At 34.0% G+C, this 121,896-nt stretch overlaps 1 protein-coding gene and 1 long non-coding RNA gene across 2 annotated transcripts; one reads left to right on the top strand and one right to left on the bottom strand.

Annotated features, from left to right (window-relative positions):
* Positions 1 to 24,462: 24,462 nt before the first annotated feature.
* Positions 24,463 to 60,235, bottom strand: Cog3 (conserved oligomeric Golgi complex subunit 3). Its single transcript, XM_076507148.1, has 20 exons — positions 60,031 to 60,235; positions 57,009 to 57,143; positions 56,031 to 56,092; positions 52,653 to 52,818; positions 51,849 to 51,923; positions 50,314 to 50,406; positions 48,053 to 48,300; positions 44,597 to 44,815; positions 43,639 to 43,744; positions 41,827 to 41,860; positions 38,963 to 39,123; positions 37,141 to 37,369; positions 34,668 to 34,753; positions 33,571 to 33,660; positions 32,880 to 33,000; positions 31,810 to 31,892; positions 29,789 to 29,923; positions 29,024 to 29,230; positions 27,081 to 27,179; positions 24,463 to 26,397 (listed from the first exon to the last, which is right to left on the bottom strand). The coding sequence occupies exons 1-20, from the start codon at positions 60,184 to 60,186 to the stop codon at positions 26,362 to 26,364; spliced, it is 2,541 nt and encodes an 846-aa protein (XP_076363263.1). The 5' UTR covers positions 60,187 to 60,235; the 3' UTR covers positions 24,463 to 26,361.
* A 5,068-nt stretch (positions 60,236 to 65,303) lies between these two features.
* LOC143254644 (uncharacterized) lies at positions 65,304 to 70,348 on the top strand. The gene is made up of 3 exons (XR_013030300.1): positions 65,304 to 65,745; positions 69,472 to 69,530; positions 69,719 to 70,348. It is a non-coding gene; the product is annotated as an uncharacterized LOC143254644 (long non-coding RNA).
* Positions 70,349 to 121,896: the final 51,548 nt, after the last annotated feature.

The following is a 121,896-nucleotide window of genomic DNA, read 5'->3' as shown; positions in this document are numbered from 1 at the left end:
TACCCTGTTTAGGACTTCTTTTTGGTATGGTCTTAAACTTTTGACCAGCTAGTATTTAGGCTAGTTTGATAGTGTTCACATTTTCCCTATTAAATGCTAAAAAGGTTTTTCATTTTTATTATCCCTTTTTTTATTTTCATCTTTCGAAGCTCTACTCAAATTAATGGTTGTTTGTAACAAGGCAAAATGCATATTTTTTCTTTATGTCCATTGGCCTTAAGATTTTGGCCAGCAGTGTATGTATGTTTTTTTTTAAACAAGCCATGAAAAAGGAAAGGTTTGAAAAGATCAAAAGTCAGAGACATTTTAAAATCATTAATCTAGAAAAATCAAGGAAATTTGTAGATCTGTCTTTTGTTATATCACAGCATCTGCAACCCTGTTCCTATCGATAGGAACTAAACAATTGTTGTTTTTTCTATATTCATATCATCGTATTGACTTAATTTGTTATAAAAACCCAAACGCAAGCAAGACTTTAAATCGTTTTTTCATTGTAAGTAACCTAGTGTTGTTTAGTGTAGACTCGGTAACCATATTCACAACACATCTAATCATAAATCCAGAAAAATGCTCTGAAATTAGACATTCCAACAATACTGAGCTAACTAATCAATAAAAAGTGATGAGTGTGCGTTATAATACTGTTGCTTAGGGAGAAACGCGTTTCAGGCGTATGCACAAGTGAAATAATTAAAACATGCGTTTCAGGCGCACGCACGAGTGAAATATTAAAAACAAAAACAAATAAACGCGTCATCGACACTTATTTGTTGGATGTTCAAAATTTTTGTGCAAATCTTCTCGATGATTACTTGCATTAGCTGTCCGTCATTTGAAGTTATAAACTAGTGTGACTATAACTTATCGAATAGTGGAATATAACAGCCACTCTTATAACTTCTGAAACACTATTACATAACCTTCATAAGTTTGTAATGTAGGAACAACAAAAGAAAAACCAAGTGTAGCACGTGCTACCGTCAGCGATTCTCAGACCACATTAAATACTTCCAGTTAGACCATATTAAACACTTACAGTCAAACCATATTAAACACTTCTAGTTAGGCCATATTGAACACTTCTAGTTACACCATACTAAACACTTCCAGTCAAACAATATTGAACACTTCCAGTTAATGTCTGTGTTTTTCTTACAGCAAAGCCACATCAGGCTATCTGCTGAGCCCACCGAAGGGAATCGAACTCCTTATTTTAGCGTTGTAACTCCGTAGACTTACCTCTGTACTAGCGGGGTGCTTCCATAACTACATTAATCACTTCCAGTTAAACTATATTAAACACTTCCAGACAAACCACATTAAACACTTCCAGTCAAACCATATTAAACACTTCCAGTCAAACCATATTAAGCATTTCCAAAACGCTTCCAGTCAAACCATATTAAACACCTCCAGTCAGACCATATTAATCACTTCCAGTTAGTGTTTGTGTGTGTTTTTCTTATAGCAAAGCCACATCGGGCTATCTACTGAGCCCATCGAAGGAAATCGAACCCCTTATTTAGTTTTGTAAGTCCGTAGACTTACCGCTGTACTAGGGGGGGGGGTATTCCAGTTAGACTATATGAATCACTTTCTGTCAAACAATATTAAACATTTTCTGTCAAACCATACTAAACACTTCCAGTCAAACCATATTAAACATTTTCTGTCAAACCATATTAAACACTTTTTGTCAAACCATATTAAACATTTCCAGTTAGACCACATTAAACACTTCCAGTCAAACTATATTAAGCACTTCCAGTTAAACTACATTAATCACTTCCAGTCAAACCACATTAACCATTTTCTGTCAAACTATGTTAAAACACTTCCAGTTAGGCCATATTAATCACTTTCTGTCAAACCATATTAAATATTAAACACTTCCAGTTATTCGTTCTTCATAGTTTAGGCTTCTAGAACAGCCGAATCTTTACTTTTCGTTCACATTTGAAATACATATTGACTGTGGGATTCCACAGTCAAATTTATTAACGTCAGATGCATAATAGGAACGAAAATAGTCTTTTAGTTTGTCTATCGCCCCCCGCTAGTACAGCGGTAAGTCTACGGATTTACAACGCTAAAATCAGGGATTCGATTCCCATCGGTGGGCTCAGCAAACAGCCCAATGTGGCTTTGCAATAAGAAAAAAAACACACACACACACACATATACTTTGTCTAAAATTTAATAAAAGCAGTGGCAAGTAAAATGAAAAGAAAACTTACTATTTATGGTTAACATTCAGAATATTCTAAGTTCTTGATTTCATTTGCTCCCTACAGAAAATATTTGGTAAAGAAATATTTCATAAATTGCGTGATTTAAGCCTCTGCTGGCATTTTTTATATCACTTACAATAAACTAAACAATTGTTTCATTACAACGTGAAACATAGTTGAAGTTATATAATATTAAATTAAACATAGTTGAAGTTATATAATATTAAATTTTAATAGATTGTCGATGTTGGTTTGTAACTAAGCGCAAAGCTACACGATGGGTATCTGTGCTCTGCCCACGACGGGTTTCAAAACTCGATTTCTAACGTTGTAAATCGACCGACATGCTGTAACGCTGTGCCACTGGGTGGGGAAACGTTTTGATAGATTGCTTCAGCTTTGTTTTGGCTTTGATTTAGGCCAGAAGGGGGCGTTAGTACAGCGATCGAACTGTTCAATTCAAGAAACAAAGCGAAAACATCACATGATAAACTTCAACCTTACAAAACTTGACTGAAAACTACGCCAATGGATTTGCAATGGTTTAAGCAGATAATTACAGCACTAAAATCTGCGACTCGATAGATAGCCTTTCGTTAGTCTCCGATGAGTCACATTTTCTTTTGTCTAAACCAACTTGTCAAAAAATCAAACATTTCACGAAAAAGAAATGTTTTCGTTACTGTGATTTAATTATTTATACACATAGAAAGTGTTATTTAATTTATATTTATAACGGAGAAATCTAAACTAGTAAAAGTAATTTTACTCAGACTTTGCATTAAAACATGTAAATTGAGTGACCAGAACGCTAGAGCTGTTGGAAAATAAAAAGGTTATTTCGCGCAAAGATAGAATGAGGACTCTATGCACTATTCTTACTTTTAAGTTATATACAAGAGTGAAAACAGCTTGTTAGAAACACTCACAGCTGACTCCCAGGCTATTATTCACCAACAACCACTCACAGCTAACCCCCCGGGCTATTATTCACCAACAAATAGTGTGATTGATCGTTATTTTTAACGTCATCATAGATGACCCCTTTAGCATGTTCAATGTTGAGATTTGATACCGCGACCTTCAGGTTTGGAGTCAACGGGGTACAAATGGATACATTAAATCAAAACACCCAAAAAATGAAAAGTGTGATCAAAACACTGTTGTTGCTCAGAAATTAAACAGAGCGAAACGTATTCTTAAAAGAACAAACCCTGAAGCGTCAATTATCGTGAAAAACATTCCATTATTCGTATACTTGTCAAATGTCAATGTATTTCTTTTGCGACATGATTTTACAAAATGTTTTATAAAATATTACAGATAATTTGAGATATGAAATAATCTAAAAGAACTGAAGCCCTCTAAGGCTAGAAATATTTAATAATTTGGTTTATAACACACGTCTCAAACAATTATTTCACTGGTACGAGTAAGCTCACTGATATTCGTTTTATTCCTTCACAGATTTATAAGAATTTCCACATATATAATTTAAATTTGTGTATATTGCTCACATTTTATTTAACGCCACTGGCAAACCGTTACAAAGTTCTGATTTGTGTGTTTGATTCCAAATTTTCGACGTCCATAATTTTAAGCTTTATTTTTTGCGAAGAGTTTCTCTTCTTCTTTTTTTTTTGATACTACTTTTGTTTAGTTGGTTATTCCCTAAAAGAAGAGAAAGATGTGGTAAATATGTGTTGTATCCAACCGCGTGTAGTGCAAAGTTGTGTTTTTTCACTGCTGCTTCTACCAGTTGGGCGTAGTTTGCGGTCATTATCCACTCTTGACACTATCAACTAGGCCTAACAAACGGCTATTATTAATTTTCTCTGTTACTAGCCATTAATCGCTGTTGCCACTACCAACTAGGCCTAATAAACGACCATTATTCATTTCTAACGCCACTACCTGGCGTACTAAACAATCGTTATTCACTCTTACTGCTGTCAGTTACGTATTGTAAACGATCATATTTCGGTATCGTAATAGTGATTACGATCGTGAGTAGAACTACACTGTGAAAAATGTTGGGTACTTTTCATGGTCAAATGGTTAGGGCTCTCGACTCGTGGTCCAAGAGTTGTGGGTTCGAATCCCTGTCACACTAAATATATTCGCCCTTTCAACTGTGGGGGCATTGTAATGTGACGGTCAATCCCGCTATTGGTTGACAAGAGAGTAGCCAAAGATTTAGCGATAGGTGGTAATGACTAACTGCCTTCCCTCTGGTCTTTCATTGCTAATTTAGGAACGGCTAGCGCAGATAGCCCACGCGTAGCTTTACGCGAAATTCAAAAACAAACAGATTTACAGCGTATACTGAAATCTGGGATTCGATTCTCCGCGGTTAACAAAGAGCAGAGTGCTCGTTTTATAAATTTTCGTTATAGGCACAACAATAGCTTTTTAGTGTATAATTTAAAACTTGCTAAACATTCAACAGTGATGAAATGAATACGAAAAGAAAGTACGAAAAAGACTCGTGGTTCACTTCGCTCAATGTGTTCTCAATCGACTGACGTCTGAAAGGTAATTATTAGCAAAAATGTTTGCTCCGAGAAGTAGTTGTATCTACCGCAGTTAGTAACTGTTCCCAGCAGTTTACATGGAGATTCATGAAAAAGTCAACATTCAAAAACCAAAAAGTCGCATAGAAGTTTGGCAGTGGCATAAAACAGCTATGTCTGATCAGTATTACAGATAAGATGTGGTATAAATCCTTTCTCTCGCAAGAATTCTGCATCATAAAGATAACTTGACGTCACACGACTCTGCTGGTCTTATTCGTGATTTACTGCGAGGTAACCTGAAATGCGTTATTAGATGATGTCATAAATAGACCAACAAAACAAAACAACAAACTACTGGGGACTTTCTCACCTTAGACAGGAAGTTAAAATACCGTATTGCAAATTTCTGGAACGTACTGGAAAGTATATGTAATGTTTTACAATTCTGAATCAATATTTGGTTTCTTAAATTTTAATCAACTCACTTTGTACGTTATAAAGCACAATACGTTTTTGTTATTGTTGTTTTCTCGCCATAGTGAATCTGTATTTATATTGAATCTGGAGAATACATGGCATGGAAGCTATCAATTTATTTCTCTACAATATTCAAGGGGCAAACTGATAACGACATTAAAAACAGAAACGAAGCCTAATTTGTTATTCGATTCATCACTTACCATTGAGATGGTCGGTTTCGTGGAATCCAATTCCTCATCCATAAGCCTGAACATGTGTGGCTTAGTGGCAAGTGCTAAGCCGAATGAGATACTATGCTTCATGTTATACGTAATAAATACAAACCTATTTGAAATAATGTCTTAAAAAAAGCATTCGTTCTTGAATAACGCCCCCTCCCAATGGCACAGCGGTATGTTTGCCAACTTACAGTACTAGAAACTGGGTTTTGATACTCGTGGTGGGCAGAGCACAGATAGTCTATTGTGTAGCTTTTACGTAACTGCAAACAAACACATATATTATAACAAAAGTTCAGACGTGTAAGTTTTATGCCAGATACTTTGGACAGGGAACAGGATGTTTGATAACTATATTATATTATATGTACTATATTATATTATATATAGTATATTATAAGTACTATATTATATTATATGTACTATATTGTATTATATGTACTATATTATATTATATGTACTATATTATATTATATATAGTATATTATATGTACTATATTGTATTATATGTAATATATTATATATACTATATTATATGTACTATATTATATCGCATAGTTAAATTGTTCTTCTCTCAAACTAAAATTGATTGTATTTTCCTTCTTTTTTCCCTCTTTCAGTAATAGGATATCAGTGATCTGAATGAAATATTTATCAGTAAGCAGAGCGACACGATTGTGTTGTTAAGATAACAGTGGACTTCTTTGGTAAAAAGACAGAAAACAAAGTGATGACTGGTGAGATCACTAAATATTGCACCAGTTACTTTCAGGCTGTGAGGTAACTACAAAAGTTATATCCATCAAAACAGTTGTTTGCTTGTTTGTAATTATGCATAAAGCTAAAAATGGACTATCTGTGCTCTGTTCAATATGAGTATCGAAACCCGGTTTCTAGCGTACCACTGAGAGACTCATTCAAAATAACCCAGGGAGATTTGAAAATGATAATTAGAAATACGATTGTGAGGATCTGTGTTCTATTTGAATATCCCACAAAATTTGGAAGACCTGAAACTGGCCGTAATAAGCGTGATTGAAAGAATCAATTAACAATTACAAGAACACGTGATGCTTGCAGTAACTTAACTTAGAGAAGTGAGGGACAAGTTAATCGAAAACTGCCACGAAACATTATCTTTATTTGTGGTATTTCGTACTATTTGTGGTATTAAGAATAGTTTAAAATGGTTTTTATTTCTCTTTATAACTACACTTTATATGGCAAATAAGTGTTAGCTTATCTAGGTTGAAAGTAAAACGTCAAGTAACACTATAACAAAAACAGTAGATAAATACACAATACTAAGTAAAGTAATTTAATACAAAATTTAAATCCACAATAATTTATAATTGTTGGTTGTTTCTCTCATGAACAAACATAAATTATGAGAGGTCACGTGAAAGCGTTGGATAGTGAATCTATTTAACTCTATCGTTCTGTTATAGTTGATTTAAACTCGATTACTAAAGTAATGGAACACTCTTGTCAGTTCATTATTTTAAGGCCTGGCATAGTTTGGTGGTTAGAGCGATCAATACAATAAGTCGCGACTTCGAATCCCTGTCATCGAACTAGTACTATTTTAAAGTCTGAAACCATTGCTGTTAATTAAGTACCTTTTTCTTAATTTTCCTGTATGAAGAAAAAGTTCGTGTTATTGACGTCTAGCTGGGACCTGAAGTTTTATTCCACGAGCTGCCATTAAGAGATGTCCTGTTAGTTCCTTCAACGAGCTGGTATTCAAGTTTGGCTTACGACACTTCATTAATCATCCAGTCGAAACTTCAAAGCAGTTTGCCACTTTCGAGTTCACACAAAACTTCTCGTTGAATGTTGTTTTGTTGTCAGCTTATTAACGGCATGGCCAGATGGTTAGGGTGTTCGACTCACAACATGAGGGTCCGGGGTTCGATTCCATATCCCACCAAACACACTCGCCCATTTAGCCTTGGTGGCGTTATTGTGTGACGCTCAATCCCACTTTTCACAGGTAGAAGAGAAGAGTGGCCCAAGAGTTGGCGGTGGGTGGTGATGACTGGCTGCCTTTCCTCTAATCTATCACTGATAAATTAGAGATGGCTAACGCAAATAGTCCTCGTGTAGCCTTGCGCAGTATTCAAAAACAAATAGTGTATTAACATCTGTGTTTTTATCAGGATTTCCTTAAAGGCAAAGTTCGAATCTTGTTTAAGATTCTGCTTTACGTTTCACAGATCCTCACATCGTTGTTAATATCAGAGATGCCTTAAGAACAAACTGGAATGTAGCCTTTGATCTTTCCACGTGTATACTTGTTTGTCGTATAAGAGTTTACGTGATCGTTTCTTTTGGACATTTCTACAAGATGGCCCGGCATGACCAATCGTGTTAAGGCGTTCGACTCGTAATCCGAGGGTCACGGGTTCGAATCCCAGTCGCACCAAACATACCCGCCCTTTCAGCCGTTATAATGTGACGGTCAATCCCACTATTCGTTGGTAAAAGAATAGCCCAAGAGTTGGCGGTGTGTGGTGATGACTAACTGCCTTCCCTCTAGTCTTACACTGCTAAATTAGGGATGGCTAGCGCAGATAGCCCTCGAGTAGCTTTGCGCGAAATTCAAAAACAAACAAACAAACAAACATTTCTACAAGTGTTCACTTATATTAGTTGATGATGTCATACGACTGAACAACGTCTCATCGTGTTACATTATAATTTCGAGGAGTGGTATGACGATCACATTAAATAACAATCCCCTATAACGTAATAACATAAATACCTCAGTCACCCAGATAGCAAAACCCGTATGCCGTTGGAATATGAGAACTAACTATAGTTGCCTAAAATAGTAAAACCAAGATAATAAACATTGTCGCTTTAAATAACAAAACACCCACGTATCGTGAGAGATGATAAATAACCGCCTTAGATAGGAAAATGTTTATTATTAACCACAAAGCTAAACAATAGGCAATTGTTTTGTTCTCATTGTTCACGTCGAAACACAACTTTTGTGTTATAAGCCCTCAAACTTACCCTTGAGCCATCAGGGGTCCAAGTTTGAGAAAACAAAGTATCGAGCATTGTTAACCCTCGTCATTCTACCAAGTTGATAAATATTAAAATTTTACCATTTACCTTTATTCCCCTCTATCTTCTCTGAGTGACATTAGCAGTGACAGTTTGGAATTAAATACAGTTTGGAAATAAAAAAATTAAATTAAATACACAACGGGCTATCTGTGTTCTGCTCCCCACGAGTATCGAAATCCTGTTTCTAACGATGTGAGTACTTAGACATGCCACTGGGAAGACAGATCAGTTTAAAAATTACAAAATTCCTTAATTTGTAGATTAATGTGCAAATCGATATTATCTTACTACAAACTTATTCAAGATAACAATTAGCAACTAATTAACTGGAAAATATATAAAGTAATTACTAGAAATTAGGGACGTCTAAACATAGCCCTTGCGTCGCTTTACGTGTAAATACTAAAGCAAACAAACAATAAAGTAATCATTTATGAATTTTGCTACCTAATGCGTGGCCCTCATAATCAGAAGGACGCGAGTTCGATTCCCCATCGCACTAAATATGCTCGCCCTTTCAGCCGTGGGGGCGTTATAAAGCGACGGTCAATGCCACTATTTGTTAGTAAAAGAGTAGCCCAACAGTTGGCAGTGATGACTAGCTGCCTTCCCTCTAGTCTTGCAGTGCTAAATTAGGGACGGCTAGCGCAAATAGCCCTCGTGCAGTTTTGCGCAGAATTCATAAACAAATATTCATGATACGTGTTATATAATGTTTAAGAATTATGAATTGGGTTCGATGTTTGGTAATGATTGTAGGGGTTGCCATGCCAGTTGCTGATCCCTCATAAGAAAGCAAACGGTCTAGCGGGAGACAAAAGATAGTCGCTCTGCTGACGTTACCAGGAGGATCCTGGCTTGGTACTATCCTATTGATTCGATATAATTGGCATTTCCAACCTACACCATATAGTCTCATTCCTTCCGAATCTCTACAAGACCTTCAATGGTAGGGCTTTCACCTAACTGTTGTAGAGAGGTCTATGTCCTGCCAGCTGACTCGTGCAGAAGATAATATATTGCAGTTAGCCGGTTTCTTCGTTTAGCTTTCATCTTTCAAAGCCTGGAGCATACAGTTGCTTCTCTTAACATCTGAGGATCAACAACTCTGAATTCAGTGCAACATCACCTGTGTGTTAGTCGCAAATATTATGTAGATAGCGCTGATTATTCTCCGTTCATCGTTTTCAGCCATTCATAGAATAGTTTACTTTATGATTTCCAGCTCTATCCGCTCTTCTCCTCCCAGTAGCACAGCGGCAGTACTATATATTTATAACGCTAAAAAACGGGTTTCGATACCCGTGGTGGGCAGAGCACAGATAGCCTGTTGTGTAGCTTTGCGCTTTCTAGTAAACAAACACACATAAAGGGAACCAGTAGTACATAACCTCGGATGGAACAAATAAAACTGTGGTAGAGCATAACATGGTGACGTTTTATAGCACATGGCTGCACTTGTAGGCTATCAGTGCTGTGACCATCACGGGTATCAAAAGCAGGTTTTTAGTGCTTCCAGTGTACAATCTGAATCACTGTGGGGTGTGGGGGGTAAGGGAGCATTTGATGTTCCTCAGCCTTATTTTCCTGTTTCAAAATTTTAACGAATAAAATGTCAAAGAAGCAAGTTCATCAGATACAACCGTGATACACTGAACACAGTCATTACATCGATGCATGTCCTGTAAGGTATGAAAGAGAGAAACGCATCTTGAAATGTACCCTTTCACTTTATATGGAATCACAATTACTACTGTTATTGTGCTCGTGAATTTGAAGTCAAGAAGCCCCCGCTAGTACAGCGGTAAGTCTACGGATTTACAACGCTAAAATCAAGGGTTTGATTCCCCTCGGTTGGCTCCGCCTGATGTGGCTTTACTATAAGAAAAGCAAAAGCACGAAGTTGAGAAAGCAGTTTATGCACAAACTGAAAATGCGGAATTCGAATTTGTATTTTATGGAAACTGTAAAAACTTCAGTAGGAGGTCGTTGTCATTGGTTAACAGCCTATAATACTATCTAAGTCCAATTACTAATAATTTAACGTATTTACTAATACCTAAATACTAATTGCGAGCTACTTTTCGTACTATGTTTCGACTACTAATTTATTGTCAGAATTCGAACCCGGGTCTTCTTAATAGAGAGGGTAGTATTGTGTGCGCTATCCTCTCTCGTCTGTGGTCTCCCCCACTACTTATCTGAATGCTTGCAAGGGGGGGGGGGTGAGAGGTACCCAGGCTTTGTTGACTTCTAGGTCAGGTTGACCGAGTCCGTTACGAGCTGAGTGGATTTAGAAAATTTTTGTCACCTTTCGTTTTCTCTTACGTGTTTCACATCTTGTTATTTTAGTATTATTTTCATCTATTGTACAAGGTATCTCAGAAGTCCAGAGCCACAGGGAAAAATACATAATATATTCTTATTTATTATTCAAATTTCATGTCACGAACAGCCATATACATATAAATTCTTGGTACAGTGTGTCATCAGGTGATTTTCTTTCCTGGAATATGTACAACAGATATTTGTAATACGTTTGTTTAACTTTAAGAATACAATTTCTATTTTCCCTGTGGGTTTTGACTTCTGGGACACCTTGTAAACCATGCGTGATGGTCTATTGTTAATAAACAAGTCTTTTATGTCTATTAAGCTTCTATTCTTAGTGTCACCATTCCTCTAGGATGTCGATGGCTATATTCACTTGGGATGTTATAAATTTCATTTCCGTTCTACTTTCGATCTTTAGTAGTTTGGTGTGTACTAACTGCGACCATATCGCGTTTGCTCATATCCATTTTTCTCGTTTTACGTTATTTACGTGAATTCTCTGTATATTTTCAGAGAGAGAGATTTGACATACTGTGTGTCGGTAACATCCCTATGTTTATTCTTGGTTATAATGTTTTTATAATTTTTTTTCAAGTATTCCAGATATCCCTTTCAAGAGTAGTTGTTAGATAAATTAGCATCTAGTTATTAATAAAAAACATGTATTAGTGACTCATTAATAACTGAGCATAATTAAGTATATACGCTACTAACTAACCACGACAACAACTGATATACTTTCGCGCTTCAACCTTACCCTAAATATTTAATTACTTGACAGTAATATATTACGAAAGACAAGAATAGGTACTATTAAGTACACGACTGGCTGCTTTCTCTTTCTGGTCTGGGGGAAGGAGAGACTAACGCAGATAGTCACAAACAGACAAGGCAATTCACAGTTAAAGATGGCTAGGTGTAGATATCTTCGCAGGATGGGGGCTAATTTTGAAGTAAACGTAACTGTCGATAGATTGCAATAGGAATATTCTGATATCTTAAGAAAACTTGCAAGAATGTCATACGAATATAGAATAGATTTTTTAAATATTTTAACAGCTTTTTAACAAAAGAACTGGCAAAATCAATCACCAGAGGTCATTATTACAGTTAGTATTTAAGTATAATCTTATTGGTGCCCGACAGTAGCACAGCAGAATGTCTACAGACTTACAACACCAGAAACCGGTTTTCAATACCTGTGGTTGGTGGACCACATATGGCCCATTGTGTACCTTCAGGGTTAATTCCAAACAGGTCTCATTGGAATACAACATTTTCTCTGTATATTTTCAGGTCATTTTGATTTGTTTCAAATTTCGCGCAAAGCTGCTCGAGGGCTATCTGCGTTAGCCGTCTCTAATTTAGCACTGTAAGACTAGAGAAAAGGTAGCTAGTCATCATCACCCACCGCCAACTCTTGGGCTACTCTTTTACTAACGAATAGTGGGATTGACGGTCAAAATGTAACGCTCACACGGTTTAAAGGGCAAGCGTGTTTGGTGTGACAGGGATTCAAACTAGCGACCCTCGCGAGTATGTTTGGTGTGACGGCGATTTTCAGGTCAGTAATGGGAACAGAAAGAGTGAGATAGCTCCCATGTTGAAAATGATATTTTTTGAACGTGCAAATAATTATAAACTACCTTTTTAACATTTGTGATCACTCTTAACTATGAAGAACTTTCATGTAGATTTTCGATTATTGGTTAGCAATGTTTAGCCAAAAGTCAAATTTGTTTTATTAGTTTCAAGGAAATAAATCAAAGTTGTATCACGTACACAGCTACCAATAAACCTGCTGTCACTTGGATACTGGCAGTAACTCCCAGATTCAAGGATATTTCAGTCTGTTACTATTTTCTAACTAGTATTGTCTCAATCAAATATTGGGATTTGTATGACAGTTTTTAGCGCCCCAAAGAGCAAAGAGAATTTTTGGAGCAACGAAACTGGAAGCGTGAATCCTGGGAAAACAATCTGGAACTACAAGGCCACACTCGACATCATCTGCTGAGCTAAGCTCCGCTAGTTCATATGCTGATCGAGATGTTCTAACACGCGCGAGAAGAAATGTGTTTTATGCGCGTGGCCATCCTCCAGGTACATTGTGCATCAAAGCATGTTATACAAATTAGGAAAGCTTGATGGGATCAAAGCTAAGCATTTGATGTCTTACCGCACTAACCAAAATTCCGCATTTTAAGGTGAGGCGGTCAAAACTTCCGAAAACATACTATTTGATTTCAAAATGAATCCATAAGCGAATTTGTCTTGAAGCTTCGAGGATGTTAAGGCGTGCGGCGACATACATGCGGCAGTGTAAAGAGCCTAAAGGTAATAGCAAACCGCAAAATAAACACAAAGCAAGATAAATCACTCTATTTATATGCTAGGAATTATGTAGCCGCTGTCGATTCGAATTACACGGAGAAGTGAAAACTGTAAGTGCTATAATTCAGGCACAAACCCGTTGAAGCGCAAGAGTAAAGGTACAGCTGATATTAAAAAATAATATTTTAAATAATATCTTACGCTGTTCGAATTTTATGAATTTATCTGTTTATTTTTGAATTTCGCACAAAGCTACACGAGGGCTGTCTGCGTCAGCCGTCCCTACTTTACCAATGTAGGACTAGAGGGAAGGCAGTTAGTTATCATCACCCACTGCCAACTCTTGGGATACTCTTTTACCAATGAATAATGGGATTGATCATCACATTATAACGCCCCCACGACAGGAAGGGCGAACATGTTTGATGGGACGGGATTTCGAACCAGAAATCCTCAAATTGTGAGTCAAATACCTTTTTTTAGAATATCGCGCAAAGCTACACGAGGGATGTCTGCGTCAACCGTCCCTACTTTAGCAACGAAAGACTAGAGAGAAGGCAACTAGTCATCACACCCACTGCCAGCTCTTTGGCTACTCTTTTACCAACGAATACTGGGATTGACCGTGACATTATAACGCTCCACGAGTAAAAAGGTGAGCATATTTAATGCAACTGAGATTCGAACCAGCGACCTTCGGATTACGAGTCAAGCGTCCGTAACCACCAGGCCATGCTGGGCCCAACTTACTGAACGAATGCTAAAATAACACTGACATAATATGTTATTTTCATTCAAAAATCGCAATGAAATCAAACATGGTTGAACTTTAAACATTATGGCCATTCATATCACGAAATATATTTTAGTTTCTGCTGCTTACCCTTCCCCCAATGGTAGGTTTGAAGGTTTATAACGTTAGTTTATAACTAACGGGATTCGATACAAGTGGTCGATACAACAAAGTTAGCCCGTTGTGTATCTTTGAGGTTAACTGCAAACAAGCTAAACAAATCAACTCTAAGTTCTCAAACAAACAAATATCTGCTGTGAAAAAACCATACATTTTCACATATGTGTACGTAATCTGAAATTCGTGTGTAATATTTAAATCAAACGAGAATTATCAACAGCTTCTAATCATAAATACGTTAGCTGTCTATGTTTAGAACTAAACACGTCAATGAAGCCATTTCTATATAAAAAAAAGCACTTGATGCCATAAATCAATACATACGAGAATTAAAATAGTTTATGATTAAATATATTGTGTTGTTAGTTGTATACAACCGTTCTTAGTGACATTTTCGGGTGTAAACCCAACAATGCTTCATATGGCCAATTACATCATTTCTTGATGAGAAAAGGATCGAAATTTTTATTTTGATCTTGGATCTATATACTAAGATTGTAATGCAAACTAATCTTTATAATTGTAAAAATTAATAAGAAATAAAATAAAACCATATTAATAAATACTAAAATTAGCAATTGATATTATTTAAACATTATAATCTGTAATATTAATGAAATCAACTTTAAACATTTGTTTGTCTCAAAAATCTACACGAGATATCTGCACACAGATGTCACCATTTTTGAGGTGACGGACTAGAAGGAAGGCAGCTACTAAACAGTTCCCACCACCAACTCTTGGACTTCGCCTGTGTGTTTGAATGGTAGGATTTGACTGTCACTATTAAAGCTCATCCACGGCACCAAAGTAAAGAGTAATTTATTTTGTGACGGGTCTTGAACCATGAATCCTCGAATTCGTAATCCGCATATGCTAGCTACGAGATTGCGCTTGGCCCCAACTGTAAAGAGAAACCGAGTATGAAATTATCACATACTTCAAAAACAACTGTCTTATCAAATACATAATCCAACAATACACGAAACTTTTCTCACACATTTCTCGATCAAATTCTACAAATCTCATGTCGTTAAAAAGGCCTTTGTCCGAGAAATCCAGATTGCATTTTGGCTTTTATATTCAGAATCACCTGATCTCGTTTTCTTTTTTTTTTGCTTAGTCATATCATACTTTTCATAGCAACAAGGATGGTACACGTGGCTGTCATTGTTATCACAATGCAAAGAAGATATTTCACACAAACAATTCGTCACCCACATGTAATTCCTTTAGAAAACGAGTATTACACTAAATGTAATTTCTACGAGCCTTTCCGACTTTTTAAAAGTATAAAATACGCATGAGCAGTTCGTCCAAATCTATATGCTTATATTTTTGTGAACACGCATTCAGACGTTACTGCATAATCAGCTAAATTTGCTTTCATGCAAATTTACATTTATCTTGCAATAAATTAGCTTCGGTTTGTTTCACAGACTGTTATAAACACATCTTAAGTAATTTTTTCTTTACTCTATGTTTTATTCTTCGTTTGTTGTTTTTTTAAGGTTCATTGTTTCAACTCGTAAAATACGGAACGCTCATAACTGTTTTATACTCTCTACACTATGAAAAAACTCCATTTTTTTACTTTCTTGTTCATTTTAAGTGAAGTTTTATTAAATAAAGTTACATCTACTTGACTTTGTTTGTCCAACTGCATAATTTTTTTTTTTTCCAAATAGATCATGACCTACCGATCTAACTCATAATACCGGCAAGAAATCGTAGGTTAAATGTCGTGTGTGAAAACGTTAGAATAAGACAAGTTCAAGCAATGGGCATGAAAACCACTGGAAATGTTTTGTGAATCGCAACTAATTATTAATATTTTCAACTAATAAGACATTATATTTATTATTATTGCTTTTAACCATATTAAAACTTTTTCACTCTTCAATAAATCGTAAAAAAATGAATCTGACAACTGAGGTGCTACAAATTAGTTAAATAATATTCACTTTTTAACTGCCAGAACGAAATACCCATTTTTCAACTAATGAAAACTGGCTTTTTTTTTTGTTCTTAAATGGCGTTTAATCTTGTTCGTTCTCAAAAACAGTGACACCCTCAGAATGGGTGTACGAGGAAATGTTTGTTGGGATGTAAGGTGGAGGTGGAACTGAGGAAAAGAAAGATAAAAATCCAAGTAATTTGTTTGTTGCAGTTCGCGCAAAGTTGTTTAGAATTAAGCACAAAGCCACACAATGGGCTATCTGTGCTCTGCCCACCATGGGCATTGAAACCCGGTTTTTAGAGTTGTAAGTCCATAGGTATGCCGATGTGCCACTGGGGATCATTCGCGCAAAGATCTCCCACCACCAACTCTTTACCAACAAATAGTGGGATTGACCATAACATTATAACGCCATTACCAAAGAAAGGGCCATCATATTGGTCGATGGATTTAGGATCCTGCGACTCAAGGGTCTTAACCATTAGGTTGTAAATGTAAAGAGATTACCAGAAGTTTTATTTCATTTTCCTTACTTAAATGTATATGTAGAAAACTGGAATAGGGGTCCAATACATAAAACTGTGATGTTATTGATTAACATCCTACAGACTGTATTGTACCCCTATCCAAGTTTTCTACAAATGTATGTAAGTAAGGAAAATGTTTGGACACCTGTGGAAGCGATGATGGTTGAAAGCAGACTCGGGGTATAAAACGTGTTTTTGAGCTAACCCTCACAAACTCTGAATAACCCCCTCTATTAAAACTTGGAAGCGAGCAGATTGCCCAACACCATTTGCAATCATCGAAACACGACTAAATGTCACATACATGACTTACAAATATTGAAATGTAATCAGTAAAAGGTGTAAAGTCAAGACATGACAAAAGAGAAATATGAAAGCCCGCAGAGTCATGAGTGGTGTATATCTCTGTACTAGTTCGCTTTCAAATAACGTTGAAGGAAGCCGACATTCTTTTGATTTATACACCAACGCCAGTACGAATCTGCTGTATAGCAACATACGAACACATTTGAAGTAGTTACGGAACTCGTAATATCCTAAACCAAACTATACTGTCTGCAGTCAGTCCTGGAAAGGCAGTGGTCAAGTGATAGTCATGTAAAGAATAAACAGCCCAACCACAGGCGAACCTGAATAACTGAGAATGCTAATAGCACAAAAAAACAATGTATAGGAAACAAGGCTTAAAGTTAATGAGAAAACAAAATAATAAAAAAACGTAAAGACATAATAAAAATAATTAAAAGTAGCGCATCCTCTTTCCTCAAGCGACCCCCACACACACACACATCCTTTCTTCAATAGTTTAACAATAAGTCTTTGGGCTTACGGCGCTAAAACTTGGATTTCAAAAATTGTGATGGGCAGAACTCAAACAGTTCATTGTGTATCTTTGCATTTAACAACAAACGAATAAATCCTCCCTCAATTAAATGTCGTATATATTTGTTCACGTTACAAGCTTTAATAATACGAATTCATTTCAACACACAGTTTTTAGAAAACCAAAGGCAGAATTTAGCTTTGTCTAAGCTTCGAATATTATAATTTTGCAAAAACAAAACTAAAACCAAAAATTAGATACAGAATATGGAGAAAGCAAAACAAATAAGAAAAGACCTTACGATCAAATATATGGAGAAAGCAAAACAATACTGTTACGTGAGAGGAAAACATTACTATATGAAACTCTTTTGTTATCGAAGTCCACCTCTAATGGATCAGCCGTAAATTTACTAACAACGCTAAAATATGAGGTTCGATACGCGTGGCTAACATAGCGCAGGTGGCCTATTGTGTATTTTTGCACTAAAACAAAACAAAACAAAATCTGATGACTAACATTTCCACGAACACGCAAGATATATCAGCTAGGGGGATTAACAAACATATTACACACGTTAGAAGTAAAATATGAATTGGTGATGGATAAAACCAATATAAATATACGCTAAAATTTGTGAATTACTCATCGATCACGCAATGATAAAAAGTAAACAGTGAATGAAATGCAATGAGAAAACAAGTTGAAATATGCTCTTACTTAACCAAAAATAAAAATTTTGTTTGTTATTAGATGCAAAGCTATTTCTATTGGGCCCATCACAGATATATAGATTCCAATTAAAGCATTATAAGGTCTACGATTTATCCCAGAGCCACCTGGGAGCACAAAAATAGTAAAATTAAAACAAAAAAACAAGGTAAGCGAAGCGGGTTTTACGACTGTTAACATAGGCAAATATATGATAGAATATTAAATGATGTAAAAGTCCTAAATTAAAAGTACATGACCAATTTTTAATTAACAAAAATATATTACGTTCTCATTATTTGATTTGACAAAGTTAATTAAGTCGGATGTGGTCTAGTGTTTGTTTAAAACTATGCACAAAGCTACACAATGGGTTATCTGTCCTTTTGCCACCACTGGTATCAAAACTCGGTTTCAAGTTTTGTAACTACGCAGACATTACAGCTGTGCCGGTGTGGAAATGTTCTTGAGTTTCGCATTCCTGGCTGCATATCGTAAGGTCCAAGGTTCGAGCTCGTTATATGTCACTAAAACATACACCACACTTTCAAATATAGAAGAGTTATTGTTTGATGACTACTCCAGCCGTTTGATTAAGTTTGTTTGTTGAACGTACGCACAAAACTACATAGAGATCTATCTAAACTAGCCTCAAATTTTTGGATTACTCGTTACCAACGAACATGCCAACAGTACAAGAGTAAGTCTACGAATTTACAACGCTAAAATAAGAATTTTGACTATCTTCGATGGGCTCAGCAAATAGCCCGATGTGGCTTTGCTATAAAAAACACACACACACTACCGAACATTGGGTTTGATCGTCACATTATAACGCTCACCGGGTAAGCATGCTCGGCAACGAGTTTTAATCCCGTGACCCGAAGATCGCAAGTTGAGTGCCCTAACCAAACTCTACTGTTTGGTTAATATCATAAATTAGGCTGTTGATTGATTACCTTTTATATGATCAGTAGTCCTAAATTAGGGATGGCTAAGCCTTAACATAAGCACTTAGTTTAGTCCGTGTATTGCACAAGATACGTTTCAGTTAAAAAAAGCATACCATTCCAAAGTTGAATTATGAGATGGAGTCAATCCGTTCCTTTCGAAATTAATTATATTCAAGTAACAATACCAGAAGCTCACTGCAGAGTAGCTCAAAAGAAAGTCTTACTTTCTACGCGTATTTTTGTTTGTTTTTCCCTTCTGGTGTGTAAAGCAAAGAGGCGCTTTGAAAAATCTGCTAAAGGACAATGTTATCGTGCAATAAATTAGGAGAGGAACACTTTCTTGCATCCTGGCAGGAATAGGTTAGGAATAGGCACTCGACTTACAATCTATGAATCACGGCTTCGAATCCAACCACTGAAAATCCCTGCCCTTTTAGCCGTGGGAAATTATAATGCAATGTTCAATCCCACTTTTGCTGACGAAGAGCTTGCGGCAGACAGTGTCGAGTACCTTTGCTCGACATTCAACAAACAGGCCTCGTGTCCTTTCATCGTGTCGTATCTTCTAAGTCATAAAGACAGATGTAACTAAAATGAAAATGTAAAAGATAGTCTTCACAAAATCCAAGCGCTCATTACTCATTCTCAAAAACAAAATAATTCTAAAAATTTCTCTAACAGTATTATGTGAGCCAGTAAAATCATCTTTATTATAGACCGATCACAAAAAAGGAGAAAAAAAAAGCGGCTGGTGAATTTTCTATTAAAGTTAAAAAATGTCATATATATACACACACACACACACACATATATATATATATATACATACACATATTTGTAACTTTTTTTACTTTAATAGAAAATCTATTAGCCCTATTTTTCCTTCCTTTTTTGTATGTTTCACATTAAAGATATTTTAATATATATATATCTTATTATTCTTACTCTTCAATATAAGGATAAAAAGTAATTCCAAGGTAATTAGGATCTTTCACCCTAATTGATTTTAATATCGCCAAAATAAAGGGGGGGGGGAATTTGGCCTACTTTTTTGAGACGTGATTAACATCTATTTAAATGTAAATGTGAAACCAACTTCTCGAAGCGTATTTATCCTAATGTAAAGCTTTCAGTATGGTTTATCTTGACATTTAAATAGACGTCAGTTTTCGTTCATTAACAAGTTGCGCCGGTCTGCTCTGTACTGTTCCAAATTAGCCTGAAAATCCACTTCGCGTCTAACTAAAGATTTCCTGAGCAAGATAAAAGTATTCTTTCTTTATTTAATTTCAAAAGGAGCAGAAACCAATTACAATTACTAATGACTTCCGAGCGTCAGCATTCAGCCATGTTTCCTTGATAAGACAACTGTTTATAGCACTTGCTTTACTGACTTCAAGGGCAGTCCTCATTGCCTTATATTAACGTAAAGATATAACACGAACTGGGAATTGTAGATGTTATAAAGAGAGCATATAACTTTTATCACAATAACGTACAATATCGGTAATCTGTTTCCACAATCTCATTATATACCAACATCATCATCACCACAAATTTGAAATTTAAATAATTAAAAAAAACACGTAAAGTTTAATAAGATGGCTGTCGTCAAAACAACTCGATTGTGACCAGTAAGAATCAGCATTAAGATATAAATTTTTCACTAAATATAGGTGTGTGGACATTATAAACAGCGGGAAACTCATTCACTTGGAATCTGAAAACAATGCAACCAGTTAATATAAAGGATATCAAATAAAATGGAAAGCTGTCGTAGACTAGTAACGCTTGCTCATTGGCCATTATTCCTGAATGTGATTAGTAACCCTGAATATTCATTGGTTATACAATTTTTATAAGTAACTCTGTTGTGAATGACAAAAAAATAGATTCTTATATCAGTGTTGGCAGGTCAGCTAGGTTCTTCCAAAATATTTAAGACCTGATGAAGAAAGCTACCGAACACGCCCAGTTTATCGATTTGTTTCCCATTTTTGGCTAAATACACTTGGGATTCAGGTTTAAGAGTTTATATTTCCATGCTAACCAGGCGGAGCGATATTTGATTGACATATGACGTCACATTTCATCTCACTATATTTGATTTTCTTTTAACAAACAAAACCAACAATTAAAACAAGCCCGAAGGAATGCGGCGGTGTTTCTTAAATTTTGTTCACAATTAATCGAAGGCTATTTATGCTAGCTGCCCCTAATTTTGAAATGATACACTTGAAGGGTGTGTGTGTGTGTTTTCTTATAGCAAAGACACATCGAGCTATCCGCTGAGTTCACCGAGAGGAATCGAACCCCTGATTTCAGCGTTGTAAACCCATAGACTTACCGCTGACACTATAAGATGTATGTGTGTGTGTTTTCTAATACTAAAGCCACATCGGGCTATCACGTCTGAATCCCCTAACCACTCATCCCTAGCACCACTCTTATTTGATCAAATATTGAGATTTAAACATCACTCTTATAATCTAAGCTGAACAATCAACTATGTCACTGAATCTCAAACTATGATTAACTTATCATGTCCGAGACGAGTGAAAGTTGAAAACTTCACTCAACAAACAAATATCAGTATATAAATTAAATTAATATATGAAGCGCCACAGTCCCAAAATGCATAACGGTATGGAACCTTGGATCCACAGTGCAGCAAAATATTCGGCAAACAGCAAAGATTGTGTGTCACATAAAAAGCACATACTCAATAGAAACATGTTTGCAAATAGTCAACACGCATCATGGGTTAGTCTTGCTCCATTTCGATTTCCTTGTAGTTAAGCACAAAGCTATACAGTAAGTTATTTGCGCTATTCCCGTCACGGGTATCGAAACCCGGTTTCTAGAGTTTTAACTCAGCAAATTTGCCACTTGGATGGAAGGAGAACTCCGGTTTGAAACATTAATGATACAGGATCAATAAGGAAACGTTGTCCTCTTCATGTGTTTCTATAACAGGTATTTACCATCCATTCATCCAAGTTTCATCGCGAATACTCTTCCAAAAAAATCTATTTCGGTTTAGATGTAGGAAAGTTATCACATTCACACTAGCGCCCACTATCGGTACATATGCGTACGAAAATAGTTTGAGTTTTCCTTTTTTTTCACTTGATTTACGGATGAAATTTAAAAATAAAAACATAGAAAAAAATCTTTCTTATACTTTTTTAAAATATAAATGAATAACATTAGTTATATTTCCTTCTACTCCTAAAGATATTGTGAAAGCGTTGTTTTTCTAAATTTCGCGCAATGCTTTCTTCGCTAGCTGTTCCTAATTTTAACAGTGCAAGACTAGAGGTATGGCAGGTAGTCATAAGAACCTACCATAAACTTTTGGGCTACTCTTTCACCAACGAAAAGTAGGACGGACCTCCCCCGCGGCTGAAAGGGCAAATATGTTTGGAGTGACGGAGCTCGAATCGCGGCTTTTAGATTACTACGAGTCGAGCGCCCTAACTACTTGGACATTGTGAAAGCTAATAATATTCATGAATAATTCAGTGATAAGTAACTCTTAGTTTATTTTCTAAGTTGATAATTATTAATTCTTATTATGGCTTGCTGTTTAATAGCGCTCGTCTTGCAACCTAAGAGGCACGAGTTCGAGTCCCATCATCAGAAATGCTCGCTCTTTCAACAATTATGTTATGATGTCACTGTTAATCCCATTGTTCGTTTGGAGTTAACGATGAGTGGTTTTAAGAAATTGCTCTCTTTCTAATCTGTTGCTTATTAATTAGAATATTCCATGGGCATTATAATCATTGCAAATCAATACATCTGATGCAACTGAAATTATTTTTGAATTTACAGCCAAGCAGTGAAATCAATCTGTTGCTGTCACTAATTTTGAACTTTTGACTACTCGCCACAGCTCTACTGAAAACAGTTTGTGATAACTCACGGATATGAAACTGGCTACCAGATCCAAAATCCAGAGCTCTATCACAAAACCAACCTATACCCCATTAAAATCATAAACCACTTTTAAAGACTAAGTTCATTGGTATCACTTGAAGACCATATTTATCTTAAAACGTGCAAGGAGAACTTTCAGGCTTTATCCCAAAGTTGTGGGACAATCAGTACCTGGGAACTAGTAATCCAAACATTTTAAACTTTAATTGATGTCAGCCCTGTGATCTTGCACAAACCAAAAATTTAACTAACAAACTATCCCTAGTAAGGTACTTTTAATTACTTGAAACTACCACTTCTTTAAATAACTACATTTTAAAAAATAACCAAATCCCCTAGTTTGTAAACTGAGATTACACAGTATATTTTGTTTATACACCACTACTTAACCAGATTACATAGTATATTTTGCCTAGACTCAACTATATTTATATTAAATATAAAGAAATTATGTAGTATATTTCCTAGTATTTTTGAGTTTTGTAAAAGTATTGAATTCATAATTTATTAGTTTTTGGATGTTCATGCACTGTTAAGAGGAACTGTCTTCAATAGTACCCATCACAAATGCATGAGTCACTCCTTTCTAAACAAATATTAAGACTGACCATCACTCTTATAGATAACTAAGAGATCTGTAGTGTAGTAAGTAGCTTTGCTTGCAGTAATGAGATGTGAACCATAATTCATAGTCCACAACTCCGATCACCTGAACTATAGACCAGGGTTGACATCATTCTTTAACTTTATTCACCAAAGTTATGCATTTATAAAAATTTTTTATATTTTAGTGTGGAAGATTATGTAAATTAAAATTTAGTGTTTCCAGGTTCTCATTTTTTACACAAATTAAAAAAGAATTACAACTTTCTTACAATGAAAGCCACTGAAATAAAAGACATCAGATATAAGATCAATGGTTAAATAAAATACATCACGGTGAGGGAGGGGTTTAGTCACATTAAATGTATACAAACATTTATATATAGTGTTCACAGCTAACTTGCAACCTTTCTTAATTTCAGATATGTGACTGATTATTGTGCCATAAAAGTATGAGAGTGTCAAGTTAATCCTGCTGTTAGTCCAAACTTTACGATTTACGAAGCAAGCACGTGGAACACATTCTCTAAAATTCAATGACACGTCTACTGTTCTAGACCTTTTGTACACCCCAGTATATGCTTTGCTTGATATGAAAACATACAAGTTGTTGACACCTTTACGTATCTTAATACTGTTCTTGAAACAGTTCTTGTAGAGTTCTAGTGTTGGTTCTGTTAGTCTTTACTTCATGTAACATGGCTGACATATGGTACATACAGAGATGTCATGGGTTATCTTACTACTGCTTTTATGTATCACTGAAAAAATTAACTGACATGGGTCAAAGCACAAAGTTTCTGAATGAAGGATTCCAATAATCACAAAAACAAAACTATATACAACATTTTTTATTTCAAGTTATATATATTTTGTTTTTTTCCTCTCACTCTGGAAATATGACATACTTTCCCATTCATCCCACACACAAAAATTCCACCAATTGAATAACTCTGAATTAATCAGTTTGTCCCAGTAACCAAACCTTTGGGTGATCAGAATAAACATTACAAACAAGTAAAACCTTATGATGTGCCCTATAAACAACAACACATACATAATTAGTTTTATATTCAGGTGTTATAAAAACACTCTTAAAATGTAATATCTATTAAACAGAAATGACAATTTCTCATTTCACCGATTACCATGAAAAACACAGGTAGCCTCAACTGATTTTTTTTAAAGTATAATTGCACAGAAACTTTTGTCACTATATGTTTATTCTAGATAACAGAATTAGAGGTATTCCATCTAATTACAACATATAATGTAATTAGGGAGGTCTTCCACCTAGATACTACAAATAATGTAATGAAGGTATTCCACCTAATTACTATACATTATGTAACTTGGGAGTTCTTCAATCTAATACTATAGATAATGTAACTGGGGAGGTCTTCCATCTAATTACTATAGATAATGTAACTGAGGAGGTCTTCCATCTAGTTACTACAAACAATATAACTGGGGAGGTCTTCTATCTAGTTACTACAGATAACGTAACTGGGGAGGTCTTTTATCTAATTGCTAAAAATAATGTAATCAAGAAGGTCTTCCATCTAGTTACCTTGGTTGATGTAATTGGGAAGGCCTTCCTTCTAATCTCTGCAATTGGTTTTAACAAACTAATTCACAGAGCTTTCAGAGAAAAACACATGAAAACAGATACATCCATCCTCACAAAAAAACAGTTCTTCTTAAACTGTTACGTTGTTCTACCACTGTCATAGGACAATGGAGCTCCATCTTCCAAATACAATTTATCTTGTTAGAACATTATATTTCTAACACTTTATATACATTACCATACAATATAACTTCAATACTTCTCAATTACTTCTGTTTCCTTACTCCACAGGCAAATATGTGCACTTTCTGTCATAGTTTTTGCACCTTCAAAATTTATATATTAAAATGCAAAAAGTAAACACAAAAAAAAAACGATTGGATTATGAAGCCAAAGTACCCAAAACACAGATAAAAGGCTGAATTATTTTACTGAATAATATTTTTATCTGTAGTTGAAAAATTATTTTAAGAATGGATTTTATACTAATCAACATTGTTGTTCTGTTTTATAAAATAATCTATATTATTGTTATTTTTCTTTGTAAGTATTTGAGGTTTGTTTTTTTCACAGCAGTGAAGTTCAACATGTGTTTACTTTAATAGTCGTATGATAAATAACCTCATCACTAGATATGCTGCTCTTGTTTTATAATTTAAAAGTTAATTCAGATAAGCATGAGATTATTAAATCATTTGTGCAGTTTCTGTTTCTACACACACACACACACACCTTTCTTGTTTCACTGTGAATAAAAAAGAAAAGACAGTTTAAGTTTTTCTTACTTTAAGATGAAAAAATCAGCATTATAAAAACATATCTAAGTTCAACAAACGTGTCCAGACACCACTTTTCACTACTAAAGGTATTCAATAAAACTGAGCTAAATGTAGAGCCATTTCTTAGGTATTAAGAAAATGTATTACTAAACAGCCAATCAAAACTCTTTCATTTTTCTTAATTCATGTTGATAGTCAGATGACACTGCAAAAACCACAGAAGTAATAAAACCTAACTTCACCATTACGTAAACCCAAAGAGTAGTGAAGTGTCTGAGCTAATAATCTCCGTGTGAATTATTCTGCTTCAAATGTTGACAGAACCTACTTTCTTTGTTTCCAATGCTTTATTGGAAAATATATACAACAACAGACTCTGATGACATTCACCTGATAATGGCAGATGACAGTAGAAGGCTGATCTGTAAACGAATGATTTCAAGGTAAGATTATTACATGGTCATTCAATTTATACAATAATTAATCAAACACAATAATCTGAACCTATACATTTTACATGGTTAATTTCACTTTTCTTTTTAGTATATCAAGAACAACCTGAACTATTTTCATCAGCAGTTCTTGCATCAACAGCATTGTAAATCAACTTCAATATTGTGCATCATTTGTACCTCACTATACATCATTCATTTTAAATTACACTTTAACAGCTATCCACTATGAGAGGATTATTTAACTGCAGCAGGAACTTGTGTTCAATCTCGTTGACAAGATCTGTCTTTGATTGAAACAAAAATCCTAAATTTTGAAGATATAAGCAATGTCAATTATGCAGTTATAAACTTTGGTCCTTAAATTATTTAGGTTGTTCTTTTGAATGTTGTCTTTTATATTTAATGGTTCAATAACAGACAAAAAACTAGATGAAAAAGCAGCAGCCACACCTATCTTATAGAATAGACCAATTACTATAGCACTTAAAACAGAAATAACTTAAAAACCAAAACAATCGTAACATTTGTTTTTTTAACAACTTACAAGAGCTTAACAATTAAATAAAAAAAATTGAATATTCTTTGAAACATCAATAATTATCTAGTTAATGCTACATACAAAAGAGTCTAGATACATTTATTTATAATACCTGATCAGTAGATGGGCAACCAATTATCAACTGTTCATCTTCGCTGTAGTTTGTTCGAACTAATTGCAGCAGTTGTTCAAAGGCAGTTTGAACTCGATTCTAAATGAATGTAAGTGAATGGTTTTTATTTATCAAGTATATTACACTTTAACTAACAGCTAGATGCTTTATTTGAAGCAAATGAATGAGATTGAACAGACTTACTTGAAACTTGAAAATATAGATACCCCTTGTAACTTGTAAGAATGGAATAAATACACACACACACTTGCAATTTGATAGAATACACAACAAAAATGATCAATATTATTCTAGTATTATGTCTCGTTGTCAGAGTATTGTATTATACTGTATGTTACATATAGGCCTTCCATTAATCTTGAGATGGATTTATTTACAAACTGTGGTCTCTCCAATACACAAGTCATCAAGCTAGTTTCAGCAACAACTGTGAGCTGTATTCAAAAATCATCCCCCTTTTTGTAAATAAACAGTACTGACAGTTACGACATGGTTTCCAATTAATATTTTATAAATGAAAGCAGATTTTAAAATGATATATGAAAGGTACACAATACGTTTAGAAAAGTGAAATTTGTAATGAAAAGTATTTGATATTTTAAATCTGGATGTCACCTTACGTGACACATGGGATAAACAGTTCATTTTGATAAATAGAATTAAACTTCAAGCTCATTCATCGATCACACTCAACTAGTCCATGATTCTCCAAAGAAAGCACTTGAAAACAAGAAAACACAAAACAGTTTATCACAATAAAAATCAGGGTTTCAATGCCCATAGTTGGAACAGCACAGATAACCCATTGTCTACCATTGTGCTTAACAACAACAAAAACATTATGGTGATAGTGCTTACTTGAATAGTTATAATAATCATAAACTGTAATAATGAGAAAAACTAACTACATTTATGTGATTATTTTCACAACATTAGTTGAGATAATGGATTACTTGGATTACTGTTTAATTGGAATAAAAAACAAAGAGAATTAGTGGAAATACTAATTTTAATTAAACTAATTGACTTAATCATAATTTCAATAAATCGATTATCTTATATGGTATTAATTAATATAATCAATGTTCCTGGATAATTAGTTGCATTACCATCTGACTGACAAAAGGAATGGCTCTCAGAGTATGAGTGCCATCTCATGGTACAATTAAACGTTTAGTGCATGTTGAGTGGCATATTGCTTAACAAAAGTGTAGTGTATGTTGAGTGGCATATAACTGAACAACTAAATGTGTAGTGTGTTTGGCATATAACTGAACAACTAAATGTGTAGTGTGTTTGTTAATTGGCATATCAATGAAGGACAAAGTGTAGTGTATGTTGAGTGGCATATTACTGAACAACTAAAAGTGTAGTGTGTGTGTGTGTGTGAGTGGAATATAACTGAACAACTAAAAGTGTAGTGTGTGTGTGTGTGTGTTGAGTGGAATATAACTGAACAACTAAAAGTGTAGTGTGTGTGTTGAGTGGCATATAACTGAACAACTAAAAGTGTAATGTATGTTGAGTGGCATATAACTGAACAACTAAAAGTGCATTGTATGATGAGTGGCATATAACTGAACAACTAAAAGTGTACTTATGTTGAGTGGCATATCAATGAACAACTAAAAGTGTAATGTGTGTTGAGTGGCATATAACTGAACAACTAAATGTGTAGTGTATGTTGAGTGGCATATAACTGAACAACTAAATGTGTAATGTGTTTGTTAGTTGGCATATCAATGAAGGACAAAGTGTAGTGTATGTTGAGTGACATATTACTGAACAACTAAAAGTGTAGTGAGTGCTGAGTGGCATAACACAACACAACTAAAATTGTAATGTGCGAGTGTTGAGTGGCACATCACGCAACAACTGAAAGTGTAGTGTTATTTTTTATCACTGGTACAAAAAATACATACCCTAATTGGCCTGAACAGAATGTGCTCTGTATCCCTGTTGGCTAAATATAGTGACATGCTATTTGCCAAGCTTGGAAGCTTGGTTTTTAAATGTTTGTATGCTTCATTAACAAGTTCGGACACCTTTTCCGCGCTAGCCCAAGGTTGGTTCTTCAGCACAACTTGTCGTGTGGTTTCTTTCTCTCCAACTTGTAAGATGACTTTGGCCTAAATAAATTTTTTTTAATTATAAAAGTAATAAATTTGAAATATATTGATAAAAATTTCACAGCAAAATAAGCTATTAAAATATCTATGGCTTCAGAATGTGTACACTGTTTGGATTTACAATTTTCAAAAGTAAACTTTTTTCTTTACATATTTCTAAAAGAAATTATTAAACTCCTAAATAATAAGTTTGATACTCTCACAAGTAACAGTAACAAACTTAATTTTTCACACGCATCTACTTCTGAAGTGACCAAAATTCTTCACTGATAAATATCAAAAAATAAATTCATATTAAATATTTCTAAATAAATTAATGCAGAAATATAAGCCAGTAGCTGTGATTAACACTTGATTTAAGGCCATTTTTCCACAGAGTGAATATTTAATACATTTGAAACCACAAAGAGGTCCTACTGTGAAGGATTAATATAACTTACTTTGTGATGTGAGATATTTGTAAATTTTACTCTATTTCTAACCTAATGAGCTACATGTGTAATTATTATTGGAACACATTTTGATATGGGTACTGTAGCTCATTTACTAAAATATTACCTTATTCAGGAAAATAAGAAGCTGTCCTATTAACATTTCAACAGTATTTGCAATGAATTCCTCACACACTATTTTCAATTGGTTGTCGACAGCCTTTTTGGAGTCAACAAGATTTTCTGTGACTTGTGGCGTTCCCTAATGAAATCACATACACGGATATTTAAGTAAATTTCTCAACCATTTCTCATTCCAGTAACTAAACATAACATACTTTATATGTATATTCCTTATGCACATATGATATAAGATATTACGTTTTATTTAGATGTTTACAACAAATGTACATTTGTGTTATACAGTAGTAGGAAAACACACTGGTTTTTGACAGTTCATTACACAACCACCATGTATGTACATAATCCACAGACAGACAAAAATAGAACACGATTAAAACAAGTGGTGTAATCACCAAATAACTAGAGAAGACACTTGAACTACAAGAAATTCTTATAAGATGAAAAAAGGGGAATTGAAAACTGGTAGAATCAGAGAATAATGTGAGAAAATACTAGAATTACAGTCAGATTTATTAGATAAAACAAATGCCACAAACATATAATAACTACAGAAACTGCTTGAATTACACAATAAATTTTAATGATGTATATCAAAGTAATCTTAAACAAGAAACTTTAGAGACCACAAGAATATTAAACTTCAACCAAATCATAACACACGTCTCCTGTCATTCTTTAAACCTATCAACTCAAACATTATGCTATTTCACTAATATATTTTCATGTGATTGTAATGTATTTTAGAAACATTTTCCATTGGATGAACTTATAATCTAACAGGACAATGGTGCCATCTTAACAGATAAAGTTTTCAAATCCAAATCTACAACTAGTGTTGTATGGTTTAAAATCAAAATTTAAATTTATTAGTTTTTCTAACAGGGATAATTAAGAATGATACCTACTTTACTCTCTTTATATTCTATATCACATCAACTTTGCACAAATGATACCTCTTATCTTTTGTTCATTTTGTATTCTTTAATGCACAAATATGTTCACACAACTTTTTATAATATATTCTATAATACTATAACTATGCCAAGGCAAGAGTTTATTTATTGTTTAATATTCTATAACATTATAACTATGTTCAACTTGAAGTTTTCTTTTCATATTCTATAATGTTGAAACTACAACCAGATAAATATATTACTTGGCTTGGATGTTTCACAAAGAATACTACTACTTGTAGATACAGTTTTTACACATTGTAACTATTCAAATTAATCTTTGTACTAAGAACTATCTACAAAATGCCTTGTTTCACATACAGTCTGCACTATCACAGTTCTAGTTATAAATTACAAGGCATACATTTATCCTCTAATATCAGTAAATACAGAACTATTACAAAACATATATCATGTGAGTATACACATGCACTTACACATGTATACATTTATTTAATGCATACAAATAGCTAGAAAAAAAATGAACACCTAATGTAATAGTTTAGCAATCAAATAATTCTTATTACCTCCAAAAATGAATTAATCATTCAAAAGACTAGTACACTATACATTTTTTATGGGTAGGCAAACAATCATTTGTAAGCACGTTTTGACAGAATATTGGTCTGTCTTCTTCATACCCATATTAAAATATGTATGTACCACAATTAATAAAAATTTCCTTATATTTATGAATCACTGTTTGTCTACCTATTATTATATCAGTATAAAGTTCTTCCTTACTCAACTAAACATTTCTATTTAACAAAACAATCAGTATTGTAATGACTTCAAAATGAATTCTCTTACTGAAATGTTTCACTGAGTATGTTTTAAAACCAGAATATTTTTAGCTAACCCTTATTTAAACAATTTTTGTTATTATTAGTTATGTTAAACATGTCTCAAGATTTAGTAAAAGTTTGAGAAACTTCCTAATGTGTTAAAATTAAAAAAAAATTACTTAAACTTCCTTCAAGATGCAAAGAATGACATTTTAGCTCTCAAACATTTCAGAAAGTAAATATATGAATATCTGCTAAGAACTTACCTCAAGCAGAAACTCAAGCAAAGCATTATTGGAACTTAGAGAGAAAAGTTTTGATTTTTTTTGCAGTAAACCAACAGCAGCACCTAAACCAGAAAACTGAAAATGTTGAGAACTATAGACATAAATAATAAGAAATTCATGTGTGTGTGTTTTCCTATAGCAAAGCCACATTGAGCTATTTTCTGAGTCCAATGAGAGGAATCGAACCCCTGATTTTAGCATTGTAAATATGTAGAGTTACAGCTGTACCAACAGGGGACAAGAAATTCTTCAGCAAAGTAATTTGTACAAAACATAATTACAGTGATAAAATTTAAAACAATCAGTTAAGTGTCATGATATACACAACTACTTTAGTTAATAAAAAAGATTAGTCTAAGTTAAGTTATCAGAGAGCAAATAAGAAATCCAGAACATTTCATTTGTTGACCAAAACTACTTGGCACAGAAAAAATAATACAGATTTTTAGTAATTAAATATATAAAACCACATCTCAATAATAAATGTTCAAAGAGAAAATCTGACAGATTTTAAGAATTTAACAATACAAAGCATCACATCTCAACAATGAAAGGTGAAAGAGAAATCCTGACAGATATTAAGACTTCAACAATACAAAGCATCACATCTCAACAATGAAAGGTGAAAGAGAAAATCTAACTGACACATATTAAGACTTTAATAATGCAATGCATCATATCTCAACAGTGAAAGATGAAAGAGAAAATGTAACTGACAGATATTAAGACTAACAATACAAAGTATCACATCTCAACAATGAAAGGTGAAAGAGAAGATCTGACTGACAGATTTTGAAACTTTAACACAAAACATTACATCTCAACAATAAAAGGTGAAAGAGAAAATCTAGCTAACAAATATTAAGACTTTAACAATACAAAGCATCACATCTCAACAATGAAAGGTGAAAGGGAAATCACCTAAAGGATTAAGAAAAATTTAAATCATATGGAAAAATTACTCAAGATGCATCTTTTCATTATTTATTTTTCAGTTAACTATGTTCATATATGTTTATTTATGTACTGGAGATTTAAAGTGCACAAACTTTTCACACGGCTGAAGTCCAAAGCTGTCTCCTTAATTGTAAAATCAATTTGGAATGGAGAAATCTGTTCTCGAAGAATTAACAGGTGTTTAATCTGAAACAGGTGTGCATCAAGTGTGGTCTGAAAAACAATAAAATGCATCAATTATTAACAAAACCTTTTTACGTGAAAGTAAAACAGAATGTATAATAACACATCAAACATACCATATCTGCTATACCCAGTACCGACAAGGTCTTTCTCTCAAAGTCACATTTCTCTTCAAGCCAGCTGGGATATAACAGACACACCAGTGATTGAGATATTTATATTATGAAATTATATGAATGTCAAATGTTACTATGTAAACTAGGTTAAGTCAGTTAAGAGTAAATTTTATTAACTATATTTATGATATGACATAACAATGGGAATTTTTAAACTTTATATTATGTATCTATTTTAATACCAAACACTCATGATGGAAGATAAAATATTAACAAAATTTTAAAATAACTCAAATATTAATAAATTATCATAAAAATTACATGCATTAAATGCCAAGAAATAAATTACAGTATGTCAAAAAGATAATGTTAATTAAACAATAATTACTCACTATTAGTTACTAAATATATGTACTACTAGCTAAATTACTAGGTACTGACTAAAACTTTCAGTTATTACTTAAAAATAATGTTGTTCACTAACCTTGTTTTTTGCTATACTTTGACTAGCAGACACTAAAGACAGAATACACATGGATAAGACCTCTTGAGACAAGCCTTGAAAAATTGTTTTCTGCAATATAATTATAAAGGTGTTGTGGTTGGTTCTGTTTTTAAATATATCATGATGAATTTTCATATACTCGTACATAACAGTGGCTTCAGTTTGACATTTATATTTTCCATCAATTAAAACCAGATTGAAGGATCTATAGTGCATCAACAGCTCAACACTTTACACACAAGACATCAACAAAATCACAATTACACCAGTAGTGAATTTGCTTAGTCTTCTTGTGGGATTATTTTACAAAATTAACACAATTGAAATACATAAATTACAATACAACTGCTCACTGCTACAGTAGCTAGTTAAGCTTATATTTCTTGTACATCTTTTTCTTCTTTTAACATTTCAAATGTGGTAAGTTATTGTTTGTTGAATTTCTAATACAGTTACTTCCGACTATCTCCAATAGCTGTCTTTAATATTAAAATGATAAAAGTGGCAGAGAAGTTGCTAGTCAGTCAAAATTAACCACTACCAACTCCTGAGTGAATAGTGATTTGACTGTCACTTTTCTAATACAAACATTAGCTTCAAAGAGTGGAATAAAGGAACATGAACCATGGAAGCTCTGTGGGTAACACAGTCTGGCATGCTAATCACTAGGCTGTGATTGGTCAACTAAGATTATACCATCAGACTACCCATAAGCTTGTAATACAGGTTACAACAGATGAGTTAAAAAAACTAGATCCTTATAGTGGTTATTTAGCATGGTGAAATATTAAAGTATAATATAACCCTTGACAATAATACCTCTAAGTAATCTGAAGGACAAAACACATTGGACTGCAATAACTATTGAAGCAAAATGAGTTAGTCAAAAAAAAAAAACATAAGAGAAATTATAACAATTGGTAGTGCAATGGATATGGTCAATATTCTATACTTAACTCTCATGTCATGTGCAAAAATGCCTACTGAAACAAGATGTCAAGAAAAATGAAAAGTAAAAGTTCCCATATTTCAATTCAATCATTATCATTCAAATGGAAAATCAAATTAAAACTTACCTCCAAGCATCGGTACAATTTGGACAAACATACCAATGTTCGACGGACTGTGGGGTACCACATGCCATGGAGATCAGCTGGTGAATCTAATGAAAAATAATACTTAACCAACTCGAACAGATATACTAACTATTTCAGTATTACAGCCTGGTTCAGATGTTATTCTTTACTTTAGCATCAGTTCAATTTAAATAAAGTTTCTCATGGTGTTCCAATATCAATAAAATGAGAAATATTTGACATATATCAATATTTCTTGGTGAATACACCAATGACATCAGAGTAAACACTAATCCATGGTCACAAGAGAATGATGTACGTGCTTACCATAAACACTATTTATGTCAACACTAGCTTGCATCCTTGGAATGGCATGATAGACAGTGATCCATACTGTCCAATGGCATCTTTCAAGCCTGTTAACTTATCAGCCACTCTCTGATATACATGCAATAGCACATATTAACAAGACAAAAAAGTCAGGTGAGTCGTCTCAAAGTATGTAGCCATACTGAATATTCAACAAGTCCATTTATCAACAATGAAAACATGAAGATAATTTCATCCTGAAGACTTTAGGCCCCAAACTAACAGCTTGGGAACAAGCACAGTCTAAGGTGTTCAGAATAATTCTCTGTGATTAAAAAAAGAAAAAAAAAAAAAAGATTTTGCAGCAAGGAAAAAGCAGAGAAAAAACCACAAACAGTTTAAACATAAACCAATGACTAATGCAGAAGTTATAGTCCTTCGGGGCAGTGTGGGATCTACAAATCCAATGTCTAGAGTTAGGGGTGGAGGAAAACAGGAGAAATCTGAAATCTATGTCTATCACACCACCTTTAAATAATTTAGTGCCACTTGGTGACCATGGATTAAGTTACCACTTAGAAAATATTTAATTTTTGTTGTAACTTATCATACTTGTGAGAGAAGTTATATTACTCAGATGCCACCTTGTTTATAAATTTAAGTACATAATGACTATTTGTTCATACAATTTCTTAAGTCTTAGTTGATTTTGAATACTAAAATCTTTGGCCCAATCATTGTAAATGCAGAAAAAAAAATCCATAAAAATATAACCTCTATTTGAGGACATGTAGGTTGTCAGCCAGAACATGACACAATTAATATTACTTATGATTAAATACAGCAACTAAATGAAAATGATGAGGTACAAATACAGAGAAGTTCACAGAGTAAATATGTTAAAAATGACTTTTTTAACAATTTCTAAAAAGAAAAATATGATTAGCACAAGAACAAAAATATTTAAAGTACACCTGAAACTGTTATAATAGAAACACTTCTTGAAACATTCGAGGTACACGCAAGATATAAAAATAATGTACAGTCAGTATTTGCTAATGCCAAACTAAACAGTTCAAAATTTGCTTTCCTTTACTTTACTTAAAATGTAATCACTAGAAGACCACAAATCTTTGACAGGATATATCCTGTTCCACTGTGGTTTGTATGATTAGCCATTGGCACATAGATGGTTAGAATTTGGTGTCAACAGCAATGTTTCAGTTTCAATGAGAGATGACACTGAATTTCTATAATTCAGTTGTTCAAATACTGCAAATAAAGGGCTTTAGTGATAATAAACATATCTACATAAAAAAACTCCTGAGTTTAAACAATAAATATGGAAGCATAAATTTTTTATTACTCTTGCTTTGACCTAAATCAGCAACTCTGGGTAAAGTGTATTCTGCTTTTTACAGTTTTTCACTTCTTGCTCAATGTAGTTTTTGTTCTGCACACAAGCTGAAAACTACAAACAACTTTGTTAAGTTTATAAAAACATAATTGTGGTACATCATTTTACTCAATTTTCTGCAAAATGTGCATGTGTACATAATTTGCTTTTCATTCATTAATATTTTTATGATATTTATTATACATCAGGACAGGCAGTAGAAAATTGCTTCCATAATCTTTATAGGAAAATGCCAATTTTCATTAGATTTTCACAAATTTTTATTTACATCTAAAGCTATTTTAATCCTTAACAGTGATTTGTCCAGTTTTGAAAACTTTGCCATAAAACTTTAAATTTGTGATTATTTTAATACTTAACAGGGACTTACCAGTTTTATCAAGCTTTGTGATGACACTTTACACATTTGGTTGTTTTAATCAAGTTCTCATATTATTTACCTCACAGTTACAACTAATTTATATATATAACATATTCAGTTGTACTAACGTGTTTCCATGCCTAATGAACATAAGACATAAAATGTTATTTTTCTTACTTTCATGACCATTTGGCATCATACAAAACTGAGATCTTATTTTGTGTATAACAAGTCTTTGCTACTTTTTCCACACCATCACAAGACCAAAGTGATCTATATATATTTTTCACTGGTGTCCAAAGAACTAATACATCTCTTAATGTTTTGCATTATAAATCAGATCTCTTATAAAACTTTATGTTTTAAGTGCTTCCAAGTTGTCTTACATAGAACAGTCCTTCCTTTGACAGAAATGCTCGGATTTAATTCTGAAGCCGACTGGGACATGGTGCTCTCCATCCCTTGTTTGGACACTGAACCTGACGTGACTGCAGAACTTTCCTCTCTGTTCTTAGGCTCACTACTAACACAAGCTGGTGCTGAAGTAGATGACCCTAGGGAGGATCGAGAACTGGAGCGGCTAAGGGGCTTTTGAGCTAAGCTTTCTGCAATGTTCTGTAAGCAGATTAATAAATGCTCTTGAAGTACAACAATGTATTTCATTTAAACAAAAACATTTGATTCCTCAGATTCTAAATGTTTAAAGAAACTGCCCTTAAAATGATGCACAGTTTTATTATTTTAAAAACTTTGTTTATTATCCATCAAGAAGATAGGAATATGCAGAAAATCCAGTTAATACACTAAATATCAAAAAGGAATTTAAATTATAAATCCTATGATTGCAGGGTGATATAAAAACTTTTGTTTCAGGTAATAAAAGTAAATTAAACAAATAAGTAGGCAGACAGAAATAAGAAATAATGTACAATTTATCACCTATTACAAAAAAGTTACAGAAATTCAACACTCATTAGCAACAGAATGAAGTAAACAAAGCAATTCTCAATCAGTTAACTATGAAACTGGCATAAAACCTCTAACTGTGATGTATCTAATGCTTGTATCTAATGTTAGAGGTCCAGGTTACTCTATTTTATGCCTTGTAAGATGCTACATTGTGGGATATACATCCTAATTTTGGAAAGACAATTCTAAGAAAAAATATTTTGATTCACCAACCAACACTTTGATGCAACCTCGATGTTTTTTCAACCTACTGAGTAAATACAGTCAAATACATCATATTCTTCACAGTATATAGACAATATTAGTTAAACTGAATGTTTTATGCTTCTGAAAATACTTGTATTTGGTAAGTAATGAGATTACAATTTGTATGAGAAGCCGTTTTGAGTAGACCCTAAGCTAACCTCTTGCCTTAACCCACCATGTTTGTTTTGGAAGATACATGGGGATTTTCAAGGTATTTTTAAAGAAAAGAAGTGCATCTTACAAGGTGTAAAAATACAGTAAGTATAAAGAAATATCAACAGTTAAAATAACATTTTAAAAACTACCAGTCTTAAGGCAGAAACTGCTTTAAGGAGAAACTCAGAATTTAAATATTTAGTCTAGAAAGTTCACAGTGACTTGAGTTTCTTTAAGAGTGATGCAGACCATATTAATTATTTCTTTTGTTTCCATTACACATCACAACTGCTTGTTGTAGATTATTCTTTTTATATCATGTTCTTTGTAAGTTATTTTATTCTAACAAGTAGCCACTTGGTATTTGTTTCAATTTGTTTTATGCAATATTTTTTTTTACCGTACACAGAAAAAATTATCTTTCTTTTAAAAACAAATTCAAAAAGCAGCACATAACAAAATATATCTTTAAGTTAAGATTTTTAATTTGTAAACATTTTGACTTTATTTATGTCTTGTTAACATAATTGTCCAAACCTATTGGCCACTCATCAAACAATAGAAAACTACAGAGCAAGTATTATTATGAGGCAGAATTTCTAGCAGGGCACTAATAGTGATACCCAAATGTTTGTACAGTCATGTAGCTTTAACGAAGTGAGTAGATTTACAGACAAAATGAAGCTAAGATTTTACACAGATCTTTTAATTGTAAATTTGAAACCAATTTTAATTCGATATCTTCTAAATCTATATACTTATTTCACTCTGATAAAAGAGACACATAATTCATGCAAATCTTCTGCACCCTAACAACCATCAATAACAAACACCTACCTGCATCATTTCTAGTTTTTCCGGGTAAGCCAAATCTCCTGGAGCAGGATGGTAATTCAGAATATCTGTTCTGATGTAAATGTGGGTTCTGTAGGCTAGTCTTTCCTGAACATCTTCCAACATCTGCTGGGCAACACTAGCAAAAGCTTCAAGGTGTTTGGCTACAAGCAATATATCAAATAGTTTTAAATTTTTATAAAACAAAAAATAGAAAAAGCTGCTGCAAAAACTTTGAAATTTGTATAAAAATGTTATGAATAGAACTGCATGTATGTGTGTGTGTGTGTGTGTCTGTAAGGAGGGCAAGTGTGCACTCGCCACCAATGGAAAATGAGATACATCTTTATTCATTTAGTATACATACATGCATAATTTATACTTTGCCACCCCCGAAAAAAATTTCTGTGGGTGTTTAAGGAATTGTCCTCCTGGTTTGTTTTCATCAATAAATATTCTGAGTAAAAAAAAAACAAAGTAAAATAATTTTTCTCAAAAAAGTTCTATTTAAATTATTTAGTTGAAGTTATCTGTGACAAAAACACAAACAAGAAAAGTAAGTGGCTACCTTGTGTATATTATTTAATTCTTTCATAATGATTTTAACCAGCAAATTCATTATCCACAGTTAGCTAATGGTAGTAACCCATAACTGGGATGGCATTATAATAAGTAAAATTCATGTTAGGGGAGTAACCAGTTTTCATATCTGAAATCATTATAAATCTCACTCAATAAAATAATGTAAAAATATTGTATGTATGGTACACATTTCTTTTCAGTATGTCTCAACTATAATGGTAAAGTACTCAGAATCAATGCTGATACTTCGCTTTCCAAAGGCCAGTATATCCAAAGTGCTGTAATTTTGTGACAGGATAAAACAGTTTTCTTCTATTTTGTCATTTAACTATAACAATCAGATCATTGCAATTTGCCTCAAGGGCCAAATCTGCATCATTGAATTAACAACATTTTAGAAAATAAATTTCTCATCATTTTATCATACATTAAAAACCTTCAAAGTTGAAATATATTTAATTAAAAAAAGTTGCATTTACTCAATTTTAGATGCACACAAAAAATTGCCAATTTTGATTCTCAGTTCATTTCAGCAATAAAATCATTAGTGTTTGTTAATTTCCAGAATCTTGTTTCTGAGTATAATATGGCACTTACAGCCTCCTATAAGGAAAGTCATAATAGTTTTGAAAAATATAGCTATATTTGTTCCCATAACTTGAATAAAAATGTAGTTTTATAGATTTATAACTGATCACAATTTCTCATCATTGTAACTTGAATAAAAATGCTGTTTCATCAGTTATTATCCAATCAGAAATCTCAATTCGATTGTCATGGTATGATGTAACTGCTTATATCTAATGTTAAGTTACTGATATAAACCCACTCTGAAAGTTTCTTTCCCTTTCTTTCGAATTATGTAAGCTGATAAGGTTAATGCAGAGAGATCAAAATAAAGGAATATGTTGGTGATATGTTGCTAGAAAAACAGGTGTTTGTGAACAGTTTCTGTTACAGTTAGAAACCTAACTTTTTTTGCCTGAAGCTTAATTTATCACTTTATATTTCAACTGATCTATTATGCTGAAGCATGATTTTGCAGAACAAAATGTGGTAGGCTTAGCTTGATCATTTTTCACTTAACCACATCTAATTAACTTTTATCAACAACAAGACTGCTGTGTTAGGTTTTTGTTCACATTAGGCGATATAAGCCTAAGTAACTGCTTCAATGTGTAAAGTTAATTGCTGAAAAACTGTGAGAAAAATATACAAACATAAATTAATTTAAAAGAAGGTTTAAAACTTATTACATATATATTAAACTTGATGTATTTCTGTAAGTTCCCTGAATGCGTTTTCTTTCAAAATTAAGAGTAAGCATTATTTTTATTTCTTTTCAAGTTCATATGTCATGCTGTGTTCTGGTATACAGAGTGCATAATTCTTCTAATGATTCATGTTACGTGCACATTTTACTGACGAGGAAACAGTACAAAATGCAACGTTAAGCTTCCCTGATGTGATGTCATTTTAGTGTCTACTGACTAACAGACAACACACTACTGTAAATTAGTGTCAGTGGTGAAAATGGGTGATGCCCATAGGTAGCCTTCAGCTCACTTTCAGCGAAATTTAACTTTTTGGTTAACAATTAAAAAACAACAACATTGGTTTCATTATAACTTTGGTACTGTTAAAAAAAGTTGCTATTATTGTATGCCAGTGATCATAAACAGTGAAATTACTTGACTTTCTTACACATAAAAAGATTAAAAAATTTACAGCTTAATAAAATATTTATAGGAAAATTTTAAAATATATGAATCAATAATTAACACCTACAATAAAGTTAAGCATTTTTAATTGTCTCTCAAAAAATACATCACAATGAAATACTTTACAAATTTCAAAGCAGTAACTTAATATAAATATCACAAATAAATATATTCTTGATAATAAGAAACCCACTTGAAATAAAAATGTATCTAAGGACAGCTGGTATGGGTATTAACACTTTTACTGATAAGGAGAGAACAACAATTCAACCTTCCTAGGTCTTCTTCAGGTTAAGGTCGAAACATTGTTCTCTCCTTAGCAATTAAAGTGTTAATACCCATACCAGTCATTTTGAGATACAAATAAATATATTATTTACAGAAGCTATATAGTAATTCTGAAGTTTCAAACTTTCACATCCACTAGTTTTATCCTCAATGTAATGAAATAAACCACACAAAAGATGCTCTTGAGTTTCATAAAGTTAAGATACTTATATTTCTAAAAAGTCACAAATGCATGACAAAACAGGAAATTTAAAAAAGTTTAAAAATGTTACTTACGATCATTCTGCACAAATTCTTCTAACATTTCCACCTGCAAAAAGAATTAATGATTTTCGCAGGAGTACACACACACACACATATATATATGCACACATCTTTTCAGAAATCAGAAAATACACAGCTTTTTTCTGTAATTGCATAGCTTTTTAGGGAATCACAACCACTAAATTCAATAAAACTCCACCAGGCAATAAAAACAAAATGGCAGCCAAATTTGAACTATTCAATCTGTGTGATTGCTTATCCATACAATTTCTACCAAATTTCATCTAAATTAGTTTAGCCAATTCCTAATAGTTTGCAACTCCAGATGGACTAGGAGAGTCTCGAACTGCTTTGTAGGAGAAATATATTGTTGACAAAATAAACCAGGAATATTGTGTACTAAAGCTTTTGTTTATACAGTTACTTTCTTTACTATGTTGTCAAAAAAACATTAAGACTAAAAAATCTATGCAATGGCTGAAGTTTTGCAAAATCAAACAGTTGGGTAGATATGACTATCACAAGTCACTGAAATCCTGTTGTTTTTTTGCCAACAATTAGCATTAACACAGCACTTAAATGTTTTTATTCCTAAGATCCAAACACTTGGAAAAACATGGCCTCCATGTGCTCTTGGGGAAAAAATGAGGTCCACTTTTTTAAATATATTTTTACACAAACCAAAAAAACATCAGAAATTATAATTTCATCCTGTGCTACTTACTAACTGTATGTATTCTGCAGTGCATTGGTTCTTGATATTCAAAACTGTTCATTACCTTTTTAAACACAGGTCTGAAATACATTTTTTTAATCTTGCCCACTCTTAAATATTTTTTTTGCAGTTTAAATTTTCAAATTGTGCAATAACTTGCTGAAACCTCTTAAAACTTTCAAACTGTCATATCAAACACTGAATTTCTGTCAGCAACTCTTGCTAAAAATATCTATTATTTTATCTTTATAGCAGGAATTTAACTGATTTTAGCTGTGATGTTCCGTTATTTCTCTTTCTTTAACAAAATTCTCGTGTATTTGATAGTTCATAATTTTGGAGATAGTGCTAGGTACACTTCAAATTGCCAAGTGATGATTTCCTGTATAACAACATAGGAAACATAGAGATGTTGTAGTGTAAAATTTAAGTTAAAAACACACAAAGTATTTCAATTTTATTGAAAAATACTGAATAGTGAATAGGATTAAAACAACAACATGAAGGTAGTGTAATCTTGGCTCCCAGAATGTATTATAAAGTGTTTTCTCTATCCCCAGTGTTAAAATCCATGCATTTAGATTTAAATGTAAGGAGTGCATTTGCATTGTTTTACTCCTGCAAGCAAAGTTAGGAAATCCCAATTACAATGTTTATGAATTCTCTTACAAAAGAAAAAATCAAACACCCTTCAAGAATAATTAATCCAAGTTTCTAAAATACACAAAAATATTTTACAAGCAAAACTAACTTTGGTGGAAAGATGGCCAGCCATTCCACAGATTCTTTCAATTTTACCCAATAAATCAATAATTAGAAAATAACTTAAATATTTAAAGATATATGAACAACTTTAATCACATTTGTTATTTAACTCTCAAAATAATATTTCAATCCATTTTTTAGGAAATTTTCAAAAGAAAATATTTTTAAAAATAAAAAATATGCCAAATAACATACACAGGAGAATAATATTACTTGGAAAAAAAAATGGATGCAGACTCTAATCCTTATAAGAAACAAACCTGTTAAAGGTTAAACAATGAAATGTGTTTATATTATTAATCCTTTTCAGTCATATGCATAAAGTAAGTTGAACAGATACTAACCTTCAAGATAGTACAGAGTTCTGTAAGGGTTTCTAAATGATTTATGTGAATGATTATTGTACGCAATACATCATACAGTCGTTGGCACAAACGTTCCAGAAAATTACTGGAAAATAAAGTAATTCAACTACAAATCAAGGATATACAAAAATTCCATCATTACAATAGAAACAAACCACAAATCTGAGAGTTTTTTTATAGTTTATTTAAACATTCTTTTCATTCCTGACAATATTTTCAACTCAAATCATATCTGTTTGAAAGCCACTGCAATTTTATTCTATTACACCAGGTAAGCTTACTTGGTTTTAATTACAATAATAAAAATTTTCTGAAAAAATCAAATCCTCATTTATTGAAAACTATCTAGTGTGATAGAGGTGATGAAGATGTTATTTTAAAAGATCAGGTAATACATCTTGTTAGTTTTTCACTTGTTTTACTATTTATAACTAGAAATAGTGGCTAATACACAATTATTAAAATAAAAATAGAAAGGCATTAATGGAGGTCAATCAGTTGGAAGTGACTGGATCAGCAACAAAACAGAGAATAAAATTCAACCAATTAGTAGAGTATAAAACACAGTTAATAAACCATGTTTTATTAGTATACAAGTTTTAGTTCCTCATTCTACAAGGCAATATTTTAAAAAAATACTAAATTACCCTCCAGTGCGACACCCATGACATTATTTCTAGACATAGTCTTCTCTACTTTATCCACAATCTCTTGAAAAAGTACTTTTAGTATTTTTCAAAGATAAAGCCTTTCAAATATCACAACCTACTAACTTATTATAGAAAAATTATATCAAATTATAATCAGAGGAGAGAAGGAGAAGAATATCAAATAACACAGAAGACACACCACAGGGTTAATAATATGTTAATAATTTGTTTCTAAACAAAAAATTACAGACATGATATGTCCTTGTAATAACAAATCTAGTATTTACTTAAGTTCTTGACTTGGCAGAGAGAAAAAATGCCGATACAGTTGATGTTCATCTTCGGAAAGATGCACGAGGAAGGCACACCCACTCCTCATCAAAGCACAGTGATCACGCTTGTGTTTCTCTGCTAAGTTTGTAATAGCTGTTGAGACACCCGGTCCTAAGAGTAACTCCCTTTGAGTAAAGTAGCACTGATAACAGTCTTCCAAAAGCTGTTGGTATCTATATGTTCAAAATATGAGTAAATGTAAACTACCAATAACAAGAGTTACTTTTCATCACATCACAGTGCTTCAAAACAGATATTAAGTAAAATACTATTCAAATTGCCTTTATACAGAGAAGTTGCTTGTATTTTGTAACTACACAGTACTTTAAGATTCATTTCAAAACAAGTTATCACCTTACGAGGATGAGAAACCCATATGAAGTAAAATTGTATTCCAAAGACAACTGGTATGGGTATTAAAATTTTAATTAAAATAAACTATTTTTTAACCTGAAGATGACCTGTGAGGATCAAAACATTGTGCACTTTATTTTAATTAAAATTTTAATACCCATATCAGCTGTTGTTTGAATACAAGTTATCACCTTAGATTAAAACTAAATTCATTTTGTGCAACGTGAATAACAAACAAAAAAAATATTTCTTTGATTTCCAGTGAACAATGTTTACCTACCTTATTACCATACCCTTAGGAAACAAATACAACAGTACAAAGTTCTATTAAGAAGAGCAACAAACATGTCTTAAAATTACATCTAAGTTAAGAAAGCATTAATAGCATCTTAACCTTTCCAGTGTTTTTTGAAACAAACTATAACACTTTGTCTCATATAAAACTGATGTTGAATTGTTTACAATTGTATGATTCTTTCAGGTGTCTTTATTTTTCATAAATTTTACGCACATGTGACAAACCTTTGGCATTTAACCCTTTCACTCTGTGTATCCTTTACTATATGTGATGAAGTTTTAGCATCTTAAACTTAAACTTTATTCAACTACTTTGTTTATGTTATACCAATTAGTAGAGCATAAAATCATAGCTAATAATCCATATTTTAATAGTATACAAGTTTTATGTTCCTAATTCTACAAGACAATACTTTAAGAAATTCTAAATTTCCCCTAGTGTGAAACACAGCATTTTCTCTAGGTGTCTTCTCTATTTTATCCACCACCCCTTGAAAAAAATAGGATATTAAATAAAAATTACTCACTGTAGAATCATCATTGCTCAAATAATTCATAATTTCTATAGCTTTCAATTTTGTTTGGCTACAGAGCTACTGAATAGAAAATCAGCCACCTCCTGCCACACCCACCTTTCACATCCTTTCTTTGAGGATTTGTTGATAGTCCTCTCTCACATTTAATTATACATTACCTATAACTAATAGAAAGCTAAGGTTTCATTTATCAAATGACATTATATTACATTGTGTTCTGAACATACAATTGTTAATTTTACTTACAATACAAGCAACATTCCAGTGAGAAAGTTAACAACTAACTTGGATGAATTTTTAATGGTTCTTGTGGCAGAATTAGAAATCCAGAAAAATGTTGAGAGTTAGAGGAAATTGTCTATTTTAGCATGTTATTATTCAATGTTTGTTGGTACATCATCTAATTAAATAAAAATTTAGTGCATTACTACCATTCATATAAGATAGAAAAAACATTATTGGGTAAGTACTTTCTTATTTTTCATGTTTATTCTTCATTGCTTACGAGGTCTGTTAAAAAAATACGCGGACTGACGTCATAAAACAAAATGTACTTTATTTAGAAGTTACAGGTCTGGGACCCCTTCAAAGTACTCTCCTCCCCAATGCACACACTTATCCCAATGGTGTTTCCATTTGTTGAAACAGTCCTGGTACGCTTCTTTTGTAATGTCCTCCAGCTCCTTCGTCGCATTTGCCTTAATCTCAGGAATCGTCTCAAATCTTCTTCCTTTCAAGGAGTTTGGGAGTTTTGAGTTTGAGGAACAAGAAAAAATCGCAAGGAGCAAGGTCAGGTGAGTAGGGGGGTGGGGAAGAACAGTGATCGAGTGTTTGGCCAAAAACTCATGAGTTCAGAGGGCTGAATTTCGCAGCAACGCGGTGCATCTTCAATTTTTCGGTCAAAATCTCGTAACAAGATCCAACTGATATCTCACACTGATGCCCCAAGGAATTCACATCTTATAATAGTATAGATAGTAGTTAAGACACAGTTTATCAGGCAATAAAACAACAAAATGTAATTATAAATAGATACATACCATCATGATCTTAAAGCTTTGTAGGATAAATGAATGTAGTTTTATGTTACAATTTGAAGTCGTTTTAGAAAGACAAAATGGGTAATTTAGATTTATTTCAATTTTTTTGGTGGTTACAAGGTTGGTCAAATTAACCAATCCCATTTTCAGACAGGGTAGACAAAATAAAAGATCAAATATAAAGGTTTACTGAAAGAAAAAAAAATGTATCTAGGAGGTTTCAGAAAGGAAATATGATATTTTTGAGATAAGAAAGAGTATTTTTAATTTTAAAATGAAAATTATACTCAGTATATTTATGGACAAATCTTAATTTTAGTTTGTTAAAAATACTTCACTGAAAAAATTATTTTTTGTATGTGAAAGACCTCTAATGTTAACTGAAAGACTGTCAAACTTGTGACAATATATATGCTATATTGAACATTGTAAGTATTAAATCTATAAAGATTTCAAACAAGTACAAAGAGGTCATGTGCTCAATCAAATTTTTTCAGTAATCTTCTACTTCATTGACAATTTACTTCCCAGAATTACAAATTATCAATTTTTTTTTTCAAATTTTCAAAAAACCTTGTATTTATATGCAAAGAGACAAATAATCTTATGGAATAACTTGCTTCCAGCAGTTATGTTTTCACCAATTTTTTTAAAAGTAACATAAAATTTACTACATTGTAGTTTTTTTTAAACTTCTTCCTTGTTATTTAACACTGATAATTATCTTTTAAAACCCAACACACTTTTTTGACAGCTTCAAGTGAAATTAGGTTTTGCAAACATTTCACATTCTTCTATTAGGTAATACAGAGACTTAACTTATTATCAGTCCTACTGTAACTTTATATTACACACACCTGAATGTAATAATCCTCTAGTTATGGGTACTCTAAACATGGTACCCAGTTGTCACCTAACTTCCTTGTCTTATTTTCTTGCATTAGGTTACCAGAGAAAACCCTTTTACACAACACAGAAGTCTAACATATAAAAAAACCAATCTAATAATGCTTGTCATTATAACCCACAAATTGCTACATGTCACAGACTAACCCTGTATGCTTATATTCAAAAACGTAATGCATACTTATTTTAACAGGTTTTTTTTCTTAGCAAACTAAATTATTATGCTACATTTAGAGAATGTAACAATGGTCAGTTGATAAATGCCAAACAAACGTACTCTGAATTTTTCTCTACCCTTTCTTCTATCTGTTCCATCAAAGCCCTTATTCGTGGACCTCGAGTTCGGAATTTTCCATATAAAAGTGTGAAAGCATTATCGCTAGGAGAGAGTGTATCTTTATAGACTAAGATTTGCTGGGTAGTCTGCTGAAGGTTGGCCATTACGTACGACCGAATCATGCCCAGAGCCTGAGCTAAGAGCCGCTTGAAACGAGCAAGATAGGTTTCTGATTCCTTGTACTGAGGCTGAAAAATGGATAAAAACATTCAAAAGGTTACAAGTAATCCAAACAGTTTTATTCACCAATTGAGCTTAACAGTAATACATAAGCTATTTTTTAGTTGTTGAAAATGTAAATGCATAACCAAATGATTATTAACCCTATAGGAACAATGCTGGTCATTAAGACCAACTTTCTATTGTAAAACTATACACTCTGACTGAATTTATCGTGCGTACCATCATGATATTTGGGAAGATTTCAGCAAGTATTACAAGACAGTTATAAACAATAATGTTTGTTTGTCTGTTTTGAATTTCGCACAAAGCTACACAAGGGATATCTGCGCTAGCCGTCTCTAATTTAGTAGTGTAAGACAAGAGGGAAGGCAACTAGTCATCACCACCCACCACTAACTCTTGGGCTACTTTTCTACCAATGAATAGTGGGACTGACTATCATGTTATAATGCCCCCACGGCTGAAAGGGTGAACATATTTTGTAACAGGAATTCAAACCCACAACCCTCAGATTACGAGTTGAGTGATTAAAAACAAGGACTCCTTGCATATTCAAGCTTGTTCATCCTTGAATAAAAAAATGTTTGATGTTCTCCCCTAATCCTCATTGTGTCTCACAAACTTGGGTGTTCAAAAATAAAGTAATTGTAGAACACCAAAAATCTATCATGCTCTACAATATAATGTTCTAAAACCACTACACTTTATCTGAATGTAAAACTGTATGATTTATCTAAAAAATTTGGTTTGGTTTATTTTGAATTTCGTGCAAAGCTACACGAGGGCTATCTGCACTAGCCATCCATAATTTAGCAATGTAAGACCACAGGGAAGGCAGCTATTCATCACCAACCACTTCCAACTCCAGGGCTACTCTTTTACCAATGAATAGTGTGATTAGTCATTACATTATAATGCTTCCACGGCTGAAAGAGCAAGCACATTTGGTGCAATGGGGATTCAGACCCAGCAACCTTTGAATTAGGAGTCAAGTGCCTTAACCACCTGGCCATGCTGGGTAATTATGTAGAAGAATGTATGCTCTTTCTGTTTGTTAAAACCTATCCATTAATCACGTAAAGTCCATCAGAAACAATATTGAAAGTCAGAGAGATAGTTGAGGGGCCTTCCTGATAGGTTTGACAAATATATTGATATCTCAGCAGAGAAGGTAAGAGGATCAAACTTTAGGTTACTTCTTTCAATTATACATAACTTAGGTTTCTAACCAGTTTGACATTGTCACAGCATAGCTTAAAAGTAAGAAAATTCTGAAAAATAAAGGCTGAGATGAATTAAGTGACTAAGAATTATAAAGTTTGAATTTTTTGGACATATTTTAAAAAATTAGATAATATGAAAATGTGAATAATAATCACATTTATTGACACACATTGATAATAAAATTGTTTAATTGCATTTTTAATGTAACACTGTGAGGCACCACAACCAGGTCAAATAGAAAAAATAAATAAATAGGGTAAACTACATAACTGATCAATTCCCACATTTTTTTGTTCTTGTTGTTTATAACATGTTGACTTTCCAAAAATCAAACAGCTGAAATACTGTGATTGAGAAAGTGAGACAATTTACTGGGTGTAATTCTAATTTATAAAAATAACAAAATGTATAAGGTACATTTTGATAATAAATTTCACTTAATTCTTGGATTATTGATGAATTAATTAATAATTGCTAGTCCAAGACGAAACAATTTGTCTATAGTTAAGATATTCTAAAAGAAATAAACAAATGTCTTCATAGCTAGTATTATATTCATAGAAAATCCGAAACAGTAAAGTGATAGTTGTAGAAAACAGTAGAAATATGTTGTGACTTTATAAGGTTGTTTCAAACACAACAATTAAACATATGAAAAACATTAGAATAGTAACCATAGTACATACAGTACTTTATCCATTTATAATTTGTAAATCTTGAACTAGAGTTGAATCACTTCTCTAATGTGATACAAGAAATGTATCTGACCACAAACATCATAAAAGATAACTTACATTTGCTTTCAGATAGGCGATACAGTCGTCTAATCGAGCCAACATTGGAACAAAAGACTCACTAACAACAGAAAGAGTTGGAGAATTCAGTTTCTGAAACAGATAACATGATCTTAATAGTTGTTCAATATAATGGTAAACTAGATACACACTTACTTGCACTATCATATTACATACTAATACTTTTATAATATATTAGTGAAGAACATAATCTCTGAATGGTAGAAAATTCAAATAAATTAAAGTTTAAAAAAATAACAAAAATTGAACCAGCTCATCCATATTATAATTTCATGAGAATCGTTAATTTTTAAAAACTTCCAGTAAATATATCCAAATATCTATTATAATCTCCACATTCTAATACATTAGCACTTAGATCGTGCAGTTTTTATTTCACTGAAAAAACCTTTTAATTTGTTCTAAGTAAAAAGTAAGAATGTGGTCTATGTTGAGCATTCATTAACTGATATGTTTTATATAATTTAATATTAAATCCAAGATCTTTCTTCTGCTACATACAATAACCATCATTTTATGACTGTTCACTTCAGTAAGGAAACAAACAACAATTTATGAACATAATGAAGTGATTTATTTATAGTGAAACACATTAAGAGTTTCGACATGAATTAGATGGACCAAGATTCTTATTCATGATGAGAAACCTACTTGAAATAAAAATTTATCTCAAAACAGCTGGTATGCAAACTCTCTCTTTCTTAACCTGAAGATGACCTAGGAAAGTTGAAATATTGTTCTCTCCTTATCAATAAAAGTGTTAATACCCAGACCAGCCATTCTGAGATACAAACCAATGTTCTGTCAAAACATACTATATTCCAACATAAGTACATCACTTCATTACTCTTATAAATTCTTTGCCTATTCATTATTTAGTGATTGTATTAGCAAATGTAATATCTGATTTGTTTTAATAAAATTATGTTATTTGTCTTTTCCATTACTCTGTAAAACATAGACAAAACAGTATTGCAGATGATTTATTAGAAACATTACTCTGAAGTACACTCTAATTCTAACATTTGTCATTAATTATGATTTGAAACCAAAGAAAAACAAAAAGCAAATATATAATAAAAACAGTGTAAAACCTGTCCACTGAATAAGTTAAGGCCACTTTAAACCACATCAAGTCTACACTTTCACTGACTGTTTTATATATGAATATACAAAGTCAAACATTATGGACTAATAAGATACAACAGTCCAATTTTATCCAAATGAATTAGAAATTATTTTATATTTTGTCATTAATTGCAAAAATTAAAACTTAAGAAAATCATCTTGAAAACACAATTCCCAAAAACATTTGCAAATCAGTTATTAAATAAAAACAAAACACATTTGAAAAAGGACTTTGTGGCCTCAGCAATTCTTAAAATAACTGTAAAGATATTTAAACATACATGAATCTTTGAACTCTTCAGTAGTATTTTTGAAATCATGCACACAGTTTATTTCAAAGATTCAACTTTTTAAACTGACAAAATATAACAGCATAAAATATATACCTGTGAAAGTGTTTCAAGTTCATTAAAATAACTCAGTTTTTCCTTAATGACTTCGACACAGTTGACCAAAGTAGCCTTGGAAAAAGAAAAAAAGACACACCTTATTAGATTTAAAACAAAAAACTTCACAAGTGGACTAAGTCTTGACAAATGTTTTTTTCTAAAAACATATGTATGAGAGCACTTTTAAAATTATACATACACTACATTTAAAAACAGGGGAAAATATGACAATTTTATCTGTCTTTTTTACGTATTGTATATTTTTAGTGGCAGGTTTTTGGTCTCTGTAGCAAGATTTTTAACATGTTCCATTATGCCTATTTTGACCATGATGTCTTAAGCGTTACACCTTATGTTTTTTTTTCATATTTATTATAGAATCATCAGTCTTTTCTAAATCATTTCTTGTTCATTAAATATCCAAACCACCATCTGTTATTTACAACAGGTCAAAGTTGATATCATTATCAGGTCAACATCCCAAGATGACAAGAAACAGTATATTTATTATAAAATTGGTTTATGATATTGATAAAACCAATCATGAAATTATTTACAATTTTATTTCAAAGTTTAATCATAAAACAATTACTTGTTTGCTTTATTGTCCCTACATGAATACCTAATGTTACATATATATATAACATTTGAAATATTCATTAACCTTGAAATTTATAACCCCTTATTTAAATGTATACTTGATTACATGGCATTTCTACAAAGTGGTTACTTTAATAAAGAAAATAACATTGTAGCATAACCACACACATTAACGATAATTTCATAATTAACTTCATGCACCTGATCAGCTAGAAGCTGCTCACATGCTTCATGTAGAGTGTTGGTTTTGTCCGACACAAAAATATATAGTTTCTGTAATGACTCTAGTTGTTCAAGGGATGTTGTTATTTCATCAAAAAGACTGCTACTTTCGATGTTGCTAGTGTACAACTGGTCAACATACAATCTAAATAAACAATACAGAAGAGAGTAAATTAACCATTTATAAAAGAGACTGCATTATAACTAGAGTGTAACAATCAAAACCACGAACATGACATTACAGTATTTTATTAGAAGATCTGAATAACTTTGGTATTGTCAGATATGATATTAATTTTATATAAAGAAACGTATGAAACCTACATTCAGAATGTAATTAAATATCGTTATTTTCAATGTACATTAATAATCTTGGCATTAAAAACTTAGTTTATAATTCTGATAGTTATTTAATCTATGTTTTAATTTCTTAATTTCAAAAGGAAATGATAGATAAATTTTCTATCTTCATTTCTCTGTGTCAGATAATATATTTATAATATATTTCCCTTTCAATCCTTCTATTCAGATTTTCTTTATTCCATTCAGGGGTTTCAGAGCATCTAACTAATTAAAAAAACTATAGATACTGATAAGGATACAAGATGTGAACATAGACCTTTAATTGCCAAGATACAAAATTTTTACACACAATGAAGTTTCTCCCATCTTATCATAGCTAAGAATAAATTTATTTATCCCACATGTCATAATTTAATGGGTATGTTGATAACCAACAGAAAAAGTGATTTTTTTGGTCAAAAGAATTCTATTAGGAATATTTATTTATGACATAGAAACTGAGACAATTTGCCTCAGTGGCCTTTGTGCAACTGTTATCGTTGAGTTCTAAGCAGTTAAAAATAATTTTTTTTACGAACTTATAGCTTAATTAAAAAGCCAGTTAAATTCTAGTAGTTTTACAACATTGTCTTATAGTGCCTACTATAGTTTTTATGTTCTAAAATGTATATTTTAAAACTGAACAAACTTTTCTTTGGAAAAGTAACTTAATCAAAATGTGAGGTATAGCACAGCTATGATTTGCACCTGCAAAGATCACGAGTCATGCACCTCACTTGTTTTGTTTATCACATGCATTAGGAATATACAATTGGGATTTATTGCTATTTTGCTGCAGGATTAATGATGAAATAAAAAACTTAAACCAAATGTGAAAAGGTTAACAGCTGAAACTGCAGAGATAAGAAAACTGTAAATCTAGTGACATAACTCATTCAAAGAAAACTGTAAATCTAGTGGCATAACTCATTCAAAGAAAAACAAAGGCAATATTAATTTTATTTCATATCCTTAAACTTTTCATTAGAATGTACATTGAAGATTTTACTATAATATGTGTTATGGCAGAATAAATAAACTAAACAAAGTTCTACTAAATAAAACTTTTAATATTTATTAAGGATATCCTAAAAGTTATGCAAAACTTATAATATAAAAAAGGTATTTTTAATCTTAGCATTAAAATTATCTTCCTCTCAAACCAGTCAGCATTTGAGTCAGACTGACTCAGTGTAGCTTCAAAAATTCAAATACAAATCATTAATAAAATATCTTTAGTAAAACAAAGGCAAATTTTTTGTATATAACAAAAGTTAGTACAATTTTGTCAAAATGCATAAAATTAATAAAGAATTATAGTAAAAATTATTATAACTAAGAAAAAGTTACTCCACAATTTTATTCTATAATCTACATAGCTGTTGACCTGAAAGTTCTAAGGTTGTTTTTCTCTCACATCCCCAAAATACCATTCATGATGTTAGAAAAACACTAAGATTCAAGAAGTCTTGGTAGGAATAAAATAAAAACCCTATAACCCGAGCACTTTTAAAAGCTAGACCTTGCTTCTTCAGGGGCAAATTGTGCTTGGTTTACAGGTGTTTTTTTTTTATATCATTTCTAAAATACCATGTTATTATAGATAAAGAACAACCCATCTGAACATTTATATGAAGAGATGCTCTCATCATGAATACACCCAAAAAAATATAACATTTATTGAACATAATTTCAGTGTCCTTAACCCTCCACATGCCACACCAGAAAGCCTTCTTTACACCACCTGAGGTGCATTTAAACACCAGCCTAAAAGCAACAGCATCATACTGATCTAACAATATATGTATGTAGCCTACAACAAAGAGCCTCAAGATGCCCAACAAACAATTATCATTAAAAATTTTGTTACAAAAGTCACAGAATTTTTACAGTGATGTTTCATCTTCAGGTTCTCCTAGTTCCGACTCAAACTAAGAGTTCCGTTCTCTTCTGACTGATCCTGAACTTCATCTACTTCTTTTTCACTTCCTTCCACATCAGCTATATTTTGTTCATCCAACCCCCACATCCTGTCTTTCAACCTTGAGATGTGTAACAGGATCAGCATCACAGGAATCTCTGATTAGTCACTAAACAAACATTGACGACTAAGGTTGCTCATTGGTGTATACTACTTTTCCAGTTGCTTCTAGAATGTTCTGAAATTGGAGGTCTATAACTTTCCTAAACATTTCATGGAAATACTTATGTTATAAATCTAAAATAAAGATGATGGGTGGAAATCAGATGGCTTGAATACGTATAAACAGGAATCAAAACACATAGGATTAAAACAATAGACTTGTGAACTCATTTAAATACTGTAGCATGTATTGGTGTATAGAAGACATATCAATACTAGAAATAAATGACCTTATGACAACAAAATGTTACACTGCTTCATAACAAATTGTATGGTATAGTATGCCATTATGGTGTTAGCCCAACCTACACTGAATAATAAACATTTGAAGTGTGATTTGGTATAACTGTATCTGAGAAGGTATAAGAAGGATTACCAGAATCTAAAATATGAGACATTTAGAAAAATTGATTAAAGTGTTTTGCTTTTTTTTTATAACTGTTTCATCTTGCAAACAAGAGTTACAGTTTGAGCTTTCCTTTTAACAAAAAACATAATTCAGTGTGCTTCATATTGCTCCTTCTAGAAACAAGTAAAGAAGTTTTGATTTCCAATTAATTTTCTAGCTTTGGGGTTCATACACAATTTTTGCCTGAAGCCTAATATCTTAACCCTACTTAAGTATGGTAAAATTACTTCAGCTTGCACAGGATCAACTAAGAATAATTGTATGTTCTCAATTAACAGATAAACATACTTTTTCATATGGAAAAAAATAACTTTATAATATGAACTACTGATGGTGCTTTCATGAAAAAAAAACATTAATACTAATATTTCAGAATTTACACAATAGGAATTTTCAGTTAGGACTAGAAAACTGAACTAATTTCTTTCATCACCATTCAATTTCTTAAAATATTTTCACTTACTTCATGGCTTCATTATCATCTTTCAAAATTCTCTCTTCAATATTGTCAACCAAGGACAAAAACTAATATAAAAAAATATTTTGTACTAGTATTTGGCAAGTTATAGATTACTACAGCAAAAGATTTACTAACATACAATTTATACAGACATTTTTTGTTAAAATTTTCAATACAGTTTCTAAAATTAATGAAAAGGAACAATATCCAGTTATATTTTGTAATACCTTTATCAAAATAACTAAATACTATTAAAGTCTACAAAATTTAATATTTAACATTTCATGTTGTTAATTTCAGAATCTTACATTAACAAATAATTTTTAATGCTTGCTTATGATACAGTTAGGTTTGTTTTTGTAATTAAGCACAAAGCTACACAATGGTCTATCAGTGCTCTGCCCACCATGGATTTCAAAACCAGGTTTCTGGGAGTCTGATTCTGTATACATGCTGCTATGTCACAGGGGCGTGATAAAGTAATTTGCAACTTACATGGTATAATCTGGGAAAACTTCATACTTTAAAATTTGTGAAAAGCAGTAAAAACTCAAATACAATATTATCTTCATTTTTTATATAAATATAAAATGCATGCAAACATTAGTGTATTTACTGTAACTGTAAATTATAGTGCTAATAGAGAGCTTAGGAAATAAAAATGTTTATCTTATAATAATAAAAACAAGTAATCATGATTTAGCAATTCTGCTACATTTCAATGAACTATTTTTATTGAAATAAAGTGAAATTTTAAAAATTGTGAAAAAATTAAATAAAATACACATTTCTTAAACATTTTAAGTTCAATATTATACAAGTTACATTTTAAGTTTTAATAGCAATTCTGAAAAATTACAACAATGAAAACTTAATAAATAAGATGACGGTAATTTTATACATACACTTGAAAATTGTAAAATGAAAACCTTTAAAATTGTAAATAACTGAGCTCAACACATTAAGTAGGTGACAACCTACCTGTTGTGATGTTTCAATAGTTGCTTCTGCCTGAAAATCTGCCAAAGCTGAACTTAGGCAAAGTACTTCGGAATTATTTCTTTCTTTCTCTAATTCATATTCTGATTCTAGAGGAGAAATTCTTTCAATGTCAACCTATTAAGAAAAAAAATTAAAACAATCAATTAAAGTAAGGAAAGTTTTCTGGGTAGCCCTTTACTGACACTTCAAATGGTAAAGTTTTTTAAAAGTGCACCTGCAGGATGTTGTCTCTCTGGCTTAATAACAACTTTTATTTCCCACCATTATAGCAGATCCATGTTTCACTAACCTCTGGCAGTTATTATTCTATATTAACTTAACTTGCAGTTCCTGTAGTATATCCTTCCAAGCTGCACTTGCAACATCCATTTTCTTAAGGTCTATTTCCTTCATTCTGTGTACAGCTATTTGATTAATTCTTTCAGTGCTTCTAGGCTATTGCTGAGAGAGTTGAAGTTTCAATACTTAAGGACCTGATATTCCCAAATTTTCTAGATAATGCCTTCAGTCATTTCCTTGCATCTTTAATGGATTTAAGTTACATTACCAACTGGTAAGCTTCAAATCTACACCCACTTTGCATCAGTGGAGTTCTCATATCCTCATCTGTTAAGATATCTATATATTGGTTATGTATGAATGATACCATAATTTCACAAGAAGCAACCAGGCAAGATAACCATCCACAAGTTTGGGTAAGGTATCTTCTTTCCTAAACACTGCTCTGGATACATTCTTTAGGTGCATCTTCCCAAAGCTGTCATATAGTGTGGCTACCAGTGCTTGATAATTATTATAGGTTGCAACTAGAAGATTATTCAATATCATCAAAACCAATCTTTTCAACTGTATAGTAAGAAATGATGTTGTAATGAGTCTGATACGAGTCCCATGGTACATTCCCGTCATAATTTGTCAGGTACTCCACCCCCTGATGATGACCTTGCAAGTTACGTTCAAGACCTTATTTGGTAGTGTTGCAACTGGAAGGTCCTTCAGTAACAAATGGCATAGCAGTAATAGTAATAAATGTTGACCAAGTAATTTTGTTCTATTGAATATTTCATTTTACATGATATTTTATGTTGAAATTTGAGCTGCAAAAGGATGTGTGACTGGTTTAATCTTTGTGTTTATGATTTACCTTCCACATCATTTATCCTGAAACTGATCTTCATTTTTACTTTACTGATGTGTTTCTTAGCTTCATCAATTTTGTCCTTATAGCCTTCCTATACTTTGTTCATGTTGTTCTACCTTTCTTCACTCCTTGTCCCCTAGAGTTTTATTCATCTTTTCTTCAATCAGAATCATCTTTGCTCTTAATTTTCCTTTAAACAGTGTGCCTCTTTTAACTCATCTGTTAAATTTCTCTCTTACTTTACTTCTTAATCTACTTATATGTTGTCTTATCCCTCTAATTTTTGGCCTCTTTCTTCTTGTTATTCTTTCAATAATTTCATCATATCTGGTGATATTAACACAGTTAAGCTCAAATTTAGTACATTCAAAGTTCTATTTTCATCAAAATAATCCCAATTCTGACACTCAGTCCACTTTATGATAAGTTACTTTACTTCTTTGTTAATTTTTTCACACTTTACTTGCAAACTGTTGCTACAAGTATTCTTGTAATATCTCAATAATAGTATGACAGTTTCACAGTTTATCAGTACATTAATTGAAAATATAGATGAGCTAACACTGATCCAAATACTTCATTGAATGTCAAGTACTCCACCAACTGATTTAATTATTTTTAAGTTACTAGATTATTTTCAAACCTAAAGCATTTTAAATACTCTAGCTTTGATAAACTAACTTGATCTTGACATCATTTCCCCTCTAGTTAACATCCAAATTACAGTAACAATACATCATGTTACTCCTAAGTACTTATAATCTAGGTATATAAACATGTTCATAAATCACTAAAAAATAACTTACTGATACAATGTTATTACCATTTTAAACATTACATAAAATGAAATTGTCCATCACATGATTTAGAAACAGAAATGCTTATATATATATATAAATGGTACAAACATCTACAATGAATTATTCTTTTCATAGTTATTCTGTATGCAAGTTTTACCTTTTAAAATATCACAGCCTAAAATGCCTAAACTGCAGTCTTGTTTAAGTACAATTCTAGAAGTCATTTTAAATTAACTTACACTAAAAGTATTTTTGAATACTTTTAATCTTAAAATTCTAAAAAAAAGTCTTAGTACAATGGAAACGAAGTTGTTACAAATACTTACTCACTTAAGAACTATATAGCTTTCAATACATATTACTCTAATGTGTTAATATGAACTTTGGATTCACATTGGAAATAAGTAAACAAGTTTTCAAGATATTATATTCTATCCCTATACTATAGCACATCAGACTTTTATATTAGTATTACTCATATATATTTCACTAAGTATTAAAATATTATACCTGTTTTTATTAAATGATGGAAACAGTAAATAACACACGTTTCTGTATCACAACTGTCTCCATTGCTTTATATATCACACTCACAGACACATGTACATATACACGGTATTTATTTTATAAATGTAACCTTTAATATACTATGTTTTTGCATATATATTACCTAAAAACAAAAATGCTTTTAAATCTCATTTTTAATGCTATACACTTGTAAAATAATTAGGCTGCATTTAGAAATGAAGCATAAAAATTCCTAAAAATATTATTGTTATTAATGACATACACTACAGTTATTTAACTTCGTGTATTTTATTAGCATTACAGTTCAGGTTAGCTGGTTAGAAGATAAGTAAACTTAATACGTTAACCTGAAATACATCATATGATGAAATTATAAAGAAAACGATGTTATTGTTAGATTTATGAATTGTAATATCTACCCTCGTTCTGTTTTACTCTCTCTGTTTCTGCTATTAGTACTAATAAAGTGACTGTGATAACTCAGTTAATGTTTAAAGATAAATGTTTTTTTTTTTCTTCATTAAACGCTTACCTCACGAGGTAAAGGTCTGGCAGCAACAACGGACATTAATTCTTCGATACTTTCTTTCTGTAAAGCTGTTATTGGAGCTAGTGGATCGATATCTCGTTCCCAATCGTTCAATCTTTCTAAAACTACTTTCATTTCACTTGTTAAACTACCAGCCATGTTGTTCCTTGAGCATTTCCGACATTTAGGGAGCAATTATTAATTACGTCAATCATATCGCGAACTCTATCATAGCAAGACATAATCTCTGGAATAAAAAAAAATGTTACGCAGACTGAGAAATCTCTGTTCACTAGCACTGTTTTAAATTATTTTGAAAATACAAATAATGTGTAACTGAATCTTCACAAAGAATATGTTAGTACACAGCGAGAAAAAGATTGTGAGTACAAACTTTGTTCCTAAGAGTGAAAATAATATGCTTGGAGATTTAGTTATGCAAGAGAATTAAAGCACTGACGGTAGAAAAATTTTATCTTTAATGTTTTTGTTGAAACTAACTAACAACAGAGCTAATAAAAATTGTCCAATGTTTTAAAAAAAGTGACTTAAAAACTGCATGAAATCCTGAGAGAGATGGAGTGGACAATCTAAATAAAAGAAAATTAATGTATGTTTATTATGAACAACAAGGCTACATAATGAGTTATTTGTGCTGTGCCCACATGGTTATTGAAACTCTGTTTTTAGAGGTATGAGCCTTCAGTCTTACCCAAGTCTTACTGCTGTGCTATTAAGTGTGGGGACGGGGCAAAAAATGAATAAAATTTTGGATATCTTTGCTAGTTAAATTAAAGTACTTAGAGAGAATAGTTGTGCTCCAGCCAAAAATGTTACCCTTATTAATAGAGATAGAGGTTTCCCACTTTAAATGGTAACCTAATGTATATGTATGTCTGAATATGTTAACATCTTCTGCTTTATTGTTGTTACAATAATGTATGTGTGTGTGGTTTTAACTACATCTAATGTTTACGGGTACATATATATACATATATATATTATCTTTTAAATCCTCACATAAGTCATCTTTTGTTTTCGACTTTAAATGAATTTTTTCACCATAATTATATTTCTGCCATACATTTATTATTGTCACCCTTTTCATTATTGTTAACTTAATTGCGTATGAGACAATACACAACTATGAATTGATGTTATTTTAAATTATACTGTGTGTTTTGTTATTTTAAGATGACTATAAACCCGTAAGGTGAAAAGTTGAGAAATTAAAGAAATTTCAACAGATTGGTTTAGTTTGGTTTTTGAATTTCGCACAAAGCTACTAGAGGGCTATCTGTGTTAGCCGTCCCTAATTTAGTAGTGTAAGAATAGAGGGAAGGCAGCTAGTCATCACCACCCACCGCCAACTCTTGGGCTACTCTTTTACCAGCGAAGAGTGGGTTGACCGTCACATTATAACGCCCCCACGGCTGAAATTTTCAACAAATACTGACTGTTTCTCTTCAAGAATAAAACATGTTCACACTCCAATGTGTACTACACTACCTGAATTCTTCTGGCTATGAAAACTGTTGAGATAATAACTGATTAATATAGGTTCAGGCCTGGCATGGCCAAGCGCGTAAGGCGTGCGACTCGTAATCCGAGGGTCGCGGGTTCGTGCCCGCGTCGCGCCAAGCATGCTCGTCCTCCCAGCCGTGGGGGCGTTATAATGTGACGGTCAATCCCACTATTCGTTGGTAAAAGAGTAGCCCAAGAGTTGGCGGTGGGTGGTGATGACTAGTTGCCTTCCCTCTAGTCTTACACTGCTAAATTAGGGACGGCTCGGTGCAGTGGGCTAACAACCTACTAATTTAAATACTTGTTGAAGAATCCGCAAGCGATTGCGGTCCTATGTTCCTAGATGGAATCTAATGGTGATAACTAAACTAACTAACTAATAGAGGTTCTGGCACAAAATTTGTAAAGTTATTTTGCAATGGATTTTACATCCAGCTAATTCACAGTACAATTCGATAAAAAATAACATTTTCATAAATGTTCATAAAGTAAACTAATACATAATTTAATTCCAAAACGTTATTCATTCCTGTTATTTATTTTAAATTCATGAAAATGATTTTGTATTGTTAGCACAGAATATAAATTTAGAATAAGTTGAACGTCGAAAGCTGGCAGAACCTCGAGAGTGCAGATAGCCTCGAGTAGCTTTGCGCGAAATTCAAAAACAAAAAACAAAGAACCTCGCGATACGTTATTAGAATCACGGCTGAAAATGTCAATAACAGAAAGTTTACTCAATTCATGAAGTACAACGGGTTGAAAATCTCATAGATATTATATACACTTCACTATTACGATAGACCTATTAGTATTTATTTGGTTTGCTGACCCAAATGTGCTGCTGAGCTTTGAACAGACAAAACTGCAGTCCGCAGCAGAAGATATGGGCAGTCAAGGAGTGTATTAGGTCACTACGTCACAGATTATTTTATCAATTTCACCTTTGGTAAAAAGAAAAGAAATCTTTAACGTATATATAAAGGTCATATTTCTGTTGTGAAGAAACGAAGACGAATTGAGCGTTACCAAACAAAACTGTTCTACATGTATATAGCTTAGATGAAAATTTTATATTGCAAGCACTGACAAAGCTGATGAAAATCTCTTATCTCAACCAGACAGCATTTTTTTACAATCTCTAATAGCGTTTCAAAGATATGTTTAGTTAACCTTTTGTTTAGTGACGTCATGTGTGTGCTCCAGACCAGCATTTTCAAATTCTCTTTTTCCATTTTTTTTGCGTTTGCTTAAGAGTAAAGCTAGAGAAAATACTGGAGTTAATATTTCTACATGAATTTGACATAGTACTTGAATAGTATATTAATTAAAACTGCGGAAAATGGAGACAGTAATATAAAATAATGAAATAACATGGCAAAGGGTTAGTAACTGTTTGTATCAGGTCATCCCTTGAGTAATGTCCGATTTTAGGTTCAGAAAAAGAGAAACAATTTCAAATCAATCGTTTTATAATTATCTAATCAATAATGTATGTCCAATTATTATTAATTACTTCCTGTCAACGGTTCACAAGCTTCTGAATGGCACTTCAATAAAAGTCTTGGGGTTTGGAGGAAAAGAATGTAGATAGGGTAATTTTGACATCTTCATGTGTTCCAAGCTCTTTTCCATCAAAATAGTTCTGCAGACTTCGGAATTGACGATAATCAGATGGGGCAAGGTCTAGAGAATAAGGAGGATGTGAAAGTTTTTTTCCCAGTCTAGCTCTTCAGTCTTTGCAAATGTTATCCTTGCTGTATGGGGCCGTGCATTATCCTGGTGTAACACATCACCTTTACGATTGATCAAAGCAGGCCTCTTTTCTCTCAATGCAACATTCAAGCTCTCTAACTGTTGACAATAGAAGTCCGATGTAATCGCTACATTGAGTGGCAGCAACTCAAAGTGGATAACACCGACAATATCCCACCAAACGCTTAACAAGACTTTCCTAGCGTGGAGGTGCGTTTTGAACTATGCTTTAGCTAGTTTACTTGCACTGAGCCATTGTCTGCGGTGCTTAACACTTTTATAAAATATCCATTTTTCATCTCCAGCCATGTTAGTCCAAAAAGGGTGAGTTATATTCACGAGACTGCAGAGAAGTGCAAATGTCCACTCTTGCTCTAAGGTTGGCTTCTGTCAAATCATGGGGGACCCATTTTCCAAGTTTGAACACTTTTCCAAGCTGTTGCAGATGACGGTGGATTGTTGAAGGGGTTAAATTAAGTTTCTGTGCTAGTACTTCAACTGTTACAGCACAATCTTCATCAAGTGCAGCCAGCAGCAAGTCATCATTAAACTCAATAGGACGATTTGAACGTGGCACATTATTTGAGCTGTAGTCACCTGATCTGAACTTCTGAAGCAACCTTCGATATTTTTTCATTGAGAGACTCCGCATCATAAACACCTTGAATGTTTCATGTAGTTTCTGCTGCACTATTGCCTTTTTTAAACTCATAAAGCATTATATGCCTAATGTACAACTCAGACACATCAATATTCATAAGTGTTTGTTTGATTAATGATCTGAAAAAGTGGAGTTTGGTTAGTTTCTTTTACTTGTTTAAATATTTAGAAACGAAAATTTCAGCCTATAATCATTAGGCTGCGTGGGAAGAAAATATGCTATAAGAAGAATCAAAATGGATATTTGAAAATATAAAAAACGTATGAAACGAAAATAATTAGAGGTAACTTATTTTATGATTTGATTTAATGCATGTAAAACATTAATTAATTTGACAATCATGTACTGTACAGTACATTGTAGTAGGGCTCGTGGTTAAGATACTCGACTCGTAATCCGATGGTAGCAGATTTGAATTCTCGTTACACCAAACATACTCGCCCTTTAGCCGTGGAGGCGTTATAATGTGACGGTCAATCCCACTATTCGGGTGGATGGTGATGACTAGCTACCTTCCCTCTAGTCTTATACTGCTACATTAGGGACGGCTGGCGCATATAGCATTCGTATTGCTTTGCACAAATTTCAAAAACAAACAAACATTACAGTGATGTTTAATACAAAAAATGGAAGGAAATACTACCTACTTACTCTAATTTTAACTTTATTGTCTTAAAAGTAAATTGCAAGTAAAAGTTTTTAAAAAACACAACTAGTTCTTAGCCATGGGTCTCTATGATATGTCAGTTAATTGAATATATCTTTTGTTTTTGAAGGAAAATTATTTTTAAAGCATCTTTAAGAATACATAATATTTGGTCCGGCATGGCCAAGCGTTCGACTCATAATCCGAGGGTCGCGGGTTCGAATCGCGGTCGCACCACACATGCTCGCCCTCCCAGCCGTGTTAACGTTACAATGTGACGGTCAATCCCACTATTCGTTGGTAAAAGAGTAGCCCAAGAGTTGGCGGTGGGTGGTGATGACTAGCTGCCTTTCCTCTGGTCTTACACTGCTAAATTAGGGACGGCTAGCCCTCGAGTAGCTTTGCGCAAAATTCACAAACAAACAAAACTAACAGTGCTAATGTCCGTCAAAAGCAACTTTCAACTGAACACTACTTGTGCACGCAGGTTAAAAGTGGAGAACTTTTCTGATGTCTATATCAACTAACAATGTTATTAAAACATAAAAAGAGTATTTCAGTGAAAGTCCAACCTAAAAAGGAGTATAAGGTTTATCACTTAAATTTAGATGACTAATTACACACATGGAGACTAAAAATAATTATTGAGATGAATATTACCACAAATTTGTAATGTACCCAACGTTTCAAAGTAACACCTTATCCAGGGTTAGGTTTCTTTCTGTATAGTTGTATTCATTTTAATAGAATAAATTTTAATTATTGCAGTTTTTATAGTATCACATGAAAATGAGTTGTTTATTGCTTTTTGGAAAGCAACCTTTATTATACCTCATTCTTTAGTTTAGGCTTCTGTGTAATGAAAAAATATATACTAATTTTTAGTGTTGGGTTTGCCTGGACAAATTTGTTAAAAATGTCATATTTTCATAATTCGTCTCCTTTGATAAAAGTGATTTATTTAGCAGAAAATGAGGAAAAGGTGAAATGAAATAATAGTTGAACTGACAAAGAGTAAAAGAGACTTCAACTTTGAACATGAAAGAGTTAGAAACTTTAAATCTTGAAGATTGTGTTGAAAATGCTCTAGCCTTGGGCCTGGGATTCAACTTAATGCAGTCTAGGCTGATAGGTAAGAACTGGCCTAGACAGTTTAGTTTAGTTGTACCTTCAGTTATATTTGTGAATTTTATAAACGGGTGTATTTAACATTGTAAAAATTTATTGACTTTATGGTTGGTCATTTGTAGCTGTTTCTTTACCTTAACCTTAATTTTAGGTTTTCTGTCAAGAACTGTAGATTGGATATGATCCTTTCATCTCCTGGAACTACAAATGGAATACTTTATAAAGGTGAAGACAACTCTACTGAATAAATTATTTAAAATAAACTTTGGATGGTATTATTTAATATTATATACAGTCCTATACTATTCTACTCTGGAACAGTATCTTGATCAAGAGATAATAAGATGCAACTCTTCCTAAAGCTATGACTTTCCAGTAACTTTACTGTCCTCTCTTGAATACATTCATGCCTTTGGCTGTGTTTTTATAATAATAAAAAAACAACAACAGAAGAAGGATTTCCATTTTGTTTTATTTTATTCAGTAATTTGTTTGCTTATTCTCAAAACTAAAATTCAGTGTCTTCTGTGATACATTTTCCAAGCAGACCTACTATTACCATTGTTCAAGAGTTCTACATATAATGGTTACTGTAATAAGAATTATCATTACTTCTGTTTTTGAATAAAGTACATTAGATTTTCTTTAAACAGTGCTTATATTTTTGAATGTATTTGTGAATCTATATGAAGAACAAACTGTCGAACATTCTTGGAGAACACAAATATTGCAAACTTTTTTTTTTATTTTGAGATTCTTCTCTGAATGGTTCAAAGCTACATTTATGATAATGATATATTCTTCTCAAATAGAATAGTGCTTAGGTCACAATATAAGTAATGCTTTTATGTACAATTTTTAATAAAATATAATTGGACCTATTTATTCAGAAGATTATTTTGAAGTCAAATTTTTGTATAAGCCTGGGCTTTCTGGTATTTAATTGAAACTTTGAAGACTAGCATTTCAAAATATGTTTCTATAAAACTTGTGTGATTTCTTTTGGACCAACTAAACATGGTTATTTCTCACAAAGAAAAACTCAGAAATTCATAACTTTATGAAATTAAGAGGTAATTTTTTAAGTGGCTGTCAAATATAAACTATAGAAGATCAAAACTTGTACTAGACCATAAAACATTTTTCATGCAATCTACAGAACTAATAATTTTCATAAATTTTACTGACATAAACCATAATATTTTTATACATTAAAAGTGGTACAACTTATGGAAAAAATAATATTTTTTTAAAAACTCCAGTTTCTCAATACTGCATATAAAAAATTACACCAATAAATACCTGACGAAACCGTAATGTATAGTCCTAGTGAAAGTTATGTTCTTGTTGTGAGGAGAGTTCTTTTATCTAAAGTGTGTTTGTTTGTTTTTGAATTTTCCACAAAGCTACATGAGGGCTATCTGCACTAGCCATCTATAATTTAGTAGTTTAAGACTAGTCATCACCACCCGCTGCCAATTCTTGGGTTACTCGACGGGGATTCAAACCCACTACCTTCAGATTATGAGTCGAGTGTTGTAACCACCTGGTCATGCCGGGCTCTGTTGTAAAGAAATGGTTGTTGTATATACCACAGTTATTTTTTATAATTGTCCAAATCTTGAATACTTAAAAGTGTGAAATTTTTTGTGGATTTTTTATTTTTGTAGTTCCATTCAATAGATGGCATAAGAGTTTTGATTACATATATAGATATTTACATACACTCTGTGTCCATTATAGTAAGATGTTTGATATTTCCACCTGTTAACATTATCACTAATATATTAACCCAAATATTTTTTTGCACTGAATAAATAGTTTATTACTAGAATAGCACTTCACTTGAATTAATCTAGATTGATTTGTTTTTGTAGTTTTATTTTAAATTAATCAGGAATAACCTTTGGGATTGGTTTTCATGTATTTCTAGCTCTCTAATTCTTTATATATATTATTTGTTGGAATTTTCTGGAGCTAGTCAATAAACTACTAGAGATTTGTACACTCCTAGTAAACTAGGTAAACATGAACAGAATCTTGCAAAATATTTTTAGTCGAGAATATTATAGAGTAGATGAAACATTTTGTACTAAAAACTGTACTTAGGATGAGAAAGGAATTTTAGTAAATGATTTGAATGTTAAGTGCATTTCAACACATCTCAGGTATTTTTGGCAGCCACTCAGTTAAAACATTCCTGTCCAAGAAACAGTATGCACATGCAGAGAATCAACAGCAATGAGTGAGGACAAGAAGGGTCTTATGGTTTATGTGGAATTTACGATTAAGACCAGGAAAGTAAAGAAATGCAGATGGATGACCTTTCTAGTGATAAGTAGGGATAAATGTGGATGGTTATTCTTTCCACTTTCCCAGCAGACTATGCTTATGTTTAGCCAGATGTCATATTAGCCAACAAATGACATTAGGTTAATATTGCCAAGTCAGTTGAATGAAGAACTTATTCAGAAGGGAAAAACAAGCTGTTACAGAGGGTTATTGAGATGGAAGGAAGTTGAAAGACTGTGGAAAAAGTCTCAAGATTGGCTCATCAGAAGATGCAGAAGAGATTGGTTACAGAGATACTGAAAGAACTTGTAAGGAAGAAGAGAATAATTTGATAGTGATGTTAAAGTAGTATAGTGGTTTAGGTAGTTTTTTTATACCCATTGATAATGGTATTAAGAACTGTTGAAAGCTCATGTTAGTTGTAATTTAGGATTGAAATAATAGAAATGTCATAGGCACTGTGAAACATTGCCTATTGGTTTAAGTAAGATTTAACAACTGAGTGAAGTATTAACAAACTAAAATAATATAGCCATGAATATTTGGTTGTGATTTAAAAATTACATTTGATGTTAATGTGAACTTGTGTTTCAAAGGCTCTACCATAAATGTAATTATTGTTTGTTTCAGTATTAAATATGCTGTTATGGTAACTCAATACACATTGGAGTATATTTGTAATAACTTGTATTAATCATTATAAAGCATCTAGTTCTCTTTCAGCATTTGTACGCTATATTTTTTTAGCTTTGAACAAATGTCAAACTTAAACTGTGTTATTTTTAAAAGTTTTAAACCACCGGTTGTTGTTTTTTTCTGATTTGTTAAAAATACAGGGATTTAGCTTGGGTTTGGCTGAAGGTATGTGATCCAAAATACCTAGATTTTCTATCTGTGTTTAAAAAGTAATGCTATAAATGGATGCTTGGGTCACCCACCATCTTCTACTGTTTTGAGCCATAACACAAGAATCATTTGTGTGATGTAAAGGTACCTGTGCTATTAAAAACATTTATTATCATTTTAGTTTGGCATTAACTTTGTGTATTTTGTTACTGTTCTCCTTGCTATATTGGATTCTGATTCACAGCATTTTGGTGGTAAAATTGAAATGGCTACCAAACGCGTTTTGTTTGCTCTATTTCTCATCCATTTAAATATGTCTTTTTTTTTAGGATCCCATCTGAATCCCTTTGCCACATTTCATTGAAATTGGTTTAACCAGTTTTTCACTATAGCTTGAGATCATACAGACAAACAAATGGACAAAAGTATTTAAATAAACTGTCACAATTGTATTTTCACACTTTTCTGGACAGTAAATTATTGGTATTTATATGCATGTTAGAGAAGTCATGTTGCAGAAACCTTCTTTCTGTAGATTAGCAATTCAATAAATTAGTATTGTGAGCTAATGAACATTTTGAATATATTCCAGATGGTCATTGAAGTTGGAGTAGTGCTTCAACTTTTACCTCACCAAAGGCCAAAGTTCAGGTAATATTTTTAGCAATCTTTTTTTTTTTTTTTTTGCTTATAAATGTATAATTTTCCCATTACTTGCCAGTGTATGTAAAAGTTGCTGTTATATCTAATGTACAAAATAAAATAGAGGATCAATATTATTTTTATATTTGACCCAGAATTCTGTACAAAGTGTTTGGCTTAAAATGTACTTGTTTTAGACAGCAACTCTTAAGAGCACTAGGACACTTTGTGACTGGCACAGATGAACAGATCCAGCTGGTGCTTTATATTAATACTTTGTGATATTTCCAGCTTCTACTTAGGCATCTTAAAGAGAAGCTAAATAAAGTAAGAGCCCTTATCTTGTGTTTTAAGATTTTTCAAAAATCGATAATCAGTGATGTCGAGAAAACCCACCTGTAGAGAAATATATATATGTAAAAATGGCTCATTTGAGTTGAGAAAATTTTTTACGGAGAGGAGTGAACAATGTTTTGACCTTCTTCGGTCATTGTCAGGTTCACTGAAGAAGGTCGAAACATTGTTCGCTCCTCTACGTAAAAATTTTTCTCAACGCAAATGAGCCGTTTTTCATATATAAAAATCCATAATGTTTTTTACATAAAGTACAAGGTGGAAAGTTTTGCATATAAGTGTTAAATTATTCTTGTTATTGATAGACTACATGAAAGAATATCATGCAGTGATGAATACCCTACAAGAAAATTAATAGAATAAGCACAGTTAATTAAAGTATTAAATATTTGAATACCATTTGATATATGGAATGGCATTACAAAATAAATTGTTTTTCTTATTAAAAAAAATCAGTTCACTGAAATGTTGAAATGCATAGAAGCTTTTAGTATCATCTGTTTAATTTGTCTTTTTATGTCTTATTTTATTAAACAGTTTTTATGCTTGAGAATGTACTAGATCTGTATGAAATACTAGTGATTGACAGTATTGTTGTTGCCAAGTGAACTCTCAAGAACATCTAAATTGTTTATAAATTGACATGCCAAGAGACAGTTTTAGAATATTGTTGATTTGCTACAGTCAGCATATTATAAGCTTCAGAAGCTATAATTATGACAAATGCACATTAATTGAAATACTACAGATATCTGACCAGGAACATTTATAGATTTCAAGCATTACAATCCAATTAACTTCAATGACTCTACTTCAGAAGTTGGTATTTCTACATGGATGTTAAATATCTCATTGCTATAAAGTCATCTTGTAAGCAAATGAAAAGAAAGCAAGAAAAGACAGCTAGGTAGCTTAGGCACAGTGTAACAATATAAATTCAAAATTAATTCACTCATCATGGACCTGAACTGTTGATAAAATATTCTGTTCTAGACCAGATAGAAGACTCAGTATAGTTTGTAAAACTGTTGTATATAAACTATTATTTATAATAACCATTATTAAAAATTGTATTGTTGTTTGTATATTAAAATATATTTGTATTAAGAAAGAAAATTGTGTGTATCAGTTTTGTTGGCAAATATAAATTTGATACATATTGACATTTGATTAACTTCTAAATTAAAATTAAAATTTGAAATTGCTATTTGAAATTGTAACTTGTAACATACATAACATAATAAATCACAGTCTTGTTGGAGATAAATTATAATACAAAACATTCCTTAAAAAAAATTGTCACCTGTTGCTAATAGGGAGAGTTTCAAACTTGGGATGAAATTGCTTTGGTTATCAATAGTTTCACCATTAATGGAACAAAATTCCATGTGGCTTACTAGGTTAGCCAGGATGTCATTGCTCCAATATGTAATCTTCTTGTAGTTCATAGTCTACAAGTTGTTTTAGGTGCAATAACTAATACTCCAAAGCTCCTAAAAGGGAAGTTCAACAATGTTGCCAGTGATATAGAAGAATGTGGAGGTATGAGTTACATGTAAAAACAAAGTTTGAGTTTTTGAAACTTAAATCATATTGCCAGTTTTATTTTTATATTAAAAACTTTGCAAATTAAGCTAATTTAAAACATATCTTTTCCAACCGAAATACAGGTTGTGAAAAAAAAGAGAGAGGAATTCCTGGGTAAATGAGAAACAACAAGGATATTCATTGTAGAGGTTGCCACACAGGTTGTCCATTAATTGAGGAAGTAACATCTCAGCTTGCATAGGTTCATGTGTTAAAATACTGAAAAGACGTGGTTGCCTATAATCACAGCTAACAGAGCTGCAAAAGGAGACCTCAGTGACTTTGAAAGAGGGGTGATTGTTTGGGCACATTTTTTGGGAACTTGAGTGACCAAGACAGTTCAGCTTGCTGATGTTTCATGAGCAGTGGTGTCTGAGGTGATGCCAGCATGGAATTTCATGGGAATGACATCATCAGAAAAGGGCAAAAGCAGGTGGGAGTGCATACTCCAGAATCATGATGTCTGTGTATTAATTCGAACTGCGAGGCAGAACAGGTGAACAACCATAGATCAGTTGACATCAAATTTCAGTCTGGAATCAGAGCAGCCAATTTCTTCAAAACCAGTCTACTGAGAACTTTACAGAATGGGATACCATAGTCAGATTACAGTGCACAAACCACTCATCATACATGGCAGTGCATGGTTGCACATCTAGTGGTGCAAAGAGCAGAGACTATGGACTATCAAACAGTGGAGAAATGTGATATAGTCAGATGAATCATCCTTTACCAAGTTTTTGACAAATGGACATTTGCACATGAGATGCCAGTCTAAATAACTCTGCAGTACCTAATGGTACTGAATAATCATGCTCATCCTATGTTACAGCATTTCTGTCCTATGGAAAGAAGTGTCTTTCAAGATGATAGTGGCCCCATCCACAGAGCATGAGTAGTCACCCAATGTTTTGAGGAGCATGACACTGACATTATTCATAAATCATGACCTTCTCAGTCACCAGATCTGAACCCAGTCGAGCACTTATAGGATATTCTGGAATGACACCTAAGACAGCAGAGTCCACTTTTATCAACTAGGCCCGAGTTGATTGACTTTAGTAGTGTAACTATAAAGTTTAGTAATTTTGAGAAAAGGAATTGAATAAAAATTATATAAACGATCACTGAGTTGATGGTGTGCAATACCATTTTACCAACCGTAATTAATGTGAATCGGCCAGGTGGTTAAAACACTCGACTCGTAATGCGAGGGTCGCAGGTTCGAATCCCCGTCACACCAAACATGCTCGTCCTTTCAGCCGTGGGGGCTGACGGTGAGTGCTGATCACTGTTTGCCTTCACTATAGTCTCACTTCAAAATTAGGGACGGTTAGCATACAAATAGCCTTCGTGTAGAGTGGCACGAAATTCAATAATTAAGTATATAATCAAAGTACCGTTTTAACAACCTCGATTAACCAAAATCGTGTTGTAACAATTTTTGATTAACACTCTCGTACGTTTATGTACTTAAAAATTATTAAGAACAAATATATGTATTAGAAAGGCGATCGTGCTTATAAATACTCTACTCAAAAACAAAAATATTCTTAATAATAGTGCTGGCCCTGGCATGGCCGGGTGGTTATGGCGTTCGACTCATAACCTGAGGGTCGCAGGTTCGAATCCCCGTCACACTAGACATGCTCGCCCTTTATGCCGTGAGGGAGTTATAATGTTACGGTCAATCCCACTATTCGTTGGTAAAAGAGTTGGCAGTGGATGGTGATGACTAGCTGCTTTACACGGCTGAATTAAGGACAGCTAGCGCAACCCTCGTGTAGCTTTGCGCGACATTTAAAAAACAAACATATTAGTGTTATCGAAGGTGTAGTTACTTCTGTGTAGCAAGTGAACGTCCAACTTGTGGTGTGTGTGCGATGTTTTATAGAAGTTTACAGGAAAAAAATACTTCTTTTGTGTTATGTACTGACCACCATAACAATTGGTGTAGAATCAGGTTTCAGAAGCAAAAGATTTTTGAGTACCTTGATTGAGATCAGCTGAAGCTCACACAAATATAGTAGGGCATGTTTTACTTATGATTTAAACCACCGATACCCTTAATAATAATTAAAAAAAAGATACAGAAATGGGCTTAGCATTACATGAAATTCTGATCAATCAAACTGTAGCTAATAACAGCTCAGGGTGTTCAATCATTACATATGAAATATTGAGAAAAATGAACCGTAACGACAAGGGTTAATGGCACGTAACTGCATTAGACCAGTCCATCTAACTAAGATCTTTTCCGAAAATTGGTGGTTTCTTGGGTAGATGGCCAGTAAGAAATTGCAGCCTTAATTTATTAGGTTCTCGGTATATAGTCATATAAGTAATGATAGTTTTTCAATTTTTTAACCGTTTGTGGTATTGTAGAAATAAGCTTGCACATGTAATATGAATAGTACGTTCAGTGTTTGTGTGTGTATATATATATAATGTACAGGTATAACCGTGGAGAATCGAACCATAAATGTTAGCAATGTAAGTCCGTAAATTTTACAGCTCACCCTCCAGGGTACAGGAAGATCAGGTACGTTGTAGAGTGACTTGACTGGTCAACTCTTTAGATTATACCGACTTGTTGCGATACTGTCCTTTACCGCTAGGGCTTTCTTTCTAGTCTACCACTGTTAAATTAGGAAAACGTCTGTGCGAAATTCAAACCTTGTTGTTATTATTTGAAGTTCTTATTGAAATATGTCATAAGCTGACTTCCAAATAAAGTCTTACATAACAGAAGACCAATGTGAAGACTCAGAAATACAGTTTTTTAATCTCTTTTTTTTTTTGCGCATCAGCAGAAATATTTTCATCACGGAAGAGTACGTTCATGTATTTGTTACTTCTTTCTCAGAAGTACTACTCGAATAGTATGTAACCCTAAAACTTTCTCTGTAGAAAAGAAAGGGTAAAAGTAAATCAATATCTTCACGATCTCTTCTATACATTCATCGGGTAGAATAAATTTAAAAACAATGTTAGGTCACTTGAGACTTTACATGAATGTGATTAAAAACGATAAATATATGAATATTTAAACAAACAAGCAACATTTCACTCTAGTGGCAACTTTTGTTTTCTATTTTCAGGTTTATTTTTGTTTTGTTATATCTGTTTTTGAAACAGTAGTTTTTTGTGTGTATGTTTTTTTCTCTTTCAGTATCTTACAGCAGCGAATTATCTTGTGACTTTTCTGACTTAGGTTTAATTTTATTTTGAAAGGAAAAAACAACGAACTTCTGTTATCAGCGACGAAGAAAACTTAGTTAGAACATCGTAATAAGCTTGGCGAAACTCTTAAAATATCTTAACTAGTAAAATGAATCCACGAATTGACTACATATTTTTACTTCTTGGAATTTTTAAAATTGCCTTTTAGCTTTCCTCTTACTAGCGGTTAAACTGAGCAATAATTCGAGGTTTTGATCCAAATGGTTGTCAAAGAACAGATAGCTCACTGTGCAACTTTACGTTTAACAGTAAACATGTACTCTTTTAGTGCTCAACAGAAACTTCTGATGACGTAACTAGGTGTCACTAACTAAAAAGGTTGACGTTATATTTAGTGCTCATGCTATTCAGACGCTGAATGTGTTATAATAAAACGATTTTGGAATCTCACTACGTTGTTACTGTTTTTTGACTACCTTGAATCTTGAATATAGCGCAGTGTATTTTCCATTTCAAAATGTTTACTTGTAAGGGTGTCATGTAAAAAGCACTCCACTTCTCCCTGCGAGTTTTCAGTAATCCATACCTTATATGCATATAGAAAGAACATGGACTACACTCATATGACAACACATTGTTGAGGAAACGGGTGATATTCATAACGGTTCAGTTCCTCCTTGTCCAGGAAACACGTGTTTCTCGTACACCACTGTATACACAGCCACTGAATATTACACCAGCTAGAAAAGTTCACAGATAATACGATACATTTTATAACATAAATTTATGAAATCGTGACAATGAGCTCCTAACGATCATGGCAATATTCACGGGCAGTTGTGTGAAGAACTGCGAAATTGATATATAAAAGGTCATCAGTTATATCAGTTTCGGTTGTATTAGTTTCTATGGCATGGTCAGTGGTAATGGTAAGGTCAGTAAAAGTGAGTTAGTCAGTTTTAGTGCCAGTTTCGGAGATCTGTTCAATAATAAGATCACTGCTGTTGTATGTGAACTAATAAGCTCAGATTCTCTGGGTTCCTTAATAACCTCGATAGGATTGAGTTGTTTTAATGATTTATATTTGACCTTTATTAACCTTGTTATGTTGCCTATTTATAGGTTAATTTAGTATTCTGAGACACAAGAATACACGTAATGACATAGTGTGAACAGTCTCCGCATATATATGTATTCTTCCGATTCAACGTCACGTGGAATAAAAGAATCAGACCAGCTTGAACGACATTTGGGCTAAACAGCAAGGTCCGAGACCCTTAGATGACCCTTTGATTTATTAGCTGATGTAAGAATGTTAAGCAGCCATAAAACAGCCCTCGCTATCCACAGGGGCTATGTTCGGCTCTAGCAACCAAATAACGGAATTGACTATCACCTTTATTACATGCCCCCAGCTGAAAGTGCAGAACGTATTTGGAGTCGTCGCGTCTTTAATTTCGAAACTTTAGACCGTGAACCACAAACAGTCACGTTTCTCTAATTTTCTTTACTCATTCGGTAAGGTCCTGTTCATATTACCTGGTCATATTACGTATTTACCCAGCACAAAGGATAATAATTTTCCATGTTGATCTTATCCGTAAGCCTCAAAATGGCTAATAAGACCGATTCAGGGCTGACAGACTATTTTACAGCTTGGACACGTCGTTGTTCTAGAGTTGTCGACGAAGGTTCTAAAATTTCCACTCTGCTCATCTGAACCACGATTATTTATCCACGGTTTTAAGTTGAAAATTTCACACCAAAACTGAACCAGCAGCTAACAACACAACTGCATCTCAAACACCAGCAAACTTATTATGCTTGAAATGGCCAAAGAGTGAAAATATTTAATCTCTGGAGTGTCGATCTGACCTATGACACGTTGTTCCAACCGTTCCATCTCCAGTTCTCGTCACAAGAGCTAGGGTTAGTTGATCAAACACTTTTACAGCTCATTAAATGCTGTTTTCAATAAATATAAAGAGAAAGTTTTGAGACAAAACTCAACAATAGTTTTGTAAATACATTTCCAGACATAAACAGTTTTTGTTCTTACGCTTCAAACATCACGTGTAAAAATATGTAATTATGATATTTGATTAGTTTCTTACCTCTGATATACCAGTGTTGCTGTGTTTTCTTATAGCAAAGCCACATCGGGCTATCTGCTGAGTCCACCGAGGGAAAAATCGAATCTCTAATTTTAACGCTGTAAATCCGTAGACTTTCCGGTTGCGGACGACAAGAAAGTGATTGTCTGCTTATTATATCTAGTATGGTTTAGGAATAGCTGTATGATTTGTTTTGAATTTCATGCAAAGTTACACGATGGCTAACTGCGTTAGCCTTCCCTAATTTTGCAGTGTAAGACTAGAGGGAAGGCAGCTGGTCAGCACCACCCACCGCCAACTCTTGGGCCACTCTTTAACAAACGAATAGTGGAATTAGTCGTCACATTAGAATGCCTCCACGGCTGAAAGGGCGAGCATGTTTTGGTATGACGGAGATTTGAACCCGCGACCCTTGGATTACGAGTCGAGTGCCTTAACCACCTGGCAATGCCGGGGCCCCATTCGTTGGTAAAAAAGTAGTCAAAGAGTTGGCGGTGGGTGGTGATGACTAGCTGCCTTTCATCTAGTCTTTCACTGCTAAATTAGGGACGGCTAGTGCAGATAACCATGGTGTAGCTCTGCGCGAAATTCAAAGCAAACGAGTGTATGGACTTTTTAAGGGAGCATGCCTCCAGTCCTGGCCCGGCATGGCTAAGCGTGTTAAGGCGTTCGGCTCGTAATCCGAGGGTCGCGGGTTCGAATCCCAGTCGCACCAAACATGCTCGTACTTTCAGCCGTGGGGACGTTATAATGTTACGGTCAATTCTACTATTCGTTGGTAAAAGAGTAGCCCAAGAGTTGGCGGTGGGTGATGATGACTAGCTGCCTTCCCTCTAGTCTTACACTGCTAAATTAGAGACGGCTAGCACAGATAGCCCTCGAGTAGCATTGCGCGAAATTCAAAAATCGAACAAAGCCTCCAGTCCACCACCCCCTCTTAGATTGAGCTGCCTCTGGCAGCACCTAGCAGCTCCTTATACTTCAATCTTTCATTGTCTAGCCAACTCCTTCTTACACATGATTAAAACGTTAAAAGTTTCCGATACATTTTTCGTGAATTGACAAGTTTATGTAACTGTTCGACCGCGTGGAAATATTTAACGTTTATACGATATGTTATCTAACTGTTATAAGGTTTTACACCTTTTAAATATTTCTTTCTTTTCAAAGCTAACTACAAAAGTGTAATTTTGTGGAAGTGAACTGCAGATGGAGTTTTTATCGTTGATTAATTTTTGGCTTCTTGTAATTTGTGTAAAATAATAAGATATTTTGTCAAATTTTCGTTATTCTATAAAGTACGTACTTGCGCGCGCAAGGCACGCTCGCTGAGTAAGCACGTGTACAATAGAACATTATTTAGAACACAACTACGAGCTGCAAGAAAACGGAAATTCTAGAGATTCTTGTTAGTGTTTAATTGACAAAGATCTAGATATAGTTAACTGTTTGAAAGTGTTTCGGTGGCAACTTGAAAAATAATTTTGGTTGTTTATTTGGAATTACGATGAAACGTAATTAGTCAATGAATTTCTTGAACTACCAGTGACTTTTTCGAAATAAGCCACGAGAAAACTGAAACTCGAGATTTTTTTTGTAATGCTTGTACGTAAAGAACAAAATCTCTGATTCATCTTTTTTCTGCTAAAAAGAGTATGTACTTTCTCTACGGAATGGTAAAACACTGGGCTAAGACTGAGACGTCTTCAGTTCCACAAGAAGTGAGTAGATTGTCTTACCCTCACTAAAGTTTTATAATATATTCAGTGATTTATTTGAAACGCTATCATGGTTAGTGACCTATATATATATGTTTAAGAATAGTTTTTATAAATAGCCACTTAATTACTGATTAGGTTTCACCTTATGGTGTTTCGTTGTTAATGTACTGCCGATTTCAGAGGACACTGAAAATATTGAATGTGATTAGCAGGAGCCACGGTTCGATCCTTAGTCTTGTTAAAAAAGACATGTATACTATCCATTCATCAGGGCCCACCGTGTTGGAACGTAATGATTTGTAACTTTGGAATTTTTAAGAAGGATGCCTAGAGTTTTGTTTTTTCTGATTTCTATGCCAGGGTTATTGAGTTTGGTATCCGTTATTCCGCAAAGGAACCCCCTGTTAACACTTGTTTCTTCTGTGTGGTCTTTATCCAATCATTTTTAGTGTCATTCATCTTAAAGATGGATTTTTTTTTCTCTAACGTGCTAGGTCTATAAAATGGAGGGATATCTTCAGTGTTACCAAATTGTTTAGGGTGATGCAATACTTTATGAAGCTAGTCTTTTTTTTTTCGTTTTAGATTTTGCATTACTTTACAATATCGAAGCTGTAATGTGAGCATGAGACATCAGTAATTACGTGACGTATTCACTTTTCATTTGAATACTTGGGACTGCTTAAACACGAAAGAATCGTTAAAAAGTGTTTAGGTTTATCGGTAAAAGAAAACCAAACTCTCAAACCCTAACATTATCTATCACCGCCATCATCCCTGAATATGATGGATCTTCTGTGTTCCTCTCCATAAGGAGTATCTTGTTTTGGATGATATAAAACTTATGGTTTGTATAGTTTGCAGAGGCCGTATTTACTACTTAGCTTCAGCTTGTTGGAATAAACAGAAATTCATCTTTGGCATCGGGTAATCAGTGTCTCCAGCCTCCATCTTCCTCGTATGTGTATTTAGAGGGGTTTGGGGGTCTTCTTTAACTTATCATGTAGTAACCTAATTTAATTTCTGTGTGTGAATAATATTATGGCATTTTGCCTGATATTATTCTATATTATACAACGAACCAACTGATTAATCAAACGGTTGACCTGCTGTGTATAGTATATAATCATTAAACTGTTGGTCCTTTGTGTGATGTGGAATCATACACTATACGCAACGCTTTAATATTATTCACACACGTAATTAGTTTAGGTTTCTAAACGATCAGTTGTAAAGGGACTCAAGAATCCCATACAGATTATATATACACTATTTTTATAAGAGGCAAAACTGCATTTCGTTGATTTGCTGACACGATCTGTATTAGTGAACACTGATTGGACGAAACAACGGTGCACAGTAGAGGGCGTGGCTAATCATAAATTGCATTAGCCATCTACGTCACAGGTTTTATTCACACTTTTATCTTTTATAACCTGTAATATTTTCATGTACACGCTTGTTTGTTTTACAGCGCAGATTTGTATAAAGGGTTATATATGCTGTGTCTGGTGTCAGGGTTCGATCCTGGATCAGATATACAAGAGGTTTGGAACATAGATGAAGTGACTACCTCTGATATTTGTTAATTAACCTTTGCAATTTTTCTATCTCAGAAATTAACGTCGAATTATTTCTTCACACTATCTTTATCATAGTTGAAAAAAGGTCTTTGGTAACAACTAAGCAATAAGCATTTTTCCATATCTTTGTTACAAGCGAGAGAGTATGAATTGATATCCTTTCAAAAATCCATCTGTTTGTTTTTCGCCTAGTGTTGCTCTAAAATAGTCTCAAAATATCGGTTTTGCCCAGATGCATTGAGGATTTACTTGACGTTGAAAGGAATATTTCCAAAAACTTTACAAAATTTATTTGGGTTTCAGTATTTTTCTAACTGAAGAATACTTTGATTTAGTTACTGATGTTAATAATGTATTGGTTTTTGATTATCTATCGATAGTTCAGGAAATACTCGAACTTTATAAGAGGCACAGTAGTCTAATTTTGTTGGAAAAGGAATGTTGGGATGGGAAAATTAATTAAATGTAACTAACTACTAATTGTAATGTACGTATAATTACTGGAGAAAGTGGGAGGGAACGTGCATCCTATCTGTTAGACTCCTATGGTAGAAGGGATAAGCGAGCCATTCCTAAAATAATCAGTGCAAAAACAGCATGAAATAACATTAGACGAATAGATAAGAATACAATACACTGTTGGAAACTGAATTACTTAATTTGCCAACACTGGCAGTTTCTATAACTGATTTCTTCAAATTTATTTTTTTTCATGCTTACATTCAGTACAACTCGATGTTGATTTTATGTAACTTAATTTTGCTCATGGATCGTTTCACAGTAAAACAAAAATAAATACAGAGACGATATATTTAGTGACAGAAATGATTTCAGTGTTATTTGACTTAAATTTGATGTACTACAGCAGTGAAGTGCTATGTTAAGTGAGGGTCAGTTTAGGAGTCCAAGAGGCTTTATTCCTTGTCGTCTCCTTTGCTTCTTTACGCTAAATTTTTTCTCGTAGTGAGACAGTGTAGTAGTAACTCTCTCGCTATATGACTCTTTTGACGCTTCCATATATTTATATAATAACATTTGGTGTTCATAACCCTTAAAGTTGCAGCGAGGACCTCTTTATAACAAGTCATATTTTATTAAACCGTTCATCTAAGGTTCAAACAACTAACTCTTCATATTTATGAATGTTTGGTTTGTTTTGAATTTCGCACAAAGCTACACGAGGGCTCTCTGCGCTAGCCGTCCCTAATTTAGCAGTGTAAAGGAAGCACTAGAAGGAAGATAGCTAGTGATCACCACCCACCGTCAATTCCAATGAAAAGTGGGATTGTCATCACATTATAATATCTTCACGGCTGAAAGGGCGAGCATGTTTGGTGTGACGAGGATTCGAACTCGCGACCATCGGATTACGAGTCGAGTGTCTTAACCACCTGGCCATTTATGAATGTAATTGTACCTAAACTAAACTAAACTAAACTAAACTAACGTGGCAGGGGTTCAGTTTAGAGAGAGAGAAATCAGAAGAGGTCTCTCCCCAACCGGGGTGTTCAGGAACATTGTGGTTCCTCTTCGTCCCCTTTCGTGGATTGTTATTAAGATTAAGTGGTGTTTTATTTATTTATTTAATAAATTAATTATTGTTATTATTCTTGACTTTTTGGGTGGAGGATGTCTCTCTAAATGTTGTATTGGGTGGAGGCAAAGGCAGTACCGGAAAGAAAGGCCGGGACCTGTCCCGAAAGGAAGAAGTTGAGCAGATGTGAACATGAATATGATTCAAATCCAGATCAAATCAAACGGCACGATTCAGGGTCTGGCAAAAGAGTTGCCTAGGCTGGGATCTAGAAATCCAATGCCTAAAGATTTTGATGTAGGGGGAAACGGGAGTGCCCCGAGAAAACCCACTTTCACAGGACAGGCGCCGAAATGTAATTATACCCTAAGCAGATAGGTTAGAAATACTGTGAACTAGAATTGCTGGTCTCGTTATAAAAAGCACAACAACGCTACAGCACCTAGTTAGCCTTATTGTTAAAATGTCAAGTTTCCTAAAATGGAATAGATTGTTAGTGTTACATAATATACAACTCGATATAATTAACAGAGATATAAATAATTCGAGACATATATATATATATATAGGCATGCTAAATTCTTATTTTAAAATACTTATTGACCATTATGTTCTGTGTTCTTGCAGCTTTAGGCACTTTCTAATGATGTAGTTTGTTCAATTTCTATTTACTCTTTGGAACCCCCGTGAGTTTAAAAAATAATATAAATTCTGTCTCTAATTTTTTGTTTAGCTCTATCTTATGCCAACCGTAACTTGATTAAAGATAAGACAACTTAAACTCACTGGAGAACTTTCTCGAATTTTATTCTTAATTGGATGCTTGTTTGCTACACTTTACAAAGGAGAAACATATTATCAATTGTTCAGTATAGAATGTACGCTATCTTCCTGATAGTGAAAGTGTACATTTGAAAATGAAGACAAATTCATATAATTGTTGGTTATTATGTGTACTGATTGATGCGTGTGTATTTAAAAGTGTAAAGGGAATAGATTTCTTTTCTAAATTTAATCTGTAGCAACTGGTGTCTAGAACTGTATGAGATTTTGCAGTAAAATTACATTGGATTTATGTACAGCTGTAAAAACACATTATATTAACAGCAGTTTCAACTGTTAATGGATTAGCTTTTAATGCCTTTGCTCGTGAATTTCATCATACGCTGGTTTGTAGAGTTTTTAAAATGACATCATCTGGAAGAGACAACTGGATGTGAGAAGAAAGGATCTTGCGGTTTAGTAAAAAGGAACGGATATTAAATATGCCCTTTCATATGAGATTTCAAAACATTTCATCTCGCCAGGTCATGCCTATGTCCACTATGGACAGTTTACAAAAAATGTGGATTACATTTAACCACACTTTGAAACACGTTGTGAAATGAAACTGCTCATCTGGAATTTCTAAAACAACAAAACTATCACACCCACTTTGCACAGAAAACTCCACGGTGGTGTATTTCACGAATTGGCTACAGAATACAGTCATTCCTCAAGTAGACCAATGAATCTTTCATGGATTGGCTACAGAATACAGTCATTCCTCAAGTAGGCCAATGAATCTTTCATGGATTGGCTACAGAATACAGTTATTCTTCAAGTATACCAATGAATACTGATACTCTATGTTTCTGAGGATGGACTGATCTTAAGTCTGACAGCAAACTGGAGGAAATTTGAACACAACTTGTAGACCCAACATAGTGAACTTCGTTTAACTGGTTTGAACTGGAGTCAAATATTCTTTGTGTTATTGTCACATTGGACAATGCAGCATGACAGGGTTAAGGCCTCGTGTTTTTTTATTTTTTATTTTACTCAGCACAGAAATGTATCTCATCAGATTATACCACATGCTTCTAAAGATGAAGGAATCAGTCCATTAGGACCCACCATTTAAGCCTTCTTGGCCAGCCATGTTCTTATCAGCCACAGTATTTTTTGTAACGGATACATTATCTTTTAAATGCTATTGTTAGTAAATTCTGGGAGTTCTTATCTTTAAAGCCAGGTTTGGCTTGTTTTGAATTTCGCGCGAAGCTACATGAGGGCTATCTACGCTATCGTCCCTAATTTTGCAGTGTAAGACTAGAGGGAAGGCAGCTAGTCATAATCACCCACCGCCAACTCTTGGGCTACTCTTTTACCAATGAATAGCGGGATTGACCGGCACATTTTCACGTCCCCACGGCTGAAATGACGAGCATGTTTGGTGTGACGGGGATCCGAACTCGCGATTCTCGGATCACGAGTCGAGCCCCTTAACCACCTGGCTATGGTGGGCCCCTTTTAAACAGTCTTTCATAACAATGCTTATGTAAATTGGACGACAACTATCATGCCCCTTTGAATGGTGAAAATATTCTCGTTCTTATCCATTGTTTTACAAACTAACCATTATAAAACTGCTGCTTTTACAGGCTTAGTGCAATTAGCTGATGTCTCAGTTTATTTTTCATATAATAAATGAATGATATTCCTTTGAATTTGTGGATGTGAACGAGGGAGGGAATCTTAATGAAAAGATCAATTAATCTTATATATATTACGAAAAAAAAAACAAGTGAGAGAAACTATGTAAGTTTATACGACCGAAGTAAAGCAGTATTTCTCTATTGTTTTGTTTTTTTACCTTCTCTCTCTTTAGTTATATTGTATTATTAGCATGTATATTGCGCGAGGCAAATAAATATACACTCTAGGGCGGTCCGTAGATTTCCCAAGTGCGTTCGTCAGTATAGACAAGTGTTAAACTGGTGATTACGTGAACAAGTATAATCACTCTAGATAAGAAAGCTTGCGTCATTAGCAGAAACATTTCCACTTCGTTACGCAATTACTTATTCGTTCGTCATAGATACCACCATGTAAATATATATATGTATTGTTTGATCTGTAAGCCGCAAGATAATGTAAGTAAACAGATAATATTTGTTAACTGTTAAAACTCCAGTTTTGTTTCTGTTGTATTAATGTCACACGTTTCTTTTTTTTGCTTTTACTCTTCTTTTAATTGCGCAGTTTGAGCACTGCACAAGAAGAGATTTTTACAAACCAGTTTGTACACGGTAACTTGAAACGGAGAAAATAAAGTCTTCCTCTCAAAGCAGGGACAAAAACATAAAAAGTACACATATTTTTTACAGACTACGTGGTTAACATAGAATATATAATTATAGTAATGCGCACAGTAGCTTTTAAAATATTTTGCTAGAAGCCACAGTAGTTATTATTATTATTATTATTATATATAGTTTAGTAAGTAAAACATTACCATGGTTGATATGTCAGTATTATTGTATTCCATTGCCAGTTGGTTAAGGGACTCGACTCGTAATCCGAGGGTCGCGGGTTCGACTCACCGTCATATCAAACATGCTCACCCTTTCAGCCGTGGGGATGTTATAATGTTATGGTCAATCCCACTATTCGTTGGTAAAAGAATAACCCAAGAGTTGGCGGTGGGTGGTGATGACTAGCTGCCCTCCCTCTAGTCTTACATTGCTAAATTAGGGACGGCTAGCGCAGATAACCCTCGTGTAGTTTTGCTCGAAATTGAAAACAAACCAAATTATTGTTTTCATGAATTGATTTAATTCCTCTTAAATATCAATTATTATTATTTAATGTGATGTGGTAGGCTAAATAATAAAACTTCATGCTTGGAGGAGCAGTATTATAAGAGTATACCAATAGGGCATATACACAATTACATATGTTTGAAAAAAATACTAATATTGGATTACTGATTATACTAATTTAACCTTTGTCTGACTTCTGAAACTGTATGTGCTTTTATGATTATTAAAAAAGTATGAATTTGTTATTTTTTATTTCAAAACTGTGCCTAACGTAAGTATCGAACCTCGGTCGTTAGCATTATAAGCACGTACATTTATTGCTGAGCTACAATATTTTGTCTACAAGGGGTTGAGAAATAAATAGTATGGACTCCTTGAAAATATTCTGGACAGCAATTAAGTTGATAATTACCTGCATGTTTGTAAAGTACACGCATAAATGTCCATTTCATAAACGTCAAACTAGGTTTCTATATACACGTGAATATTAAATACGCTCTAAGCCAAGGTTTTCTAAGCCTTTTTGAGTTGTCAACCCCTTGACAAACTTGAACGTTGAACCCGTGGTGGGCAGAGCGTAGACAACCCATTATGCAGCTTTGGGCTTAATTACAAAGAAGCAAACTGTTCTGTCACAACCGTTCCATGCAATAAGCTTCAGGGGGTATAACTCAGGTTCGATCCCTACATTTGGCATAACGCGGATAGCTCGTTATGTATTTTTGTGATGGACAAGAAAACGTACAGTATTCAAACCTTTGGATTACTTAGTTAGCTATCAAAAATGATTTGCACTTAAAATAATGTAATTCAGTTTATAATTCATCAGTAATTAAATAATGTAATTCAGTTTGAAATTCATCAGTAATTAAATAATGTTATTCAGTTTATAATTCATCAGTAATTCCTGTATTGATTAGAATGGTTCTGTAAATTTAAATTATACCTTTATCAAGTAAGCTTTACAGAAAATGTAATTTCATGGTTTAAAAGTCCAGTTGCGTTTGTTTAATAAACAGCTTAAACCCTCTATTTCATTTTATATTTCATTGACACCAAGACACTATTTTATTCCAATATCTGTTTGTGGTGCTATATTAATCTCTAACTGTAAAAGGCATATTAATTTTATTCTCAAAATAATAAAAATAAATAAAATCATTTCATAGGGGTAGTTAAAGAACTGTATTTTTCTTAAATTGCACTCATTCTGTCGTTTTACTGTCGTGGCAGCCATTTTGTAATTCAGTATTATTCTTAAGGTAATATTTTTCTTTGAATGTCGTGCCAAATTTGAACTTTTTTTTTGTTTTTTTTTCTACCTGTTACAAATCAGATGTTATAACTGACATTGTTACCAACCAAGTGTTCTAACTGACTTGTCACAGGCCTGGTGTTTTAACTGACATTGTTACAAATCAGATGTTATAACTGACATTGTTACCAACCAAGTGTTCTAACTGACTTGTCACAGGCCTGGTGTTTTAACTGACATTGTTACAAATCAGATGTTATAACTGACATTGTTGCCAACCAAGTGTTCTAACTGGCATTGTTACAAATCAGATGTTATAACTGACATTGTTACAAATCAGATGTTATAACTGATATTGTTACCAACCAAGTGTTCTAACTGACATTGTTGCAAATCAGATGTTCTAACTGGCATTGTTAAAAACTAAGTGTTCTAACGGACTTATTACAGGTTGGTGTTCTAACTGACTTTTTTATAAGACAGCTGTTTTAACTGGCATTGTTATAGATCAGATGTTGTAACTGGCATTGTTACCAACTAAGTGTTGTAATTGACTGGTTACAGGCATGGTGTTCTAACTGACATTGTTACAAGCAAAATGTTAGACAACCGACGTGTTACAGGCCTAGTTTTCTAAATGACGTTGTTACAAGTCAAATGTTCATACTGACAGTGTTATGAGCCTGGCGTTCTCACTGACATTGTTACAAATCAGACGCTATAACTGACAATGTTACACGTCAGGTGTTCTAACTGACTTGTTACAAGACAAGTGTTCTAATTTTGCTTGTTTCAGGTCTGGTGTTCTAACTGACATTGTTACAAATCAGATGATATAACTGACGTTGTTACCACCCACGTGTTCTAACTGACATGCTGCAGGCCTGGTCTTCTAACTGACATTGTTACCAACCAAGTGTTTTAACTGACACTGCTGCAAATCAGATGTTATAACTGACATTGTAAGAAACCAAGTGTTCTAACTGACTTGTTACAGGCCTGGTGTTCTAACCAACTTTTCTACAAGCTAACTCTTCAAATTGACATTATTACAAACCAAGTGTTCTAACTGAATTTTCTACAAGGCAACTGTTCTAACTGGCATTGTTACAAATCAGATGTTATAACTGACATTGCTACAAATCAGATTTTATAACTGACATTGTTACCAACCAAGTGTTCAAACTGACATTGTTACAAATCAGATGTTATAACTGACATTGTTACAAATCAGATGTTATAACTGACATTGTTACAAATCAGACGCTATAACTGACAATGTTACACGTCAGGTGTTCTAACTGACTTGTTACAAGTCAAGTGTTCTAGCTTTGCTTGTTTCAGGTCTGGTTTTCTAACTGACTTTTCTACAAGCCAGCTTTTCCTACTAATGTCAGTAGGAAGTGTTAGAAGTCAGTTTTTCTAGCTTACTTGTTACAGGTCTGTTGTACTAATTGACATTGTTAAAAGCCAAGTGTTCTAACTGGTAATGTTATAATCAAATGATCTAACTAACATTGTTGTAAGGCAAATGTTCTAATTGGCAATGTTACAGGTGAAGTGTTCTATTACACACCGTAACAAGCCACGTGTTCTGTTTCGGTGATATACGTTTGTGTCGCTAGTTATATTTTTATATTCTCCCCATACTAAATCAGGGATCATCTCTCGTTGGATCACCCTTTACTTCTAAAGTAACTTTAGTGTTTTTCGTTGTTTTTGGTTTGAGAATCTCGATGAAAAGTCTGGTTTTCATGAATGTCATTATGAAAGGCCAGTTTCGATTGATTGCGGGGTTTGTCGTCCAGTGTTCTTCCAAATAATAAACTCAACTGTTTCCATTTCAGTATCTCCCAACTTAACCTACCACTGTTTTGTTACGTCTATATATTCTTGAGTGTCAATATATATAACATCTCAATGCACTTGGTAGAAAGATATGAAACTTCTACTAGTATAAAGTAGTTTTTTTTTTTTTTTAAATTGTTACAGTGTTTCAAGGAGATAGCTCTGTCGTGGAGGTTTGTTATATGACAATGAAAATATTTCCCCTTAAGGCCAAGCCAATCTCATCCATCCTCAGTCAGCTATCGATGTGAGACACAAACATAAAAAATTAGAAGAAATAAAAATAAAATATTATCACTCGAGTACAGAGTACATCTGTTCATAAGAAATGTGTCTCTAATGTTTGATTCCCTAAAGACATTTGAGTGGTTAATAGATTTTCTAGTTTACGGGCCTCTGATGTATATATATTTATTTATCAGTATTGATTTATGAAGACAAGATAAGCTTAAGTACACCTAAACCGAACAAAAGAAGTCAAAGCAACACTCCAAAAGTATTTCCCGTAGTTGCGTTTGTAGTGATATCTTTCTAGGCTCCAGTTTATATTCCGACACCGAATTCGTAGCAGTATATAATCACGCCTGACCCTAGTGGTCAGTTTTGAGACTCCCCATACTAATCGAAAGGTTACGCTTCGCATGAAATCTCGTGTCGGCGAAGTGCATTTAAAAGTGGGCAAGTTTCAATGAAATTAATGTAGCACGTGGGTAACAAATCGAACTAAATGTAGCTTAGCAACTCGAGCTTCATTGTTTATTTGAGGTTAGGGTATCGAAACTAGGTTTATAGTTTTGTTATGTCCGCAGTCAGACCGCTGTGCCACTGGGGCCGCCTTTCTAATTGTGATCTAATGATCAAATTGAAAGTAGCCAGTCAGCAAAACCCTATCGCTAACCACTCATGCTAAGGGATTGTCTGTCACCCTTATGACAAACCACAGTTTAAAGTGCGAGGGAATATTTTGTGGTATCGCACGGATTCGAATCTGGCTCGTCAGCTCCGAAATCCTGCGTCTCCCAAAATAAAGGAAGGGCTTTACTATAGGGACAACCCACATTTCCTACAATAAAGAAAGGGTTCTACTATAGGGATAATCCGCGTGTTCTAAAATAAATAAAGGGCTCTACTACAGGGACAACCCGCATCTCCTAAAATAAAGAAGAAACTGAGTAACTAAACCTTCAGTGGTGCTTTGTAACTCTACCATTATCTGCTAACTCAGGTTAGCATTGCGTAGCTGTGGGATGAACAACAAATACAGTCTCCTATGGCGAGGCTCGATTTATGTTATATTTAAGTTTTGTCCTCGGACAACACTTACACACCCAAATAATGAAGAGTATCACCAGGTGATATGTACTGATCTTTACAAGGTATAAAGTAACCATGTTTATAACTACTTAAAACAAATCGTGGAACTATTGAAGCTAATGAGACGCATGATCAAAACTATTACAGTAATGCCACCATATAATGACCAAATTTCTATAATCACGACAGTAATGCCACCCACATGATGACCATATATTTCCAACCATGATAGTAATGTCACCTATACAACAACCAAAATATTACAATCACGACAGTAATGCTACGCATATGATAACCAAAGCTCTGTAATCATAACAGTAATGCCATCCGTATATGGCCATAGTTTTCTAATCATGACATGAATACCATTCATATGTTACCCAAAACTTTATTACCGTGACATGGATCGATTCATATAAGTATCAAAACAACTTAAATGTGATAGACAAGCCATAATATAAAGGTGAAAGCCTTTTCGTGTCTGGCAAGGCCAGGTGGTTAAGGCACTCGAGTCGTAATCCGAGGGTCGCGGGTTCGAATCCCTGTCACATCAAACATGCTCGAACTTTCACCCGTGTGGACGTTATAATGTTACGGTCAATCCCACTGTTCGTTCGTAAAAGAGTATCCCAAGAGTTGGCGATGGGTTGTGATGACCAGCTGTCTTTCCTCTAGTTTTACACTTCAAAATTACGGACGGCTAGCGCAGATAACCCTCGTTTAATTTTGCGCGAAATTAAAAAACAAACAAAACCTTTTCGTCTGAGAGAACGCCATCTACGTACCAACGTATTTACTAAAAGTTGTATGACATCAAACTTAGACTTTATTATTCCGTGATAAACTGGAAACAGTCTTCAAGCCTGTCATTTTTTGTTGTAAGTAACACCTTTAAAATATTCATATCCTGCAATTCATGCACTGCACGAACCCACGTTATGAACTCTAGGTCAAGGTGTGTATTAGATATGCTAAAGAATGACGTTTGACATTCTTTGATGCTCTTAAAACTACTTTCTATGTCATCGTCGTGTCTGTTTGAGTGGCTTCGGTTGTTAACTATTGTCACATGCTGTAACTTCTACCGTAACAAGTGCTGCGAAGGTTGCTGATTCAGCCTTAGACCACACGTCTTGATAAACTTTCCATAATCAATTAGTTAGGATTTTGAATAACGCTGAAAGCAGTTTTAGGACTATTTGCGCTAGCTGTCCATAATTTAATAGTGGTAGACTAGAGGGACGGCCGCTAGTCAACACCACCCGTTTCCAACTCTTGGACTGCTCTTTTGACATCGAATACTGAGAATGGGCGTCACCGACTAACGCTCCCACGGCTGAACGGGTGAATATGTTTGGAGATGGGGATTGAAACACACGACCCTCAGTCGAGCGTCCTAACCGCAAATTTTGCATAGATCTTCCAGTGCTATAAATGAACGTTAACTTCCAAGACAATATTTAAGGATACCAAAAGTACAAAAAGCCCACTGGAGCTGCTTCTTAAAACTTGATAGGTACCTATGTAGTTAGCGTTTTTTTGGCTGTCTTTCTCTTGAAAACAAATGTTAATTTTGAAGTGTGACTGAAACCAGGAAAAGATATGACTTTTAAGTTTTCATCAGTTTCAAATTTCTTTGTTACTTTTTTTTAGTGTTACAAGAAAATATACCCAGCTTCAAAGCAAGGACTTCTTGGGCCAGAGTGCTTTCTTTCAAAAGCAGTGTGCAAATGAGGTTATTACTTTTTAGGTCAGGTGTTTATGGTACTTTACTCGCAGTCTAAGGGTCGAGAGTTCGAATTCCCGTTCTACCAAGCATGATTGCCCTTTCAGTTGTGACGGTCAATCCAACTATTAGTTGGTAAAAGAATAGCCCAAGAATTGATGGTGGGTGATGGTGACTTGTTGCCTTCCCTCTAGTCTTTCACTGCTAAATTACCAGCTATATTTTGGAGTTTATTGTTATTCTAAATACTCTTCTGTGCAAGAGTTTTCTCTTTCATTGAGAATAATGAAGGTTATATATTCTTAGAAATATTGTGTCCTTAGGTTGTACAGCATTAAATAAAATCATCATACGATTATATTTTCTTGCTAAGTGCTTAAACATAATCTCTCAGACATAAGTCTGCCTAATGGCATTGCACTGCCAAATGGTCTGGAATTTACCGTGTACCAGAAATATAATTACTGAACATGTTCGCTCGTGCAGCACCGCTCATGTCTGCATATAATTTTTATAAAGTGCGATTAACCCTGGTGAGATCCAGGCGGTCTAGAAAATTTATGACTGTTTTATACGGAATATAGGCTAACAAGAAAAATAGTTTATTAATGTTAAGCGACTTGTTTCTTCTTCTCCTATCATGAACATGTAATTATTTCTAAAAAGTTACTGACGTGGAGGGAGAGTTAAATGTTTTTTTTTTTCTCGTGTCTGAGACTAATCTGTAAGTATTACGTCTGGTGAAGTGTTTGTTTGTTGAATTTCGCACAAAGCTACTCGAGGGCTATCTGCGCTAGCCGTCCATAATTTAGCAGTGTAAGACTAGAGGGAAGGCAGCTAGTCACGACCACCCACCGCCAACTCATGAACTACTCTTTTACCAACGAATAGTGGGATTGACCGTCACATTATTACGCCCCCACGGTTGAAAAGGCGAGCATGTTTTGGTGCGACCGGATTTGAACCCGCGACCCTCGGATTGCGAGTCGAACGCCTTAACACGCTTGGCCATGCCGTGTTCTGGTGAAGTGTTTGTTTGTTTGTTTTGTGAATTTCGCACAAAGCTACTCGAGGGCTATCTGTGCTAGCCGTCCCTAATTTAGCAGTGTAAGACTAGAGGGAAGGCAGCTAGTCATCACCACCCACCGCCAACTCTTGGGCTACTCTTTTATCAACGAATAGTGGGATTGACCGTAACATTATAACGCCCCCATAGCTGAAAGGCCGAGCATGTTTGGCGCGACAGGGATGCGAACCCGCGACCCTCAGATTACGAGTCGCACGCCTTAACACGCTTGGCCATGCCGGGCCCTGGTGAAGTGACAAAGATACAATAAACCAACAGTTACGGATAGAAATAATTTAATAATATCCTGAATCCTACACTTTAATGTATACAAATACGTGTGTTGTTATTCTTTTCACATTTCCTTTTCCTACGCTCCCCCGTGCAGTAAGTTTCAAGACGTATAACATTGAAAATTCGAGATTCGAGCACGTCACCGATAATCGATTATGCAGCTTTGCGCTTGACAACAAATAAATGTTTGTTGTTGTATGTTTTTTTCTTTCTGAGAAGATGTGGCTGGTTTGAAGTATTTTGCACGTGTACTTTGTTCATTCGTTGTCTTGGTGTTTTGGTTACAGTTTCAGTTATTGTCATTCGTTCCACGAAATGTGTAGTATGGAAAGACGACCAAAGCTAAATAAATGTTGAAAATCTTAGTCGGGGAAATGTATATACATGTGACAGCTCATTTTGGAATATCTCAATTTATGGAGGTTGTTGTTTGTATTATGTACAAACCACGCAAAAGGTCATCTGTGTTTTGCCCACCACGGGTATCGAAATCCGATTTTTAGTTTTGTAAGTCCGTAGACATGCCGCTGAGCCACTTGAATGGGGAGGGAGTATAGTTGAATAACTGGTCTGTACACTAGACAATCTTGGCAGGATCCACTGCTGAACAATATGCCAATAAGAAAATAAGATGTACCACTCTCTGCTTACGTAATGGAACAAAATTTTGTTATGACATAGAGTAAAACCAGAGATCATGAAAATCATCAAAAGGTCATCATAAACGTATTTTAAACCCTAGGGAACACTTCTGGAAACTCATTGAATTTTACGTGCCTTAACGCCCGAACACTCCACTTCACTTGAAACATGAGACAGGATTTACCATAACATCGTCCCAACTGACCAGTGTATTACCCCACAGAAGCAGAATGCGTATCAAATCCATGGAGACCCCTGTCATTTACTGAAAATCTTATATAAATATATGTGTGCGTCGAAGTCTTAGCTTGAACAAGTGTTTAGCGTGCAGAGCTGTGTACCTGGAGGCCCAAGATATTCCGCTGATTACCTCCCACACTTTCATCTGTTACAGAAACGACAGTCAGTATTAGTTATATAGGTAGTGGGTGCTGATGGCTAGTTGTTCTTGCTCTGGTCAACAGTCAAACTTTAAGAGTGTCTGAATTTGGGGATCTTTGGACTCATTGTTTAGTCCATATGTCACACGAGGTAACGTACAGGTTGAAAATATCAAATACTTGATGCATTGTAGAAATACGGATTACTTGAACTCATTCCTTCAGTGATACCATATTTCTGACGAATTTGAAAGTACTTTTGTATCACGAGTTGTAACTAGCCATATACTATCAAATAAACTGAGCTCCTAGCTTTGTTCTGTGAATAAATTTTATTTATAAGAGCCAGTTTTGACATCACAGTAATAAAGACATACATTCTAAACCGACTTCCAAACAAACTAACCGACAAAAATTGTTCAGAAATTTCAATGCTAGGAATATATTAATTACTTGAAAGTTTCTTATATTTACCACATAAAACCTGTTCTTAATAAACCACGTGAACTTTTTTCGGTATTTCCATATTTTTAATTTTAACCTACTTACAGCCTTCCGAAATGTAGCTTGACACGTTGACAACTAAGTCACGTTCATCCACGAAAGTTTGGACTTTACTGGTGAGGTGGGTGTATCACTAAAAACGTTTCTGTTACAACAACACCAGCTAATTAAACTGTTACAAAAGAAAAATTCACATTTTAATTGGGTCTCCCTCGGTGAGGCAATGGTAAGGTTACAGATTTACATCGCTAAAACTCAAGGTTCGATTCCCCGTAGTAGACAAAATTCTGATAGCCTGTTATGTATATTTTTTGCTAAAAACAACAACAACAACAACTCTTTGAATGATTCGAGAGCTTCTTCAACAGCTGTTGGCCTAAGTTATGAGACTTGAGCTTCAGGGCTGTTTTTTTTTTTAACTTGTATAAAAAGCTTTCAACGAGTTCAGTTTCGCTTCCTTGAATCCATTCGAATAGTTGTATCTTGATGCGCAAATTCCCCTTCAGGGGCTACAAAAATTGACCAGTGCGTAACATAGAACACTGCTGTGAGATTTTACCATATAAGTACCTTGTTCCCTTGAGGAGAAACAAAGAACTGGCCTTGATATCGGAATGGAACAAATGAAAATTCACAGCAGATATTTGGCTCGAGGATAGCATAGAGAAAAAAAAAAGTCAATGAAAGAGAAGGAGAGAAAAACCGACTGGTGTTTAACAATTGTTTTTTATCTTACCAGAAAAAAATTATTAACACAAGCAATAGCACGTGTTTATTTTGAATATTCGCGCCGAAAATGGTATGAGTACTACATGAAACGATACTGTGTTTTTCCTATACTCTAGACCACTTACGTATGTAAAGCTGTTTTTATTGTTTTGACATAACATCGTTATTCTACTTATTATTAGGAAACAAATCAGGAAGAAGTCAGACCAGCAAAGTTTTAAACAAGAAAAACCCATAGTTTATAGAGAAATAACGTCTATTCTTTTGTCTAAAGCAGCTAATTATTGCCGAGTTCTATGTGTTGTTCTATTGTGTCAGGTATTTGTAAGATTGTTACTTTATTGCATAACAATTAATTATTACCGAGTTTCATGTGTTATTTTATTGTACCTTCTGTTTGTAAGATCGCTACTTTATTTCATAATAACTAATTATCACCGAGTTACATCTGTTGGTCCAATGTGTCTGGTGTTTGTAAGATCGTTACTTTATTTCATAATAACTAATTATCACCGAGTTACATCTGTTGGTCCAATGTGTCTGGTGTTTGTAAGATTGTTACTTTATTCCATAACAACTAATTATTGCTTTGAATCTCTAAATTATTTTCGGCTAGCGCAGATAGCCCTCGTGTATCCTTGCGCGATATTAAAACAAACAAACAAACAATTTGTTAACACAGTAATAATGTATGCCAACAGTAAATGTATATTTGTAAACAAGGTAATAATAAACACAGATATGATTAGTAAACTTATTCTTCCATAACAATTGATGTAAATTAATTTATTTTATCTCGTATACTTTGTTGTACTCGTCCAAATGTCAAGTACAAGTAAATATTTGTGTCAAAGACAAAGAAGTGAAAGTACGAATTTCTCGTAAAAACTGACAACGTATTTTTATCGTAGTTTTCGTTTCTTATTGGATTAAAGTTTATTTTTACTAAAATAAGCTTCTTATGTCTTTATGCTCATGTGAACAAAATTAATTACTTTTTAAGTTTTTATTGCAAATAAGCTAGTCTCGTTAAATAAACCATGCATTTCCAGGTCTTTCCGAGCAGAGAGAGAAAAACATTTTTTTTATATTATTTTTACTTTTTCTATGCCAATTTCATTATTACTGTTCACTTTATGACTAAGATTCGTTCAATACGTTCGTAACGAGGGTTTTCCTTTAATCTAGTGAAGTGATTCTCAAGTCTGGGACGAGAGTTTGGCGAACAAAAGAGAGCAGAGATATTGTTTGTTTTTGAATTTCGCGCAAAGCTACACGAGGGCTATCTGCGCCAGTCATTCCTAATTTAACAGCGTAAGACTAGAGAGAAGGCAGCTAGTATTCACCACTCATCGCCACCTCTTAGGCTACTCTTTCACCAAGGAATAGTGGGATTGACCGTAACATTATAACGCCCCCACGACTGATAGGGCGAGCATGTTTGGTGTGACGGAGATTCGAACCCTCAACGCCCACCCAGTGTGGGTTCCGTCGACAGCACTCCACCACAGACCACCTAATTCGTCTTGAAACATCTATCAGAGAAGCCTTTCTCAACCGCCAACATCTTGTATCAATATGCTTTGACATAGAGAAGGCTTACGACACAACATGGAGGTATGGCGTTTTGCGAGACCTCCATACATATGGGTTACGTGGCCATCTATCCATGTTTATTAAAAAATTTTTAATGGACAGGAGATTCCAAGTTCGTGTGGGTTCGACACTTTCCCGTTCTTTTGTACAGGAACTTGGAGTCCCTCAAGGCTGTGTATTGAGTGTTACACTCTTCAGTATAAAGATAAATGCCATCACTGAACAACTCCCTCTCACTGTTGCGAATGGGCTGTATGTCGACGACTTTCACATCTCATGTCAGTCATCAAACATGAGATATATTGAGCGGCAACTACAAACCGCCCTCAATTGTGTACGGAAGTGGACTCTGGCGAACGGCTTTAATTTCTTTCTCTCCAAAACTGTATGCCTGCACTTTTGCCGTCGACGGGGTATTCACCCTGATCCTGAACTTCATATCGGTGAAGTTTTGCTGCCAGTGGTCCCGGAGACCAAGTTCTTGGGCTTATCTTTGATCGTAAACTGACCTTTATACCACACTTAAAGCAGCTTCGGGTCAAATGCACAAGAGCACTGAACATCCTCCGTGTTCTCTCTTCTACCAGTTGGGGGGCAGATCGCTGTTCAATGTTAAAGGTATATCGTGCTCTTATTAGATCGAAACTCGATTATGGATCAATGGTCTATGGCTCTGCCAGACCCTCGGCCTTAAAGATGCTGGACCCCGTTCATCACCAAGGACTTCGACTCTGCACTGGGGCTTTCCGTACCTCTCCAGTTCAAAGTACATACATTGAATCTCATGAACCTTCTCTACACCTTCGCCGTTTGCAACTATCTTTACAATATACTTCGAAACTTCATTCCTTACCAAAGCATCCCACCTGGAAATGTGTTTTCCTTCCTCGGTGGGCAGTACTTTTTCAGAACAGACGATCTGTCATTGCTCCGTTTGGCCTTCGCATCCGGGAGCAATTGGATGAATTGGGTCTGTCCTTGGATAACATTGCAGATTCCACAGGTCGGCCCATCCCACCATGGCTTATTACAGCCCCCAAATGTGACCTTTCTTTCAGTCACCTAAAAGGCAGATACTCCAGATTGGAAGTACCGTCTTTTATTCAATGAATATCTTTCAAACAATCATTCAGTTCCCATTTATACAGATGGTTCCAAATCAGGTAATTCAGTGGGTTCTGCTATGGTTTGCTATGGGTCAGTATTGCGCGCAGAATCCCTTCTACAGCTTCTGTGTTCACTGCTGAACTGTATGCCATATCTCTTGCCCTGGATCATATTGCAGCTGAGCAGTACTCCAACTGCACTATTTATACTGATTCGCTTAGTTCTATACTTGCCTTGGAATCGCTACACGTTAGCTCACATCCTATTCTCGCTGATATTCGAAACCGACTGGCCCATTTCTCATTAGCAGCTACTTCAATCCAGTTTTTCTGGATACCAGGCCATGTTAGTATTCGCGGGAACGAGCTTGCAGACATGGCAGCTAAATATGTCTGCTTCAGCACCATCACTCCTATGCCTATTCCGTACATGGACTATGGTGTTGTCTTCAAGGCTCGGCTCCGTGCCAGCTGGCAGTCCACTTGGAATGAGCAACGTGACAACAAACTTTTTCAAATCAAACCCAAAATTGAACTTTGGCCATCTAGCTTCTGTAAAGTTCGGAAGGAGGAAGTTGTTCTCACTAGGCAACGTGACAACAAACTTTTTCAAATCAAACCCACAATTGGACTCTGGCCATCTAGCTTCTGTAAAGTTCGGAAGGAGGAAGTTGTTCTCACTAGGCTACGCATTGGTCACAGTTTTTTAACTCATCATTTTCTTTTATCTGGAACTGATGCACCAATGTGTAGTTTGTGTAACACTCAAATCACTATCAGCCACGTTTTACTTTCTTGCCATCGTTACAATTCTCAACGACGGCAATATTTTAAACATATTTTTTCCCAGGGTCAATCTGTAACATTGGACAGAGTTATTGGTGATGGTGACTCTGTCCACCTTGATAATGTTTTTAATTTTTTAATGGCCATTAACCTTTTTAATCTCATTTAAGTGTTGCATATTTATTCATTACACCTTTTTAATTGTGGTTCCTTTTTTACAGTTTTAATCTCTCTCCTTCAATTTGACATTGGACAATGGCCAGAACATTAAATAACTCGACACCAGGACTGGAAAGGCCAACTTCAGGTGACTAACGCTCCTGTTTGAACTATCCGTTTGAACTACTCGTTAGTCATCCTGGCGAGTTGTTATTATACTTTTGCTGCATATCATTTCACGCTTTTACTACTTAACTTTTTAGTACTGGCCATATTGACTCATAACCCGGAACCAGGACTGGAAAGACCAACTTCAGGTGACTGACGGTGGTTTTTTATACTTACATGTTAGTCTTCCTGGCGGGTTACGATCATTACCATTCTGCTACAGGTAGTTCTTTACAACTTTGTTGACTGGATGTCAACATTGGTTTTTACGCCATTTTCTGTTTTAATTGCCGTTTTGCTTTTATCTTCAATTACTTTTACAAATTTTACTCCATTTACTTGACTTTTATCTTTTTACTGGACATTTGGCTACTCATTATTACGATTTTGCGGAGTGTCTTTTAAAACTTTTATTCTTTTACATTTTGATAATAGCTACTATGACACATAACCCGGAACCAGGACTGGAAAGGCCAACTTAAGGTGATTGACGGTGGTTCTTGAACTTACCTGTTAGTCTTCCTGGCGGGTTATGATCATTAACATTTTGCTAGAGTAAATATTTTACAACTTTGAAGACTGGATGTCACCATTGGTTTTTACACCATTTTCTGTTTTAATTGCTGTTTTGTTTTTACCTTCATTTACTTTTACAAATTTTACTCCATTTACTTGACTTTTATCTTTTTACTGGACATTTGGCTACTCATTATTACGATTTTGCGGAGTGTCTTTTAAAACTTTTATTCTTTTACATTTTGATAATAGCTACTATGACACATAACCCGGAACCAGGACTGGAAAGGCCAACTTCAGGTGATTGACGGTGGTTCTTGAACTTACCTGTTAGTCTTCCTGGCGGGTTATGATCATTAATATTTTGCTAGAGTAAATATTTTACAACTTTGAAGACTGGATGTCACCATTGGTTTTTACACCATTTTCTGTTTTAATTGCTGTTTTGTTTTTACCTTCATTTACTTTTACAAATTTTACTCCATTTACTTGACTTTTATCTTTTTACTGGACATTTGGGTACTCATTATTACGATTTTGCTCTGTGTCTTTTAAAACTTTTATTCTTTTACATTTTGATAATAGCTGCTATGACACATAACCCGGAACCAGGACTGGAAAGGCCAACTTCAGGTGATTGACGTGGTTCTTGAACTTACCTGTTAATCTTCCTGGCGGGTTATGATCATTACCTTTTTGCTAGAGTAAATACCTTACAACTTCTTATACTCTGCCTTCTATCTTAACATTGTAGACTAGGTGTCAACATTGGTTTTATACTTTTTGTTTTACCTTCATTTCCATTTATGTCTATTACTACATTTATTTATTTATTTTTTATTTTTTAACATTTTTACCGAATGTCTGGCGCAGATAGCCTCGCTGCTTTGTGCCACAAAACACTAAATCAATCAATCAATCAATCGAACCCTCGATCCTCAGATTGCGAGTCGAGCGCCCCCTAACCACCTGCCTATGCCGGGCCCAGAGAAAATGGTTAAGAATATGAAATATTAAAGAAGAAAAATAAGTTAAAGTGTTGTTATTTTAACTGGAAGAAGTGCTCGTTAATGTTCCTATAGAAATGCCGCTGTGGACAGAAATAATAGTTTAAAAAATAGATTCGTTTTGTGTCCGAGATTCCGAGATAAATATCTTGTGTGTTGACCATAAACTTATAGTGTTCTGAGGATAAATGTATTGTTTTATAAAATAGAGTTAATATGTATTGAGGATAAACTCATTCTATACTGAAAACAGGCATAATGTATTTTGAGAGTTGGCACAGAATCAGTTTTTATTGGTTTTTTTTTAGATAAATTCGTTGTGTTCTGGTAATAGACAAATTATGTTTTGAATATCTACAAAAGAGAGCTTTCACTTACACGTCGTATTTTATTACCAGCACATGTTCAACTTAGGTAATTTAGGTGTCCATTAGTCGTATAAAAGTATATATACGTATGTAGTAAGTTCGGTACCTAAAATATTTAAAACCAGTTACATTGTATCAAGAAGTCTATTTCACACTTGTCTAAATTTTTCATCTCTTTCATTAAATTGTCTGGCGATAGTAAAGTGGGGCTTTGACTACAAGTAGATCCCAACCACCTGAAACTGGCGATGGAAACGATTCTTTCATCTTTTACTAAAGACATTTAGTTTCATAATCTCCCATTCGTTGACGAAATTTACGTATCATGTATATCTTAAGTGAAAATATTACGTAATACCAGATGCATAGAATTAATATTCAAATAGATGTCAGGATGTATAGTGGTATTGGTATTTGTAAACTGACCGACTAAGTGGCCATTTCGGAAACCCTACTCATATGGCTAGTGGATAGTACAGTTGTGACCAGCTCGAGTTTAGGAATCAACTTTTTCCTTCATTTATTTTTATCGCCAATTTGGCAATTGGCAATCAACAACTGCACTGCCTTATGTCACTGCTAATGTCGCGTGCTTCATCACTGCCACAGATTCCGCCCATTTTGTAACTAACTCTGGTTTAGATGTTTGTTATCGAGTGTGCGTTGTTTTGCATGCGCTTACAAACATATTTTTATTGTGTAACTTTCAAATGTTTAAATATATTTTGTCTTTAATCCCTATAATATAAATAAGTGGATAATTCGAAAACGAAAGAATCCAGATGATGGTGAGCACTCAGAAAATAAAAACAATTTAATTGATTCTGGCATTACTGACGAAAAGTGAATGGCGTGTGACTGGATAGACGTGAAACGAGAATTTAATGAAAGCTGTAAGTTGAAATTTGCAATGATTGAAGCAAATAATAAACCAGTGTGTCTTTTGTGTAACAAAGTTTTTAGGAATAATACAGTATACAACATTAAGCAGCAATTTAACCATCTTCACAACGAATTTGATGTACAACATCCAGTTGATAGCAAAAATCCTATGTATGAAATTAATGTCTGAAAGCAAAACTTCATGAACAAAATGGAGGCCTAAAAAGGCTTTTATAATCGATAGAACTAGTTAAGTTAGCTAGCTAACTTACTTGCAAATTATTTACCTTTTGAATAATATCATCTTTTATTTTTGAATCATAATTCTCCAACAGAGTTTCAATTACCACAATCAATATTTCTTTCACACTAGTTCGGCATCAGAACAATTGTCCGCAGAATGCTATTTAGCGAAAGACATAGAAAATCAGGTATTTGAACAACTAAAAGACTATTTGTATTTTTCTTTAGCACTAGATGAGTCAACAGGTGTCAGTGACACTGCATAGTTGATATTTTGGGTTCGATATGTAACTTCATATGTTCAAATGAGAGAAAAAATGCTTGGCTTATGTGGATTACGAAATCAAACATGTGGAAAAACATCTTTAAAAAATTTCTTGAAAATCAAAAACATTCAATCTGGATTTTAAAAACTAGTTTGTGTTAAAACAGACGGTGCTCCTTACATGACTGTGGTGAAATTAGGATTTGTTTCTCTTTTGAAGCAGCATTTAATTGAAAATAATGTGAAGTCCACGCTGCTATCTTTCCATTGCATTTTGTATCAGTAAAATTTATTTGCTCACATGTTTAAAAGTGATTAATTGAAAAGTTTGATGGACATTGTTGTAAAACTTGTGAATTGTATTAGAAGTGGAAGCTCTCTCAACCATCGACAGTTTGTTGAGTCTTTGAAGAAAAGCAGTCACTGTACTTTTGCTGATCTTACTGATTTTGCAAATGTGAGATGGTTAAGTAGAGGAAGAGTCTTGGAAGAATTTACTTCCTTATTTTCTCAAATAAAAGAGTATCTTGTTGAAAAAGTTAAGATTGAAAATTTCCATAAAATTGAAACTTTGTCATGGCAGTGTGATTTGCACTTTCTGTGCGACATGATGGCTCACTTGAATAATTTGAATACGAAGCTTCAGGGAAGAGATAAAATAATAAGTGAGCAATCACAGTCTATTCCCGGATTTCAATTAAAGCTAAACCTTCCTTGCGGAAAAGTTAAAAAAGAATGATTTGACACATTTTGCAAAGTTGAATAGTTTTCTAGAAAATAATAGTGACTATGATTTCTCTGATGCTAAAGATTATCTCTATGTAAACTGGATCAAAATTCTATCTCAAAAACTTGAATCACGTTTCTTCTAATTTAAAAATTTGAAATTGATATTTGAATTTTTGTATGATTCATTTCAATTTCACTTAGGAAATTTCAGTGAGGAAATTACACCTTATTTGTCTTTGGATAGGTTTGGATTTAAAGACAAGATGCTTACCCTGCAAAGTGTAGAACACATAAAAGATAAACGAAAATGTTCTATCAGAGAGATGTGGCTCACTATTCTGATAAATGAGAGTGTTTCAAATTTAAAGATAGCAATTTCAAAATTATTTTCCATGTTTGGATCCATATGAGTGTGTGTGTCAACATTGTCTACACTAGGTTTTGTCAAGTCTAAATACAGATCTCGGCTTACTGACATAAATTTAGAGGCAGAGCCAAGATGCTCACTGAGTATAGATTTTAAGCCAAATTTCACGAAACTTGCTGATGAAAACCTCCATCAATTTTTACACTGAAGGTTAGTTGAAATGCAATTAATTTGATTAGACTAACATCTTTCAATTTTGTTTTTTGAACAGTGTGGCCAACGTTAATTTCATTAGCTGTTGTTGTGGCTACTATAAAAAATAAGTTGCCCACCCCTGCCCCAGAGATTCAGGTATAACTGTTTTTCATTTAAACCAGTTACGAGAGAATGCAGAACCCTCCGTCATATAGGCTTTGTTTGGCTTGGAATAGAGTATATTTCACACTTATATTGCACACAGAGCTGAAATTGCAAAGTGTGTTCAGTGGTATTGCGATGCGGCGTTAGCTTTTGATTATGTAGCCCGATACGCTAACCAGTACACCGTTTGTGCTTGATGGCGATAGTAATAAAAATGTTGCGTACTTGGTTTTTATTATGGATTCTTCTACCTTGCAGCAATATTTAAGGACCTTAATACTTACCATTATTGATGTTATATTTAATTTTATCACATTAATTAGGTTTATCGCATGCTTATAGAAACATCCAAAAAAAAAAAAGAATAAGACGTGAAAAGTAAAGGTTACGTCAATATTAATTCCATGGACGATATCAGCACAATTTACACACCTTCTGCCATTTAAAATTCTAGTGGTGAATTTTTATTTATTTTCGTCTTAAATGTTTCATGAAAGTTAACACTTGTTACTATTTAATTCAGTGGCCCGGAACTGTCAGGTCCAGGTGGTTAGGGGGCGCTCGATTCGCAATCTGAGGGTCGCGAGTTTGAATCCCCGTCACACCAAACATGTTAGCCTTTTCATGCATGAGGGAATTATAATGTTCAGTCAATTCCACTAATTGTTGGTAAAAGACTAACCCAAAAGTTGGCGGTGGGTTGTGATAACTAACTGCCTTCCATCTAGTCTTACACTACTAAATTAGGAACGGCTAGCGCAGATAGCCCTCATGTAATTTTGTGCGAAATTAAAAAAAAAATTATTAACCGTTTTGATTGCTATTGCCATCTATCGTTCAATTTGATTAACACAGCCAGAAGATTTGTAGCTGTGTCTTCTTGATGAAGAACAAAGGCCGTTTGTTATTGAACACAGAGCTGCATAAAACTATTTCTGCTCTGCCAGTGGCAGGTCTCGAAGTCACATTTTTAGTGTTATATGTCTCAGATTTATTGCTAAACTATTTAGTTGTCAGGAAATGTTTAGGAATTTTATTAGTCGAATAGCAAGAAGTTGCATTGCTGGTGACGAAAATAAGAACATTTCTGCTTTCTTAAGCAATCAAAAAAGAGTATTCCAAGTGGTCTGAGAAACACTTCGGTTTAGAAGACGTAAACCCGTAGCACTCCAGCTCCATCGCTATAGTGAAAAATGTTCTTTCACATAACATATTGTTATGAACTAAACATACACGTGACTATATGTATTCATATTTTTGTCGAACCTAAATATTTAAATTTATTGTTTTGTTTTCTCAAGCAAAAGTCACACGACATATATGTTTATATAGTATCTATTATTGTACAGATTGGAGTATCATAAATGTGGTTGTGTCAAGAAGTAATATTTTGTATTTAGTAAGCGAAAGTTTTTTTTGTTTCTTTCAACACTAAAATCCGGGTGTAGAACTCCGTAGACACGCCGCTGTGTAAGCGAAAGTTTTGTTTATTTTTGATAAAGAAGTAGAAAGTTTTTGTTTTTAATAACTCAAATATTTCGTAACGTTGGTTTCCCTCAACTTCATACAGTTTAATGTATTAAATTGTAATTCACGTCAGGTTAGTTTAATATGGTTTCTCAGTGATAGGCACTACCACAAAAGATAAAAGTAAATTGCTGTACGTTCTTATTTTTAGAAAAAAGCAAAATCATTCTTTGATTATTTTGGGAATCTGAAAAATTACTATTAAAATTCAAGATTTTTTAAAAAATTAAACGTTGTTTTTTATACTTAGAGCATGCCCCATTTGTAAAGTAAATAAGTGCTTCATTATTTCATGTAGAGTTAATTAGGTTAGTCCTTTATTAAATACAGAACTAATAGTATGCCATCTACTGACAACTAAGTAAACTAATTGTATTTTTTATTTCCAAAACTACAACAATCACGCATAGTAGAGAGCTCTTTAGCGAGACATCTCATAGCAAATATTTATTTGTTTGCATATGGCAGCGAAAAGCTACATAATCAGTTACTTCTTGCCCACAGCGGTTATCGAATCACAATATTCTAATGTTATAAGCCCTCAGTCTCACCGCTAGGATAGATAGTATCGAAAGATGTTTTTTTGCGAGTGTGAAAGTTGGTTCATGGTGGAAACTTAAAGCAATTGCATTTTATTGTTCAGCTTATTGTTTCGGATGTTAATGCAAGTTCCTCTTTGTAACAAGAAGTCTGTCGTGAAATCCTAACTCGCTTTAAGTTATATTTCAACCTGAAGTATTCTATAGCAATATTATTTTACATGTTGTAACTAGGTGGCGCCACATGTCACTTATACAAAACTGACTAGCTTTCTCAAATTTCTCGTTCATATACGTGCTGTTTAATTATAAAGCTTTTCAAAGTGTTAAATATACTTTATTAAAACACTATTTTACTCGCTTCATTGACTTTAATTAGTTTTTAATTTTAGTTTTACACTTAATAACTTGTTAGTAATTTTGGCACAAAATAAGTTACCTACATAGATCAGAAGAAAATATTTTTAAGTCAGAAATTAATGCAGCTAATTTAACATACTGATCTAATTAAGAGTATATAATATTATGATAACGTACTGATTAATCATTCGGTACCGTCGTTGCTACCAGTATGTTCTACGGCTATCCTAATAATGTCTCATCAGGTTTGGTCACCTCACAAGATTTCTTTTAACCCTAAGTTAACTATGATACCTGAAATAGTTCTCATCAAAAGGAGTTAATATATAAGTGAACCATAATAACTCTAAATATGTTATGTATATTAAATCTCTGTCCACCAAACACGCTCGCCTTTTCAACCGTGGAAAAGTTATAATGTGAGGTCGATCCCATAATTCGTTGTTAAAAGACTAACCCAAAAATTGGCGGTGGGTGGTGATGACTGTTGCCTTCCCTCTAGTCTTCCACTGCTAAATTAGGGATGACTAGCGCAAATAGCTCTCGTGAAAGTTTTGCGCAAAATTAAAAGAGAAAAACGAAACAAAAGAAGTGTGATTGCTGTGTTAGAATCTACTTTGCAATTAAGCCTATTGGTGGACGTTTGAAAAATTGAGTTTTAGACCATGAAATACCATGAATGAAACGATTTTGTTATCAGTAAGTTGGCTTTGCATCACTTATACTGAATAATTCTAAACAATCCGTCCGACGAAACAGTTACGGCAATAAGATACGTTTGCAAAACACTTCAAACCTCATAACCAGGTCATGTGCGACGATTGATTTCATGCCATGTTCTGTTGCTTTAGGTGCTCTACTCACAATCTGTGGGTCGTTGGTTCGAATCTCCATCATTGAACATGTTCGCGGTTTTAGATGTAGGGGCATTATAACGTAAAGGTCAATCCCACTAGTTGTTAGTAATAGAGTATTCCAAGGGCCGGAGGTTGTTGTTTCTTTCATCTAGTCTATCACTGCTAAATTGGGGACAGTTAGTGCTAATCTCAAAACAAACAAAACAAACCTTTACCTTAAAAAGTAATGCCGGCATGGCCAGGTGGCTAGAGCCCTTAACTCGTACTCTGAGGGTTGCGGGTTCGAATCCTCGTCACATCAAGCACGTTAGCCCTTTCACGCGTGGGGGTGTTATAATGTAACGGTCAGTCCCACTATTCATTGGTAAATGAGTAGCCCATGGGTTGGCAGTGGGTGGTGATGACTAGCTGCCTTCCCTCTTGTCTTACTTCTCTAAATTAGGGACGGCTTATGCAGATAGTCCTTCGTATAGGTTTGTGCGAAATTCAAAACAAACCAAACCAAATCCTAAAAGTCTGGAAACAACCTTCCAGTCTCGTGTTGTATCATAAAAATACATAATTTATTTGGATGTTTCTTTCATAACTTACTGGCAGTGCTCACAATGTTTTTCAGCAATATTTCGTATCTTAACGTTTGCTAAATGCTAAATGAATGTGATTGAATCTGTAACATATATCATGTGACAGAGTTAATTATCCGAATTTTATATTTCTTCATTTCCGCACTCGGTTTTTTCGAATATAAAAATCTGTTTTGTGTGTGTGTCTGTGTGTGTGTATAATTCATTTAGTAATATACAATATGCAACAACAAAAATAACAGCATTTTTCGGAAGGACTGCTTAAAAACAAATCACAGTTTGACGAAATTATTAATATGATTACAAACTAAGTCACTAAGCCTACCTACTATTATCTTTATTAATACAATTGATTAGTATATTCGTCTATCTCTGAAATGTCAACCAACAAGACTATAGAAGTCCTTAAAAAAGGACAGGGTTGTTATGTGACAATGGCAGGCTAGCTTGACACTTATAAAAGAAAAAAACAGGCAGAAGACAAAACCTACGAAAGACTTAATGATGGTGTAGTTTAACTTGACAGTGTTAAAGAGCGACAGGACGAGTCTGGGTGAGAATACCATGTCACTGATTTGTTGCCATCTATGCTTGTTTAATAAACCGTTAAGATCGTCAACTGAAAATAAAAGAAAATAGGAATAATTTTTGCTGAAAGATATCAGAGTGCGATAGATTCAGATCAGTGAGAATATTTTACTGTTAGTTGTTAGTAGTATATATGAATTTGTATATATCATGTTATTACGCCACTTGGAGAGACATCATGACAATATTTTGCCCCATCCAATTTATAGCGCAGCATATAGTTAAATGAGTTTAACCATATGTTAGATGGGGAGAAGAATTACGATTTCCCTCCAGGTGGCGTAGAAACATTATGCATATTATTTATTTAATTTGTATAAATCCATAATTAAAAAAAGCCTTTATAGCTTGCTTGATGTATCCCTATATAGGTGGTTACTTTAATCCGTTAAGCTAGTGGCTAGTCTAGTAATAGTACATCGTCTTATGTTTCAGTCGATGTATAAACTAAGTAATTGAAGTAATATTTCTAACAAAATTGGCCTGGCATGGCCACGTAGTTAAGGCGTTCAATTCGTAAGCTGAGGGTTGCGGGTTCAAATCCTCATCACATTAAACATGCTTGCTCTTTTAGCCGTGGGGGCGTTATAATGTGATGGTCGAACCCACTATTCGTTGCCCATTTGTAAAAAAGTTGCCCATGAGTTGGCGGTGGGCGGTGATGAATGGCTGCCTTCCCTCTAGTCTTACTCCCCTAAACTAGGGACGGTTGGCGCTGATAGTTCTCGTGTGGCTTTGCGCGAAATTCAAACAAACTAAGAAAATTACTTTTTACGAATTAAACTTTTAACCAAATGTTACGTTCATCTCACCACTTGGCTCTATCCGAAATCTGTCTTTACTGCCCTCTTTACAACGAGGTATATATAACTATATATTGTGCAGATTGTCCAAATTATAAAAAGTAGTCAAACACTCAATATACATCCCTGACAAAAACTTAGGTTCTCAAACGTTTTTTGAGAATAATCGTGCAAGACATGTCAGGATTTTGTTTGTTTTTGAATTTCGCGCAAAGATACAAGAGGGCTATCTGCGTTAGCTGTCCCTCATTTAACAGTGTGACACTGAAGGAAAGACAACTAGTCATCATCACACTTCTCCAAATCTTAGGCTACTCTTTTACCAACAAATAGTGAGATTGACAATCACATTATAACGGCTAGCATGTTTGGTGTGACGGGGATTCGAGCCTGCGACCCTCAGCTTACGAATCGAGCGCCTTAACCACCTGGCTATGCCGGGTCACCGTTTGTGAGAAAACTAAACAAGAACAGCAAATCACTACCATTCTCTAAGAAAAAGATACATGATTGGCTGGATTGATTAATAAAGCAAGATTTATTTCTTTGAACTTAAGCAAAAGGCTATAAAATGGGCTATCTGTGATCTACCCGTCATGACTACCAAAACCTGGTTTGTGGCGTTGCAACTCCGCAGACATAATGCTGTGCCACACGGGGGAAGGGGCAAATATGAATTAGAAAGTAATATTGTGACCATGTTTATGAAAGTCTCTTACTATTTCATCGTTATAAACCGGACTTTAAATATACATACATATATTTCCTTATAGGGGGCAGACTCTTCAAAATGTTTGACGTCTTTGTTTCGGACATTCGTTTACAGTCTTATGCACAGCTATCTCTGTATCTAGTTTTTAACTGAAATACTACAGGAAGGCAGTTGGTCAATAGTGTCAACCCTAAAGTTTTGAACTACTTTAACATCATAGTGGAATTTGACTGCCACTATCCATTTGGATATTAACGGCTGATTAGGAAAGTTGATATTTGATAATCGATATAAATATAATGGTACTGTCCGTTGTATGTCTGTGTAACTACTACGATGAGTGTTTGTCGGTGGATCTTCACCCAAATTTATTTTTCTGCTACTACTTTCCTCCTTCTAAATGGAACTTCACTAAATTTGGTTCTGAAGGTTTGTTAGGTCCATGGGGACATAAGTACAAATTTTTAGTTTTGAATTTTACGTTTTGCGATTTTTATGGTCGTTTTTCCATGTGTTTCTTTTTACCATTACTTCGGCCCCTTTTGATGGGTCTCTACCAAATTTGGTTATGAAGGTTTGTTAAGTCCATGGGAAGATAAATCCAAAGAGTGGGAGAGTTTAGAGGAGATAAGAAATGTAACGTACTCCGTGGAGTAAAAAAAGCATAATATACTTTATAGAGCGTGGTAACGAGAGTAGAGATATTAAAACTAATCAGCAGAACTTGTTAGAGAGAGTAGAAACATTACAACTAATCAGCAGAGCTTGGAGTAGAGAGTAGAAGTATTACAACTAATCAGCAGAACTTGGAGGAGAGAGTATAAACATTACAACTGATTAGAAGAGCTTGGAGGAGAGAATAGAAATATTACAACTAATCAGCAGAGCTTGGAGGAGAGAGTAGAAATATTACAACTAATCAGCAGAGCTTGAAGGAGAGAGTAGAAATATTACAACTAATCAGCAGAACTTGGAGGAGAGAGTATAAACATTACAACTGATTAGAAGAGCTTGGAGGAGAGAATAGAAATATTACAACTAATCAGCAGAGCTTGGAGGAGAGAGTAGAAATATTACAACTAATCAGCAGAGCTTGGAGGAGAGAATAGAAATATTACAACTAATCAGCAGAGCTTGGAGGAGAGAGTAGAAATATTACAACTTATCAGCAGAGCTTGGAGGAGAGAGTAGAAATATTACAACTAATCAGCAGAGCTTGGAGGAGAGAGTAGAAATATTACAACTAATCAGCAGAGCTTGGAGGAGAGAATAGAAATATTACAACTAATCAGCAGAGCTTGGAGGAGAGAGTAGAAATATTACAACTTATCAGCAGAGCTTGGAGGAGAGAGTAGAAATATTACAACTAATCAGCAGAGCTTGGAGGAGAGAGTAGAAATATTAAAACTAATCAGCAGAGCTTTGAGGAGAGAGTAGAAATATTTCAACTAATCAGCAGAGCTTGGAGGAGAGAGTAGGAATATTACAACTAATCAGCAGAGCTTGGAGGAGAGAATAGAAATATTACAACTAATCAGCAGAGCTTGGAGGAGAGAGTAGAAATATTACAACTTATCAGCAGAGCTTGGAGGAGAGAGTAGAAATATTACAACCAATCAGCAGAGCTTGGAGGAGAGAGTAGAAATATTAAAACCAATCAGCAGAGCTTTGGAGGAGAGAGTAGAAATATTTCAACCAATCAGCAGAGCTTGGAGGAGAGAGTAGGAATATTACAACTAATCAGCAGAGCTTGGTGGAGAGAGTAGAAATATTTCAACTAATCAGCAGAGCTTGGAGGAGAGAATAGAAATATTACAACTAATCAGCAGAGCTTGGAGGAGAGAGAAATATTACAACTAATCAGCACAGCTTGAAGGAGAGAGTAGAAATATTACAACTAATCAGCAGAGCTTGGAGGAGAGAGTAGAAATATTATAACTAATCAGCAGAGCTTGGAGGAGAGAGTAGAAACATTACAACTAATCAGCAGAGCTTGGAGGAGAGAGTAGAAATATTACAACTAATCAGCAGAGCTTGAAGGAGAGAGTAGAAATATTACAACTAATCAGCAGAGCTTGGAGGAGAGAGTAGAAATATTACAACTAATCAGCAGAGCTTGGAGGAGAGAGTATAAACATTACAAGTGATCAGCAGAACTTGGAAGAGAGAGTAGAAATATTACAACTAATCAGCAGAGCTTGGAGGAGAGAATAGAAATATTACAACTAATCAGCAGAGCTTGGAGGAGAGAGTAGAAATATTATAACTAATCAGCAGAGGTTGGAGGAGAGAGTAAAAATATTACAACTAATCAGCAGAGCTTGGAGTAGAGAGTAGAAGTATTACAACTAATCAGCAGAACTTGGAGGAGAGAGTATAAACATTACAACTGATTAGAAGAGCTTGGAGGAGAGAATAGAAATATTACAACTAATCAGCAGAGCTTGGAGGAGAGAGTAGAAATATTACAACTAATCAGCAGAGCTTGGAGGAGAGAATAGAAATATTACAACTAATCAGCAGAGCTTGGAGGAGAGAGTAGAAATATTACAACTAATCAGCAGAGCTTGAAGGAGAGAGTAGAAATATTACAACTAATCAGCAGAACTTGGAGGAGAGAGTATAAACATTACAACTGATTAGAAGAGCTTGGAGGAGAGAATAGAAATATTACAACTAATCAGCAGAGCTTGGAGGAGAGAGTAGAAATATTACAACTAATCAGCAGAGCTTGGAGGAGAGAATAGAAATATTACAACTAATCAGCAGAGCTTGGAGGAGAGAGTAGAAATATTACAACTTATCAGCAGAGCTTGGAGGAGAGAGTAGAAATATTACAACTAATCAGTAGAGCTTGGAGGAGAGAGTAGAAATATTAAAACTAATCAGCAGAGCTTTGAGGAGAGAGTAGAAATATTTCAACTAATCAGCAGAGCTTGGAGGAGAGAGTAGGAATATTACAACTAATCAGCAGAGCTTGGTGGAGAGAGTAGAAATATTTCAACTAATCAGCAGAGCTTGGAGGAGAGAATAGAAATATTACAACTAATCAGCAGAGCTTGGAGGAGAGAGTAGAAATATTACAACTAATCAGCACAGCTTGAAGGAGAGAGTAGAAATATTACAACTAATCAGCACAGCTTGAAGGAGAGAGTAGAAATATTACAACTAATCAGCAGAGCTTGGAGGAGAGAGTAGAAATATTATAACTAATCAGCAGAGCTTGGAGGAGAGAGTAGAAACATTACAACTAATCAGCAGAGCTTGGAGGAGAGAGTAGAAATATTACAACTTATCAGCAGAGCTTGGAGGAGAGAGTAGAAATATTACAACTAATCAGCAGAGCTTGGAGGAGAGAGTAGAAATATTACAACTAATCAGCAGAGCTTGGAGGAGAGAGTAGAAATATTAAAACTAATCAGTAGAGCTTTGAGGAGAGAGTAGAAATATTTCAACTAATCAGCAGAGCTTGGAGGAGAGAGTAGGAATATTACAATTAATCAGCAGAGTTTGGAGGAGAGAGTAGAAATATTATAATTAATCAGCAGAGCTTGGAAGAGAAAGTAGAAATATTACAACTAATCAGCAGGGCTTGGAGGAGAGAGTAGAAACATTACAACTAATCAGCAGGGCTTGGAGGAGAGAGTAGAAATATTACAACTAATCAGCAGAGCTTGGATCACAGAGTGGAAACATGGCACGCTGAGTAAAACGTGAGGATTGATCAGAAATATGACAGTAGACGAATGCATAACACGAGCAGGAAGAAGTGAGCAAAATGCAGTAAAATCGTAAAATACGGGGGAAGATTGTGTGTAAAAAAAAACACTAAAGCATATTTGCGTTTTCCCGATTTTGGCTTTTTTTTTAATTTGTGGTCACTATACAAATACATGTACATCTTTAGCGATAGCCTAAAGGTGTCGCCAAATATGAGGTAAGTATATCACCAGACGAATATTTCGCTTTCTTGGGATTACGTAAAGATATCACTATACAAGTAGTTCAGTGTGTTGACAATATTCATGAAAATGTAGCTATAGTAATTTAAACAATTACTTTAGATAAATATATACAGTCACAGTTCTGTGACAAAAGGAATTTCATTTACAATTTCCTTTTTTATGACTCTTTCTAGCGTTGTATGCCATAACTTGGTGAAGGAATTCCAGTACAACTAATCTACGATAGACGTTCATTACTAATCGTGATTTTTCTCTTCCAGCTCGAAGACTAAAGCTTAACTGACTCGATGACAAATAGATTCATAAACTGGTTTGTAATTCGAGAATTTCCAAGAAATTTCTTCCATACGATTAAATTACTACACTAATTGCATCTAATAAGACTCAACACTCGCTTGTAGAATATTAACGTCGTTATTAAAGTTTACAGTTGCAGTATTCTCGAATAAGGGACAATTAAGGATTCGATACAGTCTGATAATTACTTGTCGAGGTTATCTTTGGATCAGTAAAATCCATCTGTCCAATCCATTCATACTTTGTTGTACTACTAGCCTATTTAATTCACTTATTTCCTTGTAAATGCAGTCGTGAAACTTGTGTAAAGGAAGGTTTGGTTTGTTTTGAATTTCGCCCAAAGCTACTTCAGGGCTAACTGCGCTAGTCGTCCCTAATTTAGCAGTGTAAGACGAGAGAGAAGGCAGCTAGTCATTAGCATCTACAGCTAACTCTTGGGCTACTCTTTAATCAACAAATAGTGAGATTGACCGTAACATTATAACGCCCCCACGGCTCGCGACCCTCATATTACGAGTCGAGCGCCTTAACCACCTTGCCATGCCGGGCCACGTTAGTTGTAAACTCTCTTTGTTAACCTGAAGAGACCTAAGAAGGTTGAAACGTTGTTCTGTACTTTATTTCAATAAAAGTTTTAATATCCATACCAGTCGTCTTGAGAATACATTTTTACTTCGTCATCAGGAAGGAGTGATAGAATGAAAGTGTAAAACATTATTGTGCATAATTAAAACACGAAAGGTAACATTGTATCACAAATAAAATGTATAAAAATCAGTCAAAATAAGAGATTAAGCAGAAGAGAGTGAAAAAATAATAATAAAGGGCAGAAATTAGAATAAGAGCTTTTAACAATGGGTTTGTTCAAATAAATATGATTTTGTTAGTTGTTTCTAGGACTCATAATAACCGGAAATCTTGAAAATAACGTTAAGAATAGGCTAGGCTTTAAAACTAGAGTTCTTGATATTAGAATCCAGCATGGAATTACCTAAGCTTTTGCTGCTTTTCTTCCATGGGTATCGAAACCCGGTTTTTAGCATTATAAGCCACGAGGGGGCTCCATAATATCGAGTACTTATATGTACTTCAGAGTTTTAAAACTGTTATCAGCTTTGCGAGTAACTTGTGCCACATAAGAATAATGGAGTACTTGCTTTTCAACAGAAGTATTAATAGCAAACTGACAGTTTCTAGGTGTCCTTCCACACGGTTCAGAAAACGTTCTGTTTCAAGAGAAAATATAACTGAAATTAAGAGTGACGAATATGTTTATTTCTTGCTTATGTTCATATGTCATGCTGTATTGGTTCCCCCAGTGGTACAGCGGTATGTCTAGGACTTAGAACGCTAAAAACTGGCTTTCGATACCCGTGGTGGGCAGAGCACAGATAGCTTATTGTGTGTTGCTATATTGTAGCCCGCAGAGCATATACTTCTCATGTTCAATGGCATACGCACGTTTTGTTGACGTCACGACAGTACAAATTGCAACGTCAAGCATCTCTTATGTGATGTCACTCTAGTGTGTATTAGCTGACTGATAGATAACACTGTACTGTAAAGTGGTGCAAGTGGTTAAAACACGTTACCCCTCCAGCGGCATTCGGCTCCCGTTTGGGGAAATTAATAGCTGAAACTGTGAAGACTGGTTGTAAGATGAATTTATAATTTAATGTTAGCTGGTAATACGTTTCTTATTTTAAGATCAGTTGGTATAAAATAAGGTATTTTTTTATTGTGAAGTAACAGAATAACATTGGTAAAAAAAAGTAAGAATTTGATACGTTCTTCTAAATGTTACATATCAAAAGTATAGGCATTTATGACGTCATAAAAACCCAATAACCTGAGCACTTTCGAAAGGTGGACCTTACTTGTTCAGGGATAAAAGTTGGCATACAAAGTACTAGATGAAGTGCCCGTTCATTGGGACCCCGTTGGGGTGGGAAGTGACATAAGGGGCTAAATTCAATCACTAGGTTTCATATGCCACTCCCATGGAGTTTTAAAGGTGCAAGCCCGGTTTGATGACAATCGGTGCAGCGGCTCACTAGCTGGGTCATTTCATGCCTTGGAAAATTTTAAAGCTGCGCTGCATGGCTGAATAAATCAAAATGAAGATTTTGCTTGAATTTGTTTCAAGAAAATCTATGACATGAACTGGGAAAAGTTCTTTATTCTGGGTGAGTTGACATGGAGTAACCCAACTATAAGCGGACACTTACATTGACTTTTGCTGAATAATAGTTTAGGTATAAATCTTGTTAGGTTTATAATCGTAATTTACAGTCTCAAAGCTACTCCACACACGGTGTCGCTTAACATGTTGGAGCTATTTGTGCTTGCAGACACGAGTTTTATTGCAACGCGAAAAATGATAACAAAGTTTGCATTCAACATCAGCAAAAATGAAGCTAAAACTGTAAAAAAAAATTTATCGTGGATATTTCAATATGGCTGTTTCAAGAGTTACTCCAATAGGCTATTCACGTATGAGCACTGCAGAGACTGAACCCAGAATTTTAATCTTTAAGCTCTCGAGCATACCTTCTAACCACCAAAAGGGTACTGCAATCCTTACACTAGGACTTTAGAAACAGCCTAATTTGTAATTCCCGCTTCTTTCCAAATCAGTGATTATCATTTCTTGCTGTAAAACTGATATTCTGTAACTCGCATCCAGTTATCGCAAAAACAAAACAAAAAGCATCGTTTTCCTTAAATTAAGGGTGCGTTATAGTAATGAAGGTAAAATCATCATATTTAGTCAGAGAATTGTACTCAAAGAGTTGACGGTGGTTATTAATTAGCTGTCTTCTCTCTAGTACATCAGTTAAAAATTAGTGATGGCTGGCGTAAACAGCTCTCAAAGAGTTTTGCACGAAATACAAGAAATAAACACACACATACGTATTTTAAGCAATATTTATTCAAAGAAAGCATTTATGCGATTGCTTAACACATTTTTATGATAATGCAAAGGACGACTACTTGACTAATTGATGGCAAACAGTAGAAGATGAATAAAGAATTTTCTGAAGAAACGAACCCTATAGGAGCTTCATGCAAAATATTTTTATCTTATTTATTTTGGTTTGTTTGTTTGTTTGTGTTCATTATTTTATTCTATTTCTGTTTTATTCCTTTAATAGTTTGGTTTTGATATTTTTTTCCATCTTATTAACTCGCCTGGTTCGTGCCTTCCAATGGCACAGCGGTATGGGCCCGGCATGGCCACGTGGTTAAGGCACTCGACTCGTAATCCGAGGGTCGCGGGTTCGAATCGCCGTCACAAGAAACATGCTCGCCCTTTCAGCCGTAGGGGCGTTATAATGTTACAGTCAATCCCACTATTCCTTGGTAAAAGAGCAGCCCAAGATTTGGCGGTGGGTAGTGATGACTAGCTGCCTTCTTTCAAGTCTTACGCTGCTAAATTAGGGAAGGCTAATACAGATAGCACTCATGTAGCTTTGTGCGAAATTCAAATCAAACCAAACCTTCTCAATTTTGACATAAGCTCACACTGTCTTAATAATATTCATATCGTACATTGTGCAGGCCAAGCCATGGTTGTGAATGTTCCATCGGCATTTTTAACCCCCGGCTGTCGCTTCACCATATTTTTTTGCATGCTTGGGATCATTGTATGATAGTAGGTGAAATTTTGCACTAATGCTAAGTGGTACCCTGAGAGTGTGCAACTGGATATTACTATTATTTATCTACGTATGTGCGCACATGCGCATTTCTTATGAGACAAGCTGGCGAAACACAAAATAGAAAAGAAATGTGAATACCATAGCTCCAAGAAGAAAGAAACTAAAAACCTGAATTTTTTTACAGATACTAAGTAGACCCTGAGGACGTGCACCTGGTTATATTATTACTCATTCGCGTGCGTGCGCATATTTTATGTGAAAACTACATAGAAAAGAAGTTTTTTCTTATATTACAAATAAAAATCACAGATACAGACCCGCACGAGTATACGTACGCACGTGCATGTCTATGTATGTAATGACCGCCATAGTTTCAAGAGGAAAGAACTTAGAAACCTCAAATTCAGTTCTCATACTAAGTGGACCCTGAGTATGTGCAACTATGTATTACTTAATTATACAGTGCGCGCGCGCATCTTTTTAATGAGGCAAACTTGTGCAAAACCACATAGAAAAGAATTGACGCCGTATATAACAATTTCTAATATATAGAAAAGCCAGTGTATTTTAGTAACAATGCGTTCTAACAGCGGATTTTATGTTATGTGACTTAGCATAAAAAGGTATAGAGGTTATACTTTTATGCTAACATTTGTTCAGAATACACACACTATCAACCTAATAACCCAAGCGAAGCTGGGTACTTTCACTAGTATTTTAATAAATCACGAAAGGAAAACGAACCATCAGTTAGGCTTTGTTTGTTTGTTTTGGAATTTCGCACAAAGCTACTCGAGGGCTATCTGTGCTAGCCGTCCCTAATTTAGCAGTGTAAGACTAGATGGAAGTTAGCTAGTCATCACCACCCACCGCCAACTCTTGGGCTACTCTTTTACCAACGAAAAGTGGGATTGACCGTAACATATAACGCCCCCCACGGCTGGGAGGGCGAGCATGTTTGGCGCGATTCGGGCGCGAACCCGCGACCCTCAGATTACGAAGCGCACGCCTTAACGCGCTTGGCTATGCCAGGCCTGATCAGTTAGGCACTCGTACTGCTGACGATAGTATTTGGGCGTAAGAATGAAGCATGCGTCCATTACGAAATTACAAAAATCTATAGTTTTGCCTAAATGTCAGTCAAGCCTATTATATAGCATAGATCAAAACACAACCACACGTCAAAAAAAAAAAATCAGAAGATCTTTTAAAGTATTTACATTAGTGAGACCCATCGGAAGTGACTCCGACTATAGACTCAGTTCACATTTTTGGTTCTCCGTAATTAAATTCCAGAGTACCTCATACCTATGCAATCAAAGTCTTTGAATCGACCACGTTAGACAATAATTATTACTAATATTCTGCTCTTTTTGCATTATCTTAATGGCTCATTTTGCAAATTTCTTTGAAAAGTTTTTCAGACGTTTTTTACCTCTTACAATTTTGGGATAATCTTAAGAGACACAAATCATTCCGTGGGTGACAACGGTTGAAAAAAATACTAAATGACTTTTTAACATTGTTTTTGGAATGTGTTGTTTTTTTCCTGCCATTAGAAAACGATTATTATAAGACTTGTGAATGGATGCTGGTCGTATTAAGGTAAAAAAAAAAAAAACTGTACCAAAGAAAAGGGTGATTTAATGACAGAGTTTCAACGCTAGATTTGGAAGCTGGCGTTTTAGAGAGGCTTAAAGTAATTTTTGGGGCGCTTTAATCACAGTAATAACATCGTATTCACGAACACTGCATCACTATATGCAATGATAAAAGGAATTATCGACATAAGAAAAGTCTTAACAACGATTTAACTTAATTTTTTGGAGGGTGTTATCATGACGGACATGATAACAAAACATATATAGAAAGAATTCATAAACGCAACGCTGTTTCGATATAATAACCCCTAATTTTGTTTGTTTGTTTTTGAATTTCGTACAAAGCTACTCGAGGGTTATCTGTGCTAGCCGTCCCTAATTTAGCAGTGTAAGACTAGAGGGAAGGCAGCTAGTCATGACCACCTACCGCCAACTCTTAGGCTACTCTTTTACCAACGAAGAGTGGGATTGACCGTCATATTATAACGCCCCCACGGCTGAAAGGGCGAGCATGTTTGGCGCGACCAGGATGCGAACCCGCGACCCTCAGATTACGAGTCGCACGCCTTAACACGCTTGGCCATGCTTGGCCTGATAACCCCTAAATTACAGACGTATTTCATATTACGTTCAAGACCGCTAGAATCCGTATGTTGCATGCAGCATATTGAATAATTTAACGTTTATGGCTGTTACAATTCTCAGTATGAAGAACTGAAGAAAACAAAACTGAGGAAAAAATCACTTACTCCTGTGTAAAATGCATGGGGTATTACAGCAGTAATTAATGTGATTGTCAAAATAATGCACTTATTCTTCTTAATATTATGTATAGTAGCAGTATTTAGTAAGTAGGTTGAATAATATGGGTGTTGAGCTAAGGATTCTTCCATAGTAGGAGTCTGTGATTTGTTGGCGATAGCATTAAAACAAAACAAACAGCACCCACTCCACTTGTTTTTCAAACTTATTAAACGTACGTACAAGTTTTTTACACTATAGAGATTACAGGCATATCACAAACACTATATATAGTTCTCTTCTTCTTGTCAAAAGTCTATTTAGCCCTATTCAATGGATTCAGAATTTCGGTTGACAAGTCTAATTAATTTTCTCTATTTCTATCGCACTAGTATTCTGTGTGTAATCCACTTACAATTATAACATGAGTTACCACAGTCATATAGTGCTCTTCCAGTAATCTTCTGGTTCTCATACTTCAGATGTCGCCTGTTCCTTTTAAAAGTTGCACTCACGCTAGTTGGCTTACTTTAGAACTTTCTTTGACGGAAAAAAACTATACATCTTGTCTCTTTTAAAACTCTAAGTTTTATTTAAAATATTAATCATTAGTACTATATTAACAATTAAGTCTTTCAGTCCTAAGGCAGTTAACTTTACGTTTAACTTTTCTTTGCCGTACTTCTATTTCCCATGACTTTATATTCTTGTCTTCTCTATCTCTATGTTGTTTGCGCTTGTCTTACATTGTTCATATATTTAACAATTAACCGTTTGATTGCCGTTTAGAAATCTTTATATTCTCGACATTATAAATTTCACGCGACGTTCGATAGCCACAACACTGATGAATTATAAACACAACTTCCAATAATCGTCTCCTTTTAATTCTGTTGTTATAAAAAAACTAAAAAATCATGAAATATTAACTCACAAAATAATTGATTAATAAAGTATACACTACAAGTCTTTTATTTCATGACTGTGATTATTTGCGATATTAATTTTGTTTACTTTTTTGTGAAACTGAAATTTAACCGACAAATGTATAGAATAATAAGTATTTACGTGGAAAAATTAATAATACCCTTCACCCGGTGGTTCAGCGGAAAGACGAAGGCTCAACTTATAACGCTAAAATTTGGACTTTAATACCCACGATTGACGGAGCGCAAATATTTCGTTGTGTAGCTTTATGTTTAATAACAACAACGATAAATGACGCCATAATTAAATTATCACAAAATAGGAAAACATAATTATTTTAACTGTTTCAATCAAATGAAAGAAACTTGAGGAAATATTATTTTTTTTTATTTGTCACAAACATATAAAGAATTTAAGATTTTAATGAAACACGCGATAGAGTGTATAAGCCCCACAGTCAGTTGTTTTGTTTGACAATGTGGAACCACTATTACGGAGAAATGATGTTAGCTTAAAACTGTTTTTAGATACTTTTTATCCTTCCTTGTTCTTAAATTACGTGAAAAATTCTAATGAAATAAACAAAATGATATGAGTTTAGATTTCAACTCGTACCTTTACAGAGGTTAGGTTGTAAGATACAAACATCACAGCCCTGTTCAGAGTCTTTCACTTAAAAACATATAAAATATTGTATGATTTCAAAACATACAACGCTCATACATGAAAAATCCAGAAGAAAAACATATAAACGTTGGATGATTTCAAAATTTAACACTCATAAATGAAAAATCCAAATTGAAGAAAAAACATATAAAAAGGTGTATTGTTTCAAAGTTGAAAACTCATAAATGAGAAATCCAGATGAAAAAAAACATACAAAACGATGTATGGTTTCAAAATTTAACAATCATAAATGAGAAATTCAGATTGAAAAAAAAACGTAAAACGATGTATGGTTTCAAAATTTAACACTCATGAATGGGAAATCCAGATTAAAAAAAATACTAAATGTTGTATCGTTTCCAAGTTGAACACTCATAAATGAGAAATCCAGTTGAAAAACAATATAAAATGTTGTATGGTTTCAAAGTTGAACACACGTAAATGAGAAATCCAAATTAAAAAAACATAGAACGATGTATGGTTTCAAAATTTAACACTCATGAATGGGAAGTCCAAATTTAAAATAACATAAAAAGTTGTATGGTTTCAAAGTAGAACACTTGTAAATGAGAAATC

Source organism: Tachypleus tridentatus, chromosome 6, assembly GCF_004210375.1.
Source record: "Tachypleus tridentatus isolate NWPU-2018 chromosome 6, ASM421037v1, whole genome shotgun sequence".
Lineage (NCBI taxonomy): Eukaryota > Metazoa > Arthropoda > Merostomata > Xiphosura > Limulidae > Tachypleus > Tachypleus tridentatus.
This window is presented reverse-complemented; position numbering and strand designations above follow the sequence as displayed.

What these genes read in the sequence shown, in the direction of transcription:
- Cog3 (XM_076507148.1), bottom strand. Translation starts at nt 60,186, where the DNA reads ATGGCTGGTAGTTTAACAAGTGAAATGAAAGTAGTTTTAGAAAGATTG. An exon ending in TTCTGTTCAGGCCAATTAGG is followed by an intron (nt 27,180 to 29,023) that starts GTATGTATTTTT and finishes ACATTCATTTAG; the next exon opens with AATCGAGTTCAAACTGCCTT. An exon ending in GTTGCCCATCTACTGATCAG is followed by an intron (nt 26,398 to 27,080) that starts GTATTATAAATA and finishes ATTCGTTTACAG; the next exon opens with ATCAGCCTTCTACTGTCATC.